At 35.4% G+C, this 144,179-nt stretch overlaps 2 protein-coding genes across 2 annotated transcripts; one reads left to right on the top strand and one right to left on the bottom strand.

Moving 5' to 3' along the window:
• Window positions 1-28,153: 28,153 nt before the first annotated feature.
• On the bottom strand, window positions 28,154-89,568 carry LOC105219658 (paired box protein Pax-5). The gene is made up of 10 exons (XM_011195946.3): window positions 89,248-89,568; window positions 88,112-88,288; window positions 87,017-87,055; window positions 66,532-66,697; window positions 64,066-64,263; window positions 48,845-49,278; window positions 41,683-41,768; window positions 41,387-41,600; window positions 31,312-31,419; window positions 28,154-30,869 (listed from the first exon to the last, which is right to left on the bottom strand). The coding sequence occupies exons 1-10, from the start codon at window positions 89,549-89,551 to the stop codon at window positions 30,703-30,705; spliced, it is 1,893 nt and encodes a 630-aa protein (XP_011194248.1). The 5' UTR covers window positions 89,552-89,568; the 3' UTR covers window positions 28,154-30,702.
• Window positions 89,569-117,066: 27,498 nt separating this feature from the next.
• Window positions 117,067-141,695, top strand: LOC105219657 (procathepsin L). Its single transcript, XM_011195944.3, has 6 exons — window positions 117,067-117,227; window positions 117,294-117,446; window positions 135,852-136,105; window positions 136,742-136,877; window positions 140,647-140,807; window positions 141,452-141,695. Exons 1-6 carry the CDS (start codon window positions 117,126-117,128, stop codon window positions 141,645-141,647), a joined length of 1,002 nt encoding a protein of 333 aa, XP_011194246.1. The 5' UTR covers window positions 117,067-117,125; the 3' UTR covers window positions 141,648-141,695.
• Window positions 141,696-144,179: the final 2,484 nt, after the last annotated feature.

Raw genomic sequence — 144,179 nt, 5'->3', positions numbered from 1 at the left:
AGGAGATCCTAATGCCGCGTTATTTAAGCCAATAAGCAGTTGCGGAATGGCGTTCGAATAGGATTGCAATGGCAACCCTTCCAAGTGTTTGAAATCGGACTGCAATTTGAAAGCGTTAAGCGATTGCGTAGGCAAATGAAGCTTCTTGACGGAGCGAACACCCTTAAGAGCGAATTTCTTATGCCCATTTGGAGCTGATATGCTTAGGTCGGCTACGACCGACTCGTTCTCATAACGATGTATGTCACCAGTCCAACGTAGGCAAAGTGGTTGGGGTGTGCCTCTTACTTTCAGTTGTTTTAAAAGCTCCTCATCGATGAGGGTAAGAGACGAACCATCATCTATGAAAGCGTATGTTGACACTCTACAATGGCCTGAGTGTAAAACTACTGGAAGTATTCGAAACAGAGTACTACTCCCGGTTGAAATATGCGCATTTATATTGGCAGACTGCGCTCTGGAAAACACGTTGACGTTTTTTGATGATTTTTCAGCTACTGCTTGATTAAGGTTTAAGTTGTGGAGTAGCGGATGATGATTGTGAGTGCATCCATTAACGCTGCAAGGTTTAACAGCAATACATTTATTCGTTGCATGTTTTCTCAAACATCGATGACATAGTTTCGATTTTCGAACTACTTGCCACCTTTGACTTCGGGGCATTTCCTTGAAAGAGGTACAATTCACCACAGTTTTCATCGCAAACGATACATCTTACCGAATTAAAATGATGATTAACTGACCCGCGTTTACGGTCTCTTACCGATTCCTTCGGGACGATAACGCAGTTGGCCCCTTGAGCTAACTGAAATAACCAATCACTGAAGTTTTGTAAATTGCATACTGTCAGGGTTCGCTTATGCATGCCCCAGTATGCCGGTAGAAGTCCAGGTAATTTCGAGACCAACCGCTGTTCAAATTCGGGATTATTCAAATGACTAATCAGGCCAGATACTGACATTGTTGCACAGATGTTTTGCACTTCTACAGCAAAGTCGACTATAGATTCCAGATGACTCTCTGATGGAGGAGGCAATTCGTAAATTTGTCGTTGCAAAACACTGATGATCAATTCTGGTCGTCCAAATCTCATTTGAAGCGTAGCCATAATTTGGTTCACGCATGAGGAGTGAAGTAGCAGATTTTTAACTGTTTTCCGCGCTGGACCTTCCAATGCCTGCCGCAGTCGCAACAGATTCTCTTCCTCAGAGAATCCACAAACATCTGTCGATTGATTATAAGCAGCGTAAAACAACGGCGACTCGCTGGGTTTGCCATCATATTTGGGCAACTCTTTAGCAAGGCTGTTACGTGACGCAACCTGATCCCTGGTTAGCCAGCGATAAGATGAGGCTCCAAAGGACAGGCTGTTAGCGTGTCCAACTGTTGGCAAAGTTGTATGCGTTGGTTGCGGCGGAGGACATTCCGGAAATAGTGTCGAGTTCCGCCGCAACTGTTGCTCTAATGACTGAATCCTGTCCAATAACGATTGAAGGATAGGTGCTTGTAGGTTACTTTCACCTCGTTGATCAGATGACGTTCTATTTGGGATATTGTTGTGCTGCGTAGGCCCACTATTACTTACAGAGTTTGCGATTGGAGCGGCGCTATTAAAAGACGCTACAAATTCTGGAGGTAACTGCAATATTTGTGATGGGAGAGGCGCCTGATCCCTCATCCCTGTTGAGACTCTAGGCATTGAGTATTCATCCATGTCATCTTCGAAACCCATTGCGTCTATGCGATCTAGGAAGCTATGTTGTTCCCTCAGTAAAGCTTCCCGCTGACGTAGAATTTCACTCTGCTCACGTAGCAACTCAGCCCGGCGACGTAGCCCTTGGGGACCAATAGAATTTGCGGAGTGAACAGGTGTTGCGGTTTGGCTTCCATGAAAATGCATTTGTTGGGGTGATACCGTATGCACCCTATCGACACAAGGAGGAGCTCCATACGACGTCCCCACATTCAAATTCTCAGCGTGCATCACAGAGACTCCTTGATCAGCAGGCCTTTCAGTAGGACTGCCTTCTTCCAAATTACTCACCATTGGAAAGCTTGTAGAAGCAGTGAGATTGGTAGCTCCAGCGAAGTTAGCTGGTACAGCGGACATCTCAGGATTGTTAGCACGCAACATTATAATTTCCACTTCTATGGGGGATGGGGTCATATGTAGAAGTTCACGCAAGTGAGGAAAGTTTCTGATTGCCATTCACTTGGGAGTGACCAGGAACGATTCTTTTGCATATGACTCAAGCAGCTCACGACTTCCGGTTTTAGACCAAGTATCCCCTGGGTAGCTAACAGACATCCGTTTGGAGGCGAGCTAAAGTGAGAAGGCGAATCCCGCTTGTGCGGTTGTGCGTAGGGCTTGGGACCCACCACATAAAAAAAAATCTCCCCAATGAAAACAAACACCGAGCCTCGGATGAGAAACCCCCCTTTTGATGACGACCCCTGCAAACGTACTAAGGGTCATGATTTGAGGGCATGCACCTGGAATGTCCGGACTCATAATTGGGAAGGTGCCTCTGCCCAGCTGGTTGATGTCCTCATACAACTAAAGGCTGACATCACCGCCGTCCAAGAAGTGCGATGGACGGGGCAAGGACGGAAGAAGGTGGGTCCTTGTGACATCTACTACAGCGGCCATATAAAGGAGCGCAAATTCGGTGTTGGATTTGTGGTGGGAGAGAGACTACGTCGCCGAGTCCTGGCATTCACCCCGGTGGATGAACGTCTTGCCATAATCCGCATCAAAGCGAGGTTCTTCAACATATCGCTGATTTGCGCCCACGCCCCAACGGAAGAGAAGGACGATGTGACCAAAGATGCTTTCTATGAGCGCCTAGAACGCACCTATGAGCGCGGCCCCCGCCACGATGTCAAAATCGTGCTTGGCGATTTTAACGCCAGGGTGGGTAAAGAAGGTGTCTTTGGCACAACAGTCGGAAAATTCAGCCTCCATGACGAAACATCACCAAACGGTCTGAGGCTGATCGACTTCGCCGGGGTCCGAAATATGGTCGTCTGTAGTACTAGATTCCAGCACAAGAAAATCCATCAAGCTAGTTGGCTGTCCCCGGATCGAAACACGCGTAATCAAATCGATCACGTTGTGATAGACGGAAGACATGTCTCCAGTGTTTTAGACGTGCGTACGCTCCGAGGACCAAACATTGACTCGGACCATTATCTAGTAGCAGCAAAGATACGCACTCGCCTCTGTGCAGCAAAGAACGCCTGTCAACAAACTCAAGGAAGGTTCGACGTCGAAAAGCTGCAATCACAACCGACAGCCGAACGATTTTCTATTCGACTTGCACTCCTGCTCTCTGAGAGCACTCATCAGCATCTCGATATAAGGGAGCTGTGGAACGGCATCTCAAACTCATTGCATACCGCTGCAGCCGAAACAATTGGTCTCCGGCAACGCCAAAAAAACAGTTGGTACGATGAGAATTGTCGTTCCGCAGTGGAGAGAAAACAGACTGCCTACCTCGCAACGTTGCGATCGACCACAACACGTTCGGGGTGGGATAGATATCGAGAACTGAAGAGGGAAGCGAGACGCATTTGCAGACGTAAAAAGAAAGAGGCCGAAATGCGTGAGTATGAAAAGCTTGAAAAGCTGGCCGACATGGGTAATGCTCGAAAATTTTATGAAAAGATGAGGCGATTAACAGAAGGTTTCAAGAGCGGAGCATTATCATGTAGGGACCGAGAAGGTAATCTGGTAACGGATGTCCAGAGCACACTGGGATTATGGAGGGAACACTTCTCCGACCTGCTCAATGGCAGTGAAAGTACAACACCAGGAGATGGCGAACCCGATTCCCCAATCGATGACGATGGAATAGATGTTCCATTACCCGACCATGAAGAAATTCGAATAGCAATTACCCGCTTGAAGAACAACAAAGCGGCGGGAGCCGATGGATTACCGGCCGAGCTATTCAAATACGGCGGCGAAGAACTGATAAGGTGCATGCATCAGCTTCTTTGTAGAATATGGTCGGAAGAAAGCATGCCTGACCATTGGAATCTTAGTGTGCTCTGCCCAATCCATAAGAAGGGAGACCCCACAATCTGCGCCAACTACCGTGGTATAAGTCTCCTCAATATCGCATATAAGGTTTTGTCGAGCGTATTGTGTGAAAGACTAAAGCCCACCGTCAACGAACTGATTGGACCTTATCAGTGTGGCTTTAGACCTGGAAAATCCACAATGGACCAGATATTCACCATGCGCCAAATCTTGGAAAAGACCCGAGAGAGAAGAATCGATACTCACCATCTTTTTATCGATTTTAAAGCTGCCTTCGATAGCACGAAAAGGAGCTGCCCTTATGCCGCGATGTCTGAATTTGGTATCCCTGCAAAACTAATACGGCTATGTAAGCTGACGTTGAGCAACACCAAAAGCTCCGTCAGGATCGGGAAGGACCTCTCCGAGCCGTTCGATACCAGACGAGGTTTCAGACAAGGTGACTCACTATCGTGCGACTTCTTTAACCTGATGCTGGAAAAAATTATAAGAGCTGCAGAGCTAAACAGAGAAGGTACAATCTTCTTTAAGAGTGTACAGCTACTGGCGTACGCCGATGATATCGATATCATTGGAAACAACACCCGCGCCGTTAGTTCTGCGTTTTCCAGACTAGATAAAGAAGCGAAGCGTATGGGTCTGGTGGTGAATGAGGACAAGACGAAATATCTCCTGTCATCAAACAAACAGTCAGCGCACTCGCGTCTTGGCTCCCACGTCACTGTTGACAGTCATAACTTTGAAGTTGTAGATAATTTCGTTTATCTGGGAACCAGCATTAACAACACCAACAATGTCAGCCTTGAAATCCAACGCAGAATCACTCTTGCCAACAGGTGCTACTTTGGACTGAGTAGGCAATTGAAAAGTAAAGTCCTCTCTCGACGAACCAAAATCAAACTCTATAAGTCGCTCATTATTCCCGTCCTGATGTATGGCGCTGAAGCGTGGACGATGACAACATCCGATGAGACGACTCTTGGGGTTTTCGAGAGAAAGGTTTTGCGCAAGATTTATGGTCCTCTAAACATTGGCAACGGCGAATACCGCAGACGATGGAACGATGAGCTGTACGATTTATACGACGCCATTGACATAGTTCAGCGAATAAAAAGACAGCGGCTACGCTGGCTAGGTCATGTTGTACGGATGGAAGAAAACACTCCAGCTCTGAAAGTATTCGAAGCAGTACCCGCTGGAGGAAGCCGCGGAAGAGGACGACCTCCACTCCGGTGGAAAGACCAAGTGCAAAGTGACCTGGCTTCACTTGGTGTTTCCAGCAAAAAGCCGCCAAAAAGCAAAAAGGAGGAATGAGTGGCGCGCTCTGGTGGATTCGGCTATAATCGCTTAAAGCGGTTCCTACGCCAAATATATATATATGGAATGCACGATGAGGGTAGAGTAAATTTTTTAAGATGTAAAAAAATATAAAGAATTTTTGCAATTCGAACTAAAACGCTAGTTTTGAATTAATTTATATTAATTTATTATTTTAATTTAAATTAATTAACAATTAGTTCCGAGAATTAAAAAATTTACTTTTCACTCTACCCTCTAATGCGATTATGCCGATATGTCAGCAACGGCTCCCGCTTTTGTCTATTTATTCCTTCTTTGCTAACTGATCTTCTGATTGCTCCCGTTTCTCCAAATCGACCAATCTGAACTCGCCATGATAGCAATAAGCGCGTATGTAATTAGGACATACGTAAGTTATTAGGAGAAACGTAACTAATTAGGATTACGTTAATGATGCTGCCATATCGTTCGTAACAGCTGATGTAAAATAATAGTTAATTTTAATTTGTTCATTAAATGAGTCATTCGTTCGTAAAAGGTGTGTTTCTATAGTTTGTCTGTCAGTTTCGTCCATTGTTCCAAAAAGCCATTTTGTCATACTGCCAATTGCATTAACTAAACCTCTTTTATTCCTACTTTTAACGTATGCCAGTGTCATTAATTTATTCCTTGTGTCCAATAACTCTCTTTGTAGTATTTCTTTATTTTTTATTTTCATTAAGATTATATTGTCGGTCATGTCGTTAATAACATTTTCTAATTGTTGAACGTCAATCATATGTAGTATTATGTCACTACCTTTTGGTATTTCCTGATCTCTAATCTGTAAATTTTAATGGTCTCTTTATATTACTGATATGTATTTTGTCTAAGTTCTGCTTCCTATATTTAGGCTGTTCCTTGTGCCTAACTGCTTTATAATTTTTTATAAATCCTTCCTTTCTCTTTTCCCTATAATTTTCTTTATTCAGATTTAATTTATTTATAATTTTATTCTTTTCTGCTGTTAAATTGTTTTTTTTTTTCTTTTTGACATGTTTCGCATTGCTTAATTACTCTTGTATTAACTCTCCTAATTTCGGATAATAAATTTTATTTCTAAGTTGATCATAAGCTTCTTGTATCATTCAGACATACTTTCTCTAATATAATATAGCGAAATTTGTTTAACCGCTTCGACTTCTGTTTCTATATCTTGTGCTCTCATTGTGCTTTTTATAAATTCTAATTGTTTATCATTTGAAATCATTTCTATTACTTTCTCTTGAACTAGATTATACTGTCTTTCAGATAATTCTGAATAAATTCCTACTTTACCTTTTAATATATATTTTCTAAATATTTCACCCAATCTATCGAAATCATATTCAGAAATGAAAATAATTCTTTTGCCATTAATCGTTTTTAGTTCTTCTGTTTTGTTATTTGTTAATATAATTTGAGTTTTATATCTGTTTACTATTTCAATTTTTATATAAAAATGATCTTGTAAATTTTCTTCTGCTGAATGAATTGTAAGTAATTTTCTATATTCCTCAGTAATTTCGTCCTCTTTCTCCTCTTTGATAACGTCCTCGTTATTTTCTATTCGGCTAAGAAAATCCGCTACTCTATTTTCTTTTCCCTTTATATATTCAAAATTAAATTGATATTCTTTAAATCCTTCTGTATTTAAATGATCTAACTGAATTCCTTTTATCTTTTTATTCGTTGCTTCTAGAGCGCATATTTCACTGAAATTGAATGATTTATTTAAAAAATTCGATTCCATTTTATTTAGTGAAATTTTTCCTTCCATTAGATTTATCATTGTATTTAAATGGTTTAATAAATCGATTCCTATTACGAAATTATACTTTCTATTTTTTAATGGCGTTGATCGCCACCTTATATATGCGTTTTCCGCTAAATTAAATTCTTTTGGTGCTTCAGTGTGCTCTTCGTGGGTAATTGTTTCTTTGCAAGTTACTGTACTAATAGTTATTTTATTTCTAAGTGGAATTTTTCGAAATTCGTTTAATTCCGAATTCACAAGACTTATATTTGCTCTTGTATCTATAAGCGCAACGTATTTTTTGTTTTCAATTGTTATTATTATTCTGGGTAAGCTCTCCGAGGCTTCCTTGTAAAAAAATAGAATGATTCACTTCTTTATTATCTTCAAGTTCTCTATAGCTTTGCCTAGGCGATTGCAAGCGATATTGGTTGCTACTGCTGCTAGGGTGTCCTGCTATTCGGGATCTCTCTTGATCGGTTTCTATATTACTTCCATAGGTTCGTTTTGTCTAATTTGATTTTGATGGTTATGATTCTGTCTGTATTGATTTGATTCATTTTGTCCGAAATTTGGCATATAGTTTCCTAACATTTGTGGTCTTTGAAAGTTACCTGAATTTGATCTATGATTGTTATTAAATCTTGCGCTATTTTGTTTATATTGGCCTGACTATATATATATATTGCCTGATTGGACTACTATCTTTGTCATTTGGATTATCTCCTTTTATTTTAAATTTTCTGTACTCTGGTCTAACATTGCTATCTTCAAATCTCCTACTCGTCATTATCTTTATTATGTTATTTAAATTTCCTTTTTCATATACCTTGTCTAACAGGACTCCTTGAGTCATTTCTTTTATTGTGTTAACTAGTAAGTTGTCCATGTTACTCAGGTCTATGTAGTTGTCACCTCTGTAGTATATGGTCAATTCGTCCGACATATAATTAATATTTTGAATTTCACTAATAATATCATTAACACAACTCACCTTAAGATTTCCTATTTTTTTGTAAAGATGGTATGGCTCTCTACGTCCGGCCTGTACCTCAGCTTCATTGTCTCCTTTATAAGTTGCCAATTATCTGGTTGTGGAATGTTGATGATTGTGTCCTTATCTTCGGCTTGAATGGTTCTATAGAATATCGTCCTTACTAATTCTTTTTGAAGTCCACTGTCGTTAACTGATGAAAGCATCGAACATCTGCTAAAGAATGAATTAATAGTGATGTCTCCGGTTCCCGTGAATGTTGGTAGATCATTGACTGTTTTCAATAAGAAGTGCCTGCTACTACTATTCTCCTCCGTCCGATTCCTCAGTTCTACGTATGCTTGCCTCATCTGCTCCAGCTGCTGTTCTCTGCGGGCAAGTTCTTCCACTAAGTCCACCGCTGCCATCTGAGTCTGCTCGTTTTCCATCTTCCTTCTTTGGTCGAATTTTTCTTGTCGCTTCATTCACTTTCGCCTTTTTTAATTTTCGTTATAAGTGTTCACTGCACTTTATTCTTAGTGGTGTCCACTTCAACTTTATTTATATTTCTATTTTTCTATATTTCGTTTTATATATACATGTGTATGGTGTGGTGTCAACTCCGTTAGTGTTTTAACCAAATAAAAAAAAACAAAACACTCGCACAATAAATGTTCACTACACCTTTGGTTTTAGTGGTGTCTATTTTTGTTTTGTGCTTGACTTTTGATATATATACAGAGGTAGTCAAAATTATTTACACATTGAACATTGTTTTACAAGTTTCACACAAAATGCATTCGCTTGTGGTTGTTGTTGTCGCAGGGTACTATGTTATTGTAAACCTTGATCTATTCCTGAGCGAATGAAGTCAGTTTGGCTAGAATAGCTTGAAATATGGCGGAGATATACGCAAATGAACTGAAGACTCGCAGTAGTCAAAAGTATATATACACATTTGTTTTGCGTCAAAAGTATTTACACACGGCGACTTAGCCTTTATCCTTGGATTTGGTTTGAGCAAGAGTAGTAATTGGATTCTATTGCATTTAAAACAAACTAACTCAGCCTAACTCTGGAGGGTCTGGTCAACTCCTGAGTTGGCTACATATTCGCAGAATTATTTTTGGGTATTATAAAAGAGATTTACGCGAAATATAACTTTTTTATACTCTCGCAACAAAGTTGCTAGCAACAAAGTTGCTACGAAAGTATTATAGTTTTGTCCACATAACGGTTGGTTGTAAGTCCTAAAACTAAACGAGTTAGATATAGGGTTATATATATCAAAATGATCAGGGTGACGAGAAAGGTTCAAATCCGGATGTATGTCTGTCCGTCCGTCCGTGCAAGCTGTAACTTGAGTAAAAATTGAGATATTTTAATGAAACTTGGAACACGTGTTCCTTGGCACCACAAGAAGGTTAAGTTCGAAAATGGGCGTAATTGGACCACTGCTACGCCCACAAAATGGCGAAAACCGAAAACACTTAAATTGACATAACTAAACTATAAATAAAGCTATGGAAGTAAAATTTGGTATGAAGGATCGCACCAGGAAGGGGCATATGTAGATGTAATTTTTTTGGGGAAGTGGGCGTGGCCCCTCCCCCTACTAAGTTTTTTGTACATATCTCGCAAACCAATAGAGCTATATAAACTAAACTTTCTGCAGTCGTTTTTTTTAACCACTTCCTAATACAGTCCAAAAATGAAAGAAATCGGATCATAACCACGCCCACATCCCATACAAAAGTTAGGTTGAAAATAACTAAAAGTGGGTTAACTCATTAACGAAAAACGTCACAAACACTAAATTTCACATAAGAAATGGCAGATGAAAGCTGCACTCAGATTTTTATACAAAATGGAAAATGGGCGTGGCGTCGCCCACTTATGGGTCAAAAACCATAGCTCAGGAACTACTCAACCGATTTCAATGAAACTTGGTTTGTAAGAGTTTCCTTACATCCCAATGATATGTTGTGAAAATAGGCCAAATGGCTTCACAACCACGCCAACTTTCTATATACCAGAACTTTGAAGACGATCTGAATCGTTTACTTTACAATATATAAAGAAAGCACTAGTGTCGATATCGGTGCAGAACTTTGCACAAATACTATGTTAATAGTGTGGCAGCCCCATTCTAAAAATCGGACCACAGGTTTTTAATGCCCCATATATCGAACACAGGACCTCGGTGCTTCTAACCTAATATTATAATTTCCAACTTTCAGTGGACTTTATACAATGTATATGACGAATATGAGGGTCAAATTGTGTATTATATAATATAAATAAAGTTAAATAAATAAATTGCGAGAGTATAAAATGTTCGGTTACACCCGAACTTAGCCCTTCCTTACTTGTTTAATAATAAATTTGAATAACAAATATATATACATGTATATATGTACATAAATAGATTCAAGTACAAGAAAATGTTTTTGCATTTTTTCCTATAATGGTAAAAAATATTCAAATATTTGAAAAACTTTAAGTTCACATATGTACATACGTATGCAGTCTACTTTAAGTGGTTAGGTGGGTTTAAGAGGTTGAAAACATGAGTATATTTACATTTCATAACTCATTATTTACCAAAAATATTTGTTGTTAATGAACGGAGAAAAAAAGAAAAGAGTAAAAACTGAATTCTTGATAGATTTTGAAGAAAAAAACCAACTTCTGTGATAAAATTTTCGCCTTATACTGACTCGAAAAGTAGTTGTAATAAAGATGTGTGGAAATTTGTCAACAGAATCGCTTCATAACTTTGAAAGAAATCGTATCTACTGACTTCGAGTTTTGAGATAAATCCGTTTAAAGCTTTACATTCTTGCAATTTTAATCATATCGATTTCATAATTTTGGATAATATTTTAATATTGTACTATTTAATAAGGCAAAAAACTTTCAAATTTTGATTCCCACGTAATCGCCTAGTTTACCGAATGGTCCAAATAAGCGTGATTCCTGTAATTGAACAAACTGTTCATATAAACGGGATTGTTTTAATTAAACAAATTGTTCAATTAAGCGAGTATCTGTTAATTGATTCCCCGGTTAATTGAACGAAAATTTGTGAAAATTTTGATGTGAAATTAAGCAAAAAGTACTGTATATATTTTAACTTGTGAAATTAATTAAATCTAACCTTATTTGTGTTTTTAGTGAAATAAGTATTTTATATCAACTATTTTTTTTACCTTTTTTGTTGCGTCTTCTATTTGTTTACGTAAAGTTTTAATTGTGTTTCCCGATCCCCCTTTAATTATATTTTAAATAGTAATTAGTAGAGACTTAAGGTAATAAAAGTGTTAAAGTTGCGAATATATTTGAAAAGTGCGTTAACTCACTAACGAGAAACGTCAGAAACACCAAATTTTACATAAGAAATGGCAGAAGGAAGCTGCACTGAAATTTTTTTACAAAATGGAAAAAGGGCGTGGCGTCGCCCACTTATGGAACAAAAACCATATCTCAAGAACTACTCGACATATTTCAATGAAATTCTGTATATAATATTTTCTTGACACCCTGATGACACTGGTGGAATATGGGCGAAATCGGTTCACAACTACGCCAACTTCCCATATAACTCAATTTTGAATTTCATCTGATTCCTTCACTTTATAAGATATACATAAGGAACCAATGAAGATAGCGAAATAAAACTTTACACAAATACTGTATTTGAGCTGTGACATCACTTGTGGAAATATTGTCAAAATCGAACAATGACTTTTCAAGGCCCCTGATATCAAACATGAAGAACTCAGTGCCTAAGGGTAATTTTTCACCGAAAATATAGGTAAATCTCTAAATAAATTGCGAGAGTATAAAATGTTCGGTTGCACCCGAACTTAGCCTTTCCTTACTTGTTATATATGATATTATTCTTATAGGTTGAATGTGGGGTTTGGATGGGGAAACTATAACGACAAATCATGTTCAGCTTGTGTATCGCTTTCTTAATTTTTTTTACAAAGCCTTCCTGAAAGTTTTGACGCTCCAACTATAATGGCAAATACTGTTCGATGGGAGCTATAGGACCTAGTAGTCCGATGGAAAAAATTAAGGGATCAAAAAAAATTCCAAATTTTTGGGCAAACTTCAAACGGCCGTAACTTCGAAAGAAATGGTCGTACAAGAAATTGATAAAGAGGGAATTGTAGCTCCAAGTGTCTAGTTTTTGGATTAGAACTTTAAAAAATTTTAACCTCTTCGGTTTTTGAGTAATCGTAGAAAAACCAGCAACAAAAAAATTTTCAAAATTTTTTTAGTTTTTTTTTGTCTATGGGCGTGGAAAAAATCTTTTTAACTTAACCACTATAAGGATCGGATACTTTGTTCATTTAGCTTTAGTTTGGTTTTTTGAACACCTCGATACGTCCACTTCTCCCCGAGATATCGGTCTTCAAATGAAAAAGGATCCTTTTGTCTTTGATTATCGATATCTCAGCAACCAATGATCGCACAGAAAGTTAAAGGTGGGTTTCAAGAACTTGAATGAATTCTCCTTAACGACTAACCATTGCTTTTCCGGAAAAAATTTTTTTTCTTATTGTCACATGAAAATGCAACAAAAAAAGGGCTTTTTGTGGTTTTTTGGAAAATCGAGCGCTAGATCGAAAATATTGAGGAAACTACTAATGTTAAGTGTGCCTTTTACAGTTCAATATGTTCACAAAAACTCTACAAAAAAATCAAATTAATCCAGCCAGCCGTTTTTTTGTTTCACTCGATCGAATTTTTGAAAAAATTAAAGGATCACGTTTTTTGCTCTGAAAAGCTCATAATTTAAAAAAAAACTCCAGAAAAAGCTTAAATTTAAAACAAACAAAAAATTTCAAAAAAAAAAAATTAAAAAAAAAGAATTTTTTTGAATTTTTTTCTCTTGAAAATTTTAAGAGAATAATTACCGCCGACATTAGCGTTATCCAAAGCGTACCACGTGGAGGTTGTGCGGTCGGATTTACGCTTCTGTGTGTGTGTGTGTGGCTCGTCAGTTCCACCGTATTTAATGACTCCAAACTCATTCTCTGAGGATTTTTATCAATTTAATACCGGGTATTACCACCCCTGTTTTCAATAACGGCTCTTAATCGTTCAGCCATATTAATGCAGACGGTAATTTGAGATTGCGGAATGGTATTCCAAATTTGCTGAAGCGCGCGCTCTAAGGAAGCTAAGTTCTGCAAATTTGGATACTCTTTGCGCAACCGACCGCCCATTATGTCCCAAACGTGCTCTATGGGGTTGAGGTCTGAGCTCATTGCTGGGTGTTGCAACAATGTGAAGTCATGCCGCTCAAAGAAGCGCCTGGTAATGTTGGCTGTGTGTGGACGTGCGTTATCTTGCATGAATATGAACGACCTCAGATGTTGTCGTCTGCGCAGAACAATGGGTCTTAAAATTTGGTCGATGTAGCGCCTAGCTGTCAAATTTTTGCGTACAATTACCAAAGGTGTTCTCCAATTTCGTGAAACGCCGCCCCACACCATGACTGATCCACCGCCGTAGGCGACGACTGGACGGACAAAGTTCTGGCGAAAACGTTCTCCACGACGGCGCCAAACGAGAGGACGTCGGTCGTTACCATGCAGATTGAAACGAGACTCGTCAGTGAATAAAACATTTGACCATTGCCTCAAGGTCCAATTCCGATGAGCATACGCCAAACGAGCTCGACGATGTCTCGCTGTCAACAGGGGTACACGATTAGGGTGTCGTGCTTGTAACCCAGTTTCACGGAGACTATTGATGACTGTTCGAGAGGAAATGTTTCGCACTTGATACCGTCGTTGCTGTTGTTGTTGCTGTTGTTGTTGCTGTTGTCTGCGATTAGGGAAGTTTCGAGCAACAATATTTGCATTGACAAAAGGTTGTCGTCGAACTTCTTTGACAATAGCCCGATCATCGCGGGCATTAGTAACTCGATGGCGACCTTGTCCGGGGCGACGATTGTATTGGTTCGTCTCTTGGTATCTGGTATAAGCTCGAGATACGACGGATTGACTTACACCCATCCGGACAGCAACTGCATGTTGACTGTAACCTTCGTCAATAAGAGTTACTAACCGAGCAACTTCTACCTCCGATAAATGACGTCTAACCATGATTGAAAATTAAAAAAGTAAAAAATTTTCAATTCTGACCAAAAATTTCTTTTAGTGCAAAGTCTAAGTCTTGAAAAAAACTGTTCAATTAAGCGAATTGCTAAGGATTCGTAAAAAGTAAAATCAAAAACAATCTGCGAAAAGCGTGTGAAAAAAATCGAAATTCGATTGGAGGTATTAACTTTTTTTTAAATTTAATTAAAAGGAGATCAGTACAATCAAGGAATACAGCTGCGGAAACGCGTTAAAAATGATTGGGCGATGGTTTCATCAATTTCCTTAACGTGTTTAAAAAAAAAAAATTCCAAACAAAATTTGCAAACAAAATTTTTTTTTTAAATTCGATCGAGTGAAACAAAAAAACGGCTGGCTGGATTAATTTGATTTTTTGTAGGGTTTTTGTGGAAATATTGAACTGTAAAAGGCACACTTAACATTAGTAGTTTCCTCAATATTTTCGATCTAGCGCTCGATTTTCCAAAAAACGATTACTCAAAAACCGAAGAGGTTAAAATTTTTTAAAGTTCTAATCCAAAAACTAGACACTTGGAGCTATAATTCCCTCTTTATCAATTTCTTGTACGACCATTTCTTTCGAAGTTACGGCCGTTTGAAATTTGCCCAAAAATTTGGAATTTTTTTTTGATCCCTTAATTTTTTCCAGTAGTGTATATCTATAATATAAAAATGAATCGCAAAATGTGTTGCTAAGCGCATAACTCGAGAACCGCTGAACCGATTTCGCAAATTCTTTGTTTAGAATGTTTTTAGAGGTACCGGGATGGTTCTTACGGAGAGAAAAATTAGAAAAATTGCCTGAAAAAGTCTTAAATCCACAATACAAACCCCATACAAACAATTTGTGTCGTTAGTCTCGAAAAAAGTCGAGAAGGGCCAAACCGATCTGGCTAATTTTAGTTTTGAAATATTTATGGAAGGTCAGGGAAGGATTAGAAAGTAAGTATATATCGAAAAATTGTGAGGAAGATAACAAGAATATGATTTTATTTGAATTGACAACAAAATTATAAAAAAAAAACAAAACAAAACAAAAAATAATAATATTATGAAAGTTGTCATTGTTGCTTTGTTCAATTGTATAAGGCTGTGTCGATAGCCCAAAACAATTTGTAACAAGTAGGGAAAGGCAACCGAACATTTTATACTCCCGCAATTTATTGATGTAATTTTATTACACACAATTTGAAATAGAGTCCAATAGAATAACGAAAATCAGCATATATTGTACATGAGGGTTGAGGTAATTCCTGAACCGATTGCACTCATCAACGCCCAGTTATAATGGGAATAGGGGCAACTTGGCACCTGTTAGTAGTCAGACAAACGGCAATTCGGCCTTGAAATTACTCCTAAATTGCAAATCAACGAAATACCAGTCTGCAAAATCGCCAAAAAAAAAGAGCTATAAAAAAGATTTTCCAGATATTCAAGTCGCTGGAGGTACTGCACAGGACTTTAAAAGATTTACGCGACAACGAAAATATTTTTGGTGAAGCCATGATTCTGTGGGCAGGTGATTTTCGCCAGACTATTCCTGGATCAACTGTTTCTGACGAACTAATCACATTCCTAAAATCATCTCATTTGTGGCAACACATAAAGGATCGCCAATTAACAAATAACATACGAGTGTTTTTCCAACAATATCATACTGCGATTGTAGAAATAATTGAAAATGGTAGCGACGCAGTTGACACCTCGATGGATTAATAACATTTTTAACGGGTTTCTGTCACTTCATGGCCTCGAAAGAGGAGCTTATTCATCGTGTTTTTCCTGACATGAAACCATAATATGACAAACATAAATGGCTGATTGAATGACCTATATTGGTGGTAAAAAAACAAGATTCTCTTTGATCTTAGTGCGACAATTTAGAATGTCGTTAAAGGAGAGTTGACACAGCTACAAATCAGGATAACGTAGTCAATTATCCCACAGACTATTTTAAATTGCTGGACTATCCCCACTCACTTGCAATTAAAAGTAGTGTGAGTTGTCATCATGCTGCGTAACATAAATCAACATCAAACTTTGCAAAAGAACAAGACTGCCTGTGAAGAAGGTAATCAATATCGTCACCAAAGCCAAGATAAAGCCAACCATGAAATTTGGTCATTTGTTACTTTCTCCAATATACGATAAAAAAATCAAAGTTTTACTAATTATGATGATTTACGCTTAACACAGATCTACAATAATGTCTATCAATCATTTTAAAATTTATCGGCTATAACGTTTTCGTCTTTATGCGTAAGCATTTTTTCTCTGCATTGAAAGATTTACTAATTTAATGTATACCTTAGCCACAAAAACGTGTGACCGGGTCTGCTAGTTTAAAATATTTTTCTAGATTTTTGGTGAATATTTCATAGCGATATCTCAACGGGAAGTATTTATGGCCGCGCCATAAATATACATACCGAACCACTGTACAATGCTGTAAACAAAAAAATTTAAAACAAGTAAGGAAGGGCTAAGTTCGCGTGTAACCGAACATTTTATACTCTCGCAATTTATTTATTTAACTTAATTAATATTATATTATACACAATTTGACCCACATATTCGTCATATATATTGTATAAATTCCATTGAAAGTTGGAAACCATAACATTAGGTCAGAAGCACCGAGGTCCTCGTGTTCGATATATGGGACCTTAAAAACCTATGGTCCGATTTTTGCTATTTTTATAATATGGCTGCCACACTATAAACATAGTATTTGTGCAAAGTTATGCACCGATATCTTCACTAGTGCTTACTTTATATATTGTAAAGTAAACGATTCAGATCCACTTCAAAGTTCTGGTATATAGGAAGTAGGCGTGGTTGTGAAGCAATTTGACCTATTTTCACAACATATCATTGGGATGTAAGGAAACTATTACAAACCAAGTTTCATTGAAATCGGTCGAGTAGTTCCTGAGATATGGTTTTTGACCCATAAGTGGGCGACGCCACGCCCATTTTCCATTTTGTAAAAAAATCTGAGTGCAGCTTTCATCTGCCATTTCTTATGTGAAATTTAGTGTTTCTGACGTTTTTCGTTAATGAGTTAACCCACTTTTAGTAATTTTCAACCTAACTTTTGTATGGGAGGTGGGCGTGGTTATGATCCGATTTCTTTCATTTTTGGACTGTACTAAGAAGTGGCTAAACAAAACGACTGCAAAAAGTTTGGTTTATATAGCTCTATTGGTTTCCGAGATATGTACAAAAGACCAATTTGAGGGCGGGACCACGCCCACCTCCCCAAAAAAATTACATCCAAATATGCCCCCTCATAGTGCGATCCTTCATACCAAATTATTATTTCCATAGCTTTATTTATTGCCCCCCCTTATGGGATCCTATGTTCCAAATTTCATTTTCATAACTTTATTTATGGCTTAGTTATGACACTGTATAGGTTTTTGGTTTCCGCCATTTTGTGGGCGTGGCAGTGGACCTATATTGCCCATTTTCGAAAGCATTCAGGGTGCCAATGAATATGTGTTTCATTAAGATATCTTAATTTTTACTCAAGTTATCGCTTGCACGGACAGATGGACGGACAGACATCCGGATTTCAAATCTACTCGTTTATATATTTATATATATATAAGCCCATATCTAACTCTTTTATTTCTGGGTGACACAAACAACCGTTATGTGAACAAAACTATGATACTCTGTGCAACAGGTTGCGAGAGTATAAAGATGTGAAACAAAATCACTTAATTCACAATATTTCCGAGAACTTGAATAACCTGAGTTCATTAGCTTTAGTCAGCATTTAAGTAATAACGATGCATAAGCAAATGCATATTTTAATGTAAAACATATGTAATAAGTAAAATAAGTAATTAAGCTTTGTAAGCAGAAATATCATTGTACCATTAACTTGAACCATTATAATTAATAAATTGTAAATTCAGTCTGACTTAACCATCTAAACCATCTTTCGCAAATTCGATAATTATTTTTAAAAACGCTTAGACACGTTCTAGTATTAAAAGTGGCGCAGTCGGTAGGATCCTTAAAAAAAGTAAAGTGAATTAAAGGATCCAGTGATACGAACCGTGTCCTAAAGAAAGCAAAATAAAACAAGTAAGGAAGGGCTAAGTTCGGGTGTAACCGAACATTTTATACTATTTTTTTTTATTTATTTAAATTTATTTATATTATATAATACACAATTTGACCAACATATTCGTCATACATATTGTATAAAGTCCACTGAAAGTTGGAAATTATAATATTAGGTTAGAAGCACCGAGATCCTCGTGTTTGATATATGGGGCATTAAAAACCTGTTGTCCGATTTTTAGAATGGGGCTGCCACACTATTAACATAGTATTTGTGCAAAGTTCTGCACCGATATCGACACTAGTACTTACTTTATATATTGTAAAGTAAACGATTCAGATCGTCTTCAAAGTTCTGGTATATAGAAAGTTGGCGTGGTTGTGAAGCGATTTGACCTATTTTCACAACATATCATTGGGATGTAAGGAAACTATTACAAACCAAGTTTCATTGAAATCGGTTGAGTAGTTCCTGAGCTATGGTTTTTGACCCATAAGTAGGCGACGCCACGCCTATTTTCCATTTTGTAAAAAAATCTCAGCTTTCATCTGCCATTTTTTATGTGAAATTTAGTGTTTCTGACGTTTTTCGTTAATGAGTTAACCCACTTTTAGTAATTTTCAACCTAACTTTTGTATGGGAGGTGGGCGTGGTTATGATCCGATTTCTTTCATTTTTGGACTGTATTAGGAAGTGGCTAAAAAAACGACTGCAGAAAGTGTGGTTTATATAGCTCTATTGGTTTGCGAGATATGTACAAATAACTTAGTAGGGGGCGGGGCCAAGCCCACTTCCCCAAAAAAATTACATCTACATATGCCCCTTCCTGGTGCGATCCTTCATACCAAATTTTATTTCCATAGCTTTATTTATGGCTTAGTTATGGCACTTTATGTGTTTTCGGTTTTCGCCATTTTGTGGGCGTGGCAGTGATCCGATTTTGCTTTTCGAAAGCAACCTTCCTATGGTGCCAAGAAATAAGTGTGCCAAGTTTCATCAAGATATCTTAATTTTTACTCAAGTTACAGCTTGCACAGACGGACGGACGGACGGACAGACAGACATTCGGATTTGAACTCCACTCTTCACCCTGATCACTTTGGTATATATAACCCTATATCTAACTCGTTTAGTTTTAGGTGTTACAAACAACCGTTATGTGAACAAAACTATAACACTCTCTTTAGCAACATTTGTAGCGAGAGTATAAAAATTATACAGTGTTGATTAGAAGATTAGTTTTTTCAACAATATTATTTGGTGAAATTAACCGGGGAAATTTAAAAGGAAAATGATTTTTGATGACATATATTTTGAACCAACTAAGCGGGAAAATCAATTAACCGAGTCCAATTATCCGAGAAAATTTACATGTACTTTCATATGCTATATTTTTAGCCCGATAACACCGTTAAATTAAACGGGAAAACCAATTAACCATAGGGTCAATTAAACGAAAAGTTCTGTATCGATTGGAATCTCAGTGTGCTCTGCCCAATCCATAAAAAGGGAGATCCCACAATCAGCGCCAATTACCGTGGGATCAGCTTCCTAAATATCGCATACAAGGTTCGATCGAGCGTACTGTGTGAAAGACTGAAGCCCACCGTCAACAAACTGATTGGACCTTATCAGTGTGGCTTTAGACCTGGAAAGTCCACCATGGACCAGATATTCACCATGCGCCAAATCTTGGAGAAGACCCGTGAAAAGAGGATCGACACCCACCACCTTTTTGTCGATTTCAAAGCTGCTTTCGACAGCACGAAAAGGAGCTGCCTTTACGCCGCGATGTCTGAATTTGGTATCCCCGCAAAACTAATACGGCTGTGTAAATTGTCATTGAGCAACACCAAAAGCTCCGTCATGATTGGGAAGGACCTCTCCGAGCCGTTCGATACCAAACGAGGTTTCAGACAAGGTGACTTACTATCGTGCGACTTCTTTAACTTGATGCTGGAAAAAATTATAAGAGCTGCAGAGCTAAACAGAGAAGGAACAATCTTCTACAAGAGTGTACAGCTCCTGGCGTACGCCGATGATATTGATATCATCGGAAGCAACAACCGCGCCGTTTGTTCTGCTTTTTCCCGCATGGATAAGGAGGCGAAGCGAATGGGTCTGGAGGTGAATGAGGACAAGACGAAATATCTCCTGTCATCAAGCAAACAGTCAGCGCATTCGCGTCTTGACTCCCACGTCACTGTTGACAGTCATACCTTCGAGGTCGTAGATAATTTCGTATACCTGGGAACCAGCATCAACAACACGAACAATGTCAGCCTCGAAATCCAGCGCAGAATAACTCTGGCCAACATGTGCTACTTTGGACTGAGTAGGCAATTGAACAGTAAAGTCCTCTCTCGACGAACCAAAATCAAGCTCTACAAGTCGCTTATCATTCTCGTCCTGCTTTACGGTGCAGAAGCTTGGACGATGTCAACATCAGATAAGACGACACTAGGAGTTTTCGAGAGGAAAATTTTGCGCAAGATTTATGGTCCTCAGAACATTGGCAACGGCGAATACCGCAGACGATGGAACGATGAGCTGTACGAGTTATACGACGCCATTGACATAGTTCAGCGAATAAAAAGACAGCGGCTACGCTGGCTAGGTCATGTTGTCCGAATGGACGAAAACACTTCAGCCTTCAAAGTGTTCGATGCAGTACCCGCCGGAGGAAGCCGCCGCTTGGGATCTCCAACTGGCGCCGAACTGCGAAGGAGAGAGAGAGGTGGCGCACTATCGTCGATTCGGCTATAACCGGCTAAACGGTTGCAACGCCAATCACATACATACATACTGTACCTTTAACTTCAAAATCCATTAAAAATAATCTTGATTCGTTAACCTGATCAATTACCAGAACAAATTGAAGTTCGTTGTTGCTCCGATATAAAAAAATTTGATGTGCTTTAAAAAAATACAGGTATTCATGCGTTTAACTCTATTTTTAGAAAGTACCGTTAGATTTTTAGGAAAAACCGTTTGGACAATTTAGAAGACATATGTATACATTTTGACAAAAAATCGTCAGATGGTTTTTTGATTTTTGGCCTATGGCGGAACCACTGTGAATTGGTTATAAAATTTTTCGATCGCCCTAACATACTGACAGTGAATCTGTGCGGTTTTCATTCATCATGCAATTTTTTAACATTCGATGCTCCACATCGGTGCAGTGGCTTCTAGACCCCATTCTGAATAATTTCTTCTTTTCAATTTATGGTGTTCGAAGGAAGATAAAATTGCAAATATTCCAATGCTATATTGACATGATAAGTACTTCGAAATAACCACTTATTTTCTAAATATTGTACTTATACCTATTTTATTGGCCAAGCAAATTTAATGACATTTGTAATACAAAATGCAAAATCAACAAAGGAATAATGCCATTTTCTTATAAAACTACTCTACTATTTTCCCTTCATCATAAAAATATAAAAGTATCCAAAAAAAGTAACGGTTTTAATAAAATTGGGCAAAAACCAGTAACAGCTAAGCGAACACCTATTATTTTGTCCATAAGTGTAAGTGCTCCAGCCTTAAGCAACGAAATGGAAGAAATCCTTGGGAAGAACAGTCATCCCTAAACCACAAGAAGAATCCTTAGAGAAACTGATTGCAATGACCGCACAGCCCGAAATAAACCATACATCAATGCTAGAACTCGAAGTGCAAGGTTGAAGATTGCAAACGAACAGTTATACGAGGGCTGCTATATATTTCTGGCCTAGGCCAGTGGTGCCAAGTGCAATCTGACATTTCCATTGGAAAGTTTGACATTTTTTAGCATAACATCACTCAGAACGTTTTGCATTTAATCGTGGATTGTTTTATTTACAGGGAATTAAAAAATTCATCTCGCCCAAAAAATGGAATTAGCTCGTGAACATTTTCGTCATTTTTCACAACTTTCGACGTGGATTATCGCGACAAGAGTGCATCGATGAACTAAAATTTTTGTATGGCTATGAAGCACCATTCTATAGCACTGTGAAAAACTGGTACAACGAATTCAATCGTGGCCGACGAATTCCTCTCCTCGACTCTCAAAGAGGAATTCCGTGAAGGTCGTCCAAAAACAACCGTTGTGCCAGAAAACATCGATGCAAGACCGTCATGTAACATACCTTCAGATAGAGGCATGCCTATGCATTTCTCCCACCAGCATACATTCGATATTGCGTGAACACCTGGCCGTAAAAATGGTTTGTTCTCGTTGGATCCCGCACAATTTAAAAACCGCTCAAAAAAAGGCTCAAAAAAGTGCTTTGAAAATTTGTTTGAGCGCATGCAAAAGTGTATAAATCTTGATGGAGAATATTTTGAAAAACAACAAAACCATTTTCGTTGATAAATATTCCTATTTGCATTATTAGACCAGAAATATATATAGCAGTCCTCGTATAAGCCTGCAAGCTTCTGGAATACCGTAATTTTTGCAGATGAGAGTAATTCCAACCTCTTTAGATCGGATAGAAATAGATATGTAAGGACAAAACCAATTGCTGAGCTACAACCGCTAAATCTACATAGTACCGTAAAACATGGTGGAGAGCATGTAAGAGTGGCATTTAAATTTTTTCGATTATGTGTTTAGTTTTCAAGTAATACTTGCTTTAGTATTTCTTGTATGGTTGCATCACTTTGGCTGTGAGCCACTGTATCTCCTGTCATCAAACAAACAGTCAACGCATTCGCGGCTTGGCTCCCACGTCACTGTTGAGAGTCATAACTTTGAAGTCGTAGATAATAGCGTATACCTGGGAACTTGCATCAACAACACCAACAATATCAGCCTCGAAATCCAGCGCAGAATCACTCATGCCAACAGGTGCAAAATCAAACTCTACAAGTCACTTATCATTCCCGTCCTGAGTTATGGTGCAGTGTCAACATGAGACAACACTAGGAGTTTTCGAGAGGAAACTTTTGCGCAAGATTTATGGTCCTCAGAACATTGGCAACGGCGAATACCGCAGACGATGGAACGATGAGCTGTACGAGTTATACGACGAAATTGACATAGTTCAGCAAATAAAAAGACAACGGCTACGCTGGCTAGGTCATGTTGTCTGAATGTACGAAAATACTCCAGGTCTGAAAGTTTTGGATGCGAGGAAGGGGAAGGCCTCCACTCCGTTGGAGGGACCAGGTGGAGAGCGACCTGGTTACACTTGGGATCTCCAACTGGCGCCGAACTGCGAGGGAAAGAAAGGAGTGGCGCGCTATCATTGACTCGGTTATAACCGGCTAAATGGTTTCCACACCAATCACATAGATACAATATCACGGTTTTATGAAAATAACATGTACCTAATTCCATTGAAATCGGTCGACGCCACGCCCATTTTTTAATTTTTTAATCAGAGTGCAGCGAATTTCTTGTGTGTGTTTCTGACGTTTTTCGTTAGTAATTTAACGCACTTTTAGTATTTTTATACTCTCGCAACAAAAGTTGCTAAGAGAGTATTAAGGTCCAGACCCAATGCTGGCTGACTTTACTTGCTTGACTTTGCGTACTTTGAATGCTTGTATGACCAAATGAGCGCTTTGAATTCTTTCAAAATAATGACACAATCAATGTTGCCACACACTTAATTATTTTTACACCAAAAAGTCAAACAGAACTTGCTAATAGTTTCATGTTAAATGTGATATTATTATAAACTCTTTGTAAATTTCTACATTCACATATTTTAAATATTATACATTTTACCTATTTGCACTGGCAAACAATATGTGATAATTTTGTGTGCCAATGTAGCAAATGTAGCTGAAAATGGTACATTTCGCCCAAACTAGTAACCTAATTAGAATATCAAATGACAAAAGCTCCAAAGCGCTGGCAAATAGAGCATAGATCTATTCGTAACTTCAAGCGCTCGAAGCAAAGCTTCATTTGGTCTCTGCCCTAGTATAGTTCTATTCAGTTTTGACAGTTTTCACAGCAAGGCAAGTAAAGCCAGCCAGCATTGGGTCTGGACCTTTATAGTTTTCTTCACATAACGGTTGTATGTAAGTCATAAAACTAAATGAGTTAGATATAGGGTTATATATATCAAAATGATCAGGGCTACGAGACGAGTCAAAATCCGAATGTCTGTCTGTCCGTCCGTCTGTCCGTGCAACGGCTTTCGAAAATGGGAAAAATCGGACCACTGCCAAACCCACTAAATGTCGAAAACCGAAAACACATAAAGTGTCATAACAAAGCCATAAATACAGTTATCAAAGTAAAATTTGAAATAAAGGATCGCACTAGTAAGGGGGATATTTGGATGCAATTTTTTTCCTTAATTGGGCGTGGTCCCGCCCCAAATCGGTTATTTGTATATATCTCGCAAACCAATAAAGCTATATAAACCAGTCCAAAAATTAAAGAAATCGAGAATAACCACGCCCACCTCCCATACAAAGGTTAGGTTGAAAATTACTAAAAGTGCGTTAACTCACTAACGAAAAACGTCGGAAAAACTAAATTTTACAGAAGATATAGCAAAAAGAAGCTGCACTCAGATCTTTTTACAAAATGGAAAATGGGCGTGGCATCGCCCACTTATGGGTCAAAAACCATATCTCAGGAACTACTCGACAGATTTCAATTGATATCGGTATATATATTTTTTTGACACAATGACTACACGGATGAAAAATGGGCGAAATCGGTTCGCAAGCACGCTAACTTCCCATATGGGAGTTATATAACTCAATTTTGAATTCCATCTTATTCCTTCTCTGTATAATATATACATAAGGAACAAATGAAGATATCGAAATAAAAGTTTATACAAATACTTTATATAAGATCTGTGGCATCTTCTTCTTCTTCTTAACTGGCGTAGAAACCGCTTACGCGGTTATAGCCGAGTCCACAACAGTGCGCCACGCATCTCTCCTTTTGGCGGTTTGGCGCCAATTGGTAATACCAAGTGAAGACAGGTCCTTCTCCACCTGGTCCTTCCATCGGAGTGGAGGTCTCCCTCTTCCTCGGCTTCCACCAGCGGGTACTGCATCGAAAACTTTCAGAGCTGGGGCACTTTCATCCATTCGAACAACATGACCCAGCCAGCGTAGCCGCTGTCTTTTTATTCGCTGGACTATGTCTATGTCGTCGAACAACACATACAGCTCATCATTCCATCTTCTGCGGTATTCGCCGTTGCCAATGTTTAAGGGACCGTAAATCTTCCGCAAAACCTTTCTCTCGAAAACTCCTAGTGCCGTCTCATCGGATGTTGACACCGTCCACGCTTCTGCACCATAAAGTAGGACGGGAATGATGAGGGACTTGTAGAGTTTAGTTTTTGTTCGTCGAGAGAGGACTTTACTTTTCAATTGCCTACTCAGTCCATAGTAGCACCTGTTGGCAAGAGTGATTCTGCGTTGGATTTCAAGGCTGACATTATTATCGGTTTTAATGTTGGTTCCTAGGTATACGAAATTATCTACAACTTCAAAGTTATGACTGTCAACAGTGACGTGGGAGCCAAGACGCGAATGCGCTGACTGTTTGTTTGATGACAGGAGATATTTCGTCTTGTCCTCGTTCACCACCAGACCCATTCGCTTCGCTTCCTTATCCAGGCGGGAAAAAGCAGAACTAACGGCGCGGGTGTTGTTTCCGATGATATCAATATCATCGGCGTACGCCAGGAGCTGTACACTCTTGTAGAAGATTGTACCTTCTCTATTTAGCTCTGCAGCTCTTATAATTTTCTCCAGCATCAAGTTAAAGAAGTCGCACGATAGCGAGTCACCTTGTCTGAAACCTCGTTTGGTATCGAACGGCTCGGAGAGGTCCTTCCCGATCCTGACGGAGCTTTTGGTGTTGCTCAACGTCAACTTACACAGCCGTATTAGTTTTGCGGGGATCTGTGGCATCACTTGTGAAAAATTGTCGAAATCTGACGATAACTTTTCAATGCCCCGGATATCGAATATAAAGAACTAAGGGTAATTTTTCACCCAAAATTTCGATAAATCTCTCAGGTATCTTAATTTAGTTCAGAGGAATTCCTTTTCTTCTAATAGTGTGTCTCTGTACTAGAAATGGTTAAAATCGGGTTATAACTTCCCCTAGCTCTCATATACCTAGTTATAGGATTTTCAAAAATTCGATGGGCTTAATAGCTTATAAATAGGTTAATATGTGAAATATCTTTGCCAAATTAAGTTAGCATATACTCTCAGATATAATGTATGTTGGTGATGAAAATGAGTGAAATCGGTTCAGGAATTACCTCAGCCTATATGCAATATATGATGATTTTCATTTTTCTATTGGATTTTAAGCCGAATATATGGGTCAAATTGTGTGTGATCTTAATAAAAATATTGCTATAAATTGCGAGAGTATAAAATGTTCGGTTGCACCCGAACTTAACCTTTCCTTACTTGTTCAAAAATGTCCTTCGTATGAGGGTTGGACGTGGTTATAATTTCGATGTCACCCATTTTCTTGGTGTGTATTGGGATGCTAAAGGGAATTGTGACCAGTAAGTTTGGTTTCTTTAGCTTATTTAGCTTTCGATATATATAGCTAGCATTGTTGATATAGCCATAGTAGTTTACGAAATAGTAAATAATTACTCTGCATTTACATATAGTGGTCACTGCATATTGAATTCACATCTGGGAAAATATTGTTTATGTGACTCTGCGATGGATATACATATCTGGGTAAATACAAACAAATAAATAAATATATTCGTTATATAGGAGGAAGCAGTTTGCTTAGTTTTTTATATTTGTGTGATTTGAAATTATATTTAAACAATATGTAATAGTGGATATTTTTATTATGATATTATTTATTGTTTTTTCGATTTACTCTGTTTACATAAACTGCAGACTAACCTATGCACATATTTAACTAAAAATATAGTTGTACATAAATATATAATATGGAAATTTTTAGATATTGAGCTACTCATATGCTAATTTTATTATTTAATATTTTTACTGCCGCTTATTTAATCAATATATTTTAAAAGTGTATACAATATATAATCTCAGATATTAAAATTACCTATTGATTTATGATATAAGTACTCGTGCTTGTGTTCACTAATCCACATTATCAACACAAGAAATTCTTAAATATTTTTACTGTATTTACTTTATTACTAGACATGACATATGTACGTACATAAATTACATATAATGCAAGTTTTTTCCCTTCACTTTTATTGTTTTTATAAAACTGCATTGTTTATTTTAAAAATTTATTTGGTTTCAAAAGCATCTCTGTCTGCAAAATTACTGTTAAATAACAGGTTTAATAATACTGTCTTTTTAATTAAGCTATACAGTAGACTCTAAGCAATCATTATATGATAAACATAAATATAGCTGAATTAGTGTTATTTGTTCATATAATTATTACAATAATATAATATATAGCAACTACGCAATAAACAGGTCACTCAAAGCTAACTAAATACGGTTTTCTTTATATTCCTCCTACATACATATTTCTTTACAATTTAAAATTTACATAATTCTTATAAACACAATTAGTGTATTCCTTGACTTGTCGTGATTTATTTATTCTAATTAATTGTTCATCTATTGCATTATACAATTTGTTAATTTTATGAGACATGTTCTTATGATATAATAGCTGCCATCGTTTGTTCACTTCTCTACTCGCTATCTTTGGGCGCTGCTCGCCTGTCTAAAATTTTACATGTGAAAGCAACAACAAAGATATGTATCTAGTTGAATTCGTGCTGGAGAGTATGCGAATATGTACCTCATTAAAATTGCAATCGTCGCTTGCTGTGTGCTACCAAGTTTTGTTTTACTCATTTTAGAACCATTTTACTATTGTGAACGGCTCAAAGGAGAAATTACTGTCAAAATTACTGTAAAAATTGTTATACACAAATTTGAAATTGAAAAGGGCAGGCGAAGATAAATCGTCAGTATTTTTGTATTGAATTTATTGAATAAAAAACTTTAATAAAAATTAAATTTGTTGTAGAAAACGTTAGACATAGACGGTGGTTGAAGAGTTCAGTGCGACCAAGTATATACAATTCGATTTCAGTGCTGCCAGTTTGTATGGAAATTAGGAAAGTTTGTTCGATTGGCTTGTCTATAGCAGTTAGCCAATCGATGACAGCTAATATCACCAAGGTAAGTAATAATATTTTTTGTATTTAGGGATTATTTCCTATATTGAGCAGTAATATGAAAAGTGCTCAAAACGCGCTACTGAAAGTGACCAAAAACTCAGTGTACGAGTATTTAACAGTGTTTATAACTTAAAATAAACAATATTTACTTAAAATAACTTAATAGTACTCTGTGATACCGTTACTCATATGTATTGAAGTACTCAACTTTCTTCTTATTTATTTGTACAAAACTTATTTTTCGCGATTGAGACTTATTGGAATTTTGCTCATATTTTTTATTTAGAAAATACCCGTTTCATAGAAGTGTTCGATACTTCCCACACTAATTATTAACATGAGAGAAACTGTGACTAGTTTGTGTATCCAGTCGAAATTCTTACTATTTTTAATTGTTTAGCTTAAGCCTAAGGACGTTGATCATTTCGATTTAATTATTTATTATAACTGACTCAAATTAAGATTTTATAAAAAGTCATTACTTACTTTAGGGCATTAACGGAATTTATACTTATACTTAATCCATTTAAGGATTCCAGAGTATTAAATAATTGCACACCATGTGTAAGTTATTATATTCGGTTTTGTCAAATCGATAATAATTATTTTTGGCTTATAGAGTTATAACATAATGTTATTACTTGAACTCAATAGTTCGCTAAAGTCATTTGAATGCCAGGCAAGAATTTGGTGGTTCGTGGGTTCTGAAATGCAGTGGCCGTGAAACAGATTTTTCTAACATGCATACATATGTATTTCGCTCCTCGGTACAAATTTTAGTTACTAAATTGTTCAGTGTTTTGACATAAGAATTATAAGATTGTTGAATTAAAAAACACAAAAGAAAATCCAACAAAATAAGAACTGTTATTGATGGATTCGACTGATACATACATATATTTGATGAGGAATTCAATTTGAAGACTACAATATTTGCCATCCCAAATATAACAAGCACGATATGTTTAAAAATTGAAATTGATATGCTTTAAAATTGTGTTTTTAATATTCTCATAATATTGTGGGTGTAAAATAATCGAGATGTATGTATGTATCGTTTAAATAATCAGAGGCGAGATTGTTGGTATTTTTGTGATATAGAACATTCCGAAAATAATTTTTGAGACCAGCCCTAATGAGAAATATGTGAATTTTGGCAGTATATGTTAGAATGAAACATAGCCACGCATTGAGAACTCTGTTAACTTATCTTTTAGGTGTTTCTTTATTCACTTTATATCTATTACTATCTAAAGGGTTTTAAAAGCATGCACCCTACCTCATTTAAGTTAGATATAGTAAAAATGCATAATATAAGTTGTTAATAAATAATTATAAACATGAATTGTTTCGAGCATACACCGACAACAAAGCTGCTTTCTTGTCAAAAGATTTTCGTGTAAAAATAACAACCAAGCTATCGCGTTGGATTCATACAAGACAGTAGGCGAATACCTTATTAAAGTGGTGTAAATGTAAATGTAAGAACTTGAAACTTGAAAAATTTTAAAACAAAACTAATAGGTTTGTAAATCGTTCTTTACGCAAAAAGAAGAATTTTTCCACCAAAAACACAATCGCCACACAATTGTGTATGCAACAAAAGACATGTTAGCTAAGAGTTTCACCACAAGTTCAGAACGTTCGCTTAATCATCTGATATAATTTGTTCGATTTATTAATCTCTCTTCTATTAAAACAAACGCTAGTATTTCAAGTCTAATTTCTTAAAAAAGTAATTGCCTTAGAGTTCAATAACACTACTTTAAGAACTTTTCATAATTATGTTTTCTGTAGTGCATTAAGTTAGATGTTTATTATCGTGGCGTTATTTTAATATATGTAGGAATATGAAAATACCTTCTCTCTAAATAGGCATCTTAGTAAAATTTTACACTGGAAAGATGGCAGCTGCCGTACATATTTCAACGTGAGTATTAATTTTATTCAGAAGAAGTTGCATGTTTTAAACTATTTTGTGTCAAGATGATATCTTCATTTGACAATGCTGAAAATAATATGCGCTTTTAGATATTCTTGATATATCTTTTTATATTCACACACACTTCCTTATATTCCAGAAATATACATAACATTGTACATTATTGCGAGGATTCATAAACACAACAGGAAGAATTAAGTTTCCTGGTTGCATTTTAAATGTGTTTGCTATACTCTTAAATATTAGTTAAGTACTCGTATTATTGCATCAATGCTTAATGTAATATATATTTTTAAGTTACTATACCAAAAATATGTCTGATGTTTCCGATTTCGTGCAGGCACTTCCAGTCGGTGAAGCAGCAGAAGCCAATGAGTTGGCGCGGGTGGCTGCTAGAGGCGATCGCATATCTTGATTTAAGGCGCCCGTTGTTTGACTTTGACTCCCATCATAGTAGTAAGAAGAATCTTTTGGAAGAAAAGAGTGTAATTAATAGAAATTAATTCTTAATGAGATTTATGTAAATTTATTGACTTCCTAGTTTACCCGGCAAACATTGTTTTGCCATATACATTATTTCTATGATATATTTGTTTTATGAATATTTTAAAAAGTAACTAACGCTATAGGTGTGCGGCTATACTATACTTATAAACCGGTACAAGAGGTCGAAGTACTGAACCGAACCGTATCGAATTTTGCAGTGGTTTACAGCCCTCTTTCTGAGGAATGTTCAAAAAAAGTTCGATGTGTGAATACTTTTGCCTACCTCTGTACATTGTAACCACACATGCCTCTATTGACAGCGATCCTCTGTACCAATCGGTAGCTAGGCTATTTATATAATAACCAAATAATTTTCAACTACTTAATAATAATTAATTAATAATTTACATTTGTTGAACATACTTAGTAGACCAGTGCCAGTTGTATATCCGTAAGACCCGTATGCTGACCCATACTGTGAGTATGCCGGATTATAGGTGTAGTCGGTGGTAGGCACAACGGATCCACAAGCTGTCAAATATAAGTAAAAATAATACACTGATGAAAATGAATATTAATTGCGTTCCATATTCCCCTAATTAAATTAAATTTTTCCCATACACCGCAGTATACACATGAATAAAATGAATAAACATAATGAAATGAACAAAATGATTAGTTTTACGAGAGAATTGTAATATTTAAACGATTACAATCAAATCGTTATGTGGGAATTCATGACGGGCTACATACATACATACATGTATATACTTAGCTAAGTAAACCTTTGAAGTGCAGTTAAAAATATGTACTAAATATCCATATGTACACACAAGTCTTAGTTAGCTTAAATATTTTTTTTATTTAGATCACAGTTTAATAAATGAAATAGCAGAATTAATTAAGTATGAGAAATCAAATGCCATTCTTTGTTCACACAATTTATAAATTTGATAACAATAGAAATCTAAAATGAATGAATAAATGAAAATAAAAATCGAAATGTCAAATATATCAGGTTATATGTACATCAGAGAGCAGCTTCGGGTATGTTCAAGTGTGTTCAATCACACTAGCTTAAATTCGGTACGACTGTGTCGTAACACTCTTCAAACACGTGTTCGATCGAGTTTGGAACCCGAAGCGAAAATAACGCAAACGAACAATCACGACGCTCCTATGTTCGAGTTCAAGCAGTAAACTCGGATTTTATGTATATTATATTTTCGGGTGTGTCGGCACGTGTTGATTGTGATCAACACACTCGAGTGGCACCCGAAAACCAAAAAATAATAGATAAACATACGTACACACATATGTATGTACATATGTTGGCGTCGGAATGACGCGTTCTGTCTTAGCTTTTTTGGTTGAATAATTTGAATATTAGACGTACATAGTACATATTATAAAAGAATAATTCAATTTAAGAATAGAATTCACTCAAGACTTATTTTATTTATTAATTTATAAATCATAAATAAAAAACATTTCATTGCACTTAAATATTTTAATTTTTTTTAAATCACAAATTTCAGGTGTAGACCAGATAAGGTGTTTGTGCCATTGGAAATGTTCTCACAACAGAAATTTTCTATCGTTGTCATTATGAATTATAAAAAGTAAACAAAAAAAAACAAAACCACTAATCGTTGACAATCACTACGCAATAATAGCATGTCTGCCAATTACATACATACATATTCTCAAATTTTGTGCACACTCGTGTGTGACTCGATCACATTCAATACGATCGGGTTAGAGTTCCAGCTCGTTCACAAACGAGTGTCAACTCGGCACTCTGTTAAAACAAGCATATATGCTTGTGTTTCGAGTGTCGCGAAAGGCTCGTTCGTTTTGAACATGTCTCCAAGCGATCAATACGTGTATTCATACCGAAAAATTTGATCAAACAAAATCAGAGTGGACATTCGAGTGTGCACGAAAATGATATACCCGTTGCAGCTCTCTGATGTACATATATAAATGTCAGATACAGAGGTATTGCAGTGAGTTTCGATATTACTATGTTACACTCATAACAATACTATTAATTATTGCTATTTAAAACTTTATGGCAGGATAGAAGAACCGACTTAATATTGTATTTATATGTAAGTACAAAATTTTCTTTGTGTTTTTTACATTATATATAATCATTAAGTCAACCAAATCCCCCGTAAAAAAACTTCCGATCTTGTTGGCTACTGTCGTCAGATAATAATATAGTACTCGTATGTAAAGAAAGATGTTAGTTTCCTTGATTTGTACTTGTACTATCAATTTTCTAAAACATATATTCTAAAATCTAAAGTTTCGGTAACGGGCAGGTCGTTCATTCATATGCATATGTACATATATTTTATGTATAATCACAACAACACTTATTTGTCATTTAACTCATATTTGTAAATATGTAAATAGTTTAGATTAATAACTCGTTGAAGTCTATATTGATTTTATTATCGTAAATTAGTGTATCTAGCTTTAAAAATTGTTTTCCCTTTTAATTTATATATATGTATATATATATTTTTTAAATAATGTTTAGTACATATGTATATGTGCACTTTAATAACTATTCAGTGTCTTAGAAAAAAATTGGAGATAAAAATTTATTTCATTAAGGAGTGCAGATTATAATGTGGTCGAATACACTGGATGTTACATATTTGTATCTAAATTCAATACAAATACTCAATGTATAGCACATATTCTTATATACAAGTGCATGTATGACCGAACTTAGTGATACACTTGCCTGCCGAATAATGGTTAAAACTTGGCAAAATCGTGGAATATTCCGCAGCGTTGTTATTTAAGGCATCACCGCTTGTGGTAGTAGTAGTGCTATTATTAGTATCTCTGGGTTGGGTACTTGGCTGAAGCAATATAAGAGGTGAATTTATTGCATTGGCTTGTAGAGCCTGCTGTTGTATGTGCTGGCGATGATGTTGTGGACCTTGTTCATTCGTGTTTGAATGTGAATCAGGAGACCTAGTAACATTAGCGCTCATATCATTTCTATTGTGTTTTTCAAGTACATTTACTGAAGGCTTTTGTTGTTGAGTATTAGACGATTCGTCCACTGCTGATACTTGTGCGACGATAATTTTGGGATCGACATTTTTGATATTTTCATCCCTGTTTAATAATGCTGTGGTTATGGACGATCTAGTTCCTATAGAAGGTATTATACTACCATCATGTATTCCGTTGTCACTGTTCATAGCAGTATTTCCAGCTAAAATTGCTATAGGTAGTATTCCAGATGGTAATGCTACATTACCACTAGAATGAGAACCAATTAGTGGTGATTCACTGTTCATTGCGCCCACCGTATTATCTATATGTGCTATTGTTGCATATTGACCATTTTCTATGGCTATTGCTATGAGAATAGTATGGGAACAATACAAACAAAATCAATATGAAATAAAAGTAGTTTTAAGAAATAAAACAAAACATGTGTTTGCATATATTAGTGATTAACTCTTCTCATAAAAATATGGTTTGTGTATATACCAGACAAAGTTCAAAGTTAACATATGTTTTTTTCATTTAAATCAAATCATAAGAATTTTCATAACTGACGTATAATTTCTAAGTGATGCTTTCATGATACTATTGTTTTTGTTTTTTGCTTATATTCCCATTCCAAAGTAATATAACAATATAAATTATTGTTGTAAAAGTGGTTATAAGCGCCATTAGTGGTTTTTCCTTATAGCCAGAGGGCGGATATGTATATGATGATGTCTGAATAAATTTTAATTTAATTTCGATAAAATATAAATTTTAATTTAATTTAATTTCGATAAAATATCCATAATGTTGACCGATATAAACTATAAAATCACGCGAAAAGTTGAAAATCCGAGGGAGGGTCTACTCTCAATTACTTTTGGCATTACACTAAATAATACTGGAAAACAAATTTACATTTTTTGTTTAATATTTTAAAATATTTTCCATATTGATTCCATATTGACCAATATACGTATTTGACATAAACCTTTTAACAAGATCGATTCAGGCATTTTGGAAATATTAGTTAATGTTAAAGGTCAATGGAAGCCAATCATCACTCAAGTTGCAGTCACAATCAAGTTAGAATAGATAACTTAACGGTAAAAAATGTGACTTAGTGGCCTAATTCAAAGTGTACAAGTTCGAAAGCTATCAACCAATTAACCAATTACAATTATCAACTACATACAGAGATAGTCAAAATTATTTACACATCGGACGTTTTTTTACATGCTTCACAGAAAAAGCTTTCGCTTGTTGTTGTTGTTGTCGCAGGGTAACAAAATGATATGTTGTTGTAAACCTTGATCTATTCCCGAGCGAATGAAGTCGGTTTGGCAAGAATATCTAGAAATATGGCGGAGAAATAAGCAAATGAACTGAAAACTCGCAGTAGCCAAAAGTATTTACACACATTTTTTTTGCGTGAAAAGTATTTACACACGGCGATTTAGCCTTTATCCTTGGATTTGGTTTGAGCAAAAGTAGTAATTTGATTCTATTGCATTCTTAACAACCTAACTCAGCCTTAAAATATAAAAATTGGTAAATAAAATATCGAAAACAAAGGAATTATCGTTTATAACTAGATTGGAGACAGTTACTAAGTTTAAGACTCGGGTTTAGGCTTCGAAATTAGTTAAAAATTATAGAATTTGATGGAAAACTGTTTATAATGTTATTAAAAAGAAGGAAACGAAGTATTGCAAGGACAATTAAAAGATAATTGGGCGGAAACCTGTGATAATTCAAACAGAATGCAGAAGATTAGTAGGAACTGTCATACAAAATCCCACAATTAGTCCTCTTAATATTGTAGCATCATCGAATCAGCATATTGCATGAACAGCCAATGATGCTACACTGATAAGGAGATTTTAAAATAGTAACATAAGTACATACGTTGTGTATAAAGTTGACCACTTCCGAAACCAAAAAAGCGATATGCCTCTCATTTGCCTTAAAATGCATCCTAAAGCCTGTCATGGACAGATAAGGCTGATTTTTTGTTCCAGGGCTTCTTTAGTAAACGCTTTATGCATTTACCACGTGAGAAGAAGAATCTTCTCTTCTTGACTGGCGTAGCCACCGCTTACGCGGTTATAGTCGAGTCCAAAACAGCGCGCCACGCATTTCTCCTTCTGGCAGTTTGGCGCCAATTGGTTATTCCAAGCGAAGCCAGGTCCCTCTCCACCTGGTCCTTCCATCGGAGTGGAGGTCTCCCTCTTCCTCTGCTTCCACCAGCGGGTACTGCATCGAATACTTTCAGAGCTGAAGCACCTTCATCCATTCGAACAACATGTCCTAGCCAGCGTAGCCGCTGTTTTTTTATTCGCTGGACTATGTCTATGTCGTCGAATAACACATACAGCTCATCGTTCCATCGTCTGCGGTATTCGCCGTTGCCAATTCTTAAAGGACCATAAATCTTCCGCAAAACCTTTCTCTCGAAAACTCCTAGTGCCGTCTCATCGGATGTTGACATCGTCCACGCTTCTGCACCGTAAAGTAGGACGGGAATGATGAAAGACTTGTAGAGTTTGGTTTTTGTTCGTCGAGAGAGGACTTTACTTTTCAATTGCCTACTTAGTCCATAGTAGCACCTGTTGGCAAGAGTGATTCTGCGTTGGATTTCCAGGCTGACATTGTATTGCTGTTAATGCTGGTTCCCAGGTAGACGAAATTATCTACAACTTCAAAGTTATGACTGTCAACAGTGACGTGGGAGCCAAGACGCGAATGCGCTGACTGTATGTTTGACGACAGGAGATATTTCGTCTTGTCCTCGTTCACCACAAGACCCATACGCTTCGCTTCCTTATCCAGTCTGGAGAAAGCAGAACTAACGGCGCGGGTGTTGTTTCCAATGATATCGATATCATCGGCGTACGCCAGTAGCTGTACACTCTTAAAGAAGATTGTACCTTCTCTGTTTAGCTCTGCAGCTCGTATTATTTTCTCCAGCATCAGGTTAAAGAAATCACACGAGAGTGAGTCTCCTTGTCTGAAACCTCGTCTGGTATCGAACGGCTCGGAGAGGTCCTTCCCAATCTTGACGGAGCTTTTGGTGTTGCTCAACGTCAGCTTACACAGCCGTATTAGTTTTGCGGGGATACCAAATTCAGACATCGCGGCATAAAGGCAGCTCCTTTTCGTGCTGTCGAAAGCAGCTTTAAAGTCGACAAAGAGATGGTGTGTGTCGATCCTATTTTCACGGGTCTTCTCCAAAATTTGGCGCATGGTGAATATCTGGTCCGTTGTTGATTTTCCAGGTCTAAAGCCACACTGATAAGGTCCAATCAGTTTGTTGACGGTGGGCTTTAGTCTTTCACACAATACGCTCGACAGAACCTTATACGCGATGTTGAGGAGGCTTATCCCACGGTAATTGGCGCAAATTGTGGGGTCCCCCTTTTTGTGTATTGGGCAGAGTACACTGAGATTCCAATCGTCAGGCATGCTTTCTTCCGACCATATTCTGCAAAGAAGCTGATGCAAGCACCTTATCAGCTCTTCGCCGCCGTATTTGAATAGCTCGGCCGGTAATCCATCAGCACCCGCCGCCTTATTGTTCTTCAAGCGGGTAATTGCTATTCGAATTTCTTCACGGTCGGGCAATGGAACATCTGCTCCATCGACGTCGTCGATTGGGGAATCGGGTTCGCCATCTCCTGGTGTTGTACTTTCACTGCCATTCAGCAGGCTGGAGAAGTGTTCCCTCCACAAACTCAGTATACTCTGGTCATCAATAACTAGATCACCTCTGGGGGTCCTCTGGGGGGGTACAGTCTTGAAACCTTCAGTTAGTCGCCGGATCTTTTCGTAAAATTTTCGAGCATTACCCCTGTCGACCAGCTTGTCAAGCTCTTCATACTCACGCATTTCGGCCTCTTTTTTTTTTTTGTCTGCAAATGCGTCTCCACTGCGAGACGACAATCCTCATCATACCAGCTGTTTTTTTTTTTACTTTTCCGAAAACCAATGGTTTCGGTTGCAGCTGTACGTAAGGAGTTTGATATGCCGTCCCACAGCTCCCTTATACCGAGATGCTGATGAGTGCTCTCAGAGAGCAGGAGTGCAAGTCGAGTAGAAAATCGTTCGGCTGTCGGTTGTGATTGCAGCTTCTCGATGTCGAACCTTCCTTGTGTTTGTTGACGTGTGCGCTTTTCTACACAGAGGCGGGTGCGTATCTTAGCTGCTACAAGATAGAGGTCCGAGTCGATGTTGGGACCACGAAGCGTACGCACATCAAAACCACTGGAGACATGTCTTCCGTCTATCACGACGTGATCGATTTGGTTCCGCGTGTTTCGATCCGGGGACAGCCAACTAGCTTGATGGATTTTCTTATGCTGGAATCTAGTACTACAGACGACCATATTTCGGACCCCGGCGAAGTCGATCAGCCTCAGACCGTTTGGTGATGTTTCGTCATGGAGGCTGAATTTTCCGACTGTTGTGCCAAAGACACTTTCTTTACCCACCCTGGCGTTAAAATCGCCAAGCACGATTTTGACATCGTGGCGGGGGCAGCGCTCATAGGTACGTTCTAGGCGCTCATAGAAGGTATCTTTGATCACTTCGTCCTTCTCTTCCGTCGGGGCGTGGGCGCAAATCAGCGATATGTTGAAGAACCTCGCTTTGATGCGGATTGTGGCTAGACGTTCATCCACCGGAGTGAATGCCAGGACTCGACGACGGAGTCTCTCTCCCACCACGAATCCCACAACGAATTTGCTCTCCTTTATATGGCCGCTGTAGTAGATGTCACAAGGACCCACCTTCTTCCGTCCTTGTCATGTCCATCGCATTTCTTAGATTGCGGTGATGTCAGCCTTAAGAAGAAGAAGAATAATGCAGCTTATTTTTGATTTTTTTTGAATCTTTGGGGAAATTTTCCTTACTTCTGTTTTGGAGATTTGGTACTAATTTAGCGACCCTAAATCATCCGGATATATCAGAATTCACATGACCATGCCATTGTAGTGGTCCGTCGGCCTTTTCCAACTATTGACTACATTTTACAACAGGACAATGCTCCTTTTCATGAAGGATCTTTACCTTCAAAAGTTTTAAATGAAGCAAATCAAGTTGACCTCCGCACAGCCCTGACTAAAACATTAGTCAAAATGTTTGGTCTTTCGTTAAATATCAGAGGACAATTGATATAATAACCGAAAACGCCGAAATTAGCGACATTTGGTCTAAATTAACTGTTAACTTAGCGCACAATTGGGTTGAATCAATTCGGACCATAAAGCAGGCTGGTATGCCAATGGTAATGTAACCAATTATGAATTTATCGCCTTAGAATAGTAACTTAGACTAAACATTAAAATTAAAAAAATTATCATTAACAAGTAAGGAAGGGCTAAGTTCGGGTGTAACCGTGTATACTCTCGCAATTTATTTATTTAACTTTATTTATATTACATAATACACAATTTGACCCACATATTCTTCATATATATGGTATAAAGTCCATTGAAAGTTGGAAACCATAATATTAGGTTAGAAGCACCGAGGTCCTCGTGTTCGATGGGGCCTTAAAAACCTATGGTCCGATTTCGGCGATTTTTAGAATGGGGCTGCCACACTATTAACATAGTATTTGTGCAAAGTTCTGTACCGATATCTTCACTAGTACTTACTTTATCTATTGTAATGTAAACGATTCAGATTGTCTTCAAAGTTCTGGTATATAGGAAGTAGGCGTGGTTGTGAAGCGATTTGGCCTTTTTCACAACATATCATTGGGATGTAAGGAAACTATTACAAACCAAGTTTCATTGAAATCGGCCGAGTAGTTCCTGAGATATGGTTTTTGACCCATAAGTGGGCGACGCCACGCCGATTTTCCATTTTGTACAAAAATCTGAGTGCAGCTTCCATCTGTCTTTTCTTATGTGAAATTTAGTGTTTCTGCCGTTTTTCGTTTTTTTTTAGTGAGTTAACCCACTTTTAGTAGTTTTCAACCTAACCTTTGTATGGGAGGTGGGTGTGGTTATTATCCGATTTCTTTCATTTTTGGACTGTATTAGGAAGTGGCTAAAAAAAAGACTGCAGAAAGTTTGGTTTATATAGCTCTATTGGTTTGCGAGATATGTACAAAAAACTTAGTAGGGGGCGGGGCCACGCCCACTTTCATAAAAAAATTACATCCAAATATGCCCCTTCATAGTGCGATCCTTCATACCAAATTTTACTTCTATAGCTTTATTTATGGCTTAGTTATGGCACTTTATGTGTTTTCGGTTTTCGCCATTTTGTGGGCGTGGCAGTGGTCCGATTTTGCTCATTTTCGAAAGCAACCTTCCTATGGTGCCAAGAAATAAGTGTGCCAAGTTTCATCAAGATATCTTAATTTTTACTCAAGTTACAGCTTGCACAGACGGACGGACGGACGGACGGACGGACAGACAGACATTCGGATTTGAACTCCACTCTTCACCCTGATCACTTTGGTATATACAACCCTATATCTAACTCGTTTAGTTTTGGGAGTTACAAACAACCGTTATGTGAACAAAACTATAATACTCTCTTTAGCAACATTTGTTGCGAGAGTATAAAAACTAACAGGATAATCCATTTCATGGTGTGTGTAAATACTTTTGACGCAAAAAAAATGTGTGTAAATACTTTTGACTACTCCGAGTCTTCAGTTCATTTGCTTTTTTCTCCGCCATATTTCTAGCTATTCTAGCCAAACCGACTTCATTCTCTCGGGAATAGATCAAGGTTTACTACAACATAGCATTTTGTTACCCTGCGACAATAACAACAACAAGCGAAAGCTTTTTCTGTGAAGCGTGTAAAAAAACGTCCGATGTGTAAATAATTTTGACTACCTCTGTATATTTCAATATTGAAAGTCTAGCGGGAAGATACTATAAAGTATCGGTCACTGTGGTGTTAAAACCTATTATCAACGCATCAGTGTCAGGAATCATGTATACCATCAAAATTTCACCATTTGACAAAATTTTTAAACCAAGTTTTTACTTAATTTTAAGATTTTTTTCACCATAAATATATTTGGTCCTGTGGTTTAATTGCATAACCAAAATTTAATTTATACTACGTAGAACTCGAATGTACATTTTTTTGCTTACCTGTGTAATAGGGTGATATATTTGTTTCAAGTGAACTTGCATTTAATTTCATGTCTGACATATTTATAGGTACTAGAGGTGTTAAAGAACTACTGCCTGATGAAGAGTTAGAATTAAATAAAAAATTAATTAAATTATATGAATGAAAAACAAATAAACAAAAGTAACAAAATGTATTAATTTATTTACGGACTAGGCTTTTGAATGTTTGCAGTACGTCATTATTATAGAAAGTTAACAGTTCTGATTCATTTAAAATTAGTTAACACTATTTGCATATAACGATGATTTCCCCACTTCAGATAGTATTCATAAATATGAATGTATATATGTACTTCTTCTTCTGTACTTACCAATGGATGCACCTATGGACGGCGTATATAGCGAATTCTGAGGTTGCGATATTGATGTGATACTGTCATATATCACTGCATCATTTCCGACGGCTCCTGCTGCTGGAAAGTTATTATGGGTATCATAATAGGCCGTATTACTGTTTGTAGTCAAACTACCTAAATCGGAGAGGAGTTTATGCTCGTCTTTGATGCACCATTTTCCAGACCAAATCTGTTTTAATCAATATCATAAATTTAATTCAGAAAAAAATATTAATGACAATAATTATAGACTTGAATTTGATGGCACTTGCATTCGAATAAATTTGGTCACCGCTGTAAGCTATCCTCTGTCTTTTTATGTCGTCCTCAGAAGGCATGTTAACATCACGATTTTCGTCTGCAAGTATAAAATGTATTTGTTTTCTCTAATTTACGTTTTTACGATAATTGTAGTAGCTTCAATGGAAGTCCATTGAAGATCTCCGATTTGTAAACACTACCAATAATTTTAAACCAGGTATTCTTAAAAGTGCAACTTACTAACAGCCGGTTTCACGAAATTTTTTAATTGAAAATTAAGTTCCATTTAATTTTAATTTTTATTTTTATTTAACTTTGCAGTTAAGTTTTATGCGTTTCACCATTATTGTCATTTGGCATCCAAAAAATTAAAAGGCAGAGATGTTAGTAAGAATAACAGCTGATTTATGTAAACACGTAAATTGTAGTTCTTTGTCAAAATGGTAAACAAATGGGAATTCAGCTGATAGAAAAGCGTAACATGGTTACATGTGACAGTATTTAAATAATATTTAAATGGCAAAGCGTGGCCATTTAAATAAAAATTAACTCAAATGGTGCAACTGAAATTAATTATTTTTCACTTAAATTTGTTTCGTGAAACCGGCTGTTACTGTTTTTTAATGCATAAGAATTTTAGCCCAAACTTCAATGCATATAAATACATATGTGTGTTTGAATATGTATATGACGGTAAGTGCATATTTATGTTTATATTGCTATTTAGCTATGGAACTGTATAAGGGAGGTTTTTAAAAATAGTTTATGTATGCCACATGAAATTTTGAAAGGCTTTTAATGTGCACGTGCTTCGCGGTAATTGAATTAATTTTCTGTTTATTGAGATTTCTCAACACTTTATTCTCTGCTTTAGAACGTTTGACATGTATGAGTGCCAATATTACCAGCTCTAGTCACTAAAAACACTCACGAAAGGTTTCTTACTGTTAAATATATATTTATAGTATATAATAGCGATTGACTTAAGGCGAACATGTGTTTTTCATTGTTCACGATGCGATTGGGTCTTAACAAGGGGAATCGCCAAAATAATAATTTGGGTTGTAATTGATAACCTACCCAATTGTAGGTGAAGTTTCAATTGTAGTAAAGTTTGTTGCATACAATTTTTCTGTTATGCTAAACATATGTTATTCGCAAAGAAAGTGCCGGCGGTATATACACAATCAATACCAACACTGTTGAAATGGCTGTTACCTACCTTTGATTTTTCCCTAAACTCTGTGTACGATTCCTCAAATAATAAGTTACACCTAGTAAAAGTGTTATATCGTTATCATGGGGTGACGAAACAAACTGACTTGCGATGCTCAGTGTGAAAATAGGAAATATAAATCGATTGATAATTACGACCACCATATTATATATATATAAGTTAATACGCGAGATATTATAATAGCATAAGTAACTATAAATATGATGTGGTTTGGTACTAAAAAATTATTAAATCAGTTCATATGTTCCCCTAACTCCCATATATCAAATATAATGATTTGCGCCCTTCTGTCTAATTGTAATCGCATCATAATTCTTAATTGCCAATTGGAAATATTACGACTATATTTATGCGAGATAGTTAAGCTGCACTCGAACAAAGGTTTGAACATGGTTTGAATAAATATTAGTGTATATTATTGAAAATATTTTATATGCTCAAAATTATATGTATTTATTTATTATTCAAGATTAGAGATATACATATGTGCATATTACATTTTTATTCAATTTCATATTGAATCCCCAATAGTATTATACATATTTATTTTGACAAACAAATTGTACACGGCATTAGGTTTCATTGGGATAGACAGTGGTGTACTACAAAAGAGGAAAAAAATCAGTTGTTGATAATCACCGAGTATGAATAGAAATGTTCCGATTATCTCCATTAATCGAGATTACATCTATTATCCGATTTTTTTGTTTGGTTTTACGGAATAATATAAAGTTCAAGTTTGCCGTATTCAAGAAAAGTATGCCGAAATTAATATAAGAAAAAAGTATATTAACAGCCGGTTTCACGAAACAAATTTAAGTGAAAAATAATTAATTTCAGTTCCACCATTTGACTTAATTTTTATTTAAATGGTCACGCTTTGCCATTTAAATATTATTTAAATACTGTCATATGTAACCATGGTTACGCTTTTCTATCAGCTGAATTCCCATTTGTTTACCATTTTGACAAAGAAATACAATTTATTTGTTTACATAAATCAGCTGTTATTCTTACTAACATCCCTGCCTTTTAATTTTTTTGATGCCAAATGTCAATAATGGTGAAACGCAAGAAATTTAAGTGCAAAGTTAAATAAAAATTAAAATTAAAATTAAATGGAACTTAATTTTCAATTAAAAACTTTCGTGAAACCGGCTGTAAATATAAGAAAATTAAAATTAATAGTCAAATAACCTTGAATGACTTTTTTGTAATTTACGCAACCTCAAGACAGTTTTACACAAAATTATATCTCCAACCAGTCTATTATAAAAAATGCTTTCAGTCCTGGCCATCGAGGTCCAAATATCGTTAATTTTGTAGTGTGAATTACAATAAATCGTAATTTTTATTTTTTATTGATCGATACTTGTCCATAGTTTTGTATTGGTTTCTTTCGGTATATGCATTTCAGATGGACGTGAGCAATGAATGTTGAATGTTCAATTTTGTCACACTGTGGTATATGCTTATACTTTTACATGAGAAATATACCCGAACAAAGTGTTTTTAGTTCTCTTATCCAATTATAATGGGATGTCTTTTTATAGCTACATACCCTCCATCAATTATTAAAGCAATAAAAGTGATAAAAATATATTAATCTTAGATACATACATATGCTCACATATGTAATTATCGTCATTCCTAAATTCTCGCAACAAAATTGCTAGCAACAAATTTGCTAAGGAGAGTATTATAATTTTGTTCACATAACGGTTGTTTGTAACACCCAAAACTAAACGAGTTATATATAGGGTTATATATACCAAAGTGATCAGGGTGAAGAGTGGAGTTCAAATCCGAATGTCTGTCTGTCCGTCCGTCCGTCTGTGCAAGCTGTAACTTGAGTAAAAATTAAGATATCTTGATGAAACTTGGCACCGTAGGAAGGTTGCTTTCGAAAATGAGCAAAATCGGATCACTGCCACGCCCACAAAATGGGAAAACCTAAAACACATAAAGTGCCATAAGTAAGCCATAAATAAAGCTATGGAAATAAAATTTAATACGAAGGATCGCACTATGAAGGGGTATATTTGGATATAATTTTTTTGGGGAAGTGGGCGTGGCCCCGCCCCCAAATAGGTTTTTTGTACATATCTCGCAAACCAATAGAGCTATAAAAACCTAACTTTCTGCAGTCGTTTTTTAGCCACTTCTTAATACAGTCCAAAAATGAAAGAAATCAATAACCACGCCCACCTCCCATACAAAGGTTAGGTTGAAAATGACTAAAAGTGAGTTAACTCACTAAAGAAAAACGTCAGAAACACTGAATTTCACATAAGAAATGGCGGATGGAAGCTGCACTCAGTTTTTTTACGAAATGGAAAATGGGCGTGGCGTCGCCCACTTATGGGCCAAAAACCATATCTCAGGAACTACCTGACCGATTTCAATGAAACTTGGTTTGTAATAGTTTCCTTACATCCCAATGATATGTTTGTTATAGGCTAAATCGCTTCACAACCACGCCTACTTCCTATATACCAGAACTTTGAAGAAAATCTGAATCGTTTATTTTACAATATATAAAGTAGGCACTAGTGAAGATATCGGTGCAGAACTTTGCACAAATACTATGTTTATAGAGTGTCAGCCCCATTCTAAAAATCGTCGAAATCGTACCATAGGTTTTTAAGGCTCCATATATCGAACACGAGGACCTCGGTGCTTCTATTCTAACATTATGGTTTCCAACTTTCAATGGACTTTATACAATATATATGACGAATATGTGGGTCAAATTGTGTATTATATAATATTAATAAAGTTAAATAAATAAATTGCGAGAGTATAAAATGTTCGGTTACACCCGAACTTAGCCCTTCCTTACTTGTTAAACATGAAATGCCACAGATTCGATATGCTGCAGAAAAAATGGCAGATGCAATATTTCATTTGCGGCCTAAAGAGTTACAACTGTGCAGATCTTTATGTATGTGTGCAGAAAGAGTATTAAAACGTAGAGATTGTTTTGTGATAAAGATATTTATGTAAATAAGGGTAGTTCTTATATTGAAACAAAAATGATCTTTACACGCATTTTTAATAAATGTTTTCGAAAGCGTTGAACCGTTTTTTTACGAAAAAATATGTAAAGTAAATTAAAGTTATGTTTTTACTCGTCATTGTTTATTTTATGATCTATTGTTTTAAATAAAATAATAGTATTACCAATTTTATATTTTTAATTTTCATAAATAAGTATAATGTTAAGAGAAATTTCAAATTGTTTGGCTAATAATAAGTGTACTCTGCATTAAGTCGTAGTTTGGCTTGCTTCGTTATAAAAAAGAACTACCCTTATACAGCGGTCTGTGTTATACATATGTCATCTAATATTTCTACACGCAGCATTGTGTGACATATCAATAAAAATAATGATTTTTATCAGCGTGCTCTTAAACACTTTTATGGAATCTATTGAAGGCGACAAGTGATTTCCAAAGTAACAAGGGAAGTTTGTGCTTTTTAACATTGTAGCATTTGTGAGCAGTCAAGTTGGATTACCGAAACATATGTATGTGTATATAAAAACCCTCAGAATATCGAGTTTGTAAAATATATTTATGTCTGTATTACTGAAAAGAAGATGTAATATTTAAAGAAGTAATGAAGGACTGCGAACTGCGAAGGAGAGAGAGAGGTGGCGCACTATCGTCGATTCGGCTATAACCGGCTAAACGGTTGCAACGCCAATCACATACATACAATGAAGGACTAAGTTATGGTGCAACCGAACATGTTTGCACGGACCAATGGCGGTGCAATACTTTTATATATTGAATAGATTATATGTTTAAAAATTTTGCAAATGAATATTGGACATTCCATGAACATGTTAATAGATTACAGCCATTGGTATCTTCGACTTACTTCAAAGCTACATTTTGTTTCATGTCCATGATAATTATATTAAAAACATAAAATTAACACAAATTACTATTTTCATTATATTAATATTGTGAAAAGATACAGTGATAGACATTCGTTTTAACGCAGCCTTTCATTTTGATTCATTCTCTCTCTTTTACCAATGACTTACTTAAAAAAAAATTCTATGTTATATTACTTGCTAGGCTAACGGGAGTTTGTTTGTAGTGCAAAAATCTATGTTCGTTGTTGTTGTTATATTTTATACATTTTTTTTTTTTGATAATATGATAAAAACGAGATAGACATTTAACGCATTAACTAAGTGTCTCATATTTTCATATTTATTCAGTTTTCAATAAGTAATTGATGTTGCATTTTTATTAATAACTTCAAAAACACGATTTATCATAGAGTTCACTAAATGTTTCAGTTTCGTATGATCAAAATATTCCCATGTTTCTTTTATGTCCAATTTGAGCTCGTTTACAGTCCAATAAAGGTGCCCTTGGACTTTTTTCCCATAGATTTTGCGCGATATGTTCCAAACCTTTTTAAAGACTCCTTGAAAATAGTATCTTTATCCATTTTGCCATCCAAAAATAAAATGTAGATGTATATTTTGAGTCCATTTTCGGCGGCACAAAGCATAATTTTGCTTTACCTCTCGATTAAAATGCCTCCCAAACCATAACGCTGCCACCACCAAAGTTTTTTTTTGACAAATCGTGTCAGAAACAACTGTAAGAGTCGGGACCATCTAAATTTAATGTTTTTTCATCGGAAAACACAACATCATCCCTTTCAGTTGTCCACTGCATGGGTTTCCGGGTTAAGTCTAACCCGGACGTTACACGGGAAAGAAATTGCTTTCAAGTTGCCACACACTGACACTTTTTTACTACACACTCTCACTTTCCGAACTTGAAAGCCATCTTGCTTTCAATTTTTGTGAGCAAGAAGTGTTTCAAGTTGATGATCAAGAAAAGATCAGCTGAGTGCAGGGTTCTCCAATTTTCAAATTACAAGTATTAAATTTTTAAAATCAATGACTTATAAAGTTGAAATAAGTGAATTATTCCCTTTTACAAAATTGTACACAAATAATGCATTTTATGGAACATGAATCTTCCGACGTATCTACAGATTGATTTAAAAGTAAAGACTTCTTAATCTATTTTGGCGATAAATGGAAGCAGTTTCCGTGACGACGGCATCTCTGTAACAATAATTGAATATCAAGTTGCCTGCTGCCTACGTCATGGCTTTCAATTTATGCCAATTTTGACAATTAGTTCGTGTGATTAACTTGAAAGCAAGCTCTTTCCCGTGTAACGGCAGCGTAAGTGCACTTGTTTGTGATGAGGCTTCAACCAGGCTTGCACATCCGTTTCTTCCATTTGAACTATTTTCTGTTATGTCAAATGTGAGCAATGTACCATGGTTGTCACTGGAAAACCCAAATTATCTTTTTCTTTTTTGTTCGGTTCAAAATTGGTTTAGTGGTTTGATTTTTTATTTGATTTATCTGGCGAATATTAAATTTTACATTGCCCTTTGTTGGATTTTTCACGCAATAATTTTTAGATTTTTTTTTAAATGGCTCCGTGAGCCATTGCAACAACCTTCCTTATGGTAAATATTGATTTGAGCTTTTTTGAGTCTCCGAGGTATTTTCCCTTCGTGATTTGTACTACAAACAAACTCCTGTTAGCCTAGCAATCAATATAATATATAATTTGTTTTAAGCAAGTTATTGATAAAAGAGAGATAATGAAGCAAAATTAAAAATTAGGCTGCATTTAAACGAATGTCTGTCACTGAATATAACCCTACAAATTATTGTTGCGAAATCAAGGGCCGGAGGCACGCCCCTACAAAATGTTTATAATACACCTTTCTGTATTAAACCATTTTTTAACACATTATGCGGCTAAGTTATAGATTTTTATATTTATTTAGCTACCCACAACGATTAGTAAATTACAAGTTATGTACGATATAAATATGTTGAACTACAATTCTATGGTGTATGCTTAAAGCTGAAAACTTACCATGATCGTCGATTCGTTTTCTTTTAATGCAATTTCCGTTTGGATCTGTAGAGTGGTGTATACCCAGTATTCCATTTATACTATATCCTGTCGATCGGTGTTCTACACTGTTGTGACTATTATTGGCATTTCCAACTAGCGTTGTGGTTGATGCTGCTGTATTAAGTATATTCTGTTGCTCCTGCAAATGTGTTGCCGCTGCCGCAGCAGTGGTCGCCGGGGCATGTGCTATAACTGATGTGGTATTATTACTTGAGTTATTAGAATTATTTTGTTGCTGCTGGTGATTCAAATCATTGCCATTGCTTTCAACGCTGTCCACAGCATTGTGATTAGAATTGCCACTGTTTCCTGCAGAACAACTACTGCTATGATGTTGTGGCTGATGGTGATGAACATGTTTTGCTTTCTCTGCGGCTTTGTTTCGAACAATTCTACAAAGAGATTATCACAATATGTTTTAATTAAAACAAGTGTACTAGCCTTAATCGATTCTTTAATATTTTTCTCATTGAAGAGTACTCAAGTACAATTATACAAATTAAGTTAACGTATTGTCTTAAATATACTGAATTTAGTGAAGAAATAGGTGAAATAATGAAATTTGAATTGCCCAGCCGTCTTAAAAATATTATTTTCACTATCGTAGAATACTTTGAGCTGAAGGCGGTTTGAAAAATAGTAAGAAGGGCTAAGTTCGGGTAAAACCGAACATTTAATACTCTCGCAATTTATTTATGAAATTCTATTATGACAAAACACAATTGGGAACATATATTCGATACAAAGTCCACCAGAATAGCGAAAATCATTATTTCTAGTACATGGAAGCAGGTGTAATTCCTAGATCGATCCGATTTCAGCGTTTTTTAGACGGGCGATGATACACTATAAAGTACGTACTTTTACAAAGATCTGTTCCGATACCTTCACTGGTGCTTAATGTATAGATTGTAAAGGATTCGGTGGATCCAAAAATTTTGGTATAGGGAAAATAGACGTGCGTGTGAACCGTTTTCGCAACATTTCAGCCAAATTGATTGATCAATCAAAATTTTTATTGAGAAACCCTCCTTCACACTGCCGACCGAGTAATTCCAGAGATATGGTACGAACTTACTGAATAAAGCATTTTTAGTAGTTTTCAAAACAACCTTTGTATGGCAGGTATGCGTTGTTATAATCCGATTTAGCAGGGGCGGGTCCGAAGCAAACTCGGACCACTGCCACGCCCACAAAATGGCGAAAACCAAAAACAAGTGCCATAACTAAGCCATAAATAAAGCTATGGAAATCAAATTTGGTACAAAGGATTGTTTTAGAAAGGGGCATATTTGGATGTAAATTGGGAAAGTGGGCATGGCCCTGCCCCCTACTAAGTTTATGGTACATATCTCGTAAACTACTAAAGCTATATCAACCAAATTCTAAGGAGTCGTTCTGAATCGTTTACTTTACAATACATAAAGTAAGCACTAGTGAAGATATTGGAATGGAACTTTAAATACTGCATTTATAGTGTGGCAGTCCCTTTCTAAAAATCGCCGAAATCGGACCATAGGTTTTCAAGCCCCCATATATCGAACATGAGGACATCGGTGCTTCTAGCCTAATATTAGGGTTTCCAACTTTCAATGGACTTTATACCGTATATATGACGAATATGTGGGTCAAATTGTCTATTATATAATATTAAATAAATAAATTGCGAGAGTATAAAATGTTCGGTCACAACCGAACTTAGGCCTTCCTTACTTGTTTGATATACATATGTATGTACTTTAAGCTCATACCCGATTTAAACTATTTTTTAAACAACGGATGCATTTCTACACAGGGAGCCCATGTACAAATCTTGATTAAAGCTTTGAACATAATGGTATCAATGATCCGATTTAGCCTCTCATTTCCAATACTAGCATATTTCAAGCTTCATTAATTTATCCCAATTTTAGATACAGTATCCGCTCACATGTATGTATGTGATTGGCGTCTCTCTCCTTCGCAGTTCGGCGCCAGTTGGAGATCCCAAGTGAAACCAGGTCGCTCTCCACCTGGTCCCTCCAACGGAGTGGAGGCCTTCCCCTTCCTCGGCTTCCTTCGGCGGGTACTGCATCGAACACTTTCAGGGCTGGAGTGTTTTCGTCCATTCGGACAACATGACCTAGCCAGCGTAGCCGCTGTCTTTTTATTCGCTGAACTATGTCAATGTCGTCGTATAACTCGTGCAACTCATCGTTTCATCGTTTGCGGTATTTGCCGTTACCAATGTCCTGAGGACCACAAATATTGCGCAAAATTTTCCTCTCGAAAACTCCTAGTGTCGTCTCATCTGATGTTGACATCGTCCAAGCTTCTGCACCATAAAGCAGGACGGGAATGATAAGCGACTTGTAGGGTTTGATTTTGGTTCGTCGAGAGAGGACTTTACTGTTCAATTGCCTACTCAGTCCAAAGTAGCACCTGTTGGCAAGTGTGATTCTGCGCTGGAGTTCGAGGCTGACATTGTTCGTGTTGTTGATGCTGGTTCCCAGATATACGAAACTATCTACTACTTCAAAGTTATGGCTGTCAATAGTGACGTGGGAGCCAAGACGCGAGTGCGCTGACTGTTTGTTTAATGACAGGAGATGAGATCCGCTCACATGTACCGACGGATAAACAGACCTTCGGAATTCAACTGGCCTCGACATTATAATAGTTTTGATATACAAAACACCATATGTATCTTGTTTATTTTAAAGTGTTACAAACAACCAGTAGGTGAAAAAAGCTAGAATATACTGTGCAATATGTTGCGAGAGTATAAGAATTAAGTAGATACACATATCCATTTTTGGGTGCGGGCAATGTGTTAATATATATATATATATTTGTATGTATACATATATATATCTATATTTAAATTGACCTTAACACTGTGAAGTGTACAGGTTTAGTTCGCACATTTTGTGCAAGACTTTGACAAGTGGTGGATTATGGCAAATCAACCCCTTTATAAGAATTTGTTTGCCCACCGTTAGAAAAAGCAGAGCCACAAATCTGTAATACTTAGATATACAGATTGTGACCTAAATGTATGGTATTTAAAGAACGAATAAAGAACACGCCTGAAATTTCATCCACTATTTCGCGTTTGCTCTTTTGTGTGTGTATTTGTGCTTGCGGTCGATGTACGTACATACATACTTATGAACCCAAGCGTATCCGTAGATATCTATGTATGTATGTACTAATATTTTTAAATACAGATTAGTGGGCGGCTACCAGCATAACAATTCCCGTTTATTTACATCGCCAAATACTGTATTTCTTAGTGTATGCTGCAAATCCTTTAAATATGTTAGGATTAGAAATATAGGTAATTAGTTAGAATTTAGTGATTAAGTTGTTTTCTTATTTATGTACTTTTTAAGTTTAGGAAAAAATTATTTTTTAATTTGTTGATAGATTGACAAAATGTTGAAGTTTTTGTGCGTTGTGCAAATAACCACCAATCGCGTATATACCGATGACCTGTTGAATGAAACATGTATCACCCATAAAGTTACTTTTATAAGTTTATAAGGAGAACATATACAAGTGATCAGGGTTGGTAGAAATCTCATGAAAGTGATAACATTTATTATGATTGGACAGCCTTACATATTAAGCAAGAATAACAAAATAATGAGTTGAGCTCTGAATCTATGATATATTTTGGATGTGTTTGTTAATTGGCGTCATAAATGAACATAATACTGAGCAAAACAAATAATCAGATATAACTTGTAAGCAGTTTTGTATTTGCCTAGCTCTTTTAGTGTAAAAGTGATTTTAATGAACGTATGCATATGAATTAAATTTTAACATTTAATTTAATCGCTTCTTTGGATATAATATACTCGCAACATATAAATTGTTCACGAGTTATTAGTTTCACAGTGACACTAATGCTTTTATAAATTGAAAAACGTTGATTTCGTGTTTTAATTACCGTACCAGTAAGAATAGACACCATGTTCCGAAAGATCATAAGCGATATTAACGTCAGAACATCTCGAGAATCCGTGAAGATTTGTTGAATGTCCGTAAAATTAAATTGAGCGATTTTTTTTTGTTGATAACTGTTATCATCATCTTCGTTTCTACTCTGATTTGTGATAATGTATGAGACATGGATACATCATGACGCACTTGAGTCCAATCGGTTCTCCCTGATTGTTTGTCGTCTAAAGGGCCCGAAAGCAAAAAATTCGACCAAACTACAGCGTTATAAAGATGACTTATATCTAACTTTTATCGTCAATAAATGTGAAGAACTAAAAAATTATCAATATTAGATAAAAACAGAGGATTTATGAAACAAACATGGACTTATTTTCGTTTTAAGTTTTACGTTGCATTTGTCTTTAGTTATGCACATTTTTCATTGGATTTCGTTCTTCACAAAAAAATCACATACAAGTGTTAGTTTCTGAATCCTAGTATTAAAGTATTTGTAAATATTTTTGGTTGAGTTAAGTAGTACATGTTGATATACATTCAATGCGCTATCAATATGCATCCACTCGATTCCAAACAACTTCTGCATATTCAAAAAATATATTAATTGGAACGGTTTCAAATTGACTGTGTTAATAAATAAACACATCCAAATACATATGTGCTCGCCGTTCCTGGCAATCTCTTCTTCTAAAAGTCAATTTTCTGTTTCCATATGTCAGCCACTTCAATACAAGGGGGTTAATTCAATTGGAAGAAAATTGAATTAAATCAACACAAACTCTTCATTCAAAAGTTACCTACCATTAGCATGTAAGTTCAAGTCGAGCACAATTGAGACATATGTTTCATACTAGCACTTTGGGGTATAATAAAATAACGAGTGCACTGTAAATGCAATCAGTGCGCATAAAATACAACCACTTCATTGAATGTCCCACAGGGAAATCTTTTAATTCGCCAAAAAATAATAAAAATTGCCTCTTCATGCCAAGGATGTTGTGTTTTTTCGAAATAAGAGAGTTTCCAAAACTAAAAGTATGTCACATTACATAGTATTATTGTTATTTACGCAAAGAGATTTTTAAAGTCGTAATTACACTTTATATATTTATTATTGCTAGTAAGAAAAGTAAAACGGTATTTTGTATCGAACAAAATTATGCAAGTACCTTTTTCCATTTATTTGTTTTGTAGTCGACGAAATGAACTCCATATACCTACTAAGTGGAACATGATTGAATTTTTTAGCATAGAATTATTTTAAATTACTGTCTATAAATTATTACTTTAAAATACAGATGCGGTATTCTGACTTTTTTCTATCTCCAATATGTAAATATTTTTTAGACAAACATATTCAGTAAATATAACAGGTTAAAAGTCAGACCATCAAATAAATATCACATAAACAAGGGCTGAGTTAGGGTTGTATAGGGGTATGCTACACAATTAGTTGCATTACTTTTAATATATTTATTTCCCAGTTGTTTATATTAAAATCAACCTAATTGACATAAATAAATATGCATTCTATAAGTGCTGCAGGAAGGTACATACATATACTAATCGTAATACTAATTGAATTATTCAAATTAAGTGCTAAACCATATTGTGGTCAGGAAAACATGTCATGTCATTGACCAATATTAACGGCACTAGTCGACCGGATAGTCAAAAATCAGTACGTATATTGCGATTAGAGCATTCTCTAAATTTTAAGAATTCTTAGCATCATTCGGTAATAAAATTTAATAATATCGATATATAAAATATGTATACATATATATATATATGTATATATACAATGTTTTAGCATTAATTTTGTAAGTCGTAAAGTAGGTTTTGAATCGGTATATAAATTGTGTATTGAACGTGGAACCGCTCAGTTTTAGGCGAATTTCATATTTCACTACCCGACAATTTTGAACCAAATCTGGTAAATAATATCATCCTAACAGTTGTTTGTAACATCTGTAACTAAACGAGTTAGATATATGACTATATATATAAATGATTAGGATAACGAACACAATTAAAAACCGGAGTCTGTCCCTCCGTCCGTATGTGCTATAACGTAGGTAAATATTGAAATATCTTAATTAATGAAACTTGGTACGTTATCGCTAACAAAAAAATTAATTTGTACTAAATTTTAAGGATAGAAAAAGTTGAAAACGGGCCTGACACCGACCACCTTCGAAGCTAAAGGCATACCAAAAGAACAACTCGATTGATATGCTGATATGACAATATTTACGATAAATTTACGTCCATAATATTTTCTTGAAATCGGTTCATAAACACGATGCATAATCATGAATATACTGTAATTTGATGGAGGGCATGGGCAGGGCTGCAAATCAGTGCAAAAATCGATGAGCTTCGGTTTAGTGGATCGAACCAATTATGCAGAAAAAACGTGGCTCAAGAACCGGTATAAGATATCTCTGAACACGATTCGGTTCTATTCAAATAGTTCAGTTTAAAAACTAAGTGATATGTATATAAAAGCGTATGGAGATATGAATGAAAATATTGGTAAGGAGGTGGCGAACAGAAAGCAGGCAAGAAAACATTGGTTACACGACATTGACAACGATAAGAAACTGAACAAACTTCGCCGCCTCTAAAACGAAAAATCAAATAGGCCAAATGTTCATCGATCGTCACTTATGTACGTAAAGACCTTCCTCGTGGAAACGAAAGTGCCTCCCAATTGAAGATAGGATTAGGTTAGGTTAGGTTAAGGGGTAGATCTCCACAAATGCAGAGAATCTTACTGAGACAGATTCCACTGTCCATTGTGACACCCGGAAAAGCTCCAATCGATCATTAATACCCTTATGTTGCGACGAAGCGCTTGGACTTAATAATAAAGCTCTTAAGTCGTCTAATGTCGATTCCAATCACTTCGATGGGTTCGCCGAAGATATGCCTACCGAGGTGCTTTAACCTAAGTCTGGCGAATGCTGGACATTGAAAGAGGAAGTGCTTGGACGATTTCTCTTCGGCTTCCTCCAAACAGCTTTGGCAACTAGCGTCTGACATGATCCCTAGCCTCACCGCGTGTTTGCCTATTTGGCAATGACCAGTAAGTACTCCAATGATCGCGGAGAGATGAGCCTTATTAAGCGACAGTAGTTGCAAAGACCGTTTTCGATCTAGTGTGGGCCAAAACTACCTCGCTACCGCTCACTCAAAGACAGTGTTTCCAGCGCACTGGCGAATTTTAAACTAGTTCGAAGCTACTGATAACGATGTTAGGCAGGCCCTTACTAGCTTAGAGCGTACTGTCATCGAATCCGTCAGAAAACTCCCCTCCCCACCTTCCCCTGATCTTTGAGCCATCCGTGAAGAGGTTCCATGCGCCTCTTCTCCATCAGGTTCTCCCCTCCCACAGAGCTCTTGAGAGTATGACGGTTTCACTAGGAGCCGGTTCCGGGGTACAGCAGTTTATATTAGACACTGTTGGCGAGAGCCCCCACATTTTACCAATAGCCCCTTTACAGCAGTAAAGAGCTACTTAAGCCTTTCTCACTCTCTCCTCAATGTTTGGCTTCCACGAGAGCCTCCTGTCTAGGATAAGCCCCAGGTATTTCACCTTGTCCACGGGTTGCAGACTGGAGCCTCCCAATGAGGGGGAGTGGCGTAGGGAATTTTATACGTCCTTGAAAATAATACCAGTTCAGTCTTACTGGGCTTAATGGCTAAGCCACTTCTTTGCGCTCTACTGTGTTTAAGTGACTTTGAGTCATCCCATACACAGAGTTTAGAAATTTTCCTTTGACAAACAGAGCTACGTCATCCGTATAAGCTAGCACTCGACAGCCTTAATGTTCGAGCTCTTCCTGTAGAGGTAGGGAGAGAACAACCCACCCCCGTTTATCTGTCGACTCGCACTTCCCCATTCCGCAACAACAGTTATGTCGCAAAAAAGGGTGTAGATGATATACTTAAGGTTCCTTTCTATCCTAAATTCATCAAGTGCATCAATGCCAGCTTGTGGACTTATATTATTGAAGGCCTCCTCAATGTCGAGGAAGATACCTACCCCGTAGTCCTAATTGATAAGAACCTCCTCCAGCCAAGACACTACAGAGTGTAAGGCGGTGTCTACCGACCACTTTTTCGAGCCTTGTTGAAAACCCTTCGACTTGGAAATCTAAACCCAGAAAGCTGCGGTGACCACCAGAGAGGTTTCTCTCTGCCCTTCCGAGTTCTGAGAGGACCGGAGCTTTCAATTCCCTGCACGCAGAGCTGAATACCTCGACACACTCATCTATGGCACCAAAAGAGAGCACAGAGTCTCGTGATGGCGCCACTGGAAGAGCGAAACGAAGTTGTGTACCATATAGGTCCCAACCGGTGTTCCTAAGGTTTCTATATGGTTTACAAGCTGGACGAAAAAAATCCAAGCGTCCAGAAAGAAATTCAATGACAAGTGAAAAAAACCATGTTTCGACGAAGAGTACACAATTACAAGTTTAAACATGTAAGGAAAGGCTAAGTTCGGGTGTAACCGAACATTTTATACTCTCGCAATTTATTGAAGAAATTTTATTAAGATAACGCACAAATTTACCCATAAATTCGGCATAAAGTTTAATACAATAACGAAAATCGTCATATATAGATATGAGGGCTGAGGTAATTCCTGAACCGATTTCATTCAATTTCACCAGCATGGGAGACTATATCCAATACTATACGCTCACTTAATTTTGCTAAGATATATCACATACTAACCAATACATATATGCGTAATAAAGCCCAACGAATTTTTGAAAAACCTATAATTATGTATATGGGAGCTAGGAGATGTTGTGACCCGATTTTAATAATTTTTGGAACAGAGACACACTATTGGAAGAAAACAATTTCCTCTGAATTACATTAAATTAGCTGAGAGATTTACCCATATTTTCGGTAAAAATTTACCCTTAGGCGCTGAGTTCAACATGTTCGATATATGGGGCCTTAAAAAATTATAGTCCGTTTTCGACAATTTTTTCACAAGTGATGCCACTGATCATATACTGTATTTGTTTAAAGTTTTATTTCGCTATCATCATTGGTTCCTAATGTATATATTATAAAGTGAAGGTTTCAGATGGAATTCAAAATTGAGTTATAAAGAAAGTAGTCGTGGTTGTGATCCGATTTCATCCATTTTCCACACATGTCATCAGGGTGTCAATAAAATATTATATACCGAATTTCATTGAAATCTGTCGAGTAGTTCCTCAGATATGGTTTTTGACCTATAAGTGGGCGATGCCACGCCCATTTTCCAATTTGTAAAAAGATCTGAGTGCAGCTTCTGCTATCATTTCTGTGAAATTTTGTGTTTCTGACGTTTCTCGTTAGTGAGTTAACGTACTTTTAGTCATTTTTAACCTAACCTTTGTATGGGAGGTGGGCATGGTTATTATCCGATTTCTTTCATTTTTGGACTGTATAAGGAAACGGCTAAAAGAAACGACTACAGAAAGTTTGGTTTATATAGCTTTATTGGTTTGCAAGATATATACAAAAAACATATTTGGGGGCGGGGTCACGCCCACTTTTCCAAAAAAATTACATTCAAATGTGCCCCTCCCTAATGCGATCCTATGTTCCAAATTTTATTTTCATAACTTTATTTATGGCTTAGTTACAGCTCTTTATGTGTTTTTGGTTATCGCCATTTTGTGGGCGTGGCAGTGGTCCGATTCCGCCCATCTTCGAACTTAACCTTCTTATGGTGCCAAGGAACACGTGTTCCAAGTTTCATTAAGATATCTCAATTTTTACTCAAGTTACAGCTTGCACGGACGGACAGACGGACGGACGGTTTTTGTTTTGTTTTCTTTCAAAGTTAACTTATATGATTTTAATTGATATTATTATTGAACATTATAGTATCAAGTGGTTATAGGATGGTTGCATGAATGTTTAATAACACCGGTCAACACGATTTTTGGGTCTAACATCTACATGTTAAATTTTAGTTTCTCCTATGCAAAAATAAGGAAAAAATTTTTCCCCGGTTAAAGCTTGCTTTCGTAGAAATTATAACAATTTTTCGATTTTAAGCAGAAATTACTGATTTTTATATTTTTTCTACAATTTCACTATAGATTATTTTGATTACTGACTTTTAGATTAAAATAGACTCCATAGGCTTCGCAAAGTTTCAAATTTGTTGATAAAGCAAATTTTTTACTTCTTACTTTAATAAATTCACCGCAAATAAAACAGAATGAATCAACATCATTTTTACACTGACTTGATGCCATTTTTTTAACTGAGTAATACACTAATACACCAGCTGGTTGATGTCCTCAAACGACTCAAGGCTGACATCACCGCCATCCAAGAAGTGCGATGGACGGGACAAGGACGGAAGAAGGTGGGTCCTTGTGACATCTACTACAGCGGCCATATAAAGGAGCGCAAATTTGGTGTTGGATTTGTGGTGGGAGAGAGACTCCGTCGCAGAGTCCTGGCATTCACCCCGGTGAATGAACGTCTTGCCACAATCCGCATCAAAGCGAGGTTCTTCAACATATCGCTGATTTGCGTCCACGCCCCAATGGAAGAGAAGGACGATGTGACCAAAGATGCTTTCTATGAGCGCCTAGAACGCACCTATGAGCGCTGCCCCCGCCACGATGTAAAAGTCGTGCTTGGCGATTTTAACGCCAGGGTGGGTAAAGAAGGTGTCTTTGGCACAACAGTCGGAAAATTCAGCCTCCATGACGAAACATCGCCAAACGGCCTGAGGCTGATCGACTTCGCTGGGGCCCGAAATATGGTCGTCTGTAGTACCAGATTTCAGCATAAGAAAATACATCAAGCTACTTGGCTGTCTCCTGATCGAAACACGCGGAACCAAATCGATCACGTTGTGATAGACGGAAGACATGTCTCCTGTGTTTTAGACGTGCGTACGCTCCGAGGACCAAATATAGACACGGACCATTATCTGGTCGCAGCGAAGATACGCACCCGCCTCTGTGCAGCAAAGAATGCCCGTCAACAAACACAAGGAAGGTTCGACGTCGAAAAGCTGCAATCGCAACAGACAGCCACGAAATACTCTACTCGACTTGCACTCCTGCTCTCTGAGAGCACTCATCAGCATCTCGGTATAAGGGAACTGTGGAACGGCATCTCAAACTCACTGCGTACCGCTGCAGCCGAAACAATTGGTTTTCGGCAACGACAAAAAACAAGCTGGTACGATGAGGAGTGCCGTCTCGCAGCGGAGAGAAAACAGACTGCCTACCTCGCAACGTTGCAAACGACCACAACACGTGCGGGATGGGATAGATACCGAGAGCTGAAGAGGGAAGCGAGACGCATCTGCAGACAAAAAAAGAAAGAGGCCGAAGTGCGTGAGTATGAAAAGCTTGAAAAGCTGGCCGACATGGGTAATGCTCGAAAATTTTATGAAAAGATGAGGCGATTTACAGAAGGTTTCAAGACCGGAGCATTATCATGTAGGGACCGAGGAGGTAATCTGGTAACCGATGTCCAGGGCATACTGGGATTATGGAGGAAACACTTCTCAGACCTGCTGAATGGCAGTGAGAGTACAATACCAGGAGATGGCGAACCCGATCCCCCACTCGATGACGATGGAACAGATGTTCCATTACCCGACCATGAAGAAATTCGAATAGCAATTACCCGCTTGAAGAACAACAAAGCAGCGGGGGCCGATAGATTACCGGCAGAACTATTCAAATACGGCGGCGAAGAACTGATAAGGTGCATGCATCAGCTTCTTTGCAGAATATGGTCGGAAGAAAGCATGCCTGACGATTGGAATCTCAGTGTGCTCTGCCCAATCCATAAAAAGGGAGATCCCACAATCTGCGCCAATTATCGTGGGATCAGCCTCCTAAATATCGCATACAATGTTCTATCGGCTGTACTGTGTGAAAGACTAAAGCCCACCGTCAACAAACTGATTGGACCTTATCAGTGTGGCTTTAGACCTGGAAAATCGACAACTGACCAGATATTCACCATGCGCCAAATTTTGGAGAAGACCCGTGAAAAGAGGATCGACACACACCACCTTTTTGTCGGTTTTAAAGCTGCTTTCGACAGCACGAAAAGGAGCTGCCTTTACGCTGCGATGTGTGAATTTGGTATCCCCGCAAAACTAATACGGCTGTGTAAATTGACGTTGAGCAACACCAAAAGCTCCGTCATGATTGGGAAGGACCTCTCCGAGCCGTTCGATACCAAACGAGGTTTCAGACAAGGTGACTCACTATCGTGCGACTTCTTTAACCTGATGCTGGAAAAAATTGTAAGAGCTGCAGAGCTACACCGAGAAGGTACAATCTTCTACAAGAGTGTACAGCTCCTGGCGTACGCCGATGATATTGATATCATCGGAAGCAACAACCGCGCCGTTTGTTCTGCTTTTTCCCGCATGGATAAGGAAGCGAAGCGAATGGTTCTGGAGGTGAATGAGGACAAGACGAAATATCTCCTGTCATCAAGCAAACAGTCGGCGCATTCGCGTCTTGGCTCCCACGTCACTGTTGACAGTCATAACTTCGAGGTCGTAGATAATTTCGTATACCTGGGAACCAGCATCAACAACACGAACAATGTCAGCCTCGAAATCCAGCGCAGAATAACTCTTGCCAACAGGTGCTACTTTGGACTGAGTAGGTAATTGAACAGTAAAGTCCTCTCTCGACGAACCAAAATCAAGCTCTACAAGTCGCTTATCATTCCCGTCCTGCTTTACGGTGCAGAAGCTTGGACGATGTCAACATCAGATGAGACGACACTAGAAGTTTTCGAGAGGAAAATTTTGCGCAAGATTTATGGTCCTCAGAACATTGGCAACGGCGAATACCGCAGACGATGGAACGATGAGCTGTACGAGTTATACGACGACCTTGACATAGTTCAGCGAATAAAAAGACAGCGGCTACGCTGGCTAGGTCATGTTGTCCGAATGGACGAAAACACTCCAGCCCTGAAAGTGTTCGATGCAGTACCCGCCGGAGGAAGCCGAGGAAGGGGAAGGCCTCCACTCCGTTGGAGGGACCAGGTGGAGAGCGACCTGGTTACACTTGGGATCTCCAACTGGCGCCGAACTGCGAAGGAGAGAGAGAGGTGGCGCACTATCGTCGATTCGGCTATAACCGGCTAAACGGTTGCAACGCCAATCACATACATACAATACACTAATATTGTTGTTACAGCTATAATAACCAGGTTAACATTCACTACTATGCTTTTTACACATAATAATACTGTTTACTTTCGAGTTAATCAAAGTGCTGCCATCTTTGATTTATGAAATAAATTAAAATATACTTATCGATGTAGATCAGCCAAAAGCAAACTTAAAGAACTAAACTTAAAGAACTTAAATATTAAGTGTTTTTCAATGTCTAGAATCAGAATTCAAGCAAGAGAACAGAAACCCAAAAAAAAAAATATTTTTTTTTGTTGACCGGTGTAATTTATATATGTATGAATATTTTGTATAGTGCCTTCTCTGCAAAGTTCCATACATCTCAAACAATATCAAACCTTCGGCTCTTAATTAACATAAAATGCAAACATTTATAGCAAGTGAATATTTTGAGCACTGAATGGTATTTTTGGTATCGCCAGGATAATTCCTGATGATTCCTGTACATATTTTATAATCTACCCTAACATCATATCATACGTTGTGTTTTTTTATGAACGTGGAATTGGCTTTACAACATCGCTCCGAATTAGACACGATATAATCCTAAAGTAAAATAAAAAATAAAAATGACTTTTTAAGGAAGTTCATTTTAGTTATTTCCTGCCCCAACGGCACATGTATGCGTTGACAGTTAATACGCATTAAATGTCATCGGTTTATATAACATCCATACACTTAACTTAGTGGATGAAAATAAGTAATGTGACAAAAAGTAGAAAGAAGTGTACGAATTAATGCAAAGCGAATTGATTTCGAATGAGCGCACGTGCCGCATGCGGTTGCACACGCTCACGCGTGTAAAGTGCACGAAGTCACCTCCGTTAGTAAGGGGATGCGCGTAACATTATGAAGGAAAGGATGAAGTTATGTATATATAAACAAAATTGTTGTGATATAAACAGTTTATACTATTATTGTATACCATATATTAAATGTCATTTTTGCCACTTAGTTGCGTTTGTAATTGTGATGCATCAATTATGTTCGTATTTTTGGTTGTAAGTATGCATATGTATAGCATTCATAAGCTAATCAATTTTGCTGTTAGCCCATTATCGAAAAACAGCAGCTTATTAAAATATAAATGGGAATAAATAGTCAAGGGCCAATTTTATTTCTATTCCTTTGGCCAATTATGAATGAGCACATCGTACATTCAGTTGCATTTGCAAGAAAATTTGTGTGTAGTGGATGCATTAAATTTACAACTTGTTGAAGTAGAATAACATTATTATTATCATATTTTCGGATATGCAGCAAAATAATACATCTCCAACTGGAGGTATATGAATTATATAATTATATGTATTCCTTATTATATAGATATGTATTACGTATTGTGGGTAGTCCTTATGTCCTGATTTCAAGAATGCTGGCCAGGCAAGCAGCGGAAGGAAACGCATTGTGGTCGTGTGGCAGCTTTAACCAATTATGAAAGTTGGACACATCACTGATATTTTTATTAATACTTTCCAGCTTCCATTCCTGTATATGTTGTTTAGTCATATTCGCCTTTTTCATGTAATACAACATCTATTTCGGAAACGGATGCTGGTAGTATGGCATACAGTAGTGATCTCATACTTTTATTTATACATACAGCTGCATTGTGCTTCCGTTTCCGGATATACACACTTAACTTCATGGATTAGAAACAGGGAAAGAAAATGATGAACGGTTATTTAGAATGGCATTCTAAATCATGGGGAAATGTATTCGCTTATTGCTACTGGTATTTTGTCGCCTAGAGGAAATCTCTCAACAAAGTTTTATAGAACGTATTTTAATGTGCTTATTGGTTTTCTTAATCGAATTCTCACATGTCAAAAACTATCTCTTGAATCAAATTTGGCTCATAATATTATCTTCCCATCCTTATCTGCTAGTTTCACCAGAATTAACAATCACGCTTAGTTCCCATATGACATAATTTTAAATTCCATCAGATTCTTCAGAATTGCAAAAAGCGCCAGTGTCTGTTATAGTTCTTTTGTTCTACAAAAATGTTTATTCTTACCTGTTAATTGATGATACGCTGGGTACATTATCCTGCGAGCATATTCCTTCCGCTAAAAGTCTATCTCGAATTTCCCATGCGAACATCGTTGGATTCTCACGTTTATAATTAGCAATTGCATCCACAACAGGTGGAGTGGCAACTTTAGGTTTGGAACCCCCTATAACTCCGGCTTTAAAGCTTCCAGTCTCATAATATCTTAAAATAAAAACGAATAGATACAATTTTGAAAAGGGGGTATAAAGTTTAAAACCTAATTTTTAGTTCGTAAAGTATTGTTGTAATGAATAGTTTTTTTTCGAACCTATTTATATATTCAGTTACGGAAATATTTATATCTTTGTAGTATGCATGTAATTATTCTCTCTCTCTGATTGTTTTTCGTCTAAATATAGACACATTTTGGGAAAACTCTGAAGGATATTTTTGACAATAAACAAATACGCCAATAGTATGGATTAATAAGTTAATTTCATTGTAAAGTGCAATATGGCTATTATATAAGTTAACATATCACAGTCAAGCACTACAAAAAGTGCAGCTATGCCTGTGATTGAAGCGCAAATAGCAACACACACAAACAACAACACGCGCGGCTCATGTTGCAGACAGACGGAAAGCCAGTGGTAAACAATACCTGCAGTCCACGTCGTAGGAATTGCCAAATCAGTATTCGGGATCATGCGGCAATCCACATGAGACTTTGGCTAGTAGATTTTAGTAGGTGTTAGGTATTTTGGTGCAGATACCGAAAAGTTAGTTTTTATTATCTTTTATAAATTTTACAACGAAATTAAAATATGATTTTGTTTACATATGTAATAAATAAAAACATATTTTCTCTTTTGAAATACATACATAAAATAATAATTTTCAAATAAGTACTCGGAAATTCTCATTTTAAATTTTCCCGCTGAGAATATTTAAAAAAATTTTTTCCCAGGTTGGCACAACTGTCAGCCACTATTCTGTCAATTTTTATTGCTATGTGTCATTTAGTTTGTTTACGGCGTCATTAGGGACAAGTCAACCTTTTGTGTGCGTTGCATTTTTACTATGAATACAAATATTGAACAAAGAGTTTATGTGAAATTTTGTGTTTCAAACGAAATTTCTTGTGCCAAAATGTTGGAAATGTTGAAAAAAACATTTGGTGATTCAACCATGTCGAAAACGAAAAACCTTACGATTGGTATAAATCGTTCAAAGAGGGGCAAGAAGAAGTGAACGATTTGCCACGTTCAGGACGGCCTTCCACCTCTTCAACTTAAGAAAACGTCGACAAAATAAAGGAAATGGTGCTCGAAAATCGTCATTATAGTTTGCGAGAGATAGCCCAAATAATGGACATGTCTCATGAGACCGCTCGTCATATTTTGGTAGATGTTTTGGGTATGCGGAAAGTCGCAGCGCGATTGAATGAATATCTGAGTTTTCTTCAAAAAGTGAATCGCAGTAAGGTGGTTGAAGACATGCTTGAACGTCATCGAACGCATTATAACTGGTGACGAGACATTGATTTTCGAGTACGACATGCAAACAAGTCAATAATCATCGGAATGACGCGACAAAAATTAGCTGAAATCGAAAAAACCGCGCCAAAGCAAATCGAAAATCAAGGTGATGCTGATCGTATTCTTCGATATTCGTAGTCTTGTTCATTCGGAATTCTTACCGGAGGGCAAAACCGTCAATAAAGAATATTATCTAGGCGTTATGAAGCGTTTGAGAGAGAATGTTCGTCGCAAAAGACCAGATTTGTGGCGGAACAACAGTTGGATTTTGCACCACGATAATACAACAGCGCACAAAGCCATCATTGTGAACGAGGTTTTGAACAAAAATTCAACAAATATCATCGAACAACCACCGTACTCTCGATATATTGCCCCGTGTGACTTTTTCCTGTTTCCAAAACTCAAATAACCACTTCGTGGAACCCGTTTTGAGAGCATTGAAGACATCAAAACTAATTCGCAACGAGAACTGAAGGTCATCCCGGAATATAGCTTTAAAAAATGTTTCGATGATTGGATTGTTTGTTGGAAGAAGTACATTGTCTCTGAAGGGGCAATTTTGAACGGGATATAATAAATTTAGATGATTGATAAGTTGTTTGTGTTTTATTTCAAATTTCCGGGTACTTATTACACAGAAGTTATGCCTGTTTTTAGACCAATTAACACAAATACAGACATATGAGCAAGATCAACATATGTTACCAAAAATTTCCAGGGCATGTAGACCGCATTTATTTACAACAAATTTAGAAAGACGGAAAGTCTTTTAAGTACATATGTACATATGAAAAACTTTGTTAATTGGTGTTACTTCATTTTGATTAAAGGCACAAAGATGCGATGAAATTTTAAAACGTATGTTCACTATTGTAGGTTAATTAAAAAAGTTATTAATCTGTTTCAACTAAATATGTAACACACTAAGGATACATACGTAAAGTCTTACCTTGATAATATTTTAGATACACATCCGTGACTAACCCGTAATTGCCGTGATATGTCACATGGACGGACGCCATTGTGAGCTAACTCAACGATGCGTTGTCGTACCACATCGGGAAGTGGACGTCCATTGACAAAAACGCCACCCAGCTGATTGACACCACCGTGACCTTTAGAAAAAAACATCAAATAATTTAGTTTAGTTGTTTCCATTAAATCAATGATTTGGGTGTATATCTCTCTTTGGATCAGGAGTAGTTTTGTAAAACAATATGGTTTCTTATCCAATTTTTAATATAAGTATTAAATTATTTAATTAGTTTCATTTGTTCATTATTTTCGAAAATGTTTACGTATTCAGCAGCCCTTCAGTCATTAATCTATACTACTGTTATAAAGAGGAAAGAATTATATGTATGTTTGTATTGAATAAACTCAAAAACTACTGAGCCGACTTCAAAAATTTTTTCACCATTGGAAAGCTACATTCAGTCAGAGTAACATAAGCTATATTTATTACTAGAATCTCAACTTTATGGAAATAGTTCCCAGGTGAGGGTATAAAAAAGACTCAGTGATGGAGAATCTTAATCTGAAACAGAAAATCGTCTTGCTAATCATTTTCTTCGCATCGCAATGGCGTGCCAGAGAGTCGAGTAACGAGCGCTCGAAGTTGCTTGCTGAACAAAATTTCAAAATCTCCCAAGTACGCGCTTGAGGGTCGAGTAGGGAGCGTGTGCTGCGGCATGAAGAACAAAATATTAGAAATATAAAAGCTCGCACTAGGGAGTCGAGCTCTCAGCGTTCCCAACGCCATCATAATCAGAGAGAAAGACATCGGACACCGAAGACTAATTAATATAATTTCATGTTCGAATTTTCCTCATTTTACTTTTTTAAAATAAACCCACGCAAGAAATGGCGACGTACATACATATGTATGGGAGAGTGTGTATAAGTGTGTAAAAACTTATAACTTTTGCAAAATTAGATCAGACCTAATAAACGATATATTATAAACGATCTGCTCATTTTCATTTCATTTGTTATTACTATGCATGTACAGGTGTGTTCCTTGAAATATCAACGAACGAGTAAATATATAACGGGGCTTTTGCTCATTAATTTTCGTTGGTTAATCGCTTGACATGTTTTTTGTAAAATCTATATCTATCTACATATTTACAAAAATAAAAGAAAATAGTGTTTGGGTTTGGAGGGTTCCTTAGGACCGGGAGAAGGATATAAATCCATTTCCGTGTCGAGAAGGTGAATGAACTGTAGTATAAAACCCACAACTGATATTTCATATGAAACTCTACTTGAAAAATGTATTATTTAAAACATCGGAGTAGGCGTCCCTGCTTCGAAACTTAAACCAACTAGAACTGTGTAACTGAACGCGTCTGGTGGTAAAAAAATTGATGAACAATGTGATCTACGCCATGATACTCATAGGCAAGTTCGAAAGTGAAGAAGTTCTCATTCCGGGGATCTCGATGATTCCAACTAATGTAACGTTTGAATTTGAACGACTTCAATTTCCGATTCGTCTTGCATTTCATATGACTGTTAACATATTACAAGGCATTAGCGTTGAAAGTTTGTAATCTGAATGTAAAAAAATCATGTTTTTCCAATGGCCAATTATATGTATGGGCCATGTTTACGTGTCGACTATCTGCGTTACTTGACCTTGCGCCTGATCATAAGACGAAAATTTCGCCTATCACTGAAGAGTACAACCCATGAACCAAAATACATATGTAGCTAATAAAGAATCATTAAATTACTTGATTTTTTAGATTATCCTAATAAAAAATGAACTCAACTACTTGATCAAAATTTGGAGCATAATATTCTTTGACATAATTATGTCACAATGGACGAAAACAGAATACAAAAAGAGTTAGAGGGACTTCGAGATATAGAATTTTCATTAAAACATATAATTTTTCAAAAAGCTGTAAAGTATAGATTTCCACATAGTTTTATTTATTTACTTCGCATAAAGTTTTATGTAAATATGTTAAAACATGTATTCTGTAATTTTGTTTGTTGTAGTTCGATATTGTTTGGCTCTTGACGTCTGTATCTTTTGTATGCCTTACTTACATGATTTATGCAATCCATATGTATAATATCATATTTTTTGTTCGCCTCCATACGATATAGAGGGACTCTTTTAAAATTCTGCCTTGATAGTAAAATTTTAAATTTTGTATTACGTCATGATCGAAAGGTTCGATTTATGGAAGGATAAATTAGTGTAATATTTATCTGTCAGTATAATAAAATTCTTACAGATATCGGTGCAAAGTAATTTATAGACGATAAACTTTACGGTGTTGCGGTTTTGCTACTCCCTAGACTTTGCCGGTGATTCCTACCATTACTTTCGCCGATTAGATTAACACATGTATAAACAAATAATTTTTACGGCGAGATGTTGAGATGATCCATAATATTTTCCAAAAAGTAGCTACATAGATATTATTGTTCACGAAATTACTTGGAGCATAACTAGTTCAGTTATCGGAATATTTTGGCAAAAACAAATATTTATGTTGTTGAAATCAAATTGAAGATACAACAGTTGTTGCCAACAGCCTCTGTCTCTTAAATCAATCGCCAGTATTGTTTGTAAAATTAAAGTTTTTGATTTCTAATTGATTTTTTTAATTATCTTGAAATTGCGCGAATGCCACCACATAATTCTCGGTTGAAGATAAGGTCCTCTATTATTTTTCTGCGAAATTTTAATACAAATCCGGTACAAAATTAGGTCCGGTTGCCACGTTTCCAATAATACCGTCGGAAAATACCATACCCTTCAAAAGGCTATAGTTCCCAATTAGTTTAACGTTTGCTGATGCTATAAATAAGTATCAAATTCGATCTATAGACCGGAAAACGTGGTGTCATATGCATACTACAATTATTAAAGCAAAAACAATATTTTTACATCCTATAGGGAAATATAACTGAAGCTGAAGTTGGGGATGAACGAGTGATGAATAAAAATTTGATTGCACGAGGGCTACGAAAGTGCATTTATTTAGACAAAGGCAAATCAAAATATAGTACAACATATAAAAAGATGTGTATACAATCTGTTGTAAAATTATAAGATCGATCAAATTATAGCTTTTATGTCTAAGAGGTAAAGAAAGTTCCTTCTATGAAACTTGTGTATTGGCAACTCCTTACACAATTTTGTGTGGGCTAATTTTAGGACAGTTCGATGTTTTTCACTTTTTTGAGAAATAATCTCTCTCTTACGGGTAGACATACTAACGTCTCAAGTCATCCTGAGCACCTGTGCACCTGAGCAATTTGATATACATATTATCATAACTCTTTATATACATATATAACTCCTTATCTATCTTGATTAGTTTTAGGTGTTGCAAATAAAATAATGTGAACAAAATTATTATACTCTGTACAATATATTGCGAGAGTCTAAATATATTTTTTTATTCATGTACATACACATGTCCATATCTATCCTTTGAAATTGCAGCGACAAAAATTATAATTATAAAAATATGCCGAGTAACACATCATTAAGATTTTTGCACATTGTCTTTATGGGATAATTTTGCTCTGTACATTCTGCATATTTCAATGCCGATTTCATACAAATAAAAGCAAACAGCGAGTTATTAGTTCGTTTTCTGTCGATGGTCTCGGGTTTTCGCATTGGCATGAACATTTACTTTTCAACAAACCGAGTCATCCCTCCGACAATTGCGAATCGGTGATGTACAACAATTAATTTTATTATTATATTTTGGAAATAAATCATATTTATTATGATTTTTTTTAAATAAGCTTTATAAATTATCTACGTGTTACGTATAAAACACAGTGACAGACATTCGTTTAAACGCAGGCTTATTTTTCATTTTGCTTCATCCTCCCTCTTTTATCAATTACTTGTTTAAAACAAATTCTATGTTATATTGCTTGCTAGGCTACCGGGTGTTTGTTTGTAATGCAAAAACATAGGTTCGCTATGGTAAAAAAGAGGTAGACAAAAATAAAATTTCGGTGTATATTTTGAGTCCACAAAGCATAATTTTGCTTTACCTCTCGATTAAAATGCCTCCCAAACCATAACGCTGCCACCACCAAAGTTTTTTTGACAAATCGTGTCAGAAACAACTGTAAGAGTCGGGACCATCTAAATTTAATGTTTTTTCATCGGAAAATACAACATCATCCCTTTCAGTTGTCCACTGCATGGGTTTCCGAGTGAAGTCTAAGTGCACTTGTTTGTGATGAAGCTTGCACAACCGTTCTTCCATTTTAACTATTTTCTGTTATGTCAAATGTGAGCAATGTACCTGGTTGTCACTGGAAACCCCAAATTATATTTTTCTTTTTTGTGCGGTTCAAAATTGGTTTAGTGGTTTGATTTTTAATTTGATTTATTTGGCGAATATTAAATTTTACATTGCCCTTTGTTGGATTTTTCACGCATTAATTTTTAAATTTTTATAAATGGCTCCGTGAGCCATTGCATCTGATCTTTCAATTTTGTGCCCTATCTCCAGATTTCAACAACCTTCCTTATGGTAAATATTGATTTGAGCTTTTTTGAGTCTCCGAGGTATTTACCCTTTCAAATCGTGATATAATCTTAAACATGTATATAATGACAAAACAATTTTACTCTTTAATTAACCTAAAGATACCAATTATTTAGTTTACGAAGCAATCCAGTTGTTTGTTGCAATCAAATGCATGTTTTCGCCTTCTTTGCCAAAGTGCCTTTAGGTAGACATGCCGTGCCGAATGAGGTAGACATATTCTGCAAGCGATAACTTGAGTAAAAATTGAGATATCTTAATGAAACTTGGAACACATATTCCTTGGCACCCAGAGGAGGTTGCTTTTTATGATGATGAAAATCGGTCCACTGCCACGCCCACAAAATGGCGAAAACCGAAAACCTATACAGTGTCATAACTAAGCCATAAATGAAGTTATAAAAATAAAATTTGGTACAGAGGATTGCATTAGGGAGGGGCACATTTAGATGTCATTTTTTTTTAAGTGAGTGTGACCCCGCCCCCAAATAGGTTTTTTGTATATATCTTGCAAACCAATAAAGCTATATAAACCAAACTTTCTGCAGTCGTTTATTTTAGCCGTTTCCTTATACAGTCCAAAATGAAAGAAATCGGATAATTACCACGCCCACCTCAAATACAAAAGTTATGTTGAAAATGACTAAAAGTGCGTTAAGTCACTAACGAAAAACGCTAGAAACACTAAACTTTATATAAGAAATGAAAGATGGGAGATTTTCTTACAAAATGGGAAATGGGCGTAGCGTCGCCCACTTATGGGTCAAGAGCCATATCTCAGGAACTACTCGACCGTCTTCAATGAAGTTCGGTATATAAAACTTTCTTGACACCGTGATGACACGGAATATGTTTTTTTTTAATATACCGAATTTCCGCTTCCGTAGTCGGCTTTTTGTCTTTTTTTTCATCCGCAAATGCTTCAAATTTGGCCATTTCGACTTCAAAAAGTGCATCTCCTCGCCTCATATTTACTAAAAATACCTGATATCGTTCCAAAATGTGCTTAAGTACCACAAATAACAATTTTATTTATTTCGCCTAAACGGACCTGCTTTCACAATGCCGCAATACAATATGTATGTACCTATTCAAGTGGCGCAAATTTTAAAGCACATTTTCTGAATTGTTTATTAAAACACCCCATATATATAAACCAATTTATTAAAGGTTTATTTGACATTTCACAGCATTTTTTCAAAAAGACCGATCTTTAAAACAAAGCTTGAATGAATTGAAATAAAGCGGGGTGTATATATGGGCAGGAGAAAATATTGTCTTGATTTTGCCCATTACACACACTCACACACACTATTAGAAGGAGTACATTACATTTTGAATTTCTTTAGAATATCTGAGAGATTTGCCGATATGTAACGTTTTATCTTTTTATAAATTAGTTTGAAAAATGGTGAAAGCAAAACTACGTTTTTATTAATCAATCGTTACAGTTACCAAATACTTTACCGATTTCATATGTATACATCTAATGTATCTTACAACTTATCTATAGACCCAATCAAATGCTCCAATTGTTTTAAATAATTTGTAATACTAAAAGTTCAACTGATACTTATAATTTGAGCAAAAATGTAACCGAATTAAGCAAATCAAAGATTCCTTTTTACACATCCAATAAATTATTAATTGCAATGAAAATCAAAGTATTTGGCTTCGAAGTTCGAAAAAAATTACTAAAAAATCAAAAATATAGTTATATTCTCCATTTCCTCTTAATTTAATGGTGTATAAAACTTTTCGGTCAAGCTTATAGGAAAGATAATAAACTTGCGTAATTCTGATCAAATAGGCTTTGATCTCAAAACGAAAGGAAACTGGACATGTGAGCTGGTGTTGACATCGATAAATGTGGAGAAACCTTTCGTATACTAATTTTCATGCCAATGATCCAGTTTTAAACAGACTTTGCAGATATTACATAACTTTTAGTAAGCTTTAAGTAACATGTGAGTTGCTCGATATATGAAAATTAGAATATTTACTAAAGCAAACATGGAAAATTTAAAACCACTTTATGATTTTCATGTCCGGATGTAGACTTTATATACAATGATAGGGATCTTCATCAAACAGAAGAAGATATTAATAACAAAGTTATCATACATAGCTATTGCATATAGCATTAAGTATGGAAAAACTACGAATATCTATAATTCGAATCAAGAATATAGTTTAATGAATTTTATTTTCATACTTTTCATTCGCGATAAATCAAAGTCTGTGGGAATATTTCCATTATTAATTTGAAAAGGGGGTTTACAAAGTTTTCCTAGCTATCTTTAAGGAAACGTGTTGGCTATTGTTATGATACGTTATGGTATTAATGTCCATTTGTGTTATCAAAAAATGTATTTTATTAGAGTCAAACCACTGCCTTTTACACAATTGTATATAAAAACTTGCTTGGTATCAAACAATTCATTATATTCAAATTAGATTTAATTTAAAGGAGTGCAAATGTTTAATTTTTTATATTTTGTCATATTTGACAACAAATCAGTAACAACTTCATGCCTTATCTGATGATCTTTATGCTACAATAGATTCGGATAATTCCTTTCTTATACAAGTACAAGTCTAATCAACTTTATTTTGTTGGATCACTTCTAGTTGGACTTAAGGAATTGAATGTGAAGTAATACCGATAGTTTAAGAAAAATATAGGTTTTTATTAATAGTTAAACATAAGGCTATTTTCATTATGATTTATTTTCGACATAATATTATTTATCATAGTTATGCTGATATGAAATGTGTAAAACTTTAATTACATGTGTAATATTCCATCATATTCTGATTATATCGATATGCCGTTGATAAATCCATTTTAGATGTAAGTGTTTTTCAATGTCCAGTTGGGCGTAACGATCGGGATTGAAATTTTCTATTTTATTTAGTTTTATCTATTGCATTTTAATCACTGTTTCATAAAAAGTTCACCTCAAGATTAACCGGTTTTATTTACATATACTAATTAATAGGTATTTTTATTATTTATTCATTCACGAAACGGTGTAAGTGATGCACCTTTGTATATATATAATTTATATATTATGTTGAGATCATTCGAAAATATAATTTATTTATTTGTTCATTTCACTATAACTTTCATGTAGTATTTATGGTATTTCCAAACTTTAATACTATGGCACAAGTAGTTTGGTTAAAATGTGAACAGCTAACCAATTGTTGCACGACGTGCGATAAAAACCGTATTATTATCACGTTTGAGTGCTCTTATCCACAATTACGCGGTTAAGTGTGCAACCAAATCCACCACCAAAATTACCGTTTTTGGGTTGAAAACAACGCGACAATGATACCCACTGTATGAACATTTGAATATTTGAATAAGTTGACATGCGCCAGGCGGAGTTTCGGTCCCAATTGCTTCACCCACATTCATGCACATGTAATATGTGTTTGGTTGAATGTGTAGTTATTAGTATATAAATTAACACAAAAGCTAAGTCTAAATATGCTCATACCATATTAGTTTTCTATTATCTTTCACAATTTATGAAATTATGGTATTAATGGCGCATTTCGACACACATTTTTTTTAATTTAAACAAAATTTCTAGTTTTCGAAACAATTATAATAATTACTCCGAAACATTGGCGCGAAACATGTTGACCGATGACAACATTCGAATGAACGGATATTGAAAGAATAAAGAAACGTGAATGTTGTGCTTGCGAACGACATATGTACATAAGTATACCAGTTTCGCTTTCTTGGGGTGTCACTGCTGTAGGTTGCACTATGTTGAATTTGCCAAAAGAACGAGGAATACATTTATTTTCATACATACCTAAATAAAGAGTTTTACTGAATCCACATCAATCGCAATTTTGAACAATACTAAAATGTATTAAATATAGATAATATACATAAATTTCTCTTACTTTTTTTTAGGATAAATTGCTATTCGTATTTGTTTTACATTGAAATGTATTGAATGAATAGGAAAATAATAATCTATAATAATAATATAAATTTAAAATCTGGTCAGTAAGTATGTAAATATTGTGAAAAGTTTTCCGTGCACTAAGATATCTACATTCGGGTCTTGAAAAATTGATTGCAATCGAATGCTAATAATGAAATTTTATCCAAGCAAAAAATATATATCTGTAAATCATTCAAATATTATCTTCATTATCACCAATTATTAGAGGAATTACTTTTTATTGTAGCATGTTTTTTTCATGAGAGTATTTATTAAACAAAACAAATAAAATATTTGATTTCTTAACATGGACCATTTGACTTTACGTTTCATTATAATTATGTGCTGTAGTTGATAATATCGAGTTCTCTATACAGGAAGTGTTAGAAAACTATACTAACTATTACACCTGATTCCAATGAACCAGCCTAATGCTTTTTCTGGTAAATCTAATGAAACCATAAGAATCAAAAAACGGTCAACAATAATTTCCAAAACTATAAGCAAATATAAACCTCAAGTACTAAACACTGGTAAGTGTGAATGAAACAAAATGATTGAAGGAGTAAGCGAAGCGAATGCAAGCTAAAGTTTCCGTGCGTTTGATTGGTGCGTCACGTTTATGGTGCAGCCCCTTAGGCAAATTTGATTGGTTAAACAGTTCGTATTCTTATTGTTTTAGTTGTTACTGTAATTTTTTTATTTCCACCTTATTCGTCAGCCAGTACTGCTGACGCATATCAATACAATATTCTTATACAACTATACTTACTTATTTAAAGATTCTGCTATTGCTAAGGAAATTTTTGGTATGTCTTATATGTACTATGTTTCCAAGATTTATCTTTTAATATATCTACTAAAACTTTAATACCGAGCACGAGTGTACGAATACGTTTATACATATCGAGTTGTGCAAACAATAGAAGTAACTTTAGAAGTTTTATTCATATAAGCACGAATAAGTCTTATAATTAGGCCGTTGGCCTTAGATAATGATGATGATAATGATAAAACATGTATTCTATAATTATGTTTGTTGTATTTGGCAATTGTTTGGCTCTTGACGTCTGTATTTCATGCCTTTGTTACACGATTTATGAAATCTATCAGTGTAATATCATATTTTTTTTTCGCCTCCATACGAATATAGATACTCCTTTAATATTGTGCATCGATAGTAAAATCTTAAATTTTGTATTAAGCCCTGGCCGAAAAGTTCGACTTATGCAAGGAAATTTGTATGAAATTTAACTACTATTGCCAATTCAAAAGTTCGAGTTATGGAGATCTTCGACTTATAGAATTTCGAGTTATGGAAGTTCCAAGCGGGTTTAAAAACACTAAAGTCTCTGGTTTCATAATATGTGCTTAAGTTTTGCCCAAATAAAATCTGAGCTAAGAAATATAAGTTTATATTGGGATGGAAGAAATTTCTGAATGTTCATGGTTTTTTCTTTTTCTGATCACTAAGCCATTCTTTAGAGAAGCTTTGCACTATCGTTATACAGCGGGCAACTCTGTCATACTTTTATATTAAGTTTTTATATAAACAAATATTACGTCGAAGTAAACTAAATTTCTTATCACTCCTTATTAGGTCTTTTTCAAACAAATATGTATTATGTAATCGTACATTAATTTGTCAAGTATTACCTCTGCATGTAACTCGCTCTTCATCTAGTTCGATTTTGTTTGTAAAACCTAAAACTAATTGATATAGATATGGTATACAGTATTTTTTCCCAAAAATTTAAATACCACTTAACAGCGGCAGATATACACATTAATAGTATGCTTTAAAAAATAAGATTTTATAGTTATTTTATTTATCTACGTCAAAAACAAACTAAAGTATAATATTGCACCTCACAACGAAAATGATGCAGTAACAAAAAAAAAAACAAAATATATTGCAATTCTTTAAGGACACAGCTAAATTTTTAGGTCGATTAGTACTTTGTGGGATGCCTCTTACTATCGATAACTACTTTCATTAGTTTCAGCATGGATTCTACCAATTCCTTTGTATAGTTTGGAGCAATTTTACTCCGTTCTGTTTACAGGGCGTTTTTCAAGTCGGTTTATTTCTAATTTGGTATATTCACATGTCTCCTTCCAAAACTGAACACCGATTTCCTATTGCATTCAAATTTGAAGATTGCGCTGGTGTTTATGTGGCCAGTTTCAAGTAAGCCAACTCCGAATTTGTACTTATTATCTTTATCTTGATAGTACTGAAAGTTATCAAAAATATTTAATTTCGCGGCATTTTGAAGCAAATTTCGTTTCAAAATGTCCAGATACGCACTCTTGTACATAGTACAATTGAAGAATTCCATATCATGCCCTCAACCATGTTTTACGGTACTACGTAGATTTTACGGCTATAGCTCGGCAATTGCGATATAAATAGGTTGAAATTACTCTCATCTGCAATAATTACAGCATTGAAGCTGCCAGGCTTATTTAACTGTTCGTTTGCAATCTTCAACCTTGCACTTCGAGTTCTAGCATTGATGTATGGTTTTTTTCGGGCTGTGTGGTCATTGAAATCAGTTTCTCTAAGGATTCTTCTTGTGGTTTTGGGATGACTGATCTTCCCAAGGATTTTTTCCATTTTGTTGCTTAAAGCTGGAGCACTTACACTAATGGACAAAATAAAAGGTGTTCGCTTAGCTGTTACTGGTTTTTGCCCAATTTTATTAAAACCATTACTTTTTTTTTGATATTTTTATATATTTATGATGAAGGGGAAATAGTAGAGTAGCTTTATAAGAAAATGGCATTATTCCTTTGTTGATTTTGCATTTTGGACTACTAATGTCATTAAATTTACTTGGCCAATAAAATAGGTGTAAGTACAATTTTTAGAAAATAATTGGTTTTTTCGAAGTACTTATCATGTCAATATAGCATTGGAGAGTTTTCAATTTTATCTTCCTTCGAACACCATAAATTGAAAAGAAGAAATTATTCAGAATGGGGCCTAGAAGCCACTGCACCGATGTGGAACATCGAATGTTAAAAAACTGCATGATGAATAAAAACCGCACAGATTCACACTGTCAGTATGTTAGGGCGATCGTAAAATTGTATAAAAAATGCTGTAAACAAAAAAATTAAAAAAATACCTGATCGTCCAAGAAAAACAGACATGATCGATGATCGCCGTATACTTCTCATAGCAAGAAAGGACCTTTTGTGACTTGACGACAAGTTGGACTAAGAATTAGCTCGCGGACAATTTGGCATCCATTAGGAAATACAAGGACGCAAAGGAAATAAATATACTTCTACGGAAAGTCGATATACAGAATAGAAAAGTTTTGTCGCTGAACACAAAAGTTGATTAATACGAACCTTGCCGAATAGAAGCGGAAAACCATGGAGGATATACGGGTTATTAAAAACCCATAGACCAAACTAAAATTTTTTGTTTTGAATTTTATAAAAAGGCTTAAATTAATTGATCAGCACTAAAGCACCAAAGTATAAGTGTCAGAATTGGTCCGTTTTGGAAGAATTTAGCTGATTGTAATTATTTTGTGTAGGTTTTTCATTTTTAAACAAATAATAAAAAAAAAACAATTTATTAAACTGCAATTTACGGATATTTAACTCATTTTTATTGAAAAACATGCCTCTAAGTGAGTACTCGAATTAACGAAAAATTCAATGTAACGAACAATGTAAATAATGTGTTCGTTATTTCGGAAAACTACTGTACTTAGGTCTAACTCGCGCACTCAATACTTGTTTGGCGGCTCACATTTATAACAGTATTCACTTTGCATTCGAAAATCGGAGCCAAGCTGTCGCCGCTAACTGTAAACATTTGTGCATCATTTTGGCTTCAATTGAGATCTGCTGTACGCAAATTAAAAAAGCGCATAAACGCGAGGCAGAATTCAACAATGAAATATGTATATATAAAGAAGCTGTGTCTATACTCAAGCAAGCAAAATTCACTATGGAAAGCCCAAAAGTCCGTGAAGCCACCAGTCGACTCCAACATGCCTATACGGGACTTGGGTGGAAATTGGGCTCGAAGTGACGAGAAAAAGGCTGCTTGTTTTGCAAATCACCTAGAAATGGTATTTCAACCAAATTGCCCACAGAATAACTTCAAGCTGTCAATCTTACCTAACACAGCAAATGAGTCGCCCGAGTCCTTTAAGACTTCACCTTCTGAAATCATTAGCATCATAAAAGAACTTAATCCAAAAAAGTCGCCAGGACATGTTAATATCACCCCAAAATTGCTAATTGAGTTACCAAATATTGCTGTAGAGGTGCTCTCTTTGCTGTTCAATGAAATTCTAAGTTTCGGATACTATGCAATTTCGTGGAAAAAGTCGCAGATTATCCTGATACATAAACCTGGGAAAGACTTGACACAGCCGTCTTCATACAGATCAATCAGTCTTCTACCCTGCCTCTCTAAAATATTTGAAAAGGTGCTACTCTCAAAGATGTCTTCTTTTCTCCACGAAAATAATGTAATACCAACGCACCAATTCGGGTTTCGTTCAAAACATAGTATAATAGAACAAGTAAATAGAATAACTAAAGAAATTAGAAAAGCATTCGAACATAGAGATTACTGTTCAGCTATATTTCTAGACGTAGCTCAGGCATTTGATAAGGTGTGGCATGAAGGGCTCGTATATAAGATTAAAAATATTCTACCTTTTGAATTATATAAAATATTGGAGTCATATTTAAAAAATAGAAAATTTATGATAAAGTAGGAGACTTCATATCTGATGAACGATAAATAAGGCTGGTGTACCACAAGGCAGTGTTTTAGGCCCAACTCTGTACATCATATATACTGCTGATCTTCCAACAGCTAATAATGTTTTGACATCAACTTTCGCGGATGACACAGCTTTAGTGAGCCGTAACAAATGCCACATCAATAATATTAGCGGAGCACTTAAGATCTGTCGAAGAATGGCTAGCCAACTGGCGTATAAATGTGAATGAACAAAAGTGTAAACACGTTACATTTTCGCTAAGACCAAAAATGTGCCCGGCAGTAAAAATGAATATTCTAGTGCCTGAAGCGAATGAGGTTACCTATATATCTCAGTATTCACCTAGATAGAAGGCTTACGTGGAGAAAACATATATCTAGTAAAATAACGTGCATGAAGATAAGAGCTGCAAATTTAAATTGGCATTTAAATAAAAACTCTAAACTTAGCCTAGACAACAAAGTGCTTTTATACAATGCGGTCATAAAGCCTATTTGGAGGTATGGCATTCAACTGTGGGGTACGATCTGTGCAACTAATACAAAGGTTCCAATCGAAAATTCTTAGATCAATCACGTGCTCATGATGGTACATTCGCAATGAAAATGTCCATAAAGATCTTGGTATCCCTATGGTAAAGAAAGCATTAGAGGACAGCAGATTGAAATATATAGTATCTAAACTCCGTGATCACCCAAACCCATTGGCTGATACTTTTGTACATTCCTGCGATATGCCTGCTACTAAAGAGCAACGTTTCACAAATACAGCTCAATCACTTTTTTGAGCTTGTTTAGTTTTTTAAATAGATTTAAGATTTTATAACTTATTGTTAGGCTTAAAAACAGCAGATTCAATAAATAAAGAAATAATGAAAAAAAGTTTGGCTGTGAGCTTGTATTTCGGTATACGAAATGTTTTTACTTAACGCATGTAAAAATAAATATTTATTGCGTTTTTTTTTACATATATGTACATAACCAATAAATTAGTATAGGTTTTTAATATCGAAATATGGAACGTATGCGCGGTTGTTCTGAAGAGGACCAAGGAACTCGTATGCCCCGTTTAATCAATGTACGATTAATGGATAAGGCGTACGTTAAATTATATTCTAGTATCAACTATTTGATAAAGTGAAATTGTTTATGAATTATTTCTGGCAACAACGATTGTATTTTAAAGTTAATGTCGTCAAGATCAAAACATTTATTGAACCAGGTATGTAATTATTTTGTAAGTTCGAGAATATACTTCAATAATTTTGTTTCGTGAACAATAGATCACAAATGGTTTGGTATATTGATGCATTACGTAGACGTATTTGGTTGTAGTTCTTTTCTACCGCTCCCAATAATAATATTTGTGCTGATGGATCCATTTGAAGTTGTACGCGATGGAAGTGTTTCAACATTTTGCCATAAATATGATTGTTTTCTAATCTCATCGAAATGTTCACTGTATTCATCAGCTTTACTGATTTGCAATATATATATACAAAAATTGTGACCTTGTCAATATAGCTGACAATTAACCACAGGTCCCTTCCGTACCGTCACCATGTGTTTCAAATTTAGTTTGTAGCTTCTTTATATCCATCTTTTAGTCGTTGGAGTAGTCTCATAATGATCATCCATAACACCAGCTTTCTCATAGTGTCAATGATTAAGTGTGATAAGTTAAAATAGAATATCCTAGATCAAGTTATCGCTTGACCAACTGGCCGACTGGGCACACTGATGGACTTTGCGACTAATATCTAAAATATAGGCTTTCTCTCAAGTTGGACCAAATTGCAAAAATGTGCAAAATTTCATTATAATCGCTTAACAAACTTTTTTTGAATTTTGAAAACAAAAACTAGATTTGGATGAAAAATTACTGCAGAATGTTAATAATATTTCCACAAAAACTAAAAATATAGCATAAACACACGCAAAATCCGTATTCGTACACCCCTAACTGATACCTGTAATCAATAGCATAAATTAAAATTAGTACTTAGTGAAATATAATTTTTGTTCCATAACTTCGTACAATCGCCTTTGCATTGATTTCCACAACTTTTTCGTAAGTTTTGGGGACAACTTCTGACACTTATTTTACAAAGTTGTTCCCGTCCCTAATATTGTAAATTGTCAACACATTTTTAACGATAGACCATAAATTTTAAATAGGATTTATTTCTGGGCTTTGCGGTGTTGGTTTTAGGTAAAATGGACAGTAGTAGAAGATCCAAAGACGGGTGTCCAGCACTGTATGTTTGGAGTCATTATCTTGGTGAAACAGATATTCACCCCCAAACTCAAGATTATCTGCACTTTGATTAAATTTTTGTCTTAAAACCTCACTGAATTTCTTGGTATTTATTATTTCAGTGATGGGAACAAGTTTTCCTACTCCAGTTGCAGAAAAAACATCTCCAAAACATGACGGGAAGTCCACCGTGCTTTGGTGGACAACAGAATGAAACGTTGAATACGGATAATGCATAATGTATGCATTTCTTCATTCATATATAAGCCGCATAAGGAGAATGATTATGTTTTTCCAATTTCCCCTTAAGGACAAGTGTTTTATTTTTCTAAATCCGCATACAATATTCTGCTCAAATAGTATGCGGCGAGGCGAGGATGGATAATGTGGAAGATAAATGGATAACTACGTCAATAATTTTCACATTTCAAATAATTTACTGTGAAAAGCAGTCAACTTCATTCTGTTGTAATTCATTCTATTTAAAGGCAACCGGAAGAGTCACCGCAAACTAAAATGATCACAGAAAACTATTATTTCTTCATTGGAGCACTTATAATGTGATCACATATTATGAGAATGCTTTGCGGCACTGAAACTAAAACTGTGTTATTCTTCTTTTTCACCTTTTCAGTTTCGAACTAAATATCTACTTCCTATTTAAGCAAAATGCGCAAAATTACAATAAAAGAAAACAGAGAGGTAAGGTGTCAACATGAAACTAAATAATGTTGCGGTTAAAATGAATCTGACTTGTTTTCAATTTTTCTCTTATATTAACTTATATTGTAATAAGATATTACTTCGATCGATTTTTATACTCTCGCAACATATTGCACAGAGTATAATAGTTTTGTCCACATAACGGTTGTTTGTAAGTCCTAAAACTAAACGAGATAGACATATGGTGATGTATACCAAAGTGATCAGGGTGACGAGCAAAGTTGAAATCCGGATGTCTGTCTGTCCGTCCGTCCGTCAAGCTGTAACTTGAGTAAAAATTGAGATACCTTAATGAAACTTGGAAGACGTATTTCATGGCACCATAAGAAGGTTCGGAAGGTAAATGAGTTCGAAAATGGGTGTAATCGGACCAATGCCACGCCCACAAAATTGCAATAACCGAAAACATATAAAAAGCTATAACTAAACCATAAATTTAGCTATTTAAGTAAAAGTATGGTATGGAGGATCGCGCTATGAAGAGACATATCTGGATGGAATTTTTTTTTTGGGTAAGTGGGCATGGCCCCGCCCCATAGTAAGTTTTTTTGCATATCTAGTAAACTACTAAAGCTATATCAAGGAAACTTTCTAGAGTCGTTTCTTATACAGTTCAAAAATGGAGGAAATCGGATTAAACCATGCCCACGCCCTCCCATACAAAAGTTATGTTGAAAACTACTAAAAATGCTTTAATTCAGTAAGGAAAACCACCAGACACCTTAAATATAAAGATGGTACAGAAGAGCTGCACTCAAAATGCTATACAAAATTTTGAATTTTAGAGGGAATATGTTTCTTCTAATAATATGTCTCTGTGCCAAAAATTAGTGAAATCGGGTCATTACTTCTCCTAGCTCCCTTATACCTAATATTAGGGCTTTCACACTTTCAATGGACTTTATACCATATATATGCCAAATATGTGAGTCAAATTGTTATTGCGAGAGTATAAAATGTTCGGTGACACCCGAACTTAGACCCTTACTTACTTGTTTTATTATAACATTACAGCTAGTTTCACTGTACTACTCTTGAACATTAATAGAAACGGTTATACGTATGCATTAAAATTTTTTGAGTGAAGAGACGAATTTTAAAAGAAGTAATGGAGGACTAAGTTCGGGTGAAACCGAACGTTATAGATATAGATAGATCGCAGGAAGTATTGACCATTTTTGCACTCAGGCACACTATTAGATGGAACACATCTCCTTTGAATTTGCGGTAAAAAATTAGCCACAAGCTCTAAAGTCCTCAGGTTCGATATCCGGGGCCTACTTCATATGTTTTCGGTTATCGTCATTTTGTGGGCGTGGCAGTGGTCCGAATACGCTCATTTACAATCATTTACAAGGATGCGTCAAGTTTCATTAAGATATCTCAATTTTATTCAAGTTGCATATTGCACAGACGAAGGGGTGGAAAGACAGACAGACATCCGGATTGATTTACTTTAAGAGTACTTAACTCTTTGGTATATATAACTCTGTATCTAACTCGTTTATTTTTGGGTGCTTAATACATGAGTTTCGAAAGAGCAATGGTGTTTTCTAATATAAGCCCTGTTGGCCTGTTTTTGTCCTATCCACGCAAATGTCACATAATTCTTAATTCTCAATTCAATTCTCTCAGTGAATAACCAGAATTTTCAGAATTGATTCGAGCTTTATTATTTCTCTTAATAAATAAAATTTTTTTCCTTTTTTGTAAACTTTACCACGCGTTTATCCCTAAATTGTTGCAAACATTTTGAAATATACATTTAACAGAGCAGATGTTAGATTTTAAAATAAGAAAGAATAAATAGTGAATTTACGATAAGCTTTATTCGTTTTTTTAGATATACAATTTAAAATATGGGTTTATTGGATAATTAACTTTTTTTTTCTTTCTCATGAAGGGATATTGTTTTTGTGGCAAATAACGTTCTCCATGGCCTTAATGTAGTTTTTGCAGTGAATAAATGTAAAGTTAGAGAGAGTGAAGATGTAAAACAGAGTACTTGACTTGCTTGCGGAAAGAAAATCCAATTTAAGTGTATGTCCCTTGTTTTGATATTTGTGACATCGGGTGTAAAAAGTGGATGGTATGAGTGGTTTGGCGCATTAGTGGATATCTTTCTCAAACATACTTAACATTTGCCACATTGCAGAAAATTGAATGAAAATTCCGGGTGGTATTTGAAGTAATTTGGGAGAACACATCCAGCATGTTTTTAATTGAGAGTTTTGCAACCCTCCTTTTCATGTTAGCACTAATGTTTATGGAATCATTGCCGTTCTAGATGGACAAAGAAGAAGGGATAATGATACTTTTTGCTTTCGTCAATCAAGTGCTGTTCATTTTTATACTCTTGGAACTTGTTGCCCAAGAGTATAATAGTTTTTCTAGCTGATGATGTTAAAAAATTAAAACTATTATAATTCTTTATCCAACTCACCTCTCCACCAAAAGTTTTAAAACTATTAAAATATCTAACCAATAGCGTTAGATGTAATATAATAGTAATCAACAATAAGCGATCTTCTTATAAATCTAAAAATGGATTTTTCTGACAATATATCAAATTAAGTTGAGTTGATGAATTGCGATTCTCATAAGGGTAGCTGGTATTAAAAATTAGTACTCTCAGTTCACAACTTCGCATAATACTTACATATGTGCATACATAATTAATATAATGATTTCATAGCCTCATTATTTGAAACTAAACTAAGCAGACGTCTTATATATGTATATATGTAAGTATGTATCTGGATCCAAGAATTTGCAAGAGTAATTTATATTTGGTTTCGGCCAAAACTGGCTTTCCCTTACCTTTTATACATATGTATGTATGTATAAATGTATATTACTTCTATGAATTCATGTATGAATGGATAAGAATTGTACGAGGCAGAAATTTGTCTGTTTTGTGTTTGTCGGAGAATGACAATAAAACAGTCCATCAAGACCATAATTAGAATGATTCCCAATGGGTGTAAGAACTAGAAGTCAAAACATAAGTTATAAGTGATTTGTCAAGTGATATTAAATCTGAGTTTTGGTATTTGTATACGGGGCTAAATATAATATGCTAAATTATAGTGAATGGATCTAGAATTGAATACATCGCACATTGTAAAAGCCTGCAAATACAAGGAAATTTGCTTTAAGTGAAAGGAATTGCGATAAGAATTGATTTGAAAGTATAGATTGCTAATCTGTCCAAAGTACAAACAATTTCAGAAGTGGGTGCAAAAACAATATATAACAACAAATATAAATTACAGTTAAAACTTCAATGTATTTACATGTAAAATTTAGTATTACTGTAATGTAGTCATAAATTTAACTAATTTTACATACTGAAATATAAAGAACGCTTTTTATTGCTTCATATGTATGCATACATATACATAGGTACATACATATGTAAAAAAGTAGTAGAGGTAGCAGTAGTCTTGAAAAGTTATATATAATTTCAAAGAAACCAAGAAATATTACTATTTTTAATGCAAATATATATGGTATTTTTTATGTACATATGCATGTACATTAATCTAAATAAAGGAGTACATTTTATGTCCACTGCATGCTAGTTTCTGAGAGAGTTTCTTTTATTGTAATAGATAATATTTCCCCACAAATACCATTACTAGTAAATTCGTAACTGTTATTTCAAACGAAAATATGTATGTAGTAGTTACACATATGTATAGTATATTAGTTTATCATTATATGTATACATATACATATGTATAGTATGTCAAGAATGTGTTTTGACAAGAGAAATATGAGGGAAATATGTTCACAGAAACACAACAAGAAACAAGAAGAAAGTCAAAACATTCTTGACATAGTGTATATACATACATATATAGATTTCTTTATTTTAATTAGTGTTTAATTTAGTTATTTTTAATAGTAAATCATTACTGTTTCAGTACGCCAATGATTCTTACTAGGAAAAACTCTGTTGGTGCAAACAGTGATAACTGTTACCGTAACTCTGCCTTATATTCAATAGTTTGTTGAATTCCGTCGTAGCAGTGGCTGTAACGCCAGAAAACATCGCGAAAATTCTTGAAATCGGGTTTGGTGGTGGTAAAAGAGCTTTGCGAACTACTAAATTTTTTAAGCATTGTCTACTAATTCAATTTTTATAATTTGAAGATTTATTATATACTCACCATCGCCAGATAAACTTCCTTGTGAACTGTGGTTGTCTTCTGAAAATAGATATAAGAATAACTTTACTTTATACATAAGTAGTAAATAAAAATAAAAACATATTAAATTTCCGAACAGCTACTTGCTACTTGCGATCGCAATTCACTAAATTCACTGCTATTTACATAAAATTATCGCAGTTGATATATGCGATTTTTCAAACACTGTGAAAATCACGACTAATAGAATATCGCTCATCATTAGTTCGGTATATTACACATGTAAAATGAACTGTACTCAACCATGCCCACTTGCCCCATATGTATGTACATAAAAGCTATTAGGAGACGGGTCTCGTTCACTTTCGAAAAATTGTTTAGCCACATACTCGTATGATCCTTCCTTCTATGATCCACTGTACCAAGTTTACTTTTATAAATGGTTTGTTGCAGTTATACTACTTTATTATTTTTGATTAACGGTTTTTGTGGGCGTGATAAGACACGTGTACTATTAATATACATACACATGTACATGTATTGATTATTATTCATGTTACAGCCTGTATGAAAAGAGGGATGGACGGACAAATGAGCGTACTGAGAAACATGCGAAATTCAATTCACCTCAGTATTATTTGATCAGTTTTATGTATATAAATCTATATTTATTTCGATTAGTTTTAGGTGTTACAAACGACTGAGAGGTGAACAAAACTATTGTATTATGTGCATCATTACATATAGATCAATTGATTTGTGAAATCGATCTAAATTGTTTCTAGTTAGTTAGTACTGGGGTTTTTAGTACTGTATAACTTTACTAAACTATGTTACGTATTTATTCAATGTAGATCTTCGAAGTTAATTTATATGTATATATATTGGCCAGTATTTAAAAAAATAGGAGATATGATTCAGGCCTTCTTGTAACAACCATGTTATGAATATTCTGATTTCTACAAGTTCGGAAGTGAAGAACACCTTAATTTCTGGTACCTGGTTGATATACATATATAGTCATATTTCGCAGTATAATAATAGTTCATAAGAGGTTCATAATTTCGCCTAATAGCGATCAATGATAATATATAATAATAAGTTGCTGGTACTCACCGATAGATGTTTGGACTTCATTCATCGCGTTTAACCACTCTACTGCCGTTTGCTGCATGAAGTTTGCTGTTGAATTTGTTGAAGATCCGACGTTTATCGCATTACTTGTTGTTATAGAACTTGTCTCCAAATCATCATCACACCCACTACTACCATTGTAAATATTTAATTTGTGTACTTGAAAGCAAAATATTTAAAAATATGAATGAGAAATATTTGTAACTTTTTCTTCAAATTGTTATTCAATGAGATGCCTATTAAATATAGAAGGATAGTGTGACAAGATTCCAATATTTCGGTTTGGTAGATCGCCGATTGAAAGTACGGGGGATAACGAATGTAAGACGACTTTATTCTATATCTACTAGTATACATATCAAACAGTGATCATCAGCCGGTTATCCTGGAGAAAAAAGAAGGCGAAACCTATCCTATTGGCCAGAAAGGTTATGGCCATCATTTTCTGGTGTTAGCCGATTTATATCATCTACATATCTGAAAAAGTACAAAACGGATGCTAGACTCCATTGTGCCGACTTATTGGTCCGATTCGGACAATATGAACCGATATTACCGATTTTCGGTACCGAAGGACAATAAAAACTCACTTTACTTCATTACATTTAATCATTATTTTGAGTATATAAACCCTTGGTCATGATAGGGAACTCATTTCCTTTAAAAATCATGATAAGCGAAGCAATCTAGCGGTACTTTATTAAGTTCTCCAATGCCTACCTTCCCTATAATGAAATGTTAACTCCGTTATCTCTTGAACATTTTATATAATAATAGTTTAAAAAAAAGAGATCTAGAGCGCAACCTACCACCAAACAACTCAACCACATTGTTGATCTTGTTTTAAATAGACATACGATTTTAATACTTGTTCTTAAATAAGTCAATCCAACGAGGAGATTCAATAAATAAAGAAATATTGATGAAAAAATGTCAATCAAATGGATACTTATTCAACCGATGGAATACTGCTATATAAAACATCAGATTGCAAGAAATTAAATTTCTAAAGAAATATTCATTCTGAATATAAGGGTTACATTGACTTTTTGTATCATTATGAAATTGTGAATATGAATATGTAAAAATTCGTTCCCAAATAGTTTATTCAAATTTACCTTTATTTTTCTCATTATCACTTTGAATGGCTTGCGAATATGGATTTTCATGTTGATGGGTTTGTACTTGAGCTAAATGTGAATGATGATGCGCTGATGTTGCTGTTAAGGTCCCAGTTGGTGAAGAATGTAGGTGAAGTGCAGATGTACTGTTTGACAATGTATGTGACGTTGTTTGATGTAAATGCTGGAGATGATGTGAGCTTGAGTGATGACTGTGATTCTGTCCTGCAGTATTATGGTCACATATCACTTGTGATAATGAACTGGTACCATGATTGACTTGTGATGTTTGTAATTCCATGCTGTGATTAGCAATGGATCCTGAAATTATAACAATCATAATAGCAATAATTTTATATTTGAAGTAATTAATTTTAGGAAAACAATTACAAATATGCAGTAAATAGCATTATTTTGATACAATTCAATTTACAAATATTAATTAAAATCAGAATTCTTTATTTAACCTGATATATTTAGGTTATGTAAACTACTAATTTTCTTGAGATTAATGACATCATCATTTCTTATATCTCCTGCTGGAACTTATGGCCTAAGATAAATAACATAATTCAATATTAATAATTGTTTAATTTGTGTTTGTCTAGTGTTCTCAAGTTTTAAAACTTTCTCTAAATTTAAAACTTTGCTTTACCAAGTTTTGTGTGCAATTGCTCCATTAACTTTATTTGAAACTAATAATTGTTTAAACATTACATAGAAAATATGCATTAAAGAGAGAGATTTTACAATTCGATAAAAAAACATTGCGCTTAATAATAATTATATACATACATATATTCATGCTCATTTCTAAGCAGATAATATTAAAGAAAGTTACATTTCGTGTGTATGAATACATATTATGGTATCAATGTAAGAAGCTGTAGTGGAAAAGGTAAATCGAACTTGACTATTTGCCCCAGACACCGTCTAATCCAAAAAATATAAATGTTTATACTGGTATGTATTCTATAGATATCAGAATACATTAAACTTCAATGAGACTTAATACACGAAAAAAAGCATATAACATATAGTTCAAGCTGCTTTTGTAAGTAAAGAAACAAGTAAAGCTTTAAGTAAACCACTACAAAAATGCTCTCGACAGAAACCAATATGTACAGCGAATGCAAAAAGTGCAAATCGTTAGTTGCACGTAATAGCGGGCACGATGATGATGACCGAAGATCATTGTTGGAGCTTTGTGAATTTACGCCTGCTCTTGCCCTCGTCGTTATTACCTGATTTGCTACTTGAGGTGCTGTTACTGACTACTACTATTACTAATATTGTTAGGTGTACTATTATCGTTCTTGTAGTTGGTGATTTTTTATTGTTGAAGTACGGCTTCCTAACTTTTACTAAAGCACGTACTGTTCAACATCAACTGATTTGCAGTGGTGATCAACAGGTAAGTGACTGTTAGAGAGCGCACGCGCCAATACTCCCCTTCGTTGCAGGCTTCTTGCTTAAATAACACATATTGTGCACTATAAAACATGCAATGAGGATGATAGCAATAAAGAAAATAAAAACAACTAGTTGCTAAAGTGAACTACCGGAACAAAACCTGTGCCTCTTTATATTAAGTCGCACTTGTGTTAAGTGCATTGTCTTTGGCATCTTACAGCACATGAACATATATCGTTCGGCCATGAATTCATTACTTTTAGCTTGACCGTTGTTTGCTACAACGAAAAGGGCACTTAAATCTAAAATCTATTTTCCGCATATTATGTAACAAGCTTCGGAAGCAAATCGCAACTGTACTTACCCTCAAACAAAAATTTGAACAACAACGAATCTACGAAATATGCAAAAAAATAAGTGATATAAGATAATATATTTAATTATATGCTTTTAGCATTTACGAAATGACAGCGTTCGTCTGGGTATTCCTTTTAGCAGTTCGGGTGAACTTTCAATATATGTAGATATGTATTTATGCAGGCTGTTACAAAAATGTGCTTAGGGCCGTTGATGACCTTGAAATTTTTTCTGTTAATATTTATCGAATACAGATTTGTACATCAAGTTTTCAAAATCTTTGCATAGTTCGCTATCTTTGACAATATAGTGCTAATATTAACACTATACGGAAAAATCGACTTTTTTCTGGTTATTTGGCCAAACTAATTTTTTCCGTGAGATTGAGACATAAATAAAAAGCGCTTTCTCCAATTTTCGAAATTAGCCTTCAAAATCCAAATATTTGGTTTCGAAGTTCAAAAAAAGGTTTTTTTTAAATGTATTATTAATTACTATTTATTTTTTTATATAATTTTAATAACGATTTCATAATTTTATTTTATCATTTAACCTACGATAGTGATGAAATTAGCCTTCAAAATCCAAATATTTGGTTTCGAAGTTCAAAAAAAGGTTTTTTTAAAATGTATTATTAATTACTATTTATTTTTTTATATAATTTAAATAACGATTTCATAATTTTATTTTATCATTTAACCTACGATAGTGATGAAAGTGACTACCACAAAATTGTTAACTCGAACAAACATACGACAGGTTGCCTCATGTGTCGTTATTTCAAACAGTTTTAATTATTTCAACCCTCTTCCACAAATATTACATGCATGTAACATGTATTATGCATTGGAAAATATACTATGAAAATATTGGTGGTTGTTGCATTTTTAGAGGGACGGTCATTAAAGAGGCTCACCTGTTTATAATTAACCTTTTCTTTTTACGTTATTTCTCCCTTCTGTTGGGTATTGTTTTTTTTCAATTTTTCACTTGTTCAAATTCCGTTCGAAAAGATAGCATTTTAAGGTTACCATCTCTACCACTATCGGAAGCACTATTATAAGACAAGGAAGTACCACTTGTTTTTCCACCACCATACATTCAGTAACCACTTGTTATATGACGCTAATGCTTGGTGTATTAGCATGTGCGCGGTATATATTATGTTTTAAAAATGTGCAGGACACCAAAAATATTTTGCTTAAAATTAGGAAGGGGAAATAGAATGCAACGAAATGTGCACCACCACCTGTGGATTTTTGTTATCTTTACATTCCGTGTACTAAGTACTTGCCTATTAACTGAAAAAAACAAACGTGGTCAACAAATGCATTATACATTTGTATTATATATACAGTTTTTTGTTGGCATGCACTTTGATATGTAATTTCCCCCTAAACCATCTGTTGCATTGAAAATTTTACATATTTTTTGTCAGAAGCATGACAACTAAAGAGGTTATTGCTCTATTCATATTAGAAACAAACTTTTAGTAGAAAAATGTTCAACCACCACTTAAATATTATTAAATTGTTAAATTTACTATTCTTAATACCAATCGAAAAAGAAGTTAGTTGTTATTATTGTAGCTGGAGTTTGTACATATATATGTATGTATGTATAATCATATTGGTTAATAATTAGTTTTATTAGTGTTGTGAAATACACCGCCCTATTTTTATTACTAACATTTATTTATTTTTTTCATCGACATAAGTTAGTAATATAGATTGTAGAAGGCATTTTTGCGATAGAGGGACAGTTGATGTGGATGTGGATACTCCTGACAAAAAGGACATTTTAATTTGGATGTTCCGTTTAGTTATTGTTTTTGTTACGACCTGTTTATTGTGGTGTATGGTGCGAAGTATATCAATTTTGCAATCATATGAAGTCTTAATTGGGAGTTCTATTATAGCCAGTTTAGTTATCTTTCGTTTCCATTTGACAATAACTTTATTTTTGTTGCAGTTATGAATTCACTTGCATCCTATAGAATTCATTAGCGTATTGTTTTGCGTTGCGAAAATAGTTAATTGACTAATCGTGAAATAATTAAATTTCCTTCCAATATAACAGACACTACATATGGCGTTGAGGATTGGAACTGCTTGAACCGTATATAAACCACATAGGTACGAGACATTACCCATTTTAATTGTATGCCTTTACCATTGTCCAAAAGGCGTATGCTGTGAATTCTTTGTTCATGGACATCTCGTGTTGCAGTTTATAACTTGAGCAGAATATCTTATTAAAATACGAAACTAGTGCAACAAAAACCATTTTGAATATCGACCCATTTTAAATGACAGACAAAATAAACATAAAACTTAAATAACACAGCGGCTATACAATGAGCGGTTTTTCACTTTGAATTTCGGTTGCTCTATACGATTTAGTTCTTAACTATAGAAAAGTTATACAAGTTTCTGTTCGAAAGTCACTAATATATAATTCTATACTTTTCATAATATAATATAATGTATGAGTATTATTTATATATCAGTGAATTTTTCTTGTATACAGTATGAAAACTTTTAAGAATTCGGTAATTAAACTAGTCGCGGTTTCTGCCTTGGCGGTATAGTCATTCCGTCTGATTGTTAAATGCTGAAAAGAGAAGATAGTTTTTTCATCGTCCAATTTTATATAAAATATGCACATCCCATAAACTACTTGAGTTATCTTATCCAAACTTAATCGTCTGTACTTCTAACGGCACTAAGCTATAGTATTTAAAAACTTAGAAGGGACACAAATCTTTAAACTCCCATATAGTAGAATTTTTTCAAAATGCTTGAAAACTTTTATTCAATTGAATACAGCTTTTTGTTTTCGATTTCGTTTCAAATTTGTCTCCTTACTTATTCGAATTACAATTAACATCTTTAAATTTGTGAAGTTATAGGAATGACCATGAAAATTAACAACAACTGTGTATGCATATTTACATTTTCTGCTATCTTATTATACTTATATATAAATAACTTCTCGTGCACCTGACCTTGAATTTTTTTTATTTTAGTTTCTCGTAATACGTCTGCCGCCTTAATAGCCGCACTTTGTTTATCTTTGGTGGGAACTTATTAAATTTTCCCACCCTCATATACATTTATTAAGTCTTAAATTCAAGACCAATAAAATGCTTCCTTCACATAAAATGCTCCCATGGAGAATAGAATTAGCTTTTGATAATTTTTAGTTACTCTACCAGTCTCACAAGCAACGCCAAAGTCAATGCCAAGTTTTCTCAAGAGTGGTTAAAGTCAACTGACCAATGTTGAGGGTTACATATATGCATATGTCGGACTCATATAATATTCTGTAATTCACAGTTGAATAATCCTGAATGTATCTCGACTGACAAGTATGAGGAAAGGTTAAGGTTTTGTAAATTTGGTATAAAGTAGTAATTAATACATAAAGATATTATTAATTATTGAATGGTCAACTTCCCCTTTAAGCCGATCTTATGATGTTGTATACACATTTTCTATTAATTACGAGTTAAAGAAATCTCCCGATACGAATTCAAAGTTCTAATTTGCGTTTCCAATCGGAATGGCAGAGAAGATGGACCGATAAAATTATATAAATATTAATTAAAATACCAAATGTTAAATGCAATTAAAGAATTTACTATATAATCTGTAGAAAGGTAAAATGTGCAATAAATAATACATCTATAGCACTTTCTGTATTTTTAAATTAAAACTTTTCAGTAAAAGTTATAGTAACCCACTTGCGACCATTTGCATACCAACCTGCCTTAAGTGCCCGGAAAACTGTTTACCGTGTTTTTTATGATTTTTAAATTGTTACACAATTAAATTATAAATTTGTATTGTGACATTTAAAATTTTAATCGTAGAATTCCAAATGGTTCGATTATTTTGGTGCGCAAATAACGGTTTACAGAAATAATTATTCCCTGTGCATGATTCAAAAATAAATTAAATTGAAATTTGTTTACTAGATCAATAAGTTATTTTTATACAAATGATTAACCGTAATGTCATTTGTGCATGTACACATTTTCTTCTCACAAATGACGGAATTAGTAACTGAAACAAACTATCTACTTAGAATTATTTAGCTAGATATGGTATTTTCGTATTATATGTAACTTTATTTGTCTGATTCATATCATAAAACAATTTTTGTTCCATTACTTTTTTATAATTATGGTACAAGTATACTTTTGCTATACCAATATAACGCACATTGTTAAAACAAAGCAACGACTTTAATATTAATAAAAACATTATGCAATTACAGGCATTCATATATATTGTAATTGATCCTTACTCGATCCACACTGATTATATTAGAAAAACACTGATCGAAGTATTAAAGAATATATATCATTATGTTTAATTTTTTATTATTATGAATATCACATATTAAACTCGATCTAACAAATTTTCGCGGAGAGGTTCACATGTAATTGAATTTAAAAATGTATTTTGTGGCTCTTAACTATTATAGAATTACGTATTGAGATTTGAACTTGAAAAAAAAACGATATATTTAATTTTTTACTTCTGTATAAAGAAAATTTAAATATTCCTGCGCTTCGAACCATCCGCAAACAATAAGATCTCGATTAAAACTGCCTTTGCTACAAAAATTATCATACCTGGCGTAGAGCAGAGCAGTACATAGTTAAGTCGCGTTACGCTTCGTTCACTTCATACGATCGTTAGTTTTCGGCCGTTCTTTCACCCATACGTTTGACTCGCTTTGTTTCGTTTTAACTAGGATCGCTGGCTAGTGGTTGCATATTTGTATGCCTTAATTTCGATTGGTGTGGAGAGCCCTTGCCTCTTGTAAGTCGCAGAAAATCAATCCACGTTTTAGTACATATACATATTATATTTTTGTTATAGATGTACATACAAGTACATGAACATATACATATATGAATATATACAACATTGTGCAAAATGTAAGCAAATGTATAATAAATCATTATTATATATTTGATGGTGATTTCAGAACTTTCTAAAGGAATTTCTGGTATGGTTCAATATATATGAGTATGTAGGAACATCAGATCATAGTGCAGTTTTCTGCACTTTTGATTTTCAATAAAAGTAATGTTATGACCATTTTATTTTTGGACCCCGCAATACATTCATCATTTCACTGATATAAAATATGAAAATTTTATGAACTACTAAACACACTGTACACTTCCCAGTTACCATTTTTACACGATATTACTTTTTTACACGGATCTTTTATTTTAATTGTATACTTAAAATCCATTGCTGTTAATAGAATTTAATAAATTCTAAATTAGGTTTAAACTAAAAAATACAAATTTTGGATGTGAAAGCCGGTGAAAAGGTTGCAACAATTTCAATATGTAAACATATAAATGAAGTTAATATGTACATATAGATACATATAATACCATAAAAGTCTATAACAACAACAACAGTGTAAATTCTCACTGTACGAATAGATAGATAGTAAAATTAGATGTTTTTTAAACGTTTTATATTTTTTTCACGATTTTTTTCTAAATTGGTCCCAATTGTGAATTTTATATAAAAATATGATTTTTTTGCACGGTTGTTTTTTGCTGTCCCAGTTAACCGTGCACTAAGGAGATGTGTATATGTATATCACTCTGATCAGGATAACGAGACGAGTTAAACTCTCATATACATAACTCAGTCACCAATGCAGTTATTAGAAAAATCTTTGCACAAATAGTGTCTTCCAGGTGTGGGTCATTATTCTTCAAAGCACAGATTCAGAGAGCGATTTTATACAGAAATCGGAAATGATTTCCGCCCCTCTGGTTGACTTTACCCACATATACCCAATGTATTATATTTCGTCCCTTTGCGAAGGACCTGCAATGGTATAAAATAATCGGATGTACCCTTTCTTACTTGTTCTATGTTTTTATATGTAATAAAAATAATACAATTATATTTTAATGTATAAAAAGAATTTGTTTGTAAGTAGGAAAGAGATAAGAAGCTATTACAGATTTAGTACTTTTATATTTCTTATATTATAAGTTATATTTCATGAAATATCGTAATTCAACGAGTTTGAAATTCTGTCAATATACATAAATTTATTCATTTTTTTAAACTACTAGATATTAGATCAATCTCTCTTTGTCAAGAAATATAACCGTTAAGTGTAAAAACTATGCTACTATGCGAGCAATTGAGAGTTAATTCACCTCTTTTTTGATTATATAGTTGTATATACATATCTACATTTTCATTTTGTCTGTATGGAGAGCAGTAATCAAGCCGCAGTAGGCAAAAATGAAGAACAAAACCGGCAACTAAAAAGCTGTGATATACCGACTTAATTTTTGATAGTATATAATGGAATGTTCATATACGCATATGTTTCAACTGAATGAGAAAGTACGTTCAGCGAACCGTAATTCCTTCATTCATTCAGAGCCGCCCCAGTCTTCTTGATGCGAAGTTAGTCATATTTTTCTATGTTTTATTACTTTTCATTAACGTATACATACTTTCTTTAATATAAAACTATATGCCTACATATTTATCTGTACATGTTCACTACTTATATATGCAGATAAATTGATGAAATGTGTTGAATTTGTCTACCCATTGACATTACAACCCCATATTACTACAAAGTATTTTCTAAATAACATTGTTAACACCGATACTTCTAAAAAGTCTTAAACACGGAAAATTAGAAAATCGTTTTAAAAAACTGAAAAGAAAGTAATTAATTCGAGTGGAACCGCATGTTTGACACTCTCGTAAATTAAAATATAAAAAAAAATCAAGTTAAATACGTTTACCCAGTTTTTATTCTTCATATAAAGAATGGCTCTTTAATGCTCTCTGGTACTTCAGAAACGCTGTTATTCATCGTTACCTGAAGATGAATACATTCGCCGACGAAATATGAATCCCGGCAGAGGCCCCCTGCAAAAAAACTTAATAGACATGTGAATGATGCAGTGTGAATAAGAATATGATGGGATTACTAATTCTTGTGTTATCTATGTAAATTAGTAGAATCAAGCTGCTTGTTGGTTTATAAAATTGGTTGTAATGCTATCAAACATTGTGATTGTTTCAAAAATCCGAACATTTTATACACTCGCAATTTATTGTAATTTGACCCATATATTCGGCATAAAATCCAAACGAATAACGAAAAACATCATATCTTCATGTTCGATATCTGGGGCCTTGAAAAGTTAGAATCCGATTTCGACAATTTTTCCACAAGTGAAGCTACAGATGATATTGTAAAGTTTTATTCCTTTATCTTCATTATAAGGTGAAGGAATCAGATGGAATTCAAAATTGAATTATATGGGAAGTATTTCTTCTTCTTCTGTAAATGCCATTTCTAATTTAAAATTTGGTGTTTCTTATGTTTTTCGTTAGTATATAAGTAAAATTTTTAGTAGTTTTCAACCATTTTTATGGTTATGTAATAGGGAAATATGGTCTCTGTAGAACTAGATTCCGGCATAAGAAAATTCATCAAGCTACTTAGCTGATCGAATCAAAGAAAGAGGCCGAAATGCGTGAGTATGAAGAGCTTGATAATCTGACCGGCAAGGGTAATGCTCGAAAATTTTATGAAAAGATCCGGCGATTAACTGAAGTTTTCAAGACCGGAGCGCACTCCTGTATGACCCCCAGAGGTGATCAAGGTTTTGATGACCAGAGATATACTGAGTTTGTGGAGGACCAGGACACCAGGAGATGGCGAACCCGATTCAACAAACGACGACTTTAGAGCAGATGATCCATTGCCCGACCGTGAAGAAATGAGAATAGCAATTACCCGCTAGAAGAACAACAAGGGGTCGGGGGCCGATGGATTGACGGCAGAGCTATTAAAACACGGCGGCGAAGAGCTGATAGGGTGCATGCATCAGCTTCTTTGCGGAAAGGACCTCTCCGAGCCGTTCGATACCAAACGAGGTTTCAGACATGGTTACTCACTATCGTGTGACTTCTTTAACCTGATGCTGGAGAAAATAATACGAGCTGCAGAGCTCGATCGAGAAGGTACAATTTTCTATAAGAGTATACAGCTACTGGCGTACGCCAATGATATTGATATCATTGGAAACAACACACGCGCCGTTAGTTCTGCTTTTTACCGTCTGGATAAGGAAGCGAAGCGAATAGGTCTGGTGGTGAAATATCTCCTGTCATCAAACAAACAGTCAGCGCATTCGCGTCTTGGCTCCCACGTCACTGTTGACAGTCATAACTTTGAAGTTGTAGATAGTTTCGTTTAACTGGGAACCAGCATCAACACCGATAATAATGTTAGCCTTGAAATCCAACGCAGAATCACTGTTGCCAACAGTTGCTACTACGGACTGAGTAGGCAATTGAAAAGTAAAGTCCTCCCTCGACGAACAAAAACTAAACTCTACAAGTACCTCATCATTCTACGTTATGGTGCAAAAGCGTGGACGATGTCAACATCCAATGAGACGGCACTAGAAGTTTTCGAGAGAAATGTTTTGCGGAAGATTTATGGTCCCTTAAACATTGGCAACTGCGAATACCACAGAAGATAGAATGATGAGCTGTATGTGTCATTCGACGACATAGACATAGTCCAGCGAATAAAACGCGGCTACGCTGGCTAGGTCGTGTTGTTAGAATGGACGAAAGTGCTCTAGCTCTGAAAGTGTTTGATGCAGTACCCGCTGGTGGACACCGAGGAAGAAAGAACCCTGGATCGATGGAAGATCCAGGTGGAGAAGGACCTGTCTTCACTTGTTATTACCAATTGACGCCAAACTGCCAGAAGAAGGGATACGTGGCGCGCTGTTTTGGACTCCGCTATAACCGCGTAAGCGGTGTCTACGCCAGTCAAGAAGAAGATTGGGGTACGTAAGGAAAACGGCTGCAGAAAGTTTGGTTTATAAAGCTTTATTGGTTTACGTGAAATTCAGATATTCACAAAAAAACTTATTTATGGGCGGGGTCGCGCCCACTTTTCAAAAAAAGTACATCTCGATATATTCCTTCTTAGAGCGATCCTTTATTCCAAATTTTACTTGTATAACTTTATTTATGGCTAAGTTATGACATTTTATATGCTTTTGGTTTTCGCCATTTTCTGGGCGTGGCATTGGTCCGATTTTCGAAAGCAACCTCCTCAGGGTGCCAAGGAATACGTGTTCCAAGTTTCGTTAAGATATCTCAATTTTTACTTAAGTTATCCGTTGCACGGGCAGACCCCTACACGGGTATAACCCTATATCTAACTCGTTTAGTTTTATTGCTTACAATCAACCGTTATGTGAACAAAACTATAATACTCTTTTAGCAACTTTTGTTGTGTGAGTATAAAAATATTCTCTTACATTACTTAAAATACTATTTAGCCATCAAACTGTTTTTGAGTTGAAATAAGGCATAGTTAACGCGATAGCAGCCTTGAGCTAATAAAACCATCTCGTTTATTTTCCTCACAAACTACAATCGATGCTTCTGTACTAACTCGCCACATAATAATGTCAGTGTAACCTTTGACATCAAAGTTGAATATCCAAGCATGACAATGAGAAGATATGTATTGAGTGACCAAAATATCCATTTTGTTGGAATACTTTGTTAACGATTGCTTTCATATCGGAATTCAAATAACGACTTAGGTTAATTGTTTAGCTCCGTTAACGCACGAGGAATTACATTTTATTGTAAACCACATTGTTCCATAAACTTTCATACTACTAATACAACTAGCTTCTCTTCTGTGTCAGTTAAAGTGACATACAATATTAGAATTCGATTAGATATTTTAGCCATCTAGTACCTAGCTTTGTTGATTTAGGAGTTACTATGGATCCTAAACTAAATTTTAATTTTCATGTAAATTCAATAGTCTTAAAACCTAAAGGTGCTCTTAACTTTGTTAAACGTTGGCCTAAAGAATTTAGTGATCCGTATATTACTAAAATTCTTTTTACAACATTGATAAGGCCTATATTGGAGTATGGTTCTGTGGTATGGTATCCTAGTTACAATACCCATTCTGATAAGCTACAGTCCGTCCAAAAACAATTTTTACTTTTTCCTTTAGGTCACTTACATTGGGATTCAAGATTGAATCTTCCTCCGTATACTAGTCGTTTAAAACATATAAATCTACCTACACTCACTAGTCATAAGGTAATTCTAGGCATAATATTTCTAGTAAAACTTCTGAATGGTTCAGTTTTTAGCTCTTTCCTTTTGTCTGATATCAAGTTTAATGTCCCATTTCGTTCATCTAGGCAGTTTAGACCATTACTTTTAAAATCTTCGAGAACAAATTTTGAGTTAAACGAACCATTCCGCCAAATATGCTATGATTTTAATTCTCATTCCAGCATATTTGACCTGTGTGATTCGACATTAAAACATGTTTAACCTTTTGTTTTTGTAAATTTTAAATCTTAGCTGTTGAAATTTGTCTTTCTGTAGCTGAGCTTGAGATCTCGACGCTTAAAAAACTCCTGCCTTTCATGACTCGGCAAATTCCGCTCGTTTGCGGATTGCGACCCACGCGTCGGTTGGGCGGGAGGAGGATAATCGTTTGGGTTTATAACACCACCATAAGCCGAATAACACCACCATTGAAACCTGTATTCACTACAGTTCCATCGCACCCAGTAACAACTAATTCACTCAGCTTTACCGACTTCGATTTCAAATGTAATAATATAGTGTTTTTAATATATTAGGTGTCTCCGACTCACAGGTGACATGACCAAAATACTAGTTGCTTACCTTTACTTTCGTCAAAATTAAAATCACAAAGTATTTTATTGCAGTTCGTTTCTTGTAAAGTTGACCTTACCTTAGTTCTTTCACGGCGCAACTTTGAACGATCAATGACACAACTTGGATCGTCCGATGAAATAATACAAACATCTTTTAATACAGAAGAAGCTATAATAGCAGCGGATCTGTTGGAGACTCCAGTAGTTGCCGGGCCACACATTGCTGTGAATAAGGTATATTTATGTTAAATTCTATTCTGGTTAACTATTTGATAAAGTGAAATTAATTTTATAACTTAAATTGTAGCTTTGTTATACCAATTTTTGTTTCTTTGTTTTATTACTATTATTTAGTTGTTGCAGAAGTCCGATTTTGGCCATCAAGAATACCAACCTTCTCATAATATCAACGTTTAAGTTTGAGCTAATTTATATTAGGATATCTGGAACAAATTATCGCTTGACCAAATGGCCGACCGGACAGACGGACGGATGTTGAGCTGTCACCACGACCATTTACCAAAATGTGTAAATCCTAATGTCCTTCCGTGCTGTGAATATCTGTTGAAAAAGTCTTATTTTTTCTTAACTTCTTTTTTTTTCTACAATACAATCTCATATTGCCAATTGTAACGTGTACGAAGATAAGATATCTAGATTTCAATTAAAATTATTTGAGTCCGACCGATTAATCGGCATATTTGGCCGATTCTTAAGGTCCAGATCCAATGCTGGCTGACTTTACTTGCTTTGCTGTAAGAACTGTCAAAACTGAATAGAACTATACTATTCAGCGTATGAAAAGAGACCAAAAGGAGCTTTGCTTCAAGCGCTTGAAATTACGAATAGATCTATGCTCTATTTGCCAGCCCTTTAGCGCTTTTGACATTTGATATTGTAACTAGGGTTACCAGTTTGGGCGAAATATAACAATTTCAGTAATTTTTTTTGTTGCTACATTGGCACAGAAAAATGTATCACATATGCGTTTGCCAGTACAAATAGTTAAAATATTTGATATATATATGTCGAAATTTACAAAGAGTTTATTATAATATAACATTTAACACGAAACTATTAGCAAGTTTTGTTTCACTTTTTGATGTACAAATAATTAAGTGTGTGGCAACAGTGATTGTGACATTATTTTGAAAGCGTTCAAAGCTCTCATTTGGTCATACAAGCATTCAAAGTACCCAAAGTCAACGAAAGCAAGTAAAGCCAGCCAGCATTGGGTCTGGACCTTTAGCCGATTCTTTCTACCTCTTTTGAATTACACTTACATATTTTTTTTTACTTTCTTGATTTCTTAAAAGCCTAAACCAATCATTCCTCACGATGATAATATTAGGTTGGCAAAAATATCCCTTCTGACTTTTTATCTTTTTAATTTCGCGGCTATGTAAAAAGCGGTGCAGAGCTCGTATCTAGCAATACTATATACACGGATGGGAGGTTTTGTCGCATCCACCATATAGCCTGGACATAGCGAATTCGTTCCCGTAATAATAATAATCTTTTGTTGCTGGTTTGGACTATGAGATGCACGTAAAAGAACCTCCCAAAAAGCTTTATTTCTGTCCTTAAAGGAAAAAAGCTATATTGCTGACGTAGCAACTTGTTTTGAGAAAAGACGAATAACTTATTTTTTCTATCTACCTATGTATATATTATAAAAATAAGTTATTTAGTTTTGAATTAATTAAACATATGGACTGATTTTTTACTTATTTTGTGATGTTATTTGTTTTTGTTTTTCTTTTGTTACTATACTAGTTTACTTAATAAAATAGTATTCGACGTTGAGTTGCCGGTTTGCCAAATAAATTAAGATGATTAGTTTCGATATAAATTGAATTTAGTGTATTTGGGTATGAGGGGTATAAGTGTTTATACATACAATTTGTATTTGTTAGTTTGTACAAATGAGTGGGTGTTTGTGTATATTGGTTAGTATTTGCTATAATTAAATTTATATATAATTATAATTACAGATACGACCTATGTATATATGGGTGGGTGATCCCGCGATGGTTTTTTGAGTTGGGGTGATCCGCGGTGATTTCACTGATCCGGTGTTGGCGCCTTTTCCGTCCGTCCGTGATTTCTTCTTCCTCCTTCTTGGGTTGTTATTCTTGCTATTGTGTATATTCGCGGGTTACGTTGGCGCTGTTGTGAATTATTGCATTGTCCTTTAATTCGTATTATAGGACAATGCAGGGTTGTGTTCATCTGGCATGAACATCCCGGCCGCCTTGAAGGGTCTGCGAATAAAAATTATTAGTTAAGGGTCTTGATATGGCTTAAGGAGTAATGTTGAAATGGGTGTAGTTTTTTTTGGGTCAAAGCGTCGTATTCTCCCTGGAGGTACTTTCTTCGGGTTAAAATAGTTAGCTTCGTGTGGGTCTTTTTTTATATCCTCTCTTTGTGGTATTCTCGTTGGGGCACAATGGTTGTGCGTAAGCATGAGGGCTTGCAATTGTAGAGTCCGTCCAAAGTTGAGTGCGATACTGGGTGTTGTTTAATTATGGTAGGGTCGCATCCTCTAGATTTGCCAGAATAACGGCTTCGCTTTGTTCTTGGGTCATTGTGTGGGGTCATTTTATTAAAGAATGACATTACCGTGGGTGAGATGGGTATTTCGGGAGTGGGTCCAGACAGAATCCAGCCGAATTCTGTTTCTTGGGCTAGTAGTGTCACAAAAACATTTCTTTGTACTCCTCTGAGTACAATTCGTGGGTACAAATCACTTCCAAATATAATGTCCACGGGTTTGGGTTTGTAGAAGTATGGGTCCGCTAAACTAAAACCGAATTTTGCATTGACAATTGTTGAGTCGAGTAGGTAATTGGGTAAATTGTCGGTTAAAGTTTTTAAGATGAGTGCGTGGGTTGTTATTTGAAATTCTTTGTTTGTTGGTGATCGAAGGGTGAGTTGACAAGTTTTGGTAACTGTTGCGGATACTGTCTTGTTCAATCCAATCACTTGCGCATTTCTATGGGTTGTTGGTATGTCCAATCTTCTTTGGAATTTCTCAGAAATTACTGTGGCCTCTGACCCGGAGTCTATGAGTGCTCTGGCTGTGTATAATTTCCCTTTGTTGTAAACTTGCACTATAGCAGTACCTAACAAAATCTGCTTCCTATTTGAGTTGAGTGGGTCTTGGGTTCTATTTTCAGTGGACTGTAATAGGGTTGTGTCGGCTTGCGGATTTGTATTGGGAGTTTGGGTTTGGGAGGTACTACTTGGGTTTGAATCAAGAGCCGGGTGTGAGGCTCTTCGTCCTTGCGGGGGGGAATATGATCTGGGTGTGATCTCTCTATGCAGAAGAGTGTGATGTTTCCCTCTGCATATTCTGCAAAAATATTTGCTCTTGCAGTCCTTGAAACTATGCGATAATGCGAGGCAATTAAAGCAGTATCCATTATTTTTTACGGTGGATACTCGGGTCTCAACGTTCATCTGTAAAAATTGTGGGCATTCCCGAATAGAATGTTGTGCTCTACATAATTTGCAACTTTCGATGTCTAGAGTTTGTTTTGAGAAGCTGCTGCCTCTTTTAGGGTTTTCAGTTGAGTGTATGAAATTAAGGGTCGAAATTCCAGAGACGTTTGGGTGAAAGCTATTGAATTTCCTGTCCTTTTTGTAGGGTCCACAGTTGGATGGGGTAACTGGAGCGGGGTCAATCAGGTTTTCTACTGCTTCCATAGATTTATGTTTATGGGTGAGAAACGCATCGAATGTTTTCCATGATGGTATTTCAGAGTTGTCTTCTAGGGTGTCTTCAAACTGATGAAGTAGGGTCTTGGGTAGTTTCAATCCGCATAAGAATATTAAAATGGGGTCCCAGCTACTAGTGTCTATATACACATTATGTAGATTTGTAAGACAATTGTTGACGGTCCTCTGGAGGTGTTTGATTGCGCTTGCATTTTCTTGGGTTTCATAGGGTAAATTGAACAAAACTTTCAATTGAGCGGTAACTTGTACACGTTTGTTTTCGTATTGTAATACGAGGTCCCTCCAGGCCATCACGAAACCATCATTTGTTAAAGGGGCGTTTTTGACTATGTCTCTTACTTCTCCTCGGGTTTTTTGAATAAGATGAAATAGTCTCTCCACGTTGCTAATTTTTGGGTTGTGTATATATACAGCGGTGAACACGTCTCTGAATGAGGGCCATGTTTCGAATTTGCCATACATACATACATCTGTGTCACACGGGGGTAGCTGTATTGAGGGTCCATTGTCCATCGACGAGTTTTCTTCTGCAGCGGGTTTCTTTAGTGGTATTGGGGTCTTGAGATCATTAATAGTTTGATTGATTGATCCCAAACATTTGAGATACGATTTATGTCCTTTTTTAAATTCTTCTTTGACTTTAGCGAAGTCAATATCCTCGGGTTTGTGTGGGGCTCTGCGAAAGGCGTCGTACGACTTATTTGCCTTGTCGTAAATTGCATTCAGTTCAACTCTTTTTATTTCGAGAGTATAAACTGTCTCATCTGCGGGTGGGGTCTCGTTATGTTCCTCGATATATTCGAACAAATCGGACATACAAAATTTGAAATCCTCCATTTTCAATAAAAGTGTAAAGTATTTAAAGAGTCGGGTCGGAATAAATATTAAAACTTAAGTAATACAAATTTGGAATTTGAGTTAAAGTTCTTTATTTGAATAGCCAAAAAAGCGAATTCCGAAATGTGGCGAGTAAAATTATTTGTTTGTTTTGTCCTCTGGGTGGTTAGAGGGTTAATTGTTAAAATATTTTTTGTTTGTGTCTTATATGTACACAATATTTGAGTTTGGGTCGCAAAAATTTTAAAGTTCCGATGGACAAAAAATTCCCTAATGGGTATTCGCAAATTTTTCCTACAGGGTATTTTAGCAGCAGTGCAGTATATTGTGCGTGCACTAGCAATCTGCTCTGAGCAGAGCGGGTAATGCAAATATGTATATACGTGTGGGTATGCATATTATTTGAGAGGAGAGCTATTTAACTCTCGGAAAATATGTGAGTAAATATGTATGTGTGTACGTGTATGTATTATACAAAGTGCAAAGCGGAATAAAGTAAAAACGAATTTGCAAATATTTTGTATTTAATTCGCGTTAAATGCAATATTTGCTTTTTTACACTTCTATTCCGTTTCGCACTTGTTAATTATATTTAAAATAAATAAATTTTAAAATAAATTTGGGTCACTTCACTTACAATATTTTCCACGTATGTTGAGTTTTTTTATTTTTGTTGTAGTTTGTAAGGGTTTGTTGTTGCAGTAGGATTTGCCTGCGGGTTATTCCAACGATGCAATTTTTGTTGGTGGGTCGATGAATATTCAAATCCTTAGGGTCCAGACGGTGGATAATTGGGTGGGTTCCTAGTTTATCGGGCACTAATCCGGCTCGAATGGACCAAAATGTCGAGGTATTGGACGTTGAGTTGCCGGTTTGTCAAATAAATTAAGATGATTAGTTTCGATATAAATTGAATTTAGTGTATTTGGGTATGTGGGGTATAAGTGTTTATACATACAATTTGTATTTGTTAGTTTGTACAAATGAGTGGGTGTTTGTGTATATTGGTTAGTATTTGCTATAATTAAATTTATATATAATTATAATTACAGATACGACCTATGTATATATGGGTGGGTGATCCCGCGATGGTTTGTTGAGTTGGGGTGATCCGCGGTGATTTCACTGATCCGGTGTTGGCGCCTTTTCCGTCCGTCCGTGATTTCTTCTTCCTCCTTCTTGGGTTGTTATTCTTGCTATTGTGTATATTCGCGGGTTATGTTGGCGCTGTTGTGCATTATTGCATTGTCCTTTAATTCGTATTATAGGACAAAGCAGGGTTGTGTTCATCTGGCATGAACAAAACATATGGACTGATTTTTTACTTATTTTGTGATGTTATTTGTTTTTGTTTTTCTTTTGTTACTATACTAGTTTACTTAATAAAATGATTCATGAAAGAATCGGCATCGGCATCGGACGATACTTTGACAACTGGTCGATTAATCGGCTTCGCCCAAAAATTGCGTATCGGTCGGACATTACAAATTCCCGCTTGACCGAATGGGCAGGCGGATGGACATTGTGATTCAAATTAGAAATATAAACTATATTATCTTTTAAGTTGAACCAAGCAGCAGAAGTGTGCAAAATTTCATTAAAATCTGTTCAGTAGTTTAAGTGCCAATCCCGGACGAACAACGTGTCATGAAATTTTTATATACATATATGTATATAGATATAGATCATGTGTCGCATGCTATCATCTTATGCATATATACAATATAATATATCTATATATCAATACGCGAAATATTTACTATAAAATTATATATTACTAATAGAACGCTCCGGCTTCGTACGGGTTTAAACACACATTTCAAAATTTATAAGTTTTTACACACTTATACACACTCTTACAAACATATGTATGTACCAGGGACCGTAATCATTATAAGTTTTATTATGAAAATCGCGAAATAATAATTATATATTGATTTTTATGATTTACTTCACCGTTAATGATTAATTTTGAGTAATTTGTAAAAAATCATAAATAATCATTATTTCGCGATTTTTATAATAAAACTTATAATGAAAACAAATAAAAATCATAAATAATCATTAAATATGATTTTTATTTTTTTGCTCAAAATAAAACTCACTTTTGGATTACATTTGTTTTTATGTTTTTTGATACTATTTTTTCATGTCCTTTTAGAACATAAATGAAGGATCAAATTTAAGATATGATTTTGCCACAGCCTAATGAGTCAAAAACCATATGTCAGGAACTACTGGACCAATTTCAATAAAATTCGGTCCATGATATTTTGATGCCATTCCAATATTTTTTTTTTTTTTTTTCATGTCATTCTAAAAGGACATAAAAAAACCAAAAAACGTAATAACAGACATGTAATCCAAAAGTGAGTTTTATTATGAGCAAAAAAATATTAAAAATCATATATAATGATTATTTTTGATTTTTAATTGGTTTGCTCAAAAATAATGATTATTTATGATTTTTACAAATTACTCAAAATTAATCATTAACGGTGAAGAAAATCCTAAAATCGGAATTTAAAAAATCATGGTGGAAATGAATTGATCGTCCAAAAAGAATTACAATGACGTTATCCTTTTGTTTCTGTGACGATTCTAAGTGATTGATTTTTTTACTTAAAAATTGGAACGATAATCATTATTTACGGTCTCTATTACGGTATGTACTTTCACGTTTCTTGCGTGGGTTCATTTAAAAAAGTAAAATGAGAAAAAATCGAACATGAAATTATATTTTATTTGCAACTAGCTGACCCAGCGGAGAAGTTTCTTCCGCATTAGAAGCAATAAATAGGAGATTTTTGATTTTATTTTTCGTTTTATAATCGACTTCCAAGGATTGGCCTCTCTTTTGTTAATATTTATAGCGAATGCAAGACGAATCGGAAATTGAAGTTGTTTAAACTCAAACGTCATATTGGTAGGGATTATCGAGATCCTCGAAATGAGAACTTCTTCTTTTTTTACCATCAAACGCGTATCGCTGCACAGTTTTAGTTGGTAAATTGTACGGCGGCAAGCCAAGCACATCCAAGGAGTTTAAAATTCAATTGAATAGTTGGTGGCTTCATCTTCATTTATTACACAGTCAATAGATTTGAATGAATGAAGTGTACCAATGATCTCACTCTGAATTATGTAGTTTAAGTCAACTACATGTTTATTCTTAGCCGCCCACTCATTATTTTTTTGGGAATACCTTCTTGATGAGATTGTTTTTCGATAATACAAAGTTACAGAAATTCGAAATCCGTTCGATTCTTCAAAACCTACTTGACCAATATTGATTACCAATATTCATTTCTGTTGTCATTGTCATTGTGTAGATCTTTTACGGTTCGGTTAAGTGCTCCCATTGCACCTTTATGCACCATTGTGCATTCGTCCTATATGATAACTTTTGATGCCTTTAAAACTTGGGCCATCAGTGTTTTGCAATATTACATGTTGATTCTTCAACAGACTGAAGATTTAATTTATAGTCTTGAATAAGCCGTACGTCATCGTTCTAACAATGTAGCTGCTATTCATGTACGAACAATGGATAAAACTAATGTCATGAGGAATGTATTTTCAGAATTACCAGGGACATCCAGGATTCAATTAATTAGATTATTAGATTATATTAAAACCTTTCTCAATAAATAAATTTTACCCTTCTTACACTGACACTGAATTTTGCAATGCAAAATTATGGATCGAAAAAATGCGAATCTGCGAAGAGAATGAAGAGCATGGGCATTATATGAGGCACAGTTTATGTTAGATATGTTAAGATACAAAAATGAACTTAATAAAGCGATTTGTAACATAACTATCATACGGTCAGGTAAAGGGTTAAATTCAAATATTCCACCATGGGCAACATTATTTTTTTTGTCAATTGAATTTTGTGTTTTTTTTTTCATGTTTATTAAATGAAATGAAAATGTTTTGACTGAAATTTTTTTCGTATACATTTTTTTCTTGTTTTCATTTTATGAAATGAACGCCTACTCTAATGTTTTGAATAATAATTTTCTGTTTTATATGGAATGTCAGTTGTGTTTTTTATTTCACATGAATAGTATGCTATTTCCTGCCCCTGGTTCTAAGCTAAATCGGTTCATCCGTTCTTCAGTTATAAATAGTGTAACTAACACGACTTTCTTTTATATATATAGATGAGCTAAATCTTGAGTACGACCTCTAGTCTTTAGTCTTTGGTGACCGTTGTCTTCCTCTCTGATTATGAAGGCGTTGGGAACGCTCAGAGTTCGGCGCACTAATGGGAGCTTGTATATTTCTAATATTTTGTTCTTCAAGCCGCTGCACACGGTCCGTAGCGCGTACTTGAGAGATTTTAAAGTTTTGTTCAGAAAGCAGCTGCGAGCGCTCGTTACTCGACTCTCTGCCACGCGATTGCTCTGCGAAGAGGAAAACTTGCAAGACGATTTTCAGTTTCAGAATAAGATTCTTCATCACGGAGTCTTTTTGATACCCTCACCTGGGAACTATTTTCAGAAAGTTGAGATTCTAGCAATAAATATAGCTTATGTTACTCAGGGTGAATGCAGCTTTCCAAAGGTGAAAGAATTTTTGAAATCGGCGCAGTAGTTTTTGAGTTTATTCATTACAAACATATATACAAATCTTTCCTCTATAGTAGTATAGATATATAATATACATATGTATATAAATATATAGAGCCCGACCGATTTATCGGCCTTGGCATCGTCAGCGGCCAGTATCGGCCACAAAATTCAGCATCTGCATCGGAATCTTTCTACTTCTTTTGAATTAGACTTACATCATTTTTTATTTTCTTTTTGATTTCTTAAAAGCTTAAAATATAAATCCTTCTGTTCACCTTATATTCATATTTGCCTGAGCCAAGCATTCCTCACGATGATAATATTAAGTCTAGTATAAAGAATTTCATTATATTTGTATTAAATTTATTGTTACATTATTTAGAATGATCCGATTTATTTCAAATATGCACAGCTTTGTTCAACAACTTGTTGAGCTTTTGAAGACAATTGCATAATGTCACTCATATAGAAACCCTTGTTGCTATTAGCAAAATACTGGGAGAGGCTATTTTTAAAAGTTTCCCTTGAAACACATTTTCATAATCATTCGCCATAGACGGGAACAGCTAGTAATATTTTCGTACTATATTGCTGAAGTATCAGCTTGTTGTTTAGACGAATAACTAATTTTTTCTATCTATATATTAGGGGTGTTTTATTTGATCACCACAAGCTAATAGCTAAATCATGGGCAAATAAAACGCATTTAGCTTATTTCATATCTTCGCTTAAAAATGAATTGTGTTGGCAATGCGGGCCTGAACTCTCAGCTGAAATGTAATTTATTTAAAACATGTAAGGAAGGGCTAAGTTCGGGTGTAACCGAACATTTTATACTCTCGCAATTTATTTATTTAACTTTATTAATATTATATAATACACAATTTGACCCACATATTCGTCATATATATTGTTTAAAGTCCATTGAAAGTTGGAAACCATAATGTTAGGTTAGAAGCACCGAGGTCCTCGTGTTCGCTATATGGGGCCTTAAAAACCTATGGTCCGATTTCGGAGATTTTTAGAATGGGGCTGCCACACTATTAACATAGTATTTGTGCAAAGTTCTATTTGTGCAAAGTTCTGCACCGATATCTTCACTAGTACTTACTTTACTTATTGTACAGTAAACGATTCAGATCGACTTCAAAGTTCTGGTATATGGGAAGTAGGCGTGGTTATGAAGCGATTTGGCCAATTTTCACAACATATTATTGGGATGTAAAGAAACTAGTACAAACCAAGTTTCATTGAAATCGGTCTGATACGGTTTTTGACCCATAAGTGGGCGATGCCACGCCCATTTTCCATTTGGTAAAAAAATCTGAGTGCAGCTTCCATATGCCATTTCTTATGTGAAATTTAGTGTTTCTGACGTTTTTCGTTATTGAGTTAACCCACTTTAGTAGTTTTCAACATAAACTTTGTATGGGAGATGGATCACTACAATTTTTGCAGAAGAAGGGGAAGGCTCCACTCCGTTGGAGTGACCTGGTGGATAGCGACCTGGTTACACTTGGAATCTCCAAATGGCGCCGAACTGCGAAGGAAAGAGGGGAGTGGCGCGCTCTCATCGATTCGGCTATAACCGGCTAGACGGTTCAACGCCAATCACATACATACATTAATTAAATTAATAAACACCTTTTACATATGGACTTAATTTTTACTTATTTTGTGATGTTATATATATTACTAGCAGACCCGGCCACACGTTTTTGAAGTTGGCTTCGGCGACGATATTGATTATTCGAGGTTGATTTATGTTACGCATCATGATGACAACTCACACTACTTTTAATTGTAAAGTGAGTGGTGATAGTAAGGCAATTTTAAATAGTTTGGCATAATTGACTACGTCATCCTGGTTTGTAGCTGTGTCAACTCTCCTGGACCTAAGTTCTAAATTGTCCCATTAAGATCATCGATATCTTTGTTTTTTTTTATCACCAATATAATCATTCAGTCATTCATTTATGGTTATCATATTGAGGTTTCATGTCAGGAAAACTTCTCTTTCGAGTCAATGAAGTGACAGAAATCTGTTGGAATCTGTTAATCCATCGAGGTGTCAACTGCGACCCTACCATTTCCAACTGCTTCTACAATCGCAATTTGATATTGTTGCAAAAACACTCATATGTTAATTGTTAATTGGCGATTCTTTATGTGTCACCACAAATTAAATGATTTTAGGCATGCGATTTGAGGCATGCTGACGGGCTACAGTAACAGTTGATCCAGGAATAATTGGAAGAGTCTGGCGTAAATCACCTACTAACAGAATTTCATCGACAATCAAGATCTTTTATTTCAAGGCCGAATGTGCCGTTTGTTTGCCTACTAACAGGTGCCAAGATGCCCCTATTCCCGAAAATGACTGAAATTGGTTCTGGAATTACATCAGCCCTCATATACTATATATGATGATTTTCTATTGGACTTTATGCCGAATATATAGGTCAAATTATGTGTCCTCTTAATAAAATTACATCAATAAATTGCGAGAGTATAAAATATTCGGTTGGACCCGAACTTAGCCTTTCCTTATTTGTTACAAATTGTTTTTTTTTCCTAAAAAATCTACTTTTTTCATCTGATGAAATGTATTGAAAATTAAAAATTTTGATATGAAAAGTTAAACGAAAAAATTAAATCGTTCAAGGACACGTCAAATAAATTACGAACAATTTTAAAAAAATATATATGAAATCGGTTGAAAACTCTTTCTGCAATTCGAGTCACAATGACTTTTTCGGGAAACCATGATTTCGAGATAAATACGTTTAAAGTTTTAAGTACAATTTTGTCTAGTGAAGCGGATCGATATAAAAAACGCTATAACTTTGCTTCTAGTGCTTAAATCTCTATACAAATTTTAGACATTTTTTGGCCGACTTCAACATATAAAACCCCTTAAAACACTTCACATTATTATCATATTTTGTTATTATATAATACTTTTAATATGTTTAGTGTGATATAAGCACATAAACCAGAAGAATATCCAATATTTGTTAAATGTATAAATTGATACTAAATTTAATGTCTAATATCTTAATACATGTACCTATACTCGCGTACCTGAAAGATGAAAAAAAAAGAAAAAAACAAATAAAATTTAAATTCAATTAACAAAGTGAATATAGAACTCTTTTTTTTCTGGAAAAATATATTTCTCTTTTGTTACTTACACACTCCCCCGTCCTCTTCGGCTTCGAATTAGGTTTGGTCCATTTTACTCAATTTGGTCCATAAATAAATCGTCAAACAGCATTCGTGATTATGACTGCAGAAACAGGGTTGCAATTATTTTGCTACGACTTGTTGCATGCATGTAAACATGGGTTTTGGTGTAGCATATTTTTCAGCGACATATTGCGTATTTTATTTTGCGTGTGTTTTGTTGTTGTGATATTGCAAAGATTGGAAAACTTTACAATCCGTGCACCGTGCATGAGTTTTGCAAGAACAAGAGAATAAATTTAGTAACCAGTGAAGATATCGAGCTTGTATAATAATGCACTGGTGCATTTATTTGAATTTAACCCTTTACATTTATTTGTCCTCCCCTCCTCATTTCATCACACACATTTCTTTCCACCATGAAACAGTTGGTATTGAAAATGAAATATCGAAATCCCACAATTTCCCCGCCCATAAAATGGACTTTACCAAATTAGATTTTACATGAGGTAAGCCCAACTGCACGAATGGACTGATAACTACGATGTTCCATATTTACAATTACGTGACTCCGCCAGATTGAATCCTTCTTGCAATCGCAGCAAAAGCTACATTCATACATACATACATATGTGTGGATCGTCTTCGTAGAAAGGTTGCAGTTCTATTGCATTGCTGCCGACATGCCGCTCGTCGCTCTAAACCGAAGAAAACTGTACATGATAATTTGATTGTGTAATATGTACATATACAGAGGTAGTCAAAATTATTTACACATCGAACGTTTTTTTACAAGTTTTACACAAAAAGTTTTTACTTCTTGTTGTTGTTGTCGCAGGGTATCAAAATGCTATGTTGTTGTAAACCTTGATCTATCCCTGAGCGAATGAAGTCGGTTTGGCAAGAATTGCTATAAATATGGCGGAGAAATAAGCAAATGAACAGAAGACTCGCAGTAGTCAAAAGTATTTACACAATTCATTTTTGCGTCAAAAGTATTTATACACAACTTTAACTCTATTATACTGTTCTTATTTATTGATAATTTTAATGTTCAGTATAAGTTCCTATTCTAAGGCGATAAATTCATAATTGGTTACATTACCATTGGCATCAATAACAGCCTGTTTTATGGTCCGAATTGATTCAACCCAATTGTGCGCTAAGTTAACAGTTAACTTAGACCAAATGTCGGTAATTTCGTCGTTTTCAGTTATTTTATCAATCAATTTTATCCTCTGATATTTAACGAAACCCCAAATATTTATACTCTCGCAACAAAGTTGCTAGCAACAAAGTTACTAGAGAGTATTATAGTTTTGTTCACATAACGGTTGTTTGTAACTCCCAAAACTAACTACGAGTTAGATATAGGGTTATATATACCAAAGTGATCAGGGTGATGAGTAGAGTTAAAATCCACTTCAAATTGAGTAAAAATTAAGATATCTTAATGAAACTTGGCACACCTATTTCTTGGCACCATAGGATGGTTGCTTTCGGAGGAGCAAAATAGAACCATTGCCACGCCCAAAAAATGGCGAAAACCGAAAACACATAAAGTGCCATAACAAGCCATAAATAAAGCTATGGAAATAAAATTTGGTATGAAGGATCGCACTATGAAAGGGCATATTTGGATGTAATTTTTTGGGGAGGTGGGCGTGGCCCCGCCCCCAAATAGATTTTTTTATACATATCTCGGAAACCAATAGAGCTATATAAACCAAACTTTCTGCAGTCGTTTTTTTCAGCCACTTCTTAATACAGTCCAAAAATGAAAGAAAAAGGTTGAAAATTACTAAAAGTGGATTAACAACTTTCCAACTTTCAATGGACTTTATACAACATATATGACGAATATGTGGGTCAAATTGTGTATTATATAATATAAATAGTGTTAAATAAATAAATTGCGAGAGTATAAAATGTTCGGTTACACCCGAACTTAGCTCTTCCTTACTTGTTTCAATATAGTTTTGGTCAGGGCTGTGCGGAGGTCAACTTGATTTATTGCATTTAAAATATTTGTAGGTAAAGATCCTTCATGAACTGGAGTACTGTCCTGCTGCAAAATGTAGTAAATAGTTGGAAAAGGCCGACTAACCACTACAATGGCATGGTCATATGAATTCTGATATATCCGGATGATTTAGGGTCCCTAATTTAGTAGCAAATATCCAAAACTTAAGTAAGGTAAACTTCCCCAAAAAATCAGCATGTCACCTCCGACTCTCTTTAGCGCCTAATCTGCATATTTCTTATTTTCACGTGATAAAAGCAAAATTCAGCATTATCTCTCCACGACAAGCTCCAGGATCTAATTTAAGGCAAATTACTGGCATATCGGTTTTTTATTTTCGGAAATATTGACCAATTTTTGCCAAACGTCAAGTATTTATGTTAACTTTTTTAATGTCCTGAGCAGTGTAGCATCATTGACTGTTCATGCAATATGCTGATTCGATGCTGCTGCAATATTAACAGAACTAATTGTGGGATTTTGTATGACAGTTCCTACTAATCTTATGCATCTTTGAGTTATCACAGGTTTCCGCAAAGTTATCTTTAAATTGCCCTTGCAATATTTCTCGTCCTTTTTTAATAACATTATAAACAGTATTCCATCAAATTTTATAAATTTTAACTAACTCCGTAGCCGAAACCCCAGTCTTAAACTTAGTAACAGTCTCCGATGTAGTTATAATCGATAATTCCTTTGCCATTTGACAATAGTACTCAGAATAGTTCGTAACTATGGTTCAAGATGTTTTATATTTCATTTTCGATATGTAAATAATTTTGAATACCTCTGTATGCTTTAAATTGTGCAGTATAAGCTGTAATATGAATTAAGCTGAGTAAGCTATTTAACTGATGAGATGTATAATATTACGATTCTTAACTTATAAAGTTTCTCATACGTAAAATATTGCTTGTTTATATGATAGAACTATGCCATTTGACAATAGTACTCAGAATAGTTCGTAACTATGGTTCAAGATGTTTTATATTTCGTTGCTTTTTGTGTAATGACATCATTTGCATCGCAAAATGTGAAATTAACTGAATATAACTCATTTAGCGAATTTAAGGTGGGTGCGACATATAAATACAACGTTAATTTCTAATGTCATATATGCATATGTACATACTTTTAGCATGCAGTCAACAAGAGTTATATGCACACATTTGATGAGTTTCGCAGCAAAAAAGCATTCGAAGAAAATTCGAATGTAGTGCGGCAACATAATGAATTATTTCAAAAAGGTGAACGCAGTTATCGCTTACGGACTAATATTATGGCAGATATGGTAAATATATATTTTCTCCTTTGGAATTTATTAAAGTAACTAAACATTTGAACGTAATAAATAGTTTTTACTATAAAGCTATAATTAACATGTAATAATAACAGAGCTCGGACAGATTATGATATTAAAACTTATATGAATTATAAGATTCGTAAAAAGTAAGGGTATTTCAAAAATATGAAATATTAAATACTATATCAATATGGAAACAATATCAACAAGTCTTATAATTGAAAACGTTTTTTCTGAGAAATACTGTAATACGGTGCTGCAGTAATCGGTGGATGAAATCGGTTCGTTATAATTGACTCTATGCTGAATATATGAGGCAATGTGAGTTATTTCAATAAATTTTAATATTTTCTTGAGATTCATTTAGTTTGGTGCTACAATTAAATGAAATTAGTCCAGTCTCCCTATTATTAATATAAACAAAAATTTATATTTAAATACATTATAACATGTATTCTGTAATTTTGTTTTTTAGACTTTGCAATTGTTTGGATCTTTACATCTGTATCTCATGCCTTTGTTACACGATTAATGAAAACTATAAGTGTAATATCATATTCTTTATTCGCCTCCATACGAACATAGATACTCCTTTAATACTGTTCCTTGATTGTAAAATTTTAAATTTTGTATTATGCCCTGGTCGAAATTTCGACTTATGGAAGGAAATTTGTATGAAATTTTACTTCTATTGCCAATTTAAGAGTTCAAGTTATGAAGAACTTCGAATTAAGGAAGTTTCAGTTATGGAAGCAAATTTGAAAGAAATTTGATTTCTAAACACTAATGCCAATTCAAAAGTTATGGAGATCTTCGACTTATAGAGTAATGAAGTTCCACCGTATTTATATGTGCATTTTAATATTTTTACCAGTAAATCCTATACTTTAATAGTCAGTACCATTGTCCTTATATTTGAAAACTAAATTAAGCCGCGTAATCATGGAATTAAGTAATGACTGTAGAATAGTTATGTAAATACTGGCCAATTCTTGCTTTATGGCTAATTTAAGGTGCCGTACTGTCTCAAACTGCTTTCCGTTTTGGAAAACAAGAGCAGAGAGGATCTCCCAGAGATCCTCAATAGGATTTAGGTTCGAACTATTCTGCAAACAACAGGCGGCGAAATCGGCACTTAGGCTGAGGGAATCTTCGCCACTGCAAAACTGCAGTAGGGGACATTCCAGTGTACTCGGCAAGTTCCCATTTCTACCAAATATTACGAACTTTCGCAATCCTATAGAAATGAATCTAAACTCGGACCTACACATGTCGTTCCCCTCTAGAGAGGAGTGGGAAGTGGGAAAAGTGGACAAAGATTCAGAGATAAGTAACTATACAGACGGTTCAAAGCTGGGCAAATGAGTAGGAGGCGGGGTATTTTCAGAGAAACTGGATACCAGAATCGCTTTCCGGTTAACGGATCACTGCAGTGTTTTCCAAGCTGAGATCAGTGCAATTAAAGAATGCCTTCTCGTTTTGTCAAAAAGAGTGCTGACGACTAAACACATATTCATATTCTCGGATAGTCAAACGGCTTTAAAATCACTAAAGTCGCAAAGAATATCATCGAAGATAGTGAAAGAGTGCTTGGATCTACTAATGGCAATGACATCATATTTCACGATACACCTGCAATGGGTCCCGGGACATAGTGACATTCCTAGAAACTGTGTAACAGATGAGATGATGATGCTAATAAAGAGAGAATTTATATACCTCTGGCAACGTGCAGATATCTAATAGATAAACATGCTGTTGATACGGCTGAATCACAATGGAAACAATCAACGACTTGTTCCGTAAATAGACAAACGTGGCCCGAGTGGAGTAAGAGCCGCACTTGTCGTTCATTGAAATTTAAGAGGAATGACACAAGAACCCTTGTAGGGGTGTTAACGGGACACTGTCTGATTGGCAGACTCGCCAGCAGACTGGGGTTACCTTGTAACGATTACTGCAGAAGCTGCCAGGAAGAAGAAGAGGAAGAAACGATTACACACCTTCTATGTGGATGTAAGGCTCTGTACAGGAAAATAATTGCAACATATCAAATTGTGTGAACTTATTCACTTTATTAAGACCACAGGGTGGTTCAAAGATGACTCTATAGTGTGAGGGATCACAGTCCCAGTGGTGTCACAATGGGCCTCCAAAAGGCCTAGGTGCGTCGTTTTGACAACCACATTACCTAACCTAACCTAGGTTCGAACATTGTAATACCGGAATTTTCCGGTCGTTAAAGATGTTCTTCGTGTGGATTGAATCGTTATCCTGGTGATATGTCCAGTTATATGCCATAAATATCGCCAACAAATGTTATTAACTCGTTGTCCAAAAGATCTACATAAATATTAGCATTCATTTGAGTGGATGTAAAACATGTAGATGTCTTTCCACTGCAGCAAAATGCAGCCTTTGAAATAAAGGTACCACTTCCAAAACGGCGCTTGTCGCAGAACAGTCGTTACTGGAGCGAATCTCTCCAATATTTCTAACAATGATCTGGGCTGACCAAATTTAAATTTTTTTCGTCCTTAATGACTATATTCTATCACTCATCGGCCCAGAGTTGGTATTTATTTGCAAACCTCAAATGTGTCTTATATCTGAGACAGACATGTAGTACATATTGTAGTATGCTTCAGAAACCATATGTGTATTTGTTTGAAAGCAAATGCTGTTCCGTACTACAATAGAGTTCTTGAAACTATTGAAATTTTGTAGTGTTGTGAAACAATGTTGTAATGAACAATGTTGTTGAAATGTACTACAATGGATTGCATTGAACACACCGAAAGCTTTAAGCCCTTCTGCCACAATCATATGTTTTCTGACATTTTGACTTACAGAAAATAAATTAAATTCAAAATTAATTGCAATCAAAAAACAAAATTTGAAATAAATGATCTGGAAAATATGTAATATGTATGTAATAATATGTAATATGTAATAATTATATTGGACAATAATATTTTAAGATTGCTTGAAGTTATAGCTAAGTCAGGATCAATTTTCCTGCCTGTTATTCGTAATTATATTTTGCTTGAATTTATTTGTATCAGCTGATGGATGTAAACATAGTACAATACTACATGTGTGTCACTATGCTGGTATATGGTTTCTTGAGCTTTTATTGTAGTACACATCGTAGTACAGAAACCATATGTCTGTCTTAGGCATTATTGTGCCTTTCTTTAGCATTGGTTTAGGTACCATGGAGGTGTGTTTAAGAAACTGATTTTTACATAAACTGATATTTTATGTATCCCCGATTAAGTGCCCCCTACCCCTGTTTAAGTGCCTTTCTCGCTTAAGTGACCACATTTTGCGGCATCGTTTCCGTAAATTTACATTCAAGATCTTCCGTTTATGTGCCTTTCCCGCTTAAATGCCTGTAATATTTAAGCCACAAAAAAAATTGTTTGCAATTTTCCTCTTTTAAGGAATAAATGTGACTTTCATTCTAAAAGAAAGAACTTAAGCGGGATTCACTTTAGAGCCTTTCCCGCTTTAGTGTCTGAAAAGTCTTGCATATTAAGAAGGGCAGTTAAGCGGGGATTATTGTAATCGGAAACAAGTATGGAAGGGCTAAGTTCGGGTGTAACCGAACATTTTATACTCTCGCAATTTATTTAACTTTATTAATATTATATAATACACAATTTGACCCACATATTCGTCATATATATTGTATAAAGTCCATTGAAAGTTGGAAACCATAATATTAGGTTAGAAGCCCCGAGGTCCTCATGTTCGATATATGGGGCCTTGAAAACCTATGGTCCGAGATTTTTAGAATGGGGCTGCCACACTATAAACTTAGTATTTGTGCAAAGTTCTGCACCGATATCTTCACTAGTGCTTACTTTATATATTGTAAAGTAAACGATTCAGATCGTCTTCAAAGTTCTGGTATATAGGAAGTAGGCGTGGTTGTGAACCGATTTGACCTATTTTCACAAGATATCATTGGGATGTAAGGAAACTATTACAAACCAAGTTTCATTGAAATCGGTCGAGTAGTAACTGAGATATGGTTTTTGACCCATAAGTAGGAGACGCCACGCCCTTTTTCCATTTTGTAAAAAAATCTGAGTGCAGCTTCTATCTGCCATTGCTTATGTGAAATTTAGTGTTTCTGACGTTTTTCCCTAGCGAGTTAACCCACTTTTAGTAATTTTCTACCTAACCTTTATATGGGAGGTGGGCGTGGTTATTATCCGATTTCTTTCATTTTTGGACTGCATTAAGAAGTGGCTAAAAGAAACGACTGCAGAAAGTTTGGTTTACATAGCTTTATTGATTTGCGAGATAAATATAAAAAACCTATTTGAGGGCGGGGCCACGCCCACTTATTGAAAAAAGTTACATCCAAATGTGCCCCTCCCTAATGCGATCCTGTGTTCCAAATTTTATTTTATTAACTTTATTTATGGCTTAGTTATGACACTGTATAGGTTTTCAGTTTCCGCCATTTTGTGGACGTCCACTGCGATTTTTCACCATTTTCGAAAGCAACCTCCTCAGGGTGCCAAGGAATATGTGTTCCAATTTCATTAAGATATCTTAATTTTTACTCAAGTTATCGCTTGCACGGCCAGACGGACAGACAGACAGACGAACAGACAGACGAACAGACATCCGGATTTCAAATCCACTCGTCATCCTGATCGTTTATATATATATAACCCCATATCTAACTCCTTTATTTCTTGGTGACACAAACAACCGTTATGTGAACAAAACTATGATACTCAGTGCAACATGTTGCGAGAGTATAAAAATATATTTCTTGTAATTCGCAGTCTTAACTTGGTCCTTATTTGACCACTGATTATCGAGTACGCAACTGCTATCCGTCGAATCATCCTCTTGCACCGATCATCAATATCGTTTTCCATCCGCTGTGTCGATCTTTACTATAATTAGTGGTGTTTTTAAGAAATTTTGATATACAGTTTTGATGTCGCTTTGATCTAAACGCATTTTGGAACCGCTTTCATGCATTCTTATGATTATTCCTTCTTCCTCGGCGGATAAACTAGTATCACGAGGCATTTTAGGTTTAAAGTTAAATAAATGTAATAAAATTTTTAATAATTCATTAAGTTAATATACCTACAATAATTTTGCAAACAAATTTTAACGAAACAAGTAAGGAGAGGCTAAATTCGGGTGCAACCGAACATTTTATACTCTCGCAATTATACATTATATCTAAGATTATATGCTCTTTTAATTTGGCTAAGATATTTCACATACTAACCGATTTATAAGCTATTAAGACCAACGTATTTTTGAAAATCCTATAATTAGGTATATGAGAGATAGGGGCAGTTATGACCAGATTTTATCCATTTCTGGTACAGAGACACACTATTGGAAGAAAACGAATTCCTCTGAATTAAATTAAGATACCTGAGAGTTTAGCGAAATTTTCGGTGAAAAATTACCCTTAAGGTCCAGACCCAATGCTGGCTGGCTTTACTTGCTTTCGTTGACTTTGCGTACTTTGAATGCTTGTATGACCAAATGAGTGCTTTGAACGCTTTCAAAATAATGTCACAATCACTGTTGCCCCACACTTAATTTTTTGTAAATCAAAAAGTCAATCAAAACTTGGTAATAGTTTCATGTTAAACGTTATATTATTATAAACTCTTTGTAAATGTCTACATACATATATCAAATATTTTAAATATTCTGTGATAAATATTTGCGTGTCAATGTAGCATCAAAAATATTACTGAAATTGGTACATTTCACCCAAACTGGTAACTCTAACAGCCGGTTTCACGAAACAAATTTAAGTGAAAAATAATTAATTTCAGTTCCACCATTTGACTTAATTTTTATTTAAATGGTCACGCTTTGCCATTTAAATATTATTTAAATACTGTCATATGTAACCATGGTTACGCTTTTCTATCAGCTGAATTCCCATTTGTTTACCATTTTGACAAAGAAATACAATTTATTTGTTTACATAAATCAGCTGTTATTCTTACTAACATCCCTGCCTTTTAATTTTTTTGATGCCAAATGTTAATAATGGTGAAACGCAAGAAATTTAAGTGCAAAGTTAAATAAAAATTAAAATTAAAATTAAAATTAAATGGAACTTAATTTTCAATTAAAAACTTTCGTGAAACCGGCTGTAATTACAATATCAAATGTCAAAAGCCCCAGAAGCGCTGGCAAATAGAGCATAGAGCTATTTGAAACTTCAAGCGCTTGAAGAAAAGCTGCATTTGGTCTCTTTTCATGTGCTGTAGTATAGTTCTATTCAGTTTTGACAGTTCCCACAGCAAAGCAAGCAAAGCCAGCCTGCATTGGATTTGGACCTTTAGTTCTTCATATTCGATATCCGGGGCATTTAAAAGTTATCGTCAGATTTCGACAATTTTTTCACAAGTGATGCCACAGATCATATATAAAGTATTTGTATAAAGTTTTATTTCGATATCTTCATTTGTTCCTTATGTATATATTATAAAGTGAAGGAATAAGATGGAATTCAAAATTGTCTTATATAACTCCCATATGGGAAGTTGTCGTGGTTGTGAACCGATTTCATCCATTTTCCACACGTGTCATCAGAAAATATTATATACCAAATTTCATTGAAATCTGTCGAGTAGTTCCTGAGATATGGTTTTTGACCCATAAGTGGGCGATGCCACGCCCATTTTCAAGTTTTTAAAAAAATCTGAGTACAGCTTCTTTCTGCTATTTCTATTTGGCGTTTCTGACGTTTTTCGTTAGTGAGTTAACGCATTTTTAGTAGGCGAGGTGGGCGTGGTTATTATCCGATTCATTCATTTCTTTCATTTTTGGACTGTATTAACCCTCATTTTGACGGATACTTGGATTGTCATATAGAGTACCAATGGGCCTGGCTGGACCCAAAAGCAAACATAACATCATTTTAGAGAAACTTTATTTTTTTATTTCAAATAACATTTTAAAAACTCAAATAAAGTATTCACGAAAAGCAAGTAAAAGATTGAAAATAGAATTAATTTTCCTTTGTGCACTTAAAGCAACAAATGGCTACGTTGTCTTGATGAAATCCAAACTCAGATGAAAGAACTGCCCTATTTTTGTTTTTCTTCATTTCAGGTGGGATTGCTTCGAAGGGTTCCAATGAAGGACAGCCCCAAGCTTATTAGCCGCTTACATAAATTTAAAGTGGAAAAAAGTTGTCAGCTACTATTGTGCGCCCAGAATTTGTGCCAGACCCATTAGTACTCAATATGACTTTTCGGTTGAAAACTATAATTTAAAAACTATTTATCAATTTTTATAAATATATATATGAACAAAATCATACTAAAATATATCATCTAGGATATCATGAAGTATTGAAACATAAACGTGTGTACTAGTATATGAAATAGTGATTTAAAGTTCAAAAAAGTCTGGCTGGACCCATCAGTACAAATGAGGGTTAAGAAGTGGCTAAAAGAAACGACTACAGAAAGTTTGGTTTATATAGCTTTATTGGTTTGCGATATATATACAAAAATCCTATTTGAACCACGCCCACTTACCCAAAAAAAAATTACTTCCAAATATGGCCCTTACTAGGACGATCCTTTGTACCAAATTTTTTTGTAACTTTATTTATGGCATAGTTATGACACTTTATGTGTTTTTTTTTTGTGGGCGTGTCAGTGGTCCTTTTGCTCATTTTCGAAAGCAACCCTCTCACGGTCCCAAAGGACATGTGTACCGAGTTTCATCAAGATACCTTAATTTTTACTCCAGTTATCCGTTACACGGACAGACATCCGGATTTCAACTCCACTCGTCATCCTGATCATTTATATATATAACCGTTATGTGAACTTATAATACTCCCTTTAGCAACTTTGTTGCGAGAGTATAAAAATATTTTGATGCGACTATATCAGTAAGAAAGATCAGCTAAACTGATTTAATATCATATACGTATAAATATTTACTATGCAATACCCTTGATGTAACGGTATGAAAGAATTTTCGTTGCATAGTAACGGCAACATATCAACCTTTTATTCCACATTTACCGAAATTCACAAAATAAACGTGATTAAGAAATATAATAGGTGTTCTTTTGGTTGAGTGATATCGCAATTATCTTAATAGCAGATCTTATAATAATATATAGCAAGGGTATTTGTATTAGCAGTATGTCATTCGGTAATAAAAATTTGTAATACGAATACAAAAGTATATTACTATTCTTTCCCACAATAGTTACAGATATATGTTAGTAATTAATAGTTTAGGACAAGAAGAAGTTTTAACAAGAAGAGTTATATTCCGGATGTCCTTATGCCATCCGGATTTGAACTCGTCATCCTGAATAGTTTAATACATATAACTATATATATGTATATCTTGATTAGTTTTGACTGTTATAAAAAAACGTTAGGAGAACAAAACTTTTATACTCTGTGCAACATTTTGCGAAAGTATAAACAAGCATGCGATCGTTTTTCCGTTTAAAACGCAATTTAATTATTTATTCCACTTCGTATAATGACTTATCCTAAATCTTAACCTAACGGAAAACATCAAAAATACTAAATTTTTCAGAAGAAAGCTGCATTCAAATTAAAAAAATAGAAAACTTGCGTGTGGCAAATTCGGTATATAATATACCCATATAATACGATTTTGAAGTGCATCTGATTCGTTCACTTTATAATATACTAGCAGACCCGGCCACACGTTTTGTGGCTAAGATATACAATCAATCTTGGCTTCGATGACTATACAAAGTTCATTACCTCCGTAAGGGTTGATTTATGTTATACAGCATGATGACAGCTGATGCTACCTTTTAATGTAAAATTAAGTGGTGATAATCCAGGCAATTCCAATGATTATAAAAATCCTTTGGGATAGTTGGCTACGTCATCCTAATTTGTATCTGTGTCAGCTCTCCTGTAACGAAATTCTAAATTGTCGCATCGACATCGACGACATCTTTGTTTTTTGCGACCAGTATTGGTCGTTAAGGGGGGGCAAGGTTTGACAAATTTTGTTTTTCAACTTTTTTTTAATTTTTTGTGGCACAAACCACAATCTCTTACAATATTAAATTCTTATAAATCTTTATATTATATTTATCGATTTGGCAACATCATTCCAGTAAGTCAGCAATTCATGCGCACTTCCAGGAATGCTGACACGAACATAGCATAAAAGGAAATAACTAATAAATAAGTAACAGTTAGGTATGCAAGCACCTGCTGGTATAAAACTTAGTGCATAAGTCTAATTATGTCCCTTTTAACTTAGCAGCGACTACGTGCGCATCGGCGCTTAAAATATATTATTAAATTAATTCTAACCAACGCGTTTTATTCCGGGAACCACAATAATCACCACATTGGTGACCCCGACGTGATTTACGGTTAGTTATTCCGCGTTTTTAAGTAAAATTTAAAATTCACAAATTCGTCCGTAAATCTCTTAACTAAAGTGCTTCTTCAATTCGTGCACTTGGTGAAGTGATTTTTGTGGTTAAACGCGCACGTGGTCGCTCGCCCTACAAATTGGAGCCTTTTTGGTGTTTTCTTGCACGGTGACTATCTCGACATGGGAGTGAAGCACACAAATTTTGAAATAAAATTTGATATCAGCCATTCGACATGCCAGACATCGCTAGTGTTCAAGCCGCCGACAGCATCACGCCGCTTCAACGTGTGTCTATACGATGTCCACTTTTCAATTCGGAAAGACCAGCCTTATGGTTCGCTCAGCTAGAAGGACAATTCCACCTAGCCGGGATCTCAGACGAAATCACACAGTACCATTACGCTTCTTCGCACCTTGACCCGAAAGCTGCCGCAGAGGTGGAAGATCTCCTCTTGAAGGTTCCAACAGAAGCACCATACACTCGTCTCAAAGGTACACTTGTCGAACGTCTCACGCTCTCTCGAGACGCTCGATTACAACAACTTCTCGAACGAGAAACTTTGGGCGACAGAAAGCCGTCGCAATTTCTGCGCCATCTTAGAAGCCTCGACAATACCGTTCCTGACAATATTCTACGCACAAAGTGGCTGAGCAGACTTCCGATGACAACGCAATCAATACTTGCATCTCATGCAGACATTGGGCCTCATGCATAAAACGTGAGCTTGAGCTCGGACTCGATTTTTTGAGTAAAAGGTGCTTGTCGTATGCATAATAAAATTTGATGACTCGCGTACACTAAAAAGGAATCATGGCTGAATATTTTGTGCCACAAAGAAATATAAAATGTTATCAACAGCGTAAAACAAATTTAACAAGTGAGGATAAAAAATTATATAGGTTTGTATTCGTAATTATTAATTTTTTTTTTATTATATAATTAATAATAAAATGATAAATACATAGGTTTGATGACACTAGCATCTGTTGGTTGGCTTATTATTTTTTTGAGAAGTCAAAAGAAACACTTAGTGATGCCCTCAGTAACATTGATAACATTTGACTATATTTAATATTTTGTGCAGATCCTGGATTCCAAAATGGTATAACCTCAAAATTGCATAGTAATGTTCAAATCCGGATATCTGTCTGTCTGTCTGTCCGTCCGTCCGTCCGTCTATCCGTTCGCGCAAACTGTAACTTGAGTAAAAATAGTCACATATCTTCCTGAAATTAGTAGACGTGTTTTTTGGCACTATATGAAGATTGATTTCGTCCACAAAATGGCGGAACCCGAAAAGGCATAAAGTGCCATAACTAAGCCATAAAATAAGCTATGAAAGTAAAATTAGGTACAAAGGATCGCGCTGTAAAGGGCATATTTGGATGTAATTTTTGTACATATCTCGTAAACTACATACAAAAGCTATATCAACCAAACTCTCTAAAACCATTTCTTTTAATCGGATTATAAACACGCCCACCTCCCATGCAAAGGTTATGTTGGAAACTACTAAAAATGCTTTAATAGGAAAGGAAAAGTAAGGAAAAACCCCAGAAACCTAAAATTTCGTTATAAAGATGGTACATAAAAGCTGCACTCAAATTGGAATACAAAAGTTCAAATTGGCTCCTCCCACAAACCCTTACGACAGAAACTAATCCACCAATTTCAATGAAATTCGGTTCATAATATATTCCAGCCATCCCAATAATATGTTGTGAAAATAGGCCAAATCGGTTCATAACAACGCCTACTTCCTATAACCAGAACTGTGAGGTCAATCTGAATCGTCGGGTCATAACTTCAGCTAGCTTCCATGTACCTAATATTAAGGTTTCCAATTTTCAATGTACTTTATACCATATATATGACGAATATGTGAGTCAAATTGTATGTTATAGTAATAAAATTAATTAAGAGAGTATAAAATGTTCGGTTACACACGAACTTAATGCTTTCCCCGTTAATTGAATGCCCAATTTTTGCTCAATTTCTTTTACACATGTTTCTAGTGTATGTTTATTTTATTTTTAATGCTTGGTAATTGACCTTTTTCTAGCAAATATTTATTTTATTTTAGTTTTTCTACTAAAAATTTAGAAATGTCGTAAGTTTCTATTTTATTATTATTATTTGATCCTACTTCTACTTCACTTTCACTTGACGACACGTTTGCACTTCTATAACATTAGATGTTTGATCTCCCTTTGCTCAAGTAATTGCAATTGGTTTGAACTCATTTTTATGCATACGAAATTGAGCAAAAGCTGTTGCTGTTTGATCGAACTCGACTTACGAGCAATTGCTCACATGCCTCAACTCAGCGCTTTTACTCGTTTTTATGCATGAGACCCATTAACCTCGACAAGCTAGCATCTCTGGCAGATAAAATACATGACATCGCATTACCCACAGCACAAATCAATTCCGTTCAGGAACCAACAACAACACCAACCGTCGAATCTCGTATTTCTCGTCTCGAAGCTTCAATCAACGGGCTAACCTCGATGTTTAAAGGCAGAGGTACTACCCGCTCTCGCCAGCGCTCTCGTTCACGTAGGTTTTCACCAGCACCCAACAACAATATGTGCTGGTACCATCAAACTTTCGGCAATAAAGCAAACCGTTGCAAATCGCCATGCACGTACCAGGGAAACTTTCCGTCGGACCGTTAGTGGCGGTTAACGGCTCCGCACTCGATTCCAACCGCCTTTTCGTAACAGATCGCGCCACCAAAATCCAATTTTTAGTGGATACTGGCGCTGATCTCTGCACTTTTCCCAAATCTCTCGCACCTTGGTCAACGGAACGCGCAAATTATAATCTCACAGCGGCAAATGGATCTACAATCAACACTTACGGCTGCATAACTCTATCATTAAATTTTGGTCTTAGACGAAATTTCACATGGCGCTTCGTAGTGGCGGACATATCCAAACCTATTATTGGCGCAGACTTTTTGGCACATTTCGGCATCTTACCCGATCTTAAGAACAGCTGTCTTATTGATTCGATAACCGGATTAAAAGTAGCATGTAAGTTATCAGTATCCAATATCATTTCAGAAGTCAAAGTACTGCCTGTCGATCCTATATGGGCAGACACACTCAAGAAGTTTCCTAATCTGACGAAGCCTGAAGGAATCTGTAAACCAACAAAACATACAACGCTGTACAACATTGCTACTACACCAGGACCTCCCGTCTCCTGTAAGGCACGAAGACTCGTTCCTGACAAACTAAAAATTGCAAAGGCGGAATTCGATAAAATGCTACAACTGGGAATCGCTCAACGCTCGAAGAGTTCCTGGTCATCTCCGCTTCACCTGGTCCCGAAAAAGACAGGTGAATGGCGACCTTGTGGAGATTTTCGTCGACTTAATGCGCGTACATTGCCTGACAGATATCCCGTTCGTGTTTTGGAAGATTTTACTGCAAATTTAGCCGGCAAAACCATATTTTCAACAATTGATCTCGTCCGCGCTTTTCATCAAAAACCAGTTGACAAAGAAGATGTTGACACAACGGCCATCATAACACCGTTTGGACTTTTCGAATTTCCGTTCATGACGTTCGGACTTCGGAACGCCGCGCAAACATTTCAACGATTTATCGACGAGGTGACACGGGGATTGGATGACTTCTCATTCCCATATATAGACGACATTCTAATCGCTTCTAAAGACATTAAGGAGCACCACACGCATCTTCGTTTACTTTTCGAACGGCTCTCTCAGTATGGTGTCGTAATTAACACCACTAAGTGCTGTTTTGGTCTTCCCGAAGTCGACTTCTTGGGACACCGCATCTCAGCAAAAGGGATTTTACCCCTTCCAGGTAAAGAATACGCGATCGTCAACTTCCCTCGCCCAACAACGATCCGAAAACTGCGTAAGTTCCTCGGTATGATCAATTTTTATCGCAAATTTCTTCAAAACGCTGCCAAGTTTCAGGCACCCTTGCACGAGTACATCCAAGGGGCTTCAATAAAAGGTTCTCACCCGGTTCCTTGGACTTTAGAGGGGGAAGCAGCATTCGTCAGATGCAAGGAAGAGCTGCGCAAAGTAACGCTGTTAGCATACCCTGACACAACACTTCCTTGGGCCATCTTCACTGACGCCTCCGAGTACGCTATTGGCGCTGTGCTACAACAAAGACGTGGACAAAACTAGGAACCATTGGCTTTCTTCAGCCAAAAGCTTCAACCAGCTCTCAGGAAACACTGTCCTTATGATCGTGAGCTACATGCTATCTACGCTGCTTTACGAAAATTTCGCTATATTTTCGAAGCACGACATGTCACAATCTTCACGGATCATAAGCCTTTACTTCACGCTTTTTCCCAGGATCCCGATCGAGCGACACCTTGGCAATTTCACCGCTTAGATTTTATCAGCCAGTTTACCACAGATATTCAATACATATCTGGTAAGGACAACATCATCGCAGATGCCCTTTCACGTATCGAAGAAATATCCACCGCAGTATCTACAAACGAACTTGGACAAGCACAAAGCGAAGACGAGAATCTTCAGCAACGTTTACGGGGAGAACAAGACGATTCATTAAATTTGCGACCAGTCAACATTCCAGGCTGCGATAAACCAATTTATTGCGACATATCTGGCGATCTGATTCGCCCATATGTTCCCGCGCCGTTGAGAAAGCGAATATTCGACTCTCTCCATAGTATTAATCATCCTGGATCACGAGCTTCTGCTAAATTATTAACACAACGTTACATCTGGCCTAGCATCAACCGAGACTGTCGCTTATGGGCCCGTACTTGTCTAGCTTGCCAACGAAACAAAGTATCTCGCCATGTTCTATCACCAATTCAAAATTTTTCAGGCCGCACAAGACGTTTTGAACACATCCACGTGGATATCATTGGACCATACGTACCATCAAGAGGGTACCGCAACTGTTTGACTATCATCGACCGGTTTACAAGATTTCCAGAAGCATTTCCTATTGAGAGTATTGGCGCCGATTGCGTCGCACGCACGCTTTTTGCAGGGTGGATATGCTGCTATGGCGTTCCCCTACGTATAACGACCGACCAGGGAACTCAATTCGAGAGTCAACTTTTTAACGCTCTCGCCCGTCTCATCGGCAGCAAACATATACATACTACCACTTTCCATCCGCAATCGTATGGAATGGTAGAGCGCCTGCATCGTCATTTGAAGGATGCGATCCGCTGTCATGAAAACAGCTCGTGGGTAGACATGCTACCTATTGTGTTACTCGGAATTCGTGCCGCTTGTAAGGAGGATCTTGGTGCCACTCCAGCCGATCTCGTATAGGGAGAACCGATTCGTTTACCAGGCGAATTCCTCGCACCTTCATCACGACATTCATTGCCTCCGTCTAATGTTGCAGAAAGCTTAAGGAAATACTTCGTAGAGCTCGCACCGCAACCCGTAGCCCGACATGGTCAAAAGAAAACATTCATCTTTAAAGAACTAGCGACTTGTTCTCATGTTTTTGTTCGTCGTGACGCTCCACATCACTCATTTACTTCTCCGTACGAAGGACCGCATCGAGTGATTTCAAGGCATGATAAATATTTCATCGTAGACGTCAGGGGCGAAAATACTACTGTTTCAATCGACCGACTTAAGCCGGTATATTTACTTCCCGACGATACTGAACAAAGCAACTATAACGACAACAACACAACGTTCATTTCATCAAATTCACCAGAGTCATCCGAACCTGGGACATCACGACTTTCATCATCATATCGTCCAGACACCGGCTTAAGCTTTTCTACGCCGTCTCCTAAAAGACGCGTCAAATTTCGCTAAATATTGTTACATTTCTTTTCTATTTAGTTATTGCTAACTTTCTCCAACAAGGGGAGTATTTGTGGCACAAACCACAATCTCTTACAATATTAAATTGTTATAAATCTTTATATTATATTTATCGATTTGGCAACATCATTCCAGTAAGTCAGCAATTCATGCGCACTTCCAGGAATGCTGACACGAACATAGCATAAAAGGAAATAACTAATAAATAAGTAACAGTTAGGTATGCAAGCACCTGCTGGTATAAAACTTAGTGCATAAGTCTAATTATGTCCCTTTTACCTTAGCAGCGACTACGTGCGCATCGGCGCTTAAAATATATTATTAAATTAATTCTAACCAACGCGTTTTATTTCGGGAACCACAATAATCACCACATTTTTTTTCTGAACCATCAATATCTCAAGAATATTGTGTTAAAATTTTAGGTCATTCGGAGAAAAACTAACGAAGTTACAGGAGGTTGAATAACGATACCTCCAGCTATCTGCGCTGAGTGTACAAAACTTTGAATCGATTTTACCAAATATGTCATTTTTAAAGTCGGTGACCAGCCTACAGAAAAAACTACTGCATCGATCGTTTTGAAATTTTGAACAAATATTCTACATATATATAGCTCTCGAATGACGAGTTTTTCCAAAAATTTTAATTACTAACAATTTTACAATTACAAATAGGTCGATTTTTTTGTCTAAAATCGTCATTTTGGCTTGAAAATGGTATCAAAAATTTGAAAATTAAAAATTAAAAAAACTCGACGTCAATTGAAAGATAAACTAATAAACTAAAGAAAGCATTTTGATTTTTTGGTTTCGGATGATCCAGTGATGCTGTAGGCTGGTCACCGCACAACAACTTTTTTTCGAGGTGTCTGCTGAGATCGACAATAAATCCGTTATTCCTCGTTATTTTTCGATAAAACTTTTTTTAAGTATCCTTCAAATGTTGCACTTTCATATAATAATAAGTAAACTAAACCTACAGCAACAATTTTTTCTAAAAAAATTCTTGAAAAAAGGTCTTTTTTCGACGAAACATTTTCTATTTTTTTTTTAATTTTGTTGTCAACTCATATAAAGTTCTGTTATTTCAATCTACAGCGCAATTTTTCTATATTTACTTACTTTCTAAACCTTTCTTGGCCATGCTCGAATTTTTTAAGACTAAAATTAGCCAGATCGGAACGGCAGCTCTTGACTTTTTGCGAGACTAACGAACAGCAATGCGTTTTTATACATATGTGTGTACATATGTACATATCTATAGAATACAAATTGTTTGTATGGGAGATTAGAAAAGTGTGAATTTTAGACATTTTCAGGCAATTTTTTTAATTTTCTCTCCGTAAGAACCATCCTCAAACCCCCTGGAATACACACAAAAAAGAATCAGCCCAATCGGTCAAGCCGTTTTCTTGCTATGTCGTGACAACGGAAAACGGGTTTCATTTTTATATATATTAGACAATAGATATATACATTAAGAACCAGTGAAGATAGCGGAATAAAACTTTACACAAATACTATATTTGAGATGTGGCATCACTTGGCATCACCGAATATATCGTTAAATCTCTCAGATACTTTAATGTAATTAGTCCACAACAGCACGCCACGCATCTCTCCTTTTGGCAGTTTGGCGCCAATTGGTTATACCAAGCGAAGCCAGGTCCTTCTCCACCTGGTCCTTCAGTCGGAGTGGAGGTCTCCTTCTTCCTCGCCTTCCACCAGCGGGTACTACATCGAACACATTCAGAGCTGGAGCACTTTCGTCCATTCGAACAACATGACCTAGCCAGCGTAGCCGCTGTCTTTTTATTCCCTGGACTATGCCAATGTCGTCGAATAACTCATCGTTGCATCGTCTGCGGTATTCGCCGCTGCCAATGTTTAAGAGACCGTAAGTCTTCCGCAAAACCTTTCTCTATAAAACTCCTAGTGCCGTCTCATCGAATGTTGACATCTTCCACGCTTCTGCACCATAAAGTAGGACGGCAATGATGAGCGACTTGTAGAGTTTGGCATTTGGTCGTAGAGAGAGGACTTTACTTTTCAATTGCCTACTCAGTCCATAGTAGCACCTGTTGGCAAGAGTGATTCTGCGTTGGATTTGCAGGCTGACATTGTTATTGCTGTTAATGTTGGTTCCCAGATGAACGATATTATCTACAACTTCAAAGTTATGGCTGTCAACAGTGATGTGGGAGCCAAGACGCGAAAGCGTTGACAGTTTGTTTGATGACAGGAGATATTTCGGCTTATCCTCGTTCACCACCAGACCCATACGCTTCGCGCGGGTGTTGTTTCCAATGATATCGATATCATGGGCGTACGCCAGCAGCTTTACACTCTTATAGAAGAGTGTACCTTCTCTATTTAGCTCTGCACCTCGTATTATTTTCTCCAGCATCAGGCTAAAGAAATCACACGGTAGTGAGTCACCTTGTCTGAATCCTCGTTTATGGATTGGGCAGAGTACACTTAGATGCCAATCGTCAGGCATGCTTTCTTCCGACCATATTTCGCAAAGAAGCTGATGCATGCTCCTTATCAATTCTTCGCCGCCGTATTTGAATAGCTCGGCCGACTCGGTTATTCTAATTTCTTCTGTTTCATCGTCGTCGGAATCGAGTTCGCCATCTCTTGGTGTTGTACTTTCACTACCATTCAGCAGGCTGGAGAAGTGTTTCCTCCACAAACTCAGTATACTCTGGTCATCAACACCTAGATCACCTCTGGGGGTCCTACAGAAATGTGCTCCGGTCTTGAAACCTTCAGTGAGTCGCTGGATCTTTTCGTAGAATTTTCGAACAGCCAGCTCGGTTGCAGCTTTACGTAGGGAGTTTGATATGTCGTCCCACAGTTCCCCTATACCGAGATGCTGATGAGTGCTCTCATAGAGCCTTGGTGGTGAAAATAACTGAAATCGGATTCTCATTATTCGAGTGGACCTTACCCGAATATTTGGGTCAAATTGTGTTATATAAAACTGCATCAATAAATTGCGAAACTATAAAATTTTAAGTTGCACCCGAACTTACCTGTTATAATATTGAATATGTGATCTATTCGCATTCTGTTTGATAATTTATTAGTATAAAATTAATATTTTAGCGATCTTTTTTATTTAAAGATATTTTTGGTGAAAATTGCAGAATAATGTGTCTTATCTAAGAAATTTTCTACGCCTATTACGAAGTAAACGCTTCGGCAATGAAATTGACTCTGAATCGGATATTGTGGGTTCATCCTTAAATCTGCAAACTCCAGAAGAAATAGATTGGCGCGAAAAGGGCTTCAAGACGCAGTCTGATAATCAACAAACTTGCGGGTCTTGCTATGCGTTTAGTATAGCGGAAAGCATTGAGGGACAAGTATTTAAAAGAACGGGGCGTGTGCTGAACCTTAGGTGAGTAAACTTTTAAAGAAAATACTGCATATTTTGCTTGAAGAGAAATTAAGATATTTCAATTGTCCATGTATGTACGGAGTAAAATAGTTTTATTCACCTAACGATTGTTTCTAACACCTAAAAATACGAGATATATAGAAAGTTATATATACAAATTCGATCAGATTGTGGAGATTAATTGAATTCCTAATGTCTTTCCGTGCAAGCGATTATTTCAGTAAAAATTTAGATCATTTCTGTGTCAATCTGAGGAAACCACACATTAACCTACAAAAGATTTTGTATGCAAATTCAGAGATAATCTTTTTCTTCTAATAATGGTTTCTGCGCCAAAAATAGATAATATCGTGTAATATCGCATATATCTAATATTCGTGTTTACTTTCAGTGGGCATTATACTGTATATATTGGTTAATATGTGAGATGCCTTAGCAAAATTAAGGGAATGCATAATATTGGATATAATGTAGCTTTCATGCGAAAATTAGTGAAATCGGTCATGGTTTACCCCAGATGTTATACATATATATATGAGTTAAATGGTGTGTTACCTTAATTAAATTATATAAATATGGTATATAGTCTAATATCTAAAATTACCTTTTACTAAAATGTAGTAAAATATCTTTCAGTCCACAACAAATTGTAGATTGCAGCGTATCTTTCGGGAACCAGGGATGTACGGGTGGTTCTTTAAGGAATACACTCAAATATTTGGAGGCTACGGGTGGTTTGATGCGCGAAAAGGATTATAAATATGTATCGAAGGTAATTAAAAATATTTCCATAGCATTGCCACGTAATGAAGCAGTCTAGTGGTATATACTCGTACATATGTATGTACATATGTAACATACATCATATAAGTTTGTATATGTTCCGACCCATGAAATAGTGCCATTTCTTGTGATGAACACAAACAATTGTGGCAATATCTGTGAGCCTGATCTACATTCTGCCGTTAAATCGGTGGTTATGTCCAGATAAAAAATATTATCAGAATTGTTTACGTCTTACTAGACTTTTAGAGATGCGATTTAGTGTAAAGATATGTAGCTTATCTAAACATGCTAGTATGATTTCATAATCTGATCAATGAAATAATGAGCCTAATCATTGAATCCGTTTCGATCGAAAAATTTTACGTCGGAATCATTGAAACCGTTGACAAAAGAGACAAAAACAGACTAACAAAAATTAATTAAACAAGTAAGGAATGGCTAAGTTCGGGTTTAACCGAACATTTTATACTCTCGCAATTTATTGAAGAAATTTTATTAAGATAACATTGAAATTTGCCTATATATTCAGCATAAGTTTCAATAGAAAAACGTAAATCGTCATATATAGTATATGGGAACTGAGGTAATTCCTGAACCGATTTCACCACCAAGATACAATATATCGAAGACTATAAGCTCACTTAATTTTGCTCACATAATTAGGTATATGAGAGCTAGGGGAAGTTCTGATCCGATTTTAATAATTTTTGGAACAGAGACACACAATTAATTCCTCTGAATTACATTAAATTATCTGAAAGATTTACTAATTTTTTTTCTGTAAAAATTTACCTTAGGGGGTGAGTTCTACATGTTCGATATCTGGAGCTTTGGAAAGTTATTTTCCGTTTTCGACAATTTTTTCACAAGTGAAGCCAGAGATGATATGCACTATTTGTGTAAAGTTTTATTCCGCTATCCTCATTGGTTCCTTATGTTTACATAATGAAGTGAAGGAATAAGATGGAATTCCAAATTGAGTTATAAGGAAAGTATTCGTGGTTGTGAACCGATTTCGCCCATTTTTTATCCGTATTATCAGGGTGTCAAGAAAATATTATATACCGAGTTTCATTCGAACTGGTCGAGTAGTTCCTGATATATGGTTTTTGACCCATAAGTGGGCGATGCCACGCCCATTTTGAAGTTTGTAAAAAAATCTGAGTGCAGCTTCTTCCTGCTATTTCTTCTGTAAAATTTAGTGTTTCTGAAGTTTTTCGTTAGTGAGCTAACCCACTTTTAATAATTTTCAATCCAACCTTTGTATGGAAGGTGGGCCTGGTTATTATTCGATTTCAACTATTTTCATGGTGTGTGGTGGAGTACGTAAGAGAACCGACTGCAGGAAGCTTGGTTTACATAGCTTTATTAGTTTGCGAGTTAAATACAAATAACCGATTTGTGGGCGGGGCCACCCCCGCTTCCCCAAAAAAATTAAAGCTAAATATACCCCTTTCTAGAGCGATCCTTTATTCTCCTTTTTACTTTTATAACTTCATTTATAGCTTAGTTATGACACTTTATATGTTTTTGGTTTTCTCCATTTTGTGGGCGTGGTAATGGTCCGATTTCGAAAGCAACCCTCTCACGTTCCAAAGAATATTTGTGCTAAGTTACGTAAAGATATCTTAATTTTTACTTGGACAGACGGATAGAGGGACGGACGGACAGACATCCGGATTTCAAATCTACTCGTCACCCAGATCACCCAGAAAAACTCTTATAAAAAGAAATGGATGTACGGACAATTTTTCAAGTACCAACATAATTAAGTCCATAAGAGAGCAATTTGGTATAAAATGTTGCATCTGCGAACCCGTTATTATGTATATTTTTAATATATATGGCAATGCTTTTGCTTGTTAATTGTCAAACAATGATTTCGTTATTTAAATCGGCAACCTCAGTATGTACAGTAGTAAACCTTTTTTTGTTTACATTAATTTTCATCTTTTAACACACCACCGAGGCGTACTTGGGTTGTGTTCTACGCTTTTTTTACTACAATTGTGGTAATTAGGGTGTTGTGCTAGCATTTAATCTTCACAAAACTTTTAAAATCCGATAAACAGTACTTAAATAATTATTAAATAAAATAAAATTTTTCATTATTATTGGAATTATTTTAAATTATTTCGGATATTTATTAAATTTTATGTGGTATTAAGTGTTATGTATTGATAAGTTAGTTATATTTTATGTACAAGTGTATAACGCGATTCAACTAATTTTTAAATATTGTATTAAAATAAACACATCCCTGGGTTGGTAACACTGTATTTGGCGCTTTCAAATTTTAAAAGATTTAATATTACTATTAAACAATTTGAATAATTTTCACTAAATAACCTTGAAAGAGTATGTTTGTCTGGTTCAAGATAGTTCTTGGCAAACTTTTCAAGCATTGGCAATGTCTTCCATAGATAGTCAGCAATCTATTAGACATTGTATGGAAATTGATATAATTGAAAACGATTTCCTTCTGAGAAATTCATTTTCATATTTATATGGTTATATGTACAATGAATATTTTAAAATGCACAATTGGTTGCTGTCTTTAACATAATTCGAGAAAGGGTAGATCTCTGAAGACGCCTATACTTTTACAAAATAAAAAGTGTAGAATTTGTCAAACTTAGAAAAAGCTCTTGAGCTTTTTGTAAATTTCATAAAAAACTTATATTAGTATTAAATGACGATTTTGATTCTTGTTACCTTAGACCCGATGTTTTGAAATGCCTATTCAATAGGATCATGACATATTTTGTTTTAAAAATGTTTAATAAGGAGGCAACCACGTATCATTTGAAGCTTATAAAAATATTGTGTACTTCCAAGCTATGCAATTCAAAGTATTTTAAATATAATTGTTTGTAATAATTTAAGTAAAAACTAGAAAAAATGGATTTTTTGCTAATTTTGTGCCAGTTAAGTTTAAATTAATGTGGCCAAAAATAACGTACCACGTATTCGCACCACTTATGAAATATCTCATCAACATTTAATATTTTTTTTGCAATAATATGGCACACATTGATGTTAAAATCTTCTATAATTGAAATATAGTATAAATAAATAATTTCGCTTTATATAAGACAGCTATATACATAATATTTGCTATTTTATGACTAAAGTTTTACTAAAATGATGTACTCAATATATACAGCACTACGTTTTTCCAAGATGGCGGCTATCTATCTTACCACCGAGAATTCCCCACGAATAAGGTTTTTGTGTATGTACTGTGTCGGCAACACTGTCACATCATGGGTTATTGAACAGAAGACAGAAAAACGACGAGATACCACTATTCAATATTCAATATTTAATTCGCGATCCACGATCCGCGATCTGGATTTCAAAATATTTAAATATTTTGTGATATGGATCGTGATCCATCAATATTGCATGCTAAACGTTCAATAAATATCGCGATACAGGAAACATCACGATAAATACTGAACGTGTAGCAGGCGCCTAAAAAAAATTGAAAATCTAAAGACGGTGATTGTATTTTCCTATACAAACAAACAAATGTTCATCCAATTACTGTTCGTTTGTCTCGCTAAAACTTGAAAAAGGCTTGACCTTGTATATGGTTGATTTTGGGATTGAAATGATTATCGTAGTCGAGGGAGTTGACAATATAAATAAAAAACATATAATAAGTTGGAATTATTTCTTTGTTAAGACATATTATAATATATTTTAATTAATTTTATATTTACAAATAACAAGTATAATTTTTTTAATAGAAGGGTAAATGTCAATTTGCCGCTGAGCTGTCTGTTGTAAACGTAACCTCTTGGGCAGTTCTCCCAGCTAAGGATGAGAAATCCATAGAAGCAGCAGTAGCTCACATTGGACCAATACCAATATCCATAAATGCGTCACCGCGAACATTTCAACTATACAGGTAAATTTTGTATTTTCTCAAATTATAATTCCTTTCACAAAAAAATGCTAATGTAGAAAAGCTATGTCAAAACGGAATTGTACAGACAAAAGTTTTGGGCAGCCGAACATTATATACTCTACAAATTTGTAAGAGAAATTATTTTGTTTCCTAGGCTTCATATTGTTTGCTAACAAAAATCGAACAATTCGCTCTAAATAGCTGCAATATGATTAAGAGAATATAATGCGATAGACAAATATTCCATTGTGTAGTAAAAATTATAGCTATTGAAATGTTTTTTAGTAATGCAATAATATTATGAATATAGTGATATGTGTTATTTAGATTTATTTTGATATAAATATGTCGGGCTAATTGTGAATGCATTCCATTCAAGGTTTTGTCGAATGGCGAGTATCATAGCCCTTTGCAAGATTTTTCAATGCAAAATTTAACATATTTCCACGCCTAGTCTTGCAAATTGAGAGAGAATAAAATGTTACTTTATATCCGAACTTAATCATTCCTTACTTCTTTATTATAAATTTTTAACATCATCTGAAAATAAATGCCTGCTTTTTATCCTTACAAATTGAGAGAGTATACAATTTTCGGCTTCAACAGAACTTAGATCTTTCGTACTTGTTTTATTCTTATTTTAGTGATGGTGTTTACGATGACATTTCTTGCTCTTCGGACACGGTAAATCATGCTATGCTTGTTGTGGGCTATACCAAAGATTATTGGATCCTTAAAAATTGGTGGGGTCAAATGTGGGGTGAAGACGGTTACATGCGTTTAAAAAGAGGTAGAAATTTATGCGGTATTGCTAATTATGCAGCATATTCTATTGTATAAGAATTCTATTTTTGATATAAATAAACACAAGCTAAAAAAGTGCAAAAACTGTCTGTTGTATCTGACGAAGTTTGGGAGAACGCTAAATGAAGTGTATAAGGAGCGGTGTCCCTGGTGGGAGAAGTCTGGAAGGAAGGCGGTGACCACGGAGTACCTACTACTACGTCCTCTTATCTATTGCGATCGTAATAAACAGAATTTGCTGCCTTTTACAAAAAGTAATCTTAGTTTTAATATTTCCAATCACAGGGAACCGGTTGTTGTTGTAGTGATTATCTATCCCTGTCGGAACGGAAAGCATAAGTCAAGTTGTCGGCGAAGTCATCTAACGGGGTGCCCATAAAACATGCAGTTTCGACGGACCAAAGGAAAATGGGTGTTAGATGAATAGGGTTCGTTGGTCATACAGAAAGGTGACCATGCGGTGACTCGTTGGATGCAGAACATGTATATTGTATGTCCGGGTTCAGTCTAGATAAGTAGGAGTTTAACATACTACAATATCCAGAACGAAGTTGCGCAAGGGTCACTCTGGTTTCAAATGACAACTCGCTCTTCGTCTGCTAAAGGTTGTGGTTTGGTTCCAAGGACGCCATTCACTGGAAGGGAGTCAAGGAAGTTGTTAATAGCTTCACTGTAAATGGCGTTTTTAGCGTGTCTACATTTCTACGTAATGTAGGAGTGACCTCTTGATACACCTGGGGGGCGGTTCTGCTTCCAGCAAGTGACTACGTGAGTGATTTCAACGAAATCACCCTAGTAGAAACTACTTGGTGAGCAGTTAATTATTTTCCTTAATAGGCAACATAGTGGCTCATTGTGCAAATGTGCTTCGGGTGAAATCAATAGGCATCCTGTAGATGTCCGGAGTGCGGTGTGCGTCTGTATATTCCTCTGCTGCGTGCCGCTACATTCAGGCGACCATACCGGTGCTGCGTAATTTACGACCGACCGGCCGATAGCCTTGTTAGTGGCCAGCAACGTTTCTTTGTCCTTTCCCCAAGGGCTATCGGCTAGCGACTTAAGGATTTTGTTGCGGCTCTGTAAATAAGTGATTATCCCGATCGTGAGCGGAGTAAAGGAGTGCAGACTGTCATATGTGACACCCAAAATGTTGGGATTATTCACAGTCGGTATTGGTATACCATCGACATGAATATTAAGATTTACAACCCTATTCAGTGCACTTGACAAAATAACAAAAAAATTGAAATTTTTTTCAGATTTTTATCAAGTAAGAATTTTTTTGGTATTCTGTGACAATTTTGATAAAATAAAGAGCTTGAGAACGCATAGCTTTTCCCCACGCGTGTGGGAAACAAAACATGTAAACAGAAACAGCTGATTTCTGTCCAATTATATTGATTTGAATTGAAAAATTTATTCGAATTATTATACAACGTAAGTTTTCACATGCATTTCAATATTTGTTGCAAAATAGTTAATAATTTAACTTCATTTTCACAATAAATCCTTTGCTCTTGGTCTGAGAGAGCGCAAATATTCCATGCTCCGAATCTAGCCCTATTTTTAATGCAAAAGGTCGTTATTTGGATGAGTGTTTGTTTTAACCGAGCCTTCTTCATTGTGCCTTCGTTGATAAGTTTGGTTTACGATTGACCGGTTATCAGCCTATCTATCCGATTCTGAGTAGCGAGAATTCTGAGATATCGACCGAAGCCTTTCAGGCCTGATGCAAAGTATTTGGTTTGATTTTACAACCTCATTTACTCTATTTTCGCGGTCGCCAGAGCCTCACTAATCTCTCTAACCAAACAAGGAGAGCTGCGCGTAAATGAGGTTGATTGATAATCGGATGACAGAGGCTATATAATCGCTTTTCCATCCCAGCTCCCACCCCTAGTCTTTTGCTCCCCCTCAAAACCACAGAATAGTACATAATATAATACATATACATATGTCCTTTATAATGTATTAAAAACTATTTGGAATGCAATTTTGATTTAGTTGGTTGTTATGTTTAGCTTCAGAAAGGTTCCTTGGGGTCTACGAAATCTAAACTTTGTTCTTTATTGGCAAAAATTTGCTAAGCTGTAATCGCATGCAATATATAGAAAACATTTTCGTCAAAGTTACCCTCATTATATTCATTTTTTATACAAAAAAGAGAAAAATAAACTTCTTAATATAAAAACGGCTCAGTAACGCGAGCCATCATCTCTTTGTATTAAAATAACGACAAAAGTAAAATATCTCCATTACAACAAATTCACTTTCACAACTATCCACAGCGAGATATTTTATTTGTCAAGAGCATTTTTCTTCTTAACAACTTATAAAGAAAAGAGCTTTTTATTTTAGACACAGAATACGAAATGCTTGATAAATTTAAATTTTTTACAAATTAGAAATTTGTTGAATTTGTAAAGTGCACAGAATAGGGCTGTTAGTCTGTACTCCTTCGTCCAGTTGGTAAAAAGGGTCGCCGTGGATTTAGCGGGTGCGAGTGCCAGACTCCTCGCAGAGAAGAGGCGAGAAAGTTCGAGGTGGTAGTCGTTCACTTTCGAACAT

Source organism: Zeugodacus cucurbitae, chromosome X (assembly GCF_028554725.1).
Source record: "Zeugodacus cucurbitae isolate PBARC_wt_2022May chromosome X, idZeuCucr1.2, whole genome shotgun sequence".
NCBI classification, from domain to species: Eukaryota; Metazoa; Arthropoda; class Insecta; order Diptera; family Tephritidae; genus Zeugodacus; species Zeugodacus cucurbitae.
The sequence above is the reverse complement of the archived record's forward strand: the minus strand, read 5'-3'. Positions and strand labels throughout refer to the sequence as shown.

Coding starts and splice junctions, on each gene's coding strand:
- LOC105219658 (XM_011195946.3), bottom strand. CDS start 89,551: ATGGAATTACAAACATCACAAGTCAATCATGGTACCAGTTCATTATCA. Junction 41,769..48,844: donor AAAACGAATCGACGATCATG/GTAAGTTTTCAG, acceptor TTATACTTGCAG/ACGAAAATCGTGATGTTAAC. Junction 31,420..41,386: donor GTCCATAGGTGCATCCATTG/GTAAGTACAGAA, acceptor TATATTTGACAG/CTTGTGGATCCGTTGTGCCT.
- LOC105219657 (XM_011195944.3), top strand. CDS start 117,126: ATGGTTCAAGATGTTTTATATTTCGTTGCTTTTTGTGTAATGACATCA. Junction 117,228..117,293: donor ACTCATTTAGCGAATTTAAG/GTGGGTGCGACA, acceptor ACATACTTTTAG/CATGCAGTCAACAAGAGTTA. Junction 136,878..140,646: donor ATTATAAATATGTATCGAAG/GTAATTAAAAAT, acceptor TTTTTTTAATAG/AAGGGTAAATGTCAATTTGC.